At 42.5% G+C, this 130,939-nt stretch overlaps 6 protein-coding genes across 16 annotated transcripts; 4 read left to right on the forward strand and 2 right to left on the reverse strand.

The window, feature by feature from the left end:
* Positions 1-264: 264 nt before the first annotated feature.
* Rbm39 (RNA binding motif protein 39) lies at positions 265-38,053 on the forward strand. 4 transcript variants are annotated; one of them, XM_057781764.1, is made up of 17 exons: positions 265-570; positions 1,378-1,441; positions 3,211-3,260; positions 7,681-7,875; positions 11,566-11,631; positions 11,728-11,781; positions 17,926-18,043; positions 20,296-20,448; positions 21,236-21,373; positions 21,744-21,809; positions 25,318-25,522; positions 25,665-25,742; positions 30,924-30,974; positions 34,661-34,742; positions 36,220-36,325; positions 36,955-37,033; positions 37,120-38,053. In XM_057781764.1, exons 2-17 carry the CDS (start codon positions 1,391-1,393, stop codon positions 37,218-37,220), a joined length of 1,593 nt encoding a protein of 530 aa, XP_057637747.1. In that variant the 5' UTR covers positions 265-570; positions 1,378-1,390; the 3' UTR covers positions 37,221-38,053. The 4 variants fall into 4 exon arrangements, with proteins under 4 accessions (XP_057637747.1, XP_057637750.1, XP_057637749.1 ...); XM_057781767.1 differs by having other exon boundaries at positions 30,942-30,974; XM_057781766.1 differs by having other exon boundaries at positions 11,731-11,781.
* A 3,645-nt stretch (positions 38,054-41,698) lies between these two features.
* Romo1 (reactive oxygen species modulator 1) lies at positions 41,699-43,333 on the reverse strand. Its single transcript, XM_057781207.1, has 3 exons — positions 43,198-43,333; positions 42,889-43,019; positions 41,699-41,886 (listed from the first exon to the last, which is right to left on the reverse strand). The coding sequence occupies exons 2-3, from the start codon at positions 43,017-43,019 to the stop codon at positions 41,778-41,780; spliced, it is 240 nt and encodes a 79-aa protein (XP_057637190.1). The 5' UTR covers positions 43,198-43,333; the 3' UTR covers positions 41,699-41,777.
* Positions 43,320-67,777, forward strand: Nfs1 (NFS1 cysteine desulfurase). Of its 2 annotated transcripts, XM_057781205.1 has the most exons (13): positions 43,320-43,454; positions 43,999-44,078; positions 46,423-46,539; positions 48,840-48,923; positions 55,104-55,256; positions 57,926-58,019; positions 58,879-59,013; positions 61,797-61,954; positions 62,950-63,055; positions 63,888-63,969; positions 64,613-64,696; positions 65,381-65,470; positions 66,928-67,777. In XM_057781205.1, the coding sequence occupies exons 1-13, from the start codon at positions 43,337-43,339 to the stop codon at positions 66,989-66,991; spliced, it is 1,365 nt and encodes a 454-aa protein (XP_057637188.1). In that variant the 5' UTR covers positions 43,320-43,336; the 3' UTR covers positions 66,992-67,777. The 2 variants fall into 2 exon arrangements, with proteins under 2 accessions (XP_057637188.1, XP_057637189.1); XM_057781206.1 differs by lacking the exon at positions 46,423-46,539.
* A 12,873-nt stretch (positions 67,778-80,650) lies between these two features.
* Cpne1 (copine 1) lies at positions 80,651-122,166 on the forward strand. 6 transcript variants are annotated; one of them, XM_057781385.1, is made up of 17 exons: positions 80,701-80,772; positions 88,309-88,358; positions 114,647-114,775; positions 114,872-115,051; positions 115,171-115,245; positions 115,322-115,393; positions 115,498-115,578; positions 115,733-115,822; positions 115,926-116,012; positions 116,108-116,194; positions 116,297-116,356; positions 116,450-116,583; positions 116,683-116,737; positions 117,851-117,902; positions 119,474-119,607; positions 119,740-119,976; positions 120,126-122,166. In XM_057781385.1, exons 3-17 carry the CDS (start codon positions 114,647-114,649, stop codon positions 120,249-120,251), a joined length of 1,599 nt encoding a protein of 532 aa, XP_057637368.1. In that variant the 5' UTR covers positions 80,701-80,772; positions 88,309-88,358; the 3' UTR covers positions 120,252-122,166. The 6 variants fall into 6 exon arrangements, with proteins under 6 accessions (XP_057637367.1, XP_057637368.1, XP_057637365.1 ...); XM_057781384.1 differs by lacking the exon at positions 88,309-88,358 and having other exon boundaries at positions 80,651-80,772; XM_057781382.1 differs by lacking the exons at positions 80,701-80,772; positions 88,309-88,358 and adding an exon at positions 80,940-80,961.
* Rbm12 (RNA binding motif protein 12) lies at positions 80,719-101,521 on the forward strand. Of its 2 annotated transcripts, XM_057781380.1 has the most exons (3): positions 80,719-80,772; positions 88,277-88,358; positions 95,178-101,519. In XM_057781380.1, the coding sequence occupies exon 3, from the start codon at positions 95,200-95,202 to the stop codon at positions 98,191-98,193; it is 2,994 nt and encodes a 997-aa protein (XP_057637363.1). In that variant the 5' UTR covers positions 80,719-80,772; positions 88,277-88,358; positions 95,178-95,199; the 3' UTR covers positions 98,194-101,519. The 2 variants fall into 2 exon arrangements, with proteins under 2 accessions (XP_057637363.1, XP_057637364.1); XM_057781381.1 differs by lacking the exon at positions 80,719-80,772 and having other exon boundaries at positions 88,315-88,358; positions 95,178-101,521.
* Positions 122,167-124,004: 1,838 nt separating the features above from the next.
* Positions 124,005-129,610, reverse strand: Spag4 (sperm associated antigen 4). The gene is made up of 13 exons (XM_057781389.1): positions 129,179-129,610; positions 128,665-128,748; positions 128,308-128,374; positions 128,126-128,187; positions 127,874-127,917; positions 127,630-127,655; positions 127,402-127,510; positions 127,119-127,194; positions 126,900-127,015; positions 126,356-126,523; positions 125,355-125,444; positions 125,011-125,250; positions 124,005-124,131 (listed from the first exon to the last, which is right to left on the reverse strand). The coding sequence occupies exons 1-12, from the start codon at positions 129,486-129,488 to the stop codon at positions 125,095-125,097; spliced, it is 1,308 nt and encodes a 435-aa protein (XP_057637372.1). The 5' UTR covers positions 129,489-129,610; the 3' UTR covers positions 124,005-124,131; positions 125,011-125,094.
* Between the last annotated feature and the right edge of the window lie 1,329 nt (positions 129,611-130,939).

Here is a 130,939-nt window from a genome sequence, read left to right on the forward strand (position 1 = left end):
AGCAAAGCATTCTTCTAAAGATTGACAGACAGTGCACCAACTGTCTTTGCCTTAGAGACGGCGTAGCATCGCGAGATTTCGATGCACCTCTGGTGGGGGAGGAGGGGAAAGGGGGATGGGCTCTTCTGTGGCGCAATCATTGCACGAGATTGGGCTACGGTCGCCGAAGCCGACCTGAGATCTCGCGATATTTCGTTTTTTTCAGTCTAGAACGCTGGGCAGTTTCTCGCGAGAGCCCGTGCTGAGGCTCTGGGAGACCCCGGGTGTTTGTGTGTGTGTATGTGTGTTGGTGAATGAGTACGGAGGAGCAGCGGCCGCCATTTCAGGGAGCGAGCCGACGCCGTCGCAGGGGTGGATCCTGAGCTGCCAAAGCCGCTGCCTTGCTCTCCCGCGCGGGCTCCTTTAATCCCATTGTTTCTTTTAGATTCACTTGGGCCTAGACGCCCTCGGGGCCCGATATTCGGGTTGGGCGGTACCGCGGCCTGGGCCTAGGGGCTTATCAGTAGTACCGGCGGCGGCGGCAGCGGCAGACTTCCCGAGCCGAGCACAGGCGCGCGAAAGCCCGCACAGGTACGCGGCGTCGCGGACTGCCGTGGTCCGCTTCCCGGGGTCGGGTGGGCCGAGGGACCGAGGGCAGCTTGCGGTGGCTTTGAGCCGCGCGCGGGGGTGGGGGGCTTCTCGACAAGGTCGGTCTCAGGTCTGTGGCTGTGCCTTTAATTTCTGGCAAGCGCACCGCGGCTATTTTGGTGGTGACAAGGCCCTCCTTGGGGACTTCGGGCAGATAAAGATCTGTCCTTTCGGGGCCGGGGCTGGTCGCGACCTCCCAACATGGCGCCTGTCGAATGCTACCTTGGTACACATCCCCTCCCAACAGAGGGAGTTTCCCACTGCCGCTAAAATGGCAGCGCGGGTTTTGTGCGGAAGGAAGCTCTCAGCCTCATACACTCGGGTTCGGTTTCGGGAGTTCAGAGGCGGCTTTTTGAGATCAGACATTGGGTTCTGACCGTGTGTTTGATAAAAGAAGCGTTCCACGCTTGCTTAGCCGAATCAAAACTGTATTAATGCACATCGCACAATTTTTGTCATTGTAGGGCTTTTTTTTTTTTTTTTTTTTTGGTTTTTTGAGACAAGGTTTCTCTGTGGTTTTGGAGCCTGTCCTGGAACTAGCTCTTGTAGACCAGGCTGGTCTCGAACTCACAGAGATCCGCCTGTCTCTGCCTCCCGAGTGCTGGGATTAAAGGCGTGCGCCACCACCGCCCGGCCATTGTAGGGCTTTTTAAGGACTTTGCTTAACGTTTGAATTTTGTAGGCCGAGGAAATCTTTTTTAAGAAGAACTGGAAGTTGTTTATTTACAGGATTGTCTTGTTCTTCCCTAGGCGTGTAGAGAAAATGGCAGACGATATTGATATTGAAGCAATGCTTGAGGCCCCTTACAAGAAGGTGAGAAAAACATGCCAGTGAGCTTTAATATATTTCTTAATTTAGCATTATTCACGAAACTACTGCTGAAATGTAAACTAACCTTCCCGGAGCCCTCTTGATTATCTTATCAGAGATGCATTACATGTAACTTACAAAAGTAAATATATGCTATTGATGTAATAATATTGTGCAGTAGTTTCACTTCAGCGTGATGAATAAATGCCCATCTATCTCTCTTTGTAGACTTGCCTAACGATATCTCACCTCTACTCCCATGAATTCACCTTTGATTCCAGTGTGAACTGTCAATCATAAGGTAGTAATTGAGTGACTTATCGCTGTACCGTGGTCCCCTAGGTAAAATGACTCAACTAAGAATTAACCAGCTCCAGTTTGGTATAGCAAAAAAGGTGAATGTAGTGGTTTGGGAAAATAGCAGGGGTCCAAGAATAAATTATAACCAGTCCATGACAAGCAAATCATCTTACAAGTCTTTAAAGAAGAAATGGGTGAGATTAAAAATTTATTTCATAACAATAGATATAAGGCTGGTGATAGTAAAACTTAAAACCAGGCAGGTGTTGATCTGCTTTTCAGTTAATAATTACTAAAATTCTTGGATCCCTGAATAGAAATTAGCACAAAAACAAACAAAAAACAGCAACAAAAGGCAAGAGGCAGTGTCACATGTTAGAGTCACTTGATGACTGTTTTACTGCTCTCCATAGTATATTGTTTTTAATTAGGCCCTACCATAGTATTTCACACTAAAAACTACCAAGGAGTTATTTTGGTTAATAGTGCAATATGACAGTCAGTATCACAGTAAAAGTAAAGGCCCTTCATTCTTTCACCAGTTGGTGGTGAAAATAGCAGTATGCATGCATTATCACTGGTATCACAAACCTTAAGCTTTGTAACTCAGTAGATATACTACTATAGCTGATGTGTTCAAACTTTGAAATAAACATTGCGCATAAACCATTTAAAAATAATACATTTGTTTTCGAGTGTAGCACGACCATGTGGTTCCTTTTGGATGAATTCTGATAGTTTTAATTTAAATAGTGTAATTTTGTAATGCTAGACTCTTGAAGATGTATTTTCTGATTTTAATGTTTCTTGTCTTAGTTTAACATGGATGTAATTCCATGTAAACAGGTATGGAAGTAGGAAATGTTTAGGCTGGACTGGTGAATTATTAATTAACTTTTCTTTGGTTCTTGGGAGTCAACATTACTAAAGCAGTGTGAATCCCTGTTTGCTTCAGGGCGAGATGTGTGACAGAGGTGGCATCAAGCTCTTACAGTCCCAACCCTCCAACGGAAATGGGCGAAGATCTCAGGAATGGCATCGGTCACAGGAAATCGATAGTGGCTGGCTGCTAGCATGGCCACTTGGGGCTTAGGCAGAAATAGAGCCATGGTACCGACAAGAGGGACAATAGCACATGGAATAAAAGTCAATGACTTCATGTTTCATAGAAATCATATTTAACCACTTCAACATTGTAACTCTGGATAACATTTAATATCTAAACAATGTAAGAAAGTAACTATGTTAATGTGTAAAGATTTTAATTTTTGTTTCTTGATGACTTAATTATTAGCAACAAAGTGGTTAAACGTATACCATCTAAATCTTTTTTATAGCCTTCCATGTTAAACTAAATAAGTAATTAGTTTTAAAATTGTCTTGTATTTTCTTATTCCTATTCCCTTTACCCTTTGACAACTTGAAATGTTACCACTTCGTCCTCATGATGTTCTTCTATCAACCTTGCTTAGGATGAGAACAAGTTGAGCAGTGCTAACGGCCACGAAGAACGTAGCAAAAAGTAAGTTTGAACAAGGAACCTGGGAGGGTGGGTTTCTAAACTTCATGTGGTGGATATCTTGTGTTCTTTTGCCTAAAGCATCAAACTATGGTTTTCTTCGCTTCTTAGAATACTGGTCATACCTTTTGGGATGAGAAAGTCCTTCAGGACATAAAACTATGGACTTTGCGATGTAGACTTCAGGATATGGTTTCAGAGACCTTCTGGACACTTTGCCCTCCAAGGATCCCATGATTCTCTTGAATTCTATAATGTTTTAAATTTGGTAACTTTGGCTTAATTTTTTGGAGATGTGATAATCATTGAATAAAAGTTACATTGGAACAAAGATAATATCAAGACCATGGAAAATACTGTTTACATTCATTCACTAAAGGAATTGGCTATGAATTATTTCTGCTCCTTGCTGCTTAAAGGCCCTTTTGGTACTAATAAAGGGGCATGCTTTGTAACTCTTCGTTTAAAATATTTTTTTATTCATTGTTTTGGGCCTTTTTATCTCTAGTGTATCTAAGGAGATTGTTAAGAATATGTAGTTTATTTGGGGTAGGTGAGTAACCTGAAATAAGAACTTCATAATACAGACAACACAGAATATAGTACATAAAATGGTATATTAACAGTTTAAACAGGATCCAATTTATAAAGTTGGAGCCTGTCAGCTGTTGTAAAATTACCATTTAGCTCCAAGATTAGTGATTCTTAATATCATAAGGTCATGTTACATGCATTAAGTTGTTCTAGCCCATGTTTATGATGCCATACTAAAACATTTTGTTATGACCCATAATACATAATGAAAATGATGGTAAAATAGCCACTTACTTAACTCTGGTTGTTTTCCTCCTGTGAGCTCTGAGCACTTCATAATATCTACCTCAGTCATCCTTACAACTTCGTTAGGGTAGGTTGATACAATTTCATAAAATAGATGAGAAAATGGTTCAGTGTGGATCACTTAGGTTTTGCTAAGCCAAAGTTTTATAATCTTGGTATGGTAGTAAGGGATTAATTTTAATGTTGATTGGATGTGATGATGCCTGCTTACAAGTCCTTCCTTAAGGTGAGGCAGGCTGATCATAAATTCAATGCCAGCGTGGATTTCATAGTGAAACCCTGTAGAAAATGCAAAAATAAATGCTAAGGGGAAACAGGTCTAATTTGTGGAAATTTTTTTCTTGAAGAAGATTAGGTGGGCTCAGTAATGTTTTCCTCCTAGTCAAAAGTGAATACAGAGAGCAAGTTGACAGGGCTCATTCCATGCATTTTTAACCTTTGTGAAAGAAACAATTCTCTAAAGTCTTGGGTTTTGTAATTTTATGTTAAGAAAATACTGGAGCCGGGCGGTGGTGGCGCACGCCTTTAATCCCAGCACTTGGGAGGCAGAGGCAGTTGGATCTCTGTGAGTTCGAGACCAGCCTGGTCTACAAGAGCTAGTTCCAGGACAGGCTCCAAAACCACAGAGAAACCCTGTCTCGAAAAACCAAAAAAAAAAGAAAAAGAAAATACTGGAACAGGACTCTACCAATTTATAAAAATCACTCACTTTAGGTGTGATTTAGTAACTAAGATTTTTATTGTAAATGTGCAAAGGATGAGGATAAGCTTGAATGCAGTTCTTTTCACTTTTTTAATGTCACTTCTTCCCACTAGTGTCTTCAGATTGTATTCTTTTAATCTTGTAACTAAACTCGTTAAGATCACCAAGCTTTTATGAGGAGTTTAAGCACTGAGCACTCTATAAGAGATAGTGGGTTTTTGTTGTTTCTTGTTTTTCATCTGTTGTATGTACAGTCAGTTGGACAATTTAACATAACTGTTTTAAAGACTTTCCTAAACACTTCAATTAGTAATATCTTCAGGTTTTTTTAAGGCTTCTTTAGTTACAGTTGACTTCAATTAGGCAGTTGCCTAATGTAGTCACAAAGCTTTTATATGGTGATTTGAAGGAATGTGCCATTTAAACTAATTGAACATAATGTAGAAGAAAACTTGAAACGCTCGGTGAAATGCAAAACAAGTATTCACTCATTTTAAGATAATTTGTGTTAACCTAAAGTAGATGTCATTTTTGTATGTTTCATGCTAAAACCTTATTGAAATTGGAGATAACTTGCTGATAAGGTAGAATAAAAACTGTACATTCTGACAAAGTTAGCTAAGTATATAAACTTCTGTTTAAACAATTTTAGCTGACTTGTAACACTCATTGTATCATATCCCAGTAGTAAAGGGATAAAAGTTGGAAATAACAACGGTTTGCCTATTTTCAAAAGAATTATAACACTGAGTTTGTCAAGGCCTCCAGTAAACTCTTTAGGTACTTGAGGTTGCTCCTCATAGAAGTATTTTTTGCTGTAACCAGTTTTGCAGTCTCAAATCAAACTTCATTTTGTTAACGTCTTTAAAGAATCATTTAGAAAAGGATAACAGTAAAATGGCACAGTTAAAATATATTGGCTACTGTGGTGTGGATTATCAAATTTTGGAATAAATGACTTTTCTATTTTTTTCTTATTTTCCAGAATACTTTGCATTTAAAATTTAGATCTTCTTACATGGAAGAGGTCAAATCCAGTTATAGCAAAACACCTTTACAGCAGAGGCCATATAACCAAAAAGTCCAAAGGCCCAGTGGACCATTTACTTCAATGATGTTCAGTACAATTTCCACTGCCACTAAAGACTTGGGAAAGTCTCATTTAAGTTGTAACAGGATTTGACTATTAGGATGGATTTTTATAACCATTTCTTTAGTTGATAAATGTTCTGTAGAAGTATCTTGGTTTCTTGTAACGGTAGTGTTTTGTCTGGGCTTTTATATGGAAGATGGTATTTTCTGCTTAGTATGTAGTCTATTTACCTATCTGGGGTTGCCTTCAGATGTGGTTGGCGATTAGCAAGACACTGAGTTAAAATTAGCTCTCTGATTTATGTATTTATATTTTAAGCTCCTTTGGCAGAATAAGATTGGGGGCATATGAGAGGTAAATAGGCAGATTGACTCTGCTGTGGGCTGTCTTTGAGCAGAGCAAAAACTTACTGTCCTTTTTTTTTCAGGGGAATTGAATTTTTACCTTGTCCCCTAATTTATAGGTAGGACTTAGGTTTTAGCCATTCCAGAATTCTCTACTCTTAAGAAATAGTGTCAGAATTGAAACATCAAAGTTGGAATGTTAATTGTTGCCCTTCTGAGCATTGGAGTTGGTTTGACTTCTATATAAATAATGAGTGTAGCCTAATTTTCTGTCATGTGCTACCTAGCATATTTCTGACAGTCAGGTGGATTATCTTGAAATTTTAGACAAAGTTTCTGCCTCCTTGGAAAGCTCTACATCTCCTTGTGATTGGAGTGTGGGTTTCAAGATTCCAGAAGGTGGGTGTCTTCATTTTCTATTTTCAATGCACTCTAAGATGACCTGCTTACAGGTTCTCTGAGGCACACTTCAGTTGTTCTTCTGCTAACTTTTCTTTGATACAGATTCAATAGCTAATTAATTTTCTTAATGATGTAGAGTTGTCAAAATGAAATGGATATTTTGGTGGAATAAATTTATTTCAAAATGTCTTTCATTTACATTGAAATATCTGAAGGCACCTCTAATTTGGGTGATGACAGAGATACAGATTTCAAGGTTTAATTATTAAACCAGTGGGTGAAGTACTATGAGGAACACAGAAATGAGTGGAAAGATAACTAATGGACTTTTTTAGTTTCCAAAGAAGGTCAAGTTATTTTAATTTTGTCCCACAGGCTTGTATAAACTAGCTTAAAAGGGCATTTTCCATTTTCATTATAGCTTTAAGTAGAAAACTTCTATTGTCACAATACTCTGGGGTTCTAAAAGTGAATTTTATTGCATTCTTAGTATCCTATATGATTATAGTTTTGCCCATGAAAAGTAAAATGCTATGTATATGTTTTGGAAGTTCAAAATATGCTTACATGTACATTGTGTCAGTTGATTTGAACTAAATTGTTGTATGGAAAATTTTTACGTGGCAATTACTATTTCTTTAATGTGAACATAATGTAATTTATTACTATAATTTATAGATTACAATTATGCTTGGTGGGCTGTTATGGGAATGACAGATAAATCGTTTCTGATGTTCAGCCTCGGTTGTCTACTTACCAGCAAGTCCTGTCTCTTGTTTCAAGCTGTAGCTACCTCAGGAGATGATTGCAAATTCTTCCTCTTAAACCTGTTTCTCAGTTCTTTGGCTGTCTTCATTTAACATGAAGCAAAGATTGGGGTCTTATGTCCCTACCTAGGAATTGTTTTTCCTAAAGTATGATTTTTGTGCCATTGTACTGTGGTAAAAATACATTTACAAAAGGATAGACATTTTGACCATAAAAGGAATTATATTAGTTAGTATTTAAATCAGCATGATAATGATACTTTTCCTCCCTCAGGAGAAAAAAAAGCAAGAGCCGAAGTCGTAGTCATGAGCGAAAGAGAAGCAAAAGTAAGGAACGGAAGCGAAGTAGAGATAGAGAAAGGAAAAAGAGCAAAAGCCGGGAACGAAAGCGAAGTAGAAGCAAAGAAAGGAGACGAAGCCGCTCACGAAGTCGAGATAGAAGATTCCGAGGCCGCTACAGAAGTCCTTAGTATGTAACTGTAATTAGGACTTTTGTTACCTCTGGTTAGATAGCAAGTTAACTGGGGGATTATGAATTGTAAGATTCTGTTTTTCAATAACATTTAAAATGAAGGATATTGACATTGAAGCTTAGTAAGGAGAAAATACAATATGGGAACTGATTTATAAACTTCAAAACTTACCAACTCTTTCTGACCAACTAGCAATAATTTGCTTGCCAGTCCAAATTAAAAGAAAGCATTTGAGTGCTTGGTAGAGAAAAACCTAAAGTGTGTAAGCTATTAGAACACAAAATACGTATCTTAAGTATGGTTTATGAAGAATATTGTTTGTGACTGGGAAACTGAAATCCATCAATATGTATTCTCAATTTTTAGGCTTAGTATTCTTTATTATTTGTACTTAAGCTTTGTAGATTGTTACAGAAATTTGTATGCCTTGTTTAAGGAAATTTAAGATAATTTCATTATGACTGTTAAAAATTCACCTGGGGCAAAAAGAGATGACTCAGTATTTTAAGAGCACTGATTGCTCTTCCAGAGGACCCAGTTTCAATTCTCAGCACGCAGGCATATGGCAGCTTACAACTCCAGTTCTAGGGCTTGTGACACCCTCACATAGACATACACGCAGGGTTGAGGATTTAGCTCAGTGGTAGAGCATTAAGCACAAGGCCCTGGGTTTGGCCCTTGTCTTCACAGGGTTGTGGAAGAAAAAATAACAAAAAAGACCAAAAATAACAAAGTAACTGGCAGGCAAAGCAACAATGCACATAAGAAATTCACATATATTTTGGGGGAAAATTGTGTTTATAAACAAGTCTTTGAAACAATTACAGTCCTTCCTTAATGGTTACCTAAGTCCTAAATTCTTCTCTAAGCACACCTTTGTAAACTACTTTTACAGTATTTATGCTTGTATGAGTTGCCAAATCCAATTGACTGTAAGTGTCACTGTAGGCCACAAGAACTGAACTACCCAACCTCTGGAGCTGGAGTTAGAGGTATTTGTGAGCTTCCTGATGGCTGGAAAATGAACTCAGGACCTCTGTGAAAGCAGTGTTGCCCTTAACCAATACATTTAATTTTAAAAATTTAAGTAGTTAAGCCGGGCGGTGGTGGCGCACGCCTTTAATCCCAGCACTTGGGAGGCAGAGGCAGGCGGATCTCTGTGAGTTCGAGACCAGCCTGGTCTACAAGAGCTAGTTCCAGGATAGGCTCCAAAACCACAGAGAAACCCTGTCTCGAAAAACCAAAAAAAAAAAAAAAAAAAAAAAAAAAAAAAAAAAAAATTTAAGTAGTTATGTATTTAACTCAAAGACAGTCGACTGAATCAGTCACTCCCTAAGCTTTTGTTAAGGAATAAACTTGGACATAAGCTAATCATGATAATTGTCAACAACATATTCAGAATACTGGATTTTGTGAGATACTAATATTAACTTTTAAGATCTTTGAGTAGTTTAGGTTCTGACTCTTTCATTTACAAATATAGTATGTGTTTCTGTGGATGCTTCCCATGTTTCTAGGTTCCTCCTAGTTATTTTATAGACATTACATGATGGTAATGGAGCCACAGTGTTAGACTTTACATGATGATAAAGGAGTCACAGTATTTTAATTCTGGATAATATATCAAAAATATTACTGTTATTTTCTCATGATTTACTCCACATCCTTTAAGTAAGATTGTTAATTGTCTTACTAGGATGAACTAAATGGGTCCAGCTACCTTTAAAAATTAGAATACTGTTGTAGAGGATGGATGGGTGGGTGTGGTCTGTGCCTGTGCATGTCTGTGCCTGACACCCTGCTCTATTTAAACTTGTGTTGGATTCCAGTTGAATCTGTAACTGGACTATTTTATTTATAACTAAGGCAGAAACCTAGTAGTCCGGATGGGCAGAAGCAGATTTTGTGAATTCAAGGACAACCTGGTTTACATAGTGAGTTTCTAGGCCAGCCAAGGGTTCATAGTGATACCCCCAAATCTACAATACTTTTTATGGCGCTGGAGAGATGATTGACTGGTTAAGAGCACTGACTATTTTTTCAGGAAACTGGGGTTCAATTCCCAGTATCATATGGCAGCTGATAGCTCTGTAACTCCAAGATCACACACTCACAAGGACATACTACCAGACAGAACACCAATGAACATGAAATAATTATAAAAAATTATAGGGGGCTGGAGAGATGGCTCAGTGGATAAGAGCATTGCTGGCTCTTCCAAAGGTCCTAAGTTCAATTCCCAGCAACCACATGGTGGCTCACAACCACCTGTAATGAGGTCTGGTGCCCTCTTTTGGCCTGCAGACATGCAGACAGAATATTGTATACATAATAAATAAATATTTTTAAAAATTATAAAAATTAAATTTATATATGTAATTGATCATTAGTCATTCCAGTAAGTATCTTACTATTAGGGCTTAGTGAGGCAGAGGAGGCGGCTCACAGCCAAGTCCCAGTACATATGTGAATTCTAAGCCAAGTATGTACCTTATTTTTAAAAAATTATTTTTTTAAGTTTAGAAGGGTCAGATCAATTTTATATGAAACTGCTTAGTTACAGGTTCAATAAGTTTTTATTAAAACTATCCAAGTATTGAGGACAGGCCCTCTGATTTCTTTATTTTACCCAACCTCTGTGATGGTCCTTTGAGGAGTATTATTGCATACTAATTAACATGTACCTACCTTATAAAACCTTGAGTAATCTTTACCTTTATAAAGGTACAAAAAACATTTGTAATTTGAATGAGTTAATATGAAATCCTCTTATTACAATGTTTTACAATATTAGTATCAGCTTAAGGGGACGAGTATGTTTTAGTACTGTTTGAATAAATAAAATTCTCAATTTTCTAATGAGTCAATTAGCTTTAAATTTCTATTAAAAGTTTGAGGTCAGGCTAGTATATAGAATGAGCTGCAGGAAAACAAAAATTAAACAAAAATAAGTATATCATAAGTATTTTCTACAATAAAACATATAGTACATTAAATGTGCTGATATTCTCTTTAAGAATTATTACATGAGCTGGGTCTGGTGGCGCACATGCCTTTAATCCCGGCATTTGGGAAGAAGAGACAGGCGGACATCAGTGAGTTTAGGCCAGCCAGGTCTTCAGATCAAGGTCCAGGCAAGCCAGGACTGTTAACACAGAAACCCGATCTCAAAAAACAAAAACAAATCCTTTATATGGCTACAATAGCTCAGTAATTCAACACTAATCTGATCACTACCAGAACTTGAGTCAGGAGGAGCAAGAGTTCTAAGTCATTCTTCCCTATATAATGTGTATTTTTTTCATAAAGAACCGTATAGTAAACTGATGCTGCAATGAGATTTCAGAGGCATTTTTTACTCTTTCTATATTTTAAAAGACTCAATCTTGTATTCATGATTATATGGTTGAAAAACTAAAAGTAGATGTGATGAATTTTTTTTAGAATGAAAAATTTTTGAGGCTGTAACTTATGTTCTTGGCACCTCTAACTGGTCCAGGATAGGTAAATATATAAAAGGGCTACAGGTCTGAGATAAAGTTACAGATTTTTCTAATTGTTTCCTCTTTATAATTGAGGTAGAAAAGAAGCTGCCTAATATTGTTAGACTTGCTGCAGAGCCCATAAACTTGATCATAGCAAGACCCTAAACCTGTAACTAGTGTAATTTTGTGTTTTCTTTTTAGCTCCGGACCAAAATTTAACAGTGCCATCCGAGGAAAGATTGGGTTGCCTCATAGCATCAAATTAAGGTTTTTAAATATACTTCTGAATTGCTTAAATTGTTTTTTAAGGAACTAATGAGATATTACTGTTAGGGTAACTTGTGAAACTTTTTAACCTTGCAGCAGAAGGCGTTCCCGAAGTAAAAGTCCATTCAGAAAAGACAAGAGCCCTGTGAGGTAACTATTCGCTTTTTTTTTTCGTTTTAAATTTGTTATAATGTTTTGTAAACAACCAGAAGCCCTACTTTTTAAACTTACTTGATGAGTTTGATCTTGTTAGGTATTACTTCCTTTTGCAGTATTGTTACCTTAAAAACAATGATTATGAACTGTTGCACTGGTTTCATTATCGTGTATTTATGCATGCATATATGTATGTGTGTTTAAGACAATTTCTCTGGCTGGGCATTGGTGGCGCCCGCCTTTAATGCCAGCACTGGAGAGGCAGAGGCAGGCAGATCTCTGTGAGTTTGAAACCAACCTGGTCTACAAGAGCTAGTTCCTGGACAGGCTCCAAATCTAGAGAGAGACCCTGTCTCGAAAAAGCAAAAAAAAAAACAAAAAGAAACAAACAAAAAAAAAAAACCAGAGACAGAGACATACACTTTATCTTTGTAACAGCCCTGGGTGTCCTGGAACTCAATTTGTAGACCAGGCTGACCTACACAAAATTCATCGGCCTCTGTCTCCAAGTGCTGGGGTTCATTCATACCTAGCTTCCATTTCACATAATCTTAAAAACAAAATATCATTTAAAACAGGTTTTAATAGAATTTATACTGATCATTTTAAGTCAGCTTCATTTCATATGGAATTAATAACTTTTGAAATAATCACATGTAGTAAAATAACACAACAGTCTCAAGTTTACTTAATAAAACCAAGTATTTCATGAGAAAGTACGTTTTGGCCATGGGTGGTAGCACATGCTTTAATCCCAGCACTTGGGAGGCAGGTGGATCTCTGTAAGATAGAGGATAGCCTGGTTTATAGAGAGTTCCATGCCAGCCAGAGCTGTTACACCAAGAAACCCTGTCTCATAAAACAGAGAGGGGGAGAGAGAGATATTTCATCCTACCTGCCTTACACAATTGAATGGACATATCATTAACCTCTGGAGGATCATTTTAGTTTCACTTATTTATTTATTTTTGGTTTTTTTGAGACAGGGTTTCTATGTAGCTTTTGGTGCCTGTCCCTGAACTAGCTTTTTTTTTTTTTTTTTTTTTTTTGGTTTTTGGTTTTTCAAGACAGGGTTTCGCTGTGGTTTGGGAGCCTGTCCTAGACCTAGCTCTTGTAGACCAGGCCGGTCTCGAACTCACAGAGATCCACCTGCCTCTGCCTCCCAAGTGCTGGGATTAAAGGCGTGCGCCACCATTGCCCAGCTGATTTTTTTTTTTTTTTTGGTTTTTCGAGACAGGGTTTCTCTGTGGCTTTGGAGCCTGTCCTGGAACTAGCTCTGTAGACCAGGCTGGTCTCGAACTCACAGAGATACGCCTGCCTCTGCCTCCCGAGTGGATTTATTTTTTTTTTTAAGGGAAGATACTCCTTTGTAGCCCTTGCACACTTGGAACTTCCTATGTATATTAGGCCTCTAACTCACAAGAGATCTACTTGCCACTGCCACTCTTGTTGCTGGAATGAAGGTGTGTGACACCATGCCCAACTTACTTTGTTATTCAAGAAAGCTTTTATTTCATGTATTTGAGTGTTTACAGGCGTGTATGTACAGTATATCATGCCTGATACCTTTGAAGGGGTTAGATTTCCTGCAAGAAAAACCGTAGTTTTTAGCAAGAGTAGTCAGTCCTTTTAACCTTTGAGCAATTTCCATTGTTTGAAACATTTCCTAAAGTTCATTCTTGTTACATTATGTATTCTAAATATAAAACCCTTGGGTTTGAGAAATACTTAAATATTAGTGAAATTTCCGTTTTTTTTTTTTTTTTTTTGGTTTTTCGAGACAGGGTTTCTCTGTGGTTTTGGAGCCTGTCCTGGAACTAGCTCTTGTAGACCAGGCTGGTCTCGAACTCACAGAGATCCACCTGCCTCTGCCTCCCGAGTGCTGGGATTAAAGGCATGCGCCACCATAGCCCTGCCTGAAATTTCCTTTTTTAATAAATATTGTGGTATTCTTGTTTGTTTCTTTATTTTTCTCAGACAGACTTTATGTAGGTTTGACTGTCTTGGAACTTGGTCTATAGATCAGATTGGCCTGGAACTCAACAGATACCCGTCTGTCTCTGCCTTCTAAGTGCATGAGTAACCATTGCCCAGTTGATAATGTGGTGATCTTAATAATGTGTTTACTTGTAAGAAAAATTTTATTCTTTGAATCTTAGAAATTTTTGACCATAACATGTTTGAAATTACCTGTTGGACTGGAAGTGTAGCACAATTGTAGAGTACTTGAATAGCAGGATTCCAGCTACAATGTTACAAACAAAACTCTTCACTGATACCTCAGGTGAAATTCAAGTCTTTTTGGTAATTATTGCTTCCTAGTAGTGTACTGAGTGAACAAGAACATGTTTATGTTATATATATATATTTATTTTAAAATATATTTTTAAATTGTTTATTTGTGTGTGAATATGGCTGTCTCAAGAGGTAAGGTTTCAGAATCAAGGTCTTAAAACTGAAGTTATAGGTGATATGAGCCATCCAACATGATGCTGGGAAACAAAATTAGGCCTTTTAAGAGCAAGCCTTTAAGAATTCTGATTTTGGTTTGTTTTCCTGTGTGTGCCAGTCTGTCTTCAAATTCACAGAGATCCTGCCTCTTGAGGCAAGCTTTGTTAGAGCACAAACAAAATACCACATTTCCACTTTCTTATCTAAAATAAAAAATAGTTAATAACTAATAAAAGAGAAACTATATACAACATGTATAACAACTGTACAATAAATAAATCAGCAATGTCTAGTCCATTAGCAAATGACTAATTCAGAAAAAATACTCTAAAAGGTTATACCTAATTCACTTACATTCATTCATTTGTTTATTTATCTATTTATTTATTTTTTGCTAAGGGTATCGGGTCCCATGGAACTGGTGTTACAGACAGTTGTGAACTCCCATGTGGCTCTAACCACTACCTCTCTCTTTCTATTCTAACTTCAATTACCAAAACTGTCTTTTAGATTGGGCGATGGTGGCGAACGCCCTTAATCCCAGCACTCGGGAGGCAGAGGCAAGCGGATCTCTGTGAGTTCGAGACCAGCCTGGTCTACAGAGCTAGTTCCAGGACAGGCTCCAAAACCACAGAGAAACCCTGTCTCGAAACAACCAAAAAAAAAAAAAAAAAAAAAAAAAACCAAAACCTGTCAGCCTTATATACTTTACATCTCTTCATTGAATTTCTTTTTTTTTAAAATATTTATTTATTGTGCATACAATATTCTATGTGTATGTCTGTAGGCCAGAAGAGGGCACCAGACCCCATTACAGATGGTTGTGAGCCACCATGTTGTTGCTGGGAATTGAACTCAGGACCTTTGGAAGAGCTGGCAATGCTCTTAACCACTGACCCATCTCTCCAGCCCCCTTCATTGACTTTCTTGAATCTATAAGGAAAGCTATAAAGTCTTCAACTCCATCAGAGACCTGAGAAGGAAATAATATTAACTGAGTAAGCAGGAAGTGTTAGTGCATGACTCCCAAAAAGTGTGAGATATGGCGAAAGCAATGTTGGGACATTCATCTTTGGCCTACAGGCCTAGCATATCTGACAGACTTTTCTGTGAAGCAGTATATTTTAAATGTCTACAGAATGAGTTCTAGGTAAAAGTTCTTTAGCACCTTTAATCATAGCACTTCCATGGTTGAGGAATAAATAAATATACCTATAAGATCAATCCCATGCTGTTTGACAAAAGTACTAAGTCAGGAAGGTTTGTATGGTGAAACCCTGTCATAAAAAGAAAACCAGTAAAGAAAAACAAAACAAAACCTGCTCCGTGTTGTGGTGATACATACATGGTTTAATTACAGCACTCGGGAGTCAGAGTTTAAGTCTAGCCTGGTATATAGAGCAAATTCCAGGACAGGCATCAAAGCTTACAAAGAGAAACCCTGTCTTGAAAATCAAGAGAAAAAAACAAAACAAAACAAACGAGTTGTTTTATTTTACTATTCCCTTATTTGAGTATTTTTATTCATATCTGTTAAATGCAAAAGTGCTTTATTTTGAATTTTTTGTCAAATGAATACGTTAAGTCTCATTTCTTTTTGTTTAGGTAATTTCCTTCTTTGTTTTTTTTTTTTTTAATGTTTATTTATTTATTTATTATGTATGCAATGTTCTGTCTGTGTGTATGTCTGCAGGCCAGAAGAGGGCACCAGACCTTATTACAGATGGCTGTGAGCCACCATGTGGTTGCTGGGAATTGAACTCAGGACCTTTGGAAGAGCAGGCAATGCTCTTAACCACTGAGCCATCTCTCCAGCCCCCTTTGTTTTGTTTTTTGACAAAGAGTTTCTGTATGTATCACTGGCTCTTCTGAAACTTGTTTTGTAGACCAGGCTGGCCTGGAACTCAGATATAGCTGCCTCTACATATTGGACTGCTGGTGTTAAAGGATTTCTGGCATAGGTCTGTCATTTGTTCAGATGTTTGATCAGATGTTTAATGTGGAGAGATAACCACTTTAGTAATTTAAGAACAATTCATTGATGTTCTAGTATTATGCATACAGTGACAAGAGGGATTATTTGGTCAATTGGAAAAAGACATTTTGAAATTTTGTGGACATTTGTCTACATACATAGTGTATTAAAACTAGTTGGAAGCCGGGCGATGGTGGCGCAAGCCTTTAATCCCAGCACTCGGGAGGCAGAGGCAGGCGGATCTCTGTGAGTTCGAGACCAGCCTGGTCTACAAGAGCTAGTTCCAGGACAGGCTCCAAAACCACAGAGAAACCCTGTCTCAAAAAAAAAAAAAAAAAAAAAAAAAGTTGGAAACTGACAATTAATGAAAAGTTTATTCTTTAATATTTAGAAGTTAATTTGTTTTCCTGTTTTATGTGTACTATGTGATTGAAAGTTACGAGGTTATAATGTGGAACTGGAGTTGTGAACTACCGAAGCAAGGTCAGCAAATATCCTTAAATGCTGAGCCATCTCACCAGCCCCTTTCTTCCCTTTCATTGTTTTTTGAGACAGGTCTTCTGTGTAGCTCAGGCTGCCCTGCAACTCGCTATGTAGAACAAATTGTCCTTGAACTCAGATTTTTGCCTGCCTTTCGCTCTCAAGTGCTGAAATTAAAGGCTTAGCAGTACAGGACAACCTCCTTTTTTTACAATTTTACTGAAAGTTTACATTAAAAATGAGTTCAGAACCCATGACATATTTTCGTTTCATGTGAAGTGTGTGGCACTATCTCCTGGAGAGCATAAATTTTAAAAAAGGTGTAAGATTGCTTGCCTAACAGGTATTAAAGTTTTAATGCACTGCATTAACGTGTTTGATGCAAGTCTATAATGCTAACCTGAGAGGTTGAAACAGGAAGGTGAGATTTTCAAAATAAGGGCATAGAAAGATGACTTAGCTGTTAAAAGAAAGAACTTAATTGTTCTTTTTTTAAAAAAAAAATATTTATTTATTTATTTATTTATTATGTATGCAATGTTCTGTCTATGTGTATGTCTCAGGCCAGAAGAGGGCACCAGACCTCATTACAGATGGTTGTGAGCCACCATGTGGTTGCTGGGAATTGAACTCAGGACCTCTGGAAGAGCAGGCAATGCTCTTAACCGCTGAGCCATTTCTCCAGCCCCCTAATCGTTCTTAAAGAAGATAGGAATTCAGTTTCTGGCACTGATTTCCTATCTTACAATTATTTTCAATTAAGGCTTGAGGAATCTGTTCTCTATTGGCATGAATTTAGTCTAATTGAATACATTAGAGCACACCATTGAAAGGTATAGACAGGTAAAATTCAATATTTAAAAAAACTTGAACTTTCAGTGGTTGTGGCGTGTTCCTTTTAATCACAACACTTGGGAAACAGGCAGGTAGATCTCTGAGTTGGAGTCTAACCTGCTCTGCAGAGTAAGTTCCAGAATAGGTAGGGCTGTGCAAAGAAACCCTATCTCAGGAAAAAAAAAGTTGAAAGAAATCTTTGGTTAAAATAGGAGTTTGAACCTGGCAGTGGTGGCTCAGACCTTTAATCCCAGCATGTGGGATCTCTTTTCCAGGATATCTAGGGTTACACAGAAACCCTTTCCTGAAAAATAACAAAAATGGTAGTTTGAGGGTAACTGATAAATGTGATCCTTTCTTCAAATAACTTCAGCATTAATTCTGTATTCTTTTCTTAGGGAGCCTATTGATAATCTAACTCCTGAGGAGAGGGATGCAAGGACAGTTTTCTGCATGCAGCTGGCAGCAAGAATTCGACCAAGGGATTTGGAAGAGTTTTTCTCTACAGTAGGAAAGGTAACTCACCATTTACAGACTGCAAGTTGGTAGAAGTCAGGGGTTTTAACCATTTCCAGCATTATGTTTAAACATCGTGACACACACCTTAAATACCAATGTGTACGGAGAATTCAAGGAAAACTGGGTTTCATACTGTTGGCTCATTCTTTAATCTTTGCACTCAGGAGCCAAAGGCAGGTGAGTGAGTCCCAGAGCCAGCTTGATATATAGAGTGAGTTTTAGGATAGGTAGGGCTACAGAGGGAAATCCTATCTCAAAAAAAAAAAAGTGAGCATGTGTGTATGTGTTTGGCAGAATGTCACAAATTATTTAATTTTCTGTTTTGTTAATGTTTTATTAAGTACATAAATATAATCAATCTCCTGAGGTCCTTTAGTGGTCTTTGCATATGTATAATTTTAGGGCTGACCACTTAGTACTGGGTAACCAATTAGGTCTTCATTTGAAGAAGACTGATTGATTGTCCTCCTTTTCCACCTTGTGCTGTGTTTAGGCTGCTGTATTGACATTTCCTGAATGCAGCCTCCCTGTCAACGTATAGAAAAAAATACCTCAGAGATTGTTCTGGTCGTCTAGCTCCTAAAAATCTTTATTAGACCTCTCTTTGATAATGGTCCCTGAACCTTGTGTGTGTTGTAGATGTATCATTTGGGCCTTAGCTCCTTCATGATTTAGTGGTGCTTTTTGAAATGGTCTTCATTTGATGCCAAAAACTTTGATGAAAGGTGAAGTATAGCAACCTTTACTGTTAAAATTAAGGATAAATATGTATGGTTTGGTTTGACATCCTGCCAATATTAGGTTATTTTCTTACATCTTTGACCTCAAAGGACTTAGACAGTTGAGTAACTTTACAGTACACCAATGAATTCTTTCCTATTGAGTCAGCTGTGAGGTCAATTAGACTGTTGTTAGCTGGTAATCATCAATATAAAGTTCCACATTGCACCTTTTGGGAAATCTTCTGATCATCATTGTGTTTTGTAGGTATCACAGCAGGTTAGGACTATTGATTGCTTTTCTCCCTTGGCAGTTTGTATAAACATCTTCCAGTACTATGAGAGCTAGTCCTCAGGGACGAGGCTTCCAGGTCAGTTCCAGCTGAATTCCTCCAAGTCCTATTTCCATACATTGTGCTGTGTCATTAGCAGTAGGAGCTTACCTTCACATTTTGGAATGTAGCCAACGCAATAGGTAATTTTGTACTTAAAATAAATGTGAAAGGGATTGCTATAATAATAGTATGAAGCCACTTAAGTTTGGAAGACTTAGGAAAGTGCCTGGGTATCTGGACATGTGGTTTTGTAAGCCAATTTTAGTTACCTACTGTGCTGCTTCAGGCCATTCTCAGAACACATCAGGTTCCTTATATATTATTGTACTTTGGGATTTAAGCTAGGAGTATATTGAATGGATTAGGATGAAAATTTCATGAAAATACTAGGGATCTTCTTGGTGTGATTGAATTATGTAATTCAATACCTTATATAATTACTATAACTCTGGCTACTATTGAGTTAAAGGTAGGGGTGTGTTTGTGCTTTAGAGTTTCAGGAAAATCTATCAAAACACCAGGTTCGGCCGGGCGGTGGTGGCGCACGCCTTTAATCCCAGCACTTGGGAGGCAGAGGCAAGTGGATCTCTGTGAGTTCGAGGCCAGCCTGGTCTACAAGAGCTAGTTCCAGGACAGGCTCCAAAAACCACAGAGAAACCCTGTCTCGAAAAAAAAAAAAAAACACCAGGTTCGTCCTTAATCCTTTTGAGTTAAAGCACTTAACAGCAGCCTGATGACACTGAGTCCATCCCTGTAGCTGTAGTTCATGGTGAAAAGAGAGAATGGGGTGGCTAAAGTTGACCTGTAACTTACACACTTTTACCCCGTGCCCCAAAGATAACGTAATAAATTATTCATTAATTATTTTAGGAGAAAGTCTTTGATAATGTAACCCTATTATTGAGGTAAAAACATGAGATGGGAGTAAATATTGAAATCCTATTGGTTTCCTTAGTGTTCCATTTAAAGATACGTGTCAATCCTGTCTTTGGTACTGAAATTTAATCTTTGCACTCTGAACACAGGTATGCAGAGTTTTCCAAATTTAAAGCCAGCTAGGTCTGCAAAACAAGTTTAAGCCCAAGGGACAGAAATTGAGACAGTGTTTCTGACGAAACAGTCTTTTATGTGTTGAAATAATTACGTGGGTTTTTTTTTTAATACAAAATAATTATTGTACTTCTTTTCTCTTTAGGTTCGAGATGTGAGGATGATTTCTGATAGAAATTCAAGACGTTCCAAAGGAATTGCCTATGTGGAATTTGTTGATGTTAGCTCAGTGCCTCTAGCAATTGGATTAACTGGTCAACGTGTTTTAGGAGTGCCAATTATAGTGCAGGCATCACAGGTAACTTCTTAATTTATAAGTTGGTCATTGAGCCTGGGTGTTGTAGCATAGCACATACGAGGGTTAGGCAGGAGAATTGTCATTAATTTTAAAGAGACTGATAATCAATACATGATGATTCTTTATTCACCAAACCTATTCAATGGAATCATCACATTAGATATGAATATTGTACAGATGCACATGCAGACAAAACATCCACAAAACATAAATAATGAAGTTTTGAAAGGTCCTAATATAGATCAAATAGCAATTATTAGACGAATTAATGTATATGGTTCTTCAAACATCTTATTTCTAAATTAGCCATGGTTTAAGATTGGTGACATTCATTCAACTCTCAGATAAATTGATCTTGGGGTTTGTCTAACAGTGAGTAATGAATGTCTTCAAATATTCACTAAACAATACAAAATTGTGAATTGCAACATTTAACACAGCTATTTTGCAAAATTGAGTGTCATGTAATATGCCTCAGTGTTGCAGTGTTTGCCTAACAGACACACATTTGACTTTAATACGTGGTATCAGCCAGGCAGTGGTGGCGCACGCCTTTGATCCCAGCACTTGGGAGGCAGAGGCAGGTTTGTCCCAGACAAACCTTTTTACCAATATTTCAGTTTCCCTTTTTTCTCGTGCTTGGCAAATTCTTTCTGCAGATTTTCTCTATTTTGAATTTGGAGTTCAGTTTTTCTTCATAGATTTTAACTTTTTAATCTTTTCCTCTGTCATTGACAGTGCCTATTTTATATTAGTGTTTGACATGGGTTTCTTCATTAATTTACAGGCAGAAAAAAATCGAGCTGCTGCAATGGCTAACAATTTACAAAAGGGAAGTGCTGGACCTATGAGGCTTTATGTGGGATCATTACACTTTAACATAACTGAAGATATGCTTCGGGGGATCTTTGAGCCTTTTGGAAGGGTAAATTTTAGTACTTTTTTCTTTCCCTCACTCTCCAGATAGTATTTCCCTACCAGGGTGTTCTAATTCTGAAAAATTCTAGTTCTTGACAAAATTTTATTTTACATAGATCTAATCTACATGAGAAGTAGAAAGTAGGAAAAGACGATATCTCTTGAGTAAATTGGGAGCATGGGGGGAGGGGAGAGGCATTGAGGGAAGCAGAAATATGTAGAGCTCAATAAATATCAATTAAAAAATTTTATTTTTAAAGAACACTTGTAATATCTTCATTACTTTGGGATCTGGGGATAAGCATAGAGTACATTCTAGATTTTCAAAACTATATCTCAAGGAACATTTTTGCCTAATTTATGCCTTTAAATTTTAGATTGAAAGTATTCAACTCATGATGGATAGTGAAACAGGTCGATCTAAGGGATATGGATTCATTACAGTAAGTAGTTTTACAATATTTGCTGTGTATATGAGGTAGGGATTGTTGTAAATATAAAAGAATAATTTGTATTTTCAAGTGATTTTATTTGTAGAAACATCTGCGTTTCTTTATTTGTATATTGATTCTGATTGTGTTATGTCTGTTTTGATCTATGCATGTAAGTGCTGGTGAACATAAATTCTAGTGGTGTCAGATACACAATATAACTTTTTATTTTTGAGATCTGGTCCCTCATTGTAACCCTGGCTTCTAGATGTAGTCCAGGCTGGCCTCAAAATAACTGAGCTCTGCCTCCTAAATTAAAGCCACTCACTAACGTGTCAGGTTCCTTATGCACATTCTTATTGGTTAAAATGAAGATCCATGAAAATTTTAACTTGACCAAGTTAATGGTTTTTCTTACTACTTTAGATTTAAGCCCTAGAACTTAGATATAAGGTACTACATCTTCCCTTGGAAAAGGATTCTGGCCTTTTCCAAGATGACCTTGTAAGCTGAGTCAGTTTTATTCCTCGCGACTCCGTTTCAGCAGGGTTAGGGAATCTATGTTGGACCCACGTGGGCACCGACACCCCTGTCTCCCTTGATTTTTGGAGGCACAGGTACTCAGGAGGCATAGTAAGTTCCTGGCTGTCCTGATTTAAAGAGTGACTACCAGGAGAGCAGACTATACAGAAAAACCCTTTCTTGTAATAACCATATGTATTAAATATAGTTATATATTTTGTATAGTTTATATTGCATATAGCTTTTTAATTCGTTGTTACAAGGTTAAATGATATGACTATTCATGGTATATTTTATAAATATTTTGTTTTTATATGTATTGTGTATAACTATATATATTAAAGTTATATGCATTAATGTGAATCAGTTCAATGGTAATGCTGATGAAGGGGAAAGTCGTTCAAGAAAGAAGGAGGTGGCTTTTGTGGGCGTGACACTGCATACAAGTCTCAGGCAATTAAATGTGGTGGCAAAGCAGTAAAGCTAAAACACATTGTGTGTAGAAAAACATGGCAAAATCATGGAAGCCATGGAGAAATTAATGACTGGATTTGTGATTCAGTGAAGTAGCACACAATATAATGAAGATAAAGCCAGGCAAAATGTGACTGTGGTGACTTCATAAGCCTGGTTCTGTCTGTTTAAAGACTCACCAGTTAAAACAATATGGTTGAAGGGAGAAATAAAATCATGTGAAAGACTGAAAAATATATGCAATTTGAGAATATTTTTTCCTTTGTTTCCCATAACAGTAATGTGGTAAAATAATTTGATCTATAGACTTCATTATATTGTTTTTTTTTTTTTTTGTTTGGTTTTGGTTTTTCGTGACGGTGTTTTTCATTAGCTATGTAGCCAGCCTTGGAATTCTCTTTATAGACCAGACTGGCTCTGACTCAGAGAGATCCACCTCCCACTGCCTCCAGTATGATGGGATTAAAGGTTGCCTGGCCTGTTTGTTGTATTAAAACTGATTTTTCTTGTCTTTATAAACAAGTTCTTTTTTTTTTTTTTTGTTTTTGTTTTTTGATTTTTCGAGACAGGGTTTCTCTGTGGTTTTGGAGCCTTTCCTGGAACTAGCTCTTGTAGACCAGGCTGGTCTCGAACTCACAGAGATCCGCCTGCCTCTGTCTCCCAAGTGCTGGGATTAAAGGCGTGCGCCACCACCGCCCGGCTAGAAACAAGTTCTTAACCTAGTCTAGTAACTCACTTTTTATTATTTTCTTTTTATTTATTTCAATGTGTAACCTTAGAACTCCCTTTATATCAGTCTGGTTTTAAAGTCACACATGATTCAGCCTAGTAAGAATTAGCATTTTAAAGGCATGTGCCACCACATTGGTTTTTTTTTTCCCCTCAGGCAATATTCCATTCCACTGTTGTGTACCTCATAGTGGAAATAGACTCTATTTCCCAGGTGTTAAAAACATGTGCCGTAAGGTGGGTGGTGGTGGCGCACGCGTTTAATCCCAGAACTCCATATATTTTGGTTCCTGTCCTGGAACTAGCTCTTGTAGACCAGGCTGGTCTCCAACTCACAGAGATCCGCCTGACTCTGCCTCCTGAGTGCTGGGATTAAAGGCGTGCGCCACCACCGCCCGGCTGGAGGTAGGGATTTGATAACAGGGTTTTTCTATAGCTTTTAAGCCTATCATGGAACTTGCTCTGCAGACCAGGCCTCCATCAAGCTCACTAAGATCTCCTGCCTCTGCCTCCGCCTCCCATGTGCTGGGATTAAAGGCGTGCTCCACAGCTGGCAGCCTAGAGTTGGAATTTATGGTGGTTTAAAGCAACTCAGTGGGAATGCAAGGAACTGAACTCGGGTCTTTTTGGAAGAGTAGCCAGCATTCCTAACTCTTAACCCCTGAGCCACATCTCCAGCCCCTTACCGCATTTCTTAGTAGGAAAAGGCTCTTGGAATACTCCTTGAGGCTTTTAAAATTATGAGATGGAAAGAAAAAAACCTGTTTTAAATCCGTTTAGAAGAGGCAGGACATTTAAAATTAATCTAGAGACAAAAGTACAGGTATGAAGGAAGAAGCATCTTTGGTCCATTTACTAGGTGGACCAATATTAAGTTTCTAGGTGCCTTTACTTGTTCTTCAGTCTGGCAGATTCATATAGATTTCTTGATATGCTCGAACACACCTTCATTCCCATCCATTGGGAGGCTGCGGGAGATGTCTCAAGGATTTGAAGGCCAGCTTGATAAACATAGTGAGTTCTAGGCCTATGATATATATTTAGCGACACATTGCCTAAAAGTTAAAACAGCCTTAAAAAAACGCTTTATTTATTTCTAGTTATCTTTCATTTTAATTTGCAAATACTTTTACACTATTTTTAAATACTTGTGTATTTTTTCATTGTTTTATATTAAATTCATGAAGTTAGCCAGGTGATGGTAGCACACGCCTTTACTCCCCGGACTTGGGAGGCAGAGGATAGCAATCTTAGTGAGTTTGAGGTCCGCCTCATCTACAAAGTGAGTTCTAGAATAACGTTACACAGAAACCCTGTCTCAAAAAACATGCAAAATATATTTATGAAGTTACTACTTAAGACTGGAGAGGTGGCTCAGCGGTTAAGAGCTCTGACTGTTCTTCCAGAGAACACGTGTTAATTCCCAGCACTCACACTGCAGCTTGCAATTGTCTATAACTATTAACTATGTATGCAGAATAGAATCGCTATGTATCTAAGAACCGTAGTTTGACTAAAAGTAAAACAAACATGAATGACTATTGACCTATAATCCTTAATACCTATATAACTTATAGATTAAGACTTCATATCAGAATATTAAGCAATCATTACATAACTGCAGTAAGAAAGACAATGACCTTAAAATGTAAACAGTATATAAACATCTTTATCAGAGGTCACCCTCACATGGACATACATTCACCTTGTGTGCCAGTGCACTTGAAGGTAATATTTTGTCTGTAGTAATATATTGCAAATTAATCAGTTGTAAATTTCCTGTCGTTTATTCTAGTTTTCTGATTCAGAATGTGCCAAAAAAGCGTTGGAACAGCTTAATGGATTTGAGCTAGCTGGGAGACCAATGAAAGTTGGTCATGTTACTGAACGAACTGATGCTTCTAGTGCTAGTTCATTTTTGGACAGTGATGAACTTGAAAGGACTGGAATTGATTTGGGTACAACTGGTCGTCTCCAATTAATGGCTAGACTTGCAGAGGGTAAGTTTTCAATAGTGTTACTGGTTTTACAGAGTAGAACCATTTTGCTTATGCCTCTGAGTTGAGCATGTAGTTTAAATTCCTCAAATTGGGTTTCTCTGCTGTAACCTTGGTAAGAACTTGAAGATTCATTCTTTTACAGGTACAGGTTTGCAGATTCCACCAGCAGCACAGCAAGCATTACAAATGAGTGGCTCTTTGGCATTTGGTGCTGTGGCAGGTAGGAATTGAATCTTTTCTAATTTGAAATCATTTGTTTTTCACCTAATTCGAAATTATACCAAATTTTTTGCATTTCAAAGGACTAACTGAGAATTCAATTCATTAAGTACTTCTACCATATTAATGGTTACAAAAGAAGTGTAGCTGTAGTATAATTGTATACTAACCAGAATGCCCTATGTGATTATGGAAGCATCTCAAGTGTAGTTCAAATTGTTACTGTTAATTTTTAGAAAATATTCATTGTTAAAAGGAAGCTTAGATTTTTTTGTTGCTTGTTTGCTCTTTTGTTTCTATGATTAAGTACCCTGACAAAAGCAACTTAGGGGAAAGATTTTTTTGTGTGTTTGTGCTCACAATCATCTAATAACCTCAGTACATCCAAGAGAGCTATGTCTTCTAAAGTTTCCATGCCACAGTTACACATGACATACACATGGAGGCAAAAGTCTTATAAACACAGAACTCCCTTTGTAGATCAGGCTAGCCTCGAACTCCCAGAGGTCCGCCTGCCTCTGCCTCCCGAGTGTTGGGATTAAAGGCGTGTGCCTCCACCGCCCGGCCATCAGACCCTGTTTTAAACACAAATGTTTTACTGATTTTAGTTAATTAAAAGTATGATGATCTGGGGCTGGAGAGATGGCTCAGAGGTTAGGGACACTGGCACTGATTGCTTTTCCATTTGTGTGAGATCTGGTGCTCTCTTCTGTGCTGCAGGCAGAACACTGCATACATAATCAATCTTTTAATAAAAGAAGTATGCTAATTTGTGTTCTAAGTTTTATAGAAAGGAAGGCTGTGTAAGATTTTAATCTAGTAATATTCTGAATGTACAAGGAGACCTTCGTGCTAGCTTAGTGAATCTGCTTAGATACATAGCTTTATAAAACATTTTATATTGCTATTATAAGGAAAAGGATAAGCGTTGGTGTTGATACGTGCCGATGAGTCCAGCACTCAGCAGGTAGAGCCAGGGAGATCTCTGTAAATTAGAGGACATCCTAAGCTGTTAACAGGGGCACTGTGTCTCAAAAATAAAAAATCAGACTAAACAAAGCAAAAAATAATAGTGCTGGGACTTGAAATTACTCCTCAGTTTAAGAACTCTTACTGATCTTTGAATGGATCTTAGTTTAATTCCCAAAGAGTACTTTTAAGTCCCTTCACAAGGGAATCGTCCCTCTCCAGGAGGATCAGAAACATTTCCTTTGTAGGTAGTAGCTACAGATATTCACCCATAGATTCATACATACAGACATATTTAAAAGTAATATAAGAAATGAAGTTAGTAATCTTTGTCTTTATATTTTTATACACTATGTTTATACAGTACCAATATAATTAATTATTAGAAGGGAAAAGTAGCCGGGCTATGGTTGCGCACGCCTTTAATCCCAGCACTCGGGAGGCAGAGGCAGGTGGATCTCTGAGTTCGAGACCAGCCTGGTCTACGAAGCTAGTTACAGGACAGGCTCCAAAGCCAAAGAGAAACCCTGTCTCGAAAAACCAAAAAGAAAAAAGAAAAAGAGAAGGGAAAAGTAATCATTGAGACATTTTGTAAGTGCTGTCATACACTGTCAACAAGCTGCTTCCTTTTTTGGATTTTTGAGACAGGGTTTCTCCATAGCTTTTGGTTCCTGTCATGGGACCAGCTCTTATAGACCAGGCTGGCCTCAAACTCACAAAGATCCGCCTGCCTCTGCCTCCCAAGAGTTGGAATTAAAGGCGTGCGCCACCACTGCCTGGCTCCAACAGGTTTCTTTTACCTGTGTTTCTGCTCTTGAATTTTAAAACATCTGCAGGTGTGGTTTTTTTTTTTTTTTTTTTTCTTAAGCATTGAATTAATAGTCACAACGCTGTTTCCTACTTTTTTTTTTTTTTGGTTTTTCGAGACAGGGTTTCTCTGTAGTTTTTGGAGCCTGTCCTGGAACTAGCTCTGTAGACCAGGCTGGTCTCGAACTTGTTTCCTACTTTTCTTTTTTTTTTTTATTATGTATTCTGTGCTTTGGCTGCACGTATGCCTGTAAGCCATAGACAGTATCAGATCTCAGATGTTTGTGAGACAGCCATCATATGGTTGTTGGGAATTGACTCAAGACTTATGAACAGCCATAGCTCTTATCCTCTGAGCCATCTCTTCGTTCCACCAAACTGCTTTTTGCAATTGAAGTGAAATTTCTGAAATACCCTGAAGTATGACTGTTAGGATGATTATAACTCTTCCAGTATGGTTGTATCCTGAGGATTTCTGTTCATTTCCCTTAAGCGTAGGGTGCAACTCGATTTTCTGCTACTCTAGCTTCCACCACCTCTACTGGTCTGTGGTGGCAACCACATCCACGTGCCTTACACTCATATTGACTTATCCACATGAGTAAAGATAATTCTTTTGAAAGATAGTAGCTGAGCAGTTGTGGCAGTGCTTGCTCTCCCAGTATTTGAGAGGTGAAGCCATCCTGGTTTACATAGTGAGCTCTTAGATAGCAGCAACTGTGTAGAGAAATCCTGTCAGTAAAAATAAAAGATCATTTAATTTGAAAATGATTACTTCGTTGCTTCCACTCTTTTAAGGTCAAATTTTCATGTGAAAAATAATGCTAAATCATGATTTGGGTATTCCACTAGAGCAGGGGTTCTAAACCTTCTCTTTATCCCTTTAATAGTTTGTCATGTTTTGTTGAACTATAAAACTACCTTTTTGCTACTTAATAACTAATTTTTCTGATATGAATTGTACATAACTACTTTTTGTGATAGTCTTAGGTGACCCATGTGAAATGATTGTTCTACTACTGAAGGGTTCTTTCTCAATCTGCAGGCTGAGGACAATTGCCTTAGAGAGACTAGTAAATAGTGAAACACATTTATATTCCTTACCTTTAGGATCAATAGTAGCGTTAGGTTTTGCAAGTTCTTCTTACTCTTATAATCTTCATACCTTTAAGTGAAGTTAGGGTTGCTGTGAGTAGGCTCTCTTTAGATAATGAGTTCCATGCCACCTTGAGGTATTGCTTATTATATACAGAAGTCTATCATCAACCCCCTCAGGATAATATGTCTTGGTGATTATTAGTAAAAATCTTAAATATTTGGGCTGTAATGGTGGCCTCATGAGGATTGGCTACTCTTACAGGCCAACCAGGGTTCTATTTCATATATCCACCTAACAACTCACAGCTAATTATAAGTCCTCTTTCTGGGTAAATAATGCATTTTTTGACCCTGGCGGCAATCGAAACACCATTGTTGCACAGACATAAAGTCAGGGAAAATTACTCATACACATTTAAAGAGAATTCACTTTGTGGGGTGCGGAGGAAGGGAAGATTCGCTTTGTTTTAGTTGTGTTTACTTATTTTGAGATGAGATACTTAATCCTCTGCCCATGTGTGGAGGCTCGAGGCCCATTTATCTGTTCTTGCTCTATCCTTCCACCATATATGTGTTTCAGAGACCCAAGCGAGGTAGTCAGGATAGTGGCCTTCCTATTTATCAATTTAGTTTTTTCTGAGACTTGATTTCTCTGTCTAACATTCCTAGCTGTCCTGGAATTAGCGCTGTTGATCAGGCTGGACTCGAACTCAGACATATGCCTTAGTCACCCAAGTGCTAGGGTTAAAGGCATGTGTTAGCACTGCCTGGCTCTCATTTATATTTAGGTTATCATTATTGAGACAGGATTTTACTGGATATCTCTGATTAGCTTAATTAAGTCTTAACCTGTATCCACCAACTCATAGCTGTCCTACTTGGTACTTAATAACATCAATCTCTTATTTATACATTTTACCCATTGTGTTTGAAAAGGGCAATTGTATTTAAAGTAACTGATACTGGTTCACATTAATATTTTTGAGTTCACTTGATATAAATACATTTCATCCCTTGAGTTCATTGATATGCTAATTTTCAGCTCAAATTGCCCAGCTGTTTTAACTCACTAAGCGTGTAGTTTAGATTTCCTTACATGTTTTATGTATTCTGGTCGTTTACCTTCCAAATAGAATGCAGGGTTTATTGGCTATGGTAGCTTTGTAGAGATAAATTCTCTATCTCTTGTTTTTCTTATTTGCTTGAGACAGGGTCTCGCCCTGTGTTCAAACAGACCACAACCTGTCTCTCCTCTACTATTGCTGGTTTTAATGGCTTGGACAACACCAGCTAACTTTTTGAATCTCTTTGCCAATTCATATAGACTTTCCGTACATGCCATAATTTTTTATTTTATTTATTTATTTATTTTTTGGTTTTTCGAGACAAGGTTTCTCTGTGGTTTTGGAGCCTGGAACTAGCTCTTGTAGACCAGGCTGGTCTCGAACTCACAGAGATCCGCCTGCCTCTGCCTCCCGAGTGCTGGGATTAAAGGCGTGCGCCACCACCACCCGGCCATGTCATAATTTTTTTTTTTTTTTTGGTTTTTCGAGACAGGGTTTCTCTTTGGTTTTGGAGCCTGTCCTGGAACTAGCTCTTGTAGACCAGGCTGGTCTCGAACTCACAGAGATCCGCCTGCCTCTGCCTCCCAAGTGCTGGGATTAAAGGCGTGCGCCACCAACGCCCGGCCATGTCATAATTTTTTAATGTGCTTTCCTGTGTTGAAACAATTTTCACTGTAGCTGATCAAATTGTTAGCCTGAGTTAAAAATCAATGACAGATTGAATCCGAGAAGCTCTTAGAAAGATAAGTTCCACATTGTTACAATGATGTCTTTTTCAGTTAATGCCAAATTGGAAAATTAGTGAACTGGATCATAGGTCTTAATGTGTGTTTGTTGTTACACTTCTTAAAACTTTCTGAAATACTTAATGCTGATTACTATCAGTAAAATAAGTTTTATTTTCCAAGTACTTGGAATTGAATTCTCATTCAGGGTTTTTAACATATTTTCTTACTGGTATGCTTCCCTTTCCCCATTTCCCATTATTCCTAGCCGTGGTATCATAAATGGAACACATATGATAGGGAAGACTGTACATAGGAGGAGAGGTGAATCATTTTCTAGGATAAGAAGTAAAAGGCCCCAAAGCCTATTCAATGAGGAATGGGGAAGGAGGTTTTGCTGCCAGGTTTTGCTAAGTTTACTCTTAATAAACCCTGCTGTTGAAGTCCTCTTTTATTAATACTTTCCTGACATTTACCCTGTTAGTTGAGGCTCTTCATTGTTCCTGCACTGAGCTGTAGAATTCTCTTTTGTTATAGATTTGCAAACACGACTTTCCCAACAGACTGAAGGTGAGTTAATTATTTTTAATCTTTTTTTCTTTGAAATACAATTAAGTCTACAAAGATAAAATTTGTTAATGATTGTTTGGATATCATTTGGCCATTTAATATAAGATAGAATAATCTAACACTGAATTTATAGTTAAAAAAGATGTCTGGATATTTTTACATTTGAATTGCTTGAATGTTTAAGCGGCGAGCTTTAGGGTTTTTTTGACCTCTGATGGAAGACTGGTCGCACTCAGTCTTGGATTCTTAAAAAATCAAGACCCATAACTCAGTCTTGTATTTCTTTCATGGTTTATCTAAATTACCTAAAAGAAAGTGACATATTGTCGATATTTTAGTAGACCAGCCTCAACACGGAATATGGATCTGCTCTTAAATTCAGAATTGTATGGGGTTAGATATTGTTGTTATAATGATGGTTTGTCCTACTCTGTAGTAACAAGCCATGACTGGGACTCTAAATTGTTCTAAGTTATGTGCCTATTGAAGTGATGACAAGTAGACAGTGGTTTCATGTCTTATTTATGAAACTACTTCATGACAAAAGAGCATCTTAGTGTGCCACCATTAGAGTAACGTGGTTATTGTTTTACACTAATGATCCCATTTGAAAAAAACATCTTATTTTTAGATAAGTATTAAGTGTATTTTAAGTTTTTTTAGGCAAATGCCACATTTTGTAGTTAACTGTTTTTTTAATGATTAACAGTTTCATCAAATTAAAATTTTATTTCTTTGTGCTTCTGCATGCTGCTTTTAGTTTAAGCAAGAATGATCCTTTTGTAATTTCCTTGATCTGTATTACTCATAATTAATCAGTAGTTCCCTTTAGGTGTTTTCTTCACGCTTTTTAGTTGTGCATACATTTATTTTTTATTTTAGTAGATAGGGCTTCTCTCTGTAGCTCTGCCTCTTCTAGAACTATGTATGTAGAACAGGCTGGTCTAAAACTTGATCTGCTTGACTTTGCCTGCGAGAGCCTGGCATTTTTAATCATGTACAATTGGTTTTGTATGTTTTGTTTTTCAAAACATTGTTTCATTTTAGCAACCCTTGCTGTTCAGGAGCTCAACTCTGTCGACCATCCTGTCCTTAAAACTCAATGATCTGCATTTCTCTGTCTCTTGAGTGCTGGGATTAAAGGCGTGCACCACCAGCATGTTGGGATTCTTAAGTAGTTGTACATTTAATTCCTAAACTGCACCAGGTAATATGGTGCATAGTGGGAAATACTAGGAAAAGGTTTCTCAATTCTCTAAAGAAAAATCATTTTTTTCTTTAAAGGACATATTAAAGAAGGAAAAACACCCTTATCCTCCACCCAAGACAAGGTTTATCTGTGTCCTGGAAGTCCCTCTATTGAACTGGCTGGCCTCACTGCGTCTGTCTCTGCTTTCTGAATTCTGGGATCAAAGGCTTTCATTTCCACCGCCATGCTCATTTAAAACTAGGCCTTTCCTTTTTCAGCCATTTCCATCCTCTCCCATTGGCCATAATGCTTTCTCTAGTGCTAGGATGAAAAGAGTGGAGTAACATGCCTATCATTATGCAGGCATTCTTTAAATACATACCCTGCAGCTGGGTAATGGTGGTTTAGACCTTTAGTCCCAGAACTCAGGTGACAGAGAGCCAGGTGGTTCACAGTGAGTGACTTCTAGGACAGTCAGGGCTACTCAGAGAAACCCTGTCTCAAAAACATAACCATAAAGCACAACTTTTTTTTTTTTTTTTTTTCGAGACAGGGTTTCTCTGTAGCTTTTGGTCCTGTCCTGGAACTAGCTCTTGTAGACCAGACTGTCCTCGAACTCAGAGATCCACCTGCCTCTGTCTCCCGAGTGCTGAGATTAAAGGCGTGCACCACCACTGCCCGGCTCATAAAGCACTAAATTAACAGATTAATTTTTTAATGTGCTATTTCGTGATTAGCTGTAAATTGTTCAGTGCAATTTGTCTGATACGTCCTTAGAGATTATTTGTTTCAGTTATCTCGATTTCTTAATACATTATTTTATCCTTAGCTGTTTATTGTTAATGCATTGGAATGGGATTTGGTCAGATAATGTGATTACGGTGAGTTCTGTAACAGCTGCTATAATCTTTGATAATTCTATGCAAACTGGAGGGACACATGACATTGTCTCAACAGAAAACCATAACCTAAGGAACTCCATATAGAAACCATTGCAACAGTTAACAATTAGCTACAGCTATGTAATGTTCAGTGTATTTAAACATATGTGAGTCATACCATAAATGAGTTGTTCTTTTTTATTATTTTTCTATGAGAAAGCATTTAAAATGTTAGTTTATTATGACATTTTTCCTTGGATACTTTTTTCTTACCTTTTAAGAGTTAATCATATTAAGGTTCATGCATTGAAAAGAAAGATGTATCAGAAAGATTGTTTCTTGATTTAGAGCACTTTAGTTCCTTATTTTAAGACCCATGTTTGGATTCCAGAATCCACATGGTAGTCACAACAGTATGAAGCAAGCATCAAGTTGCTTCTGAGATAAACAGGTACCTAAAACCCTTGCATGTAGGCAATGACTCTCATATACATACATATATTGCGCCTTTGGAACTCTTGAGATGATTGAGTTCAGAGAATTTGTTTTTATACATAAATCTAAAATACATACATTGCTCTTTGTTTTTGTTTTTTATTATGTGTACAACATTCTGCTTCCCACACACCAGAAGAGGGCGCCAGATCTCATTACAGATGGTTGTGAGCCATCATGTGGTTGCTGGGAATTGAACTCAGGACCTCTGGAAGAGCAGTCAGTGCTCTTAACCTCCAGCCCCTACATTGCTCTTTTTAAAAAATAATTATATCTGGCAAACCAAGAGAGTATTATTTAGTGATTTCCAATAACTCCATTTTATATCATTAAAGAATTAAATGAATCTTCTATTTAACTTTTTTCTTTCAAAAGTGTTTTCTATTAAGTTTTTTTGTTTTACTTTAATTAATTTAGAGTTCATATCTGTTCTCAATCCCTCATAGGATTTGTTTGGCTGGTTTGGTTTGAGAAAGGGTCTCTCTCTGGTATTGTAGTCCAGGCTATCCTAGAATTTGCTTTGTAACCCAAGAGACCCAGAACTCTCTAAGAGACCCTCCTGACTGTTTCATAGGTGATAAGATAATGTGAACTCAACCAATGCCCTGTTTAAATATGGGTTTTGTTTGTTTTCTTAGAAACAGAATTTCATATTTTCTCATCCAGCCTAGAACTTGCTATGTTGGCTTGGGTCGCTTGAACTTCTGATTATCCTTCCTCAGGCTAAGATTATAGATGACCCATTTGTGCTTATGTTAAGGATTAAACCCAGAGCTTCATGTCTCTTAGGCTAGCACTAAGCTCCAAAAGCAGCTGCTTAAATTTGTAGGAAATTTTTTTGCATCTGTACCAATCTTGTGTCTTGACTGTTTTCTACATCTCATTCTCTAAATAATAAATGTTTATAGACCATGTTGCCTATGATAAGTTAAGCTAATGATGATTTAGTGTAGTCATGCTTACCTTAACCGTTAAGGTTGAATGATAAAATTAGCAAATGTCTTATGTTGAAGGTGATTATAAAATATCTCCTCCACATTTAGATAAGGTTCATTTTTGTTTTAGTTGTCACGGGATAGTACATGTTTTTCAGGAAGCTGATTTTTCTTCTTCTTTTTTAGCCTCAGCATTAGCTGCAGCTGCATCTGTTCAACCACTTGCAACACAATGTTTCCAACTTTCTAACATGTTTAACCCTCAAACGTAAGTATGCTTACAATAGGATAAATTGCCATTCATAATATTTAATTATTGAAAAGGTATTACGTTGAATAGTTGACATTGTTTTGCGCATGGACACGTGGTTTGAAATTTAAAGCTGTGACTGTAGTAAAATATCTACAGCCTTTCCCTGTTACTTAGTTGTATGTGCATTGTCTTACCCTATGTGTTGTACTAGATTCCCTGGTAAGCTGCTACACGTGTGCCAGGAATTGAATCCCGGTTCTCTGGGAGGACACATAACTGTTCCTGACTACTCAACTCTCTCTCTAATCCCTCTTTGGAGCTCTCTTAAAAGGAGGTTCTCTCAGCCGGGCGGTGGTGGCGCACGCCTTTAATCCCAGCACTTGGGAGGCAGAGGCAGGCGGATCTCTGTGAGTTCAAGACCAGCCTGGTCTACAGAGCTAGTTCCAGGACAGGCTCCAAAGCCACAGAGAAACCCTGTCTCAAAAAACCAAAAAAAAAAAAAAAAAAAAAAAAAAAAAAAAAAAAAAGGAGGTTCTCTGTAGCAAGTATTCTTAATCCCTGAGCTATCTACTCCATCTTTTTTTACTATTAGGATTTTATTTTCTTTTTCATGTACTGGTCATGAATATAAGTGAGGGCTTTTGCTGATGATGGAGATTAACATTCCTCTTTTTTACTCCCAACAGACACTTGGTTTGTTGGGGGTTTTTTTGGTAGGAATGACCTTTCTATAGCACTAATAATCTGTGCAGGCTTTGAGCTTGTGATCCCTCTCTGCTTTGAGTTTATCTTTGTGCAATACATTTTATTTTGAAATTTCTTTTTTTTATTCACATGTTAGAAAATAATTTTATCCGGGCGGGCGTGGCGCACGTCTTTAATCCCAGCACTGGGGGGCAGAGGCAGGCGAATCTCTGAGTTCGAGACCAGCCTGGTCTACAAGAGCTAGTTCAGGACAAGCTCCAAACCACAGAGAAACCCTGTCTCGAAAAACCAAAAAAAAAAAAAAAGGAAATAAATTTAATTTCTTTTAATTTTATTAATATATAGTGTTAATGATCAAATATTTAAGTGTTTGGGTGCTAAAATTCAACTTTTGGCTTTATTTTTTTGTTTAGTTATTTATTTTGTTTTCCAGACAGGGTTTCTCTGTGGGATAGGCTTGGCTGTCCTGGAAATTACTCTGTAGACCACGCTGGCCTTGAACTGATTCGCCTGCCTGGTATTCATATTGTGGAAGAGCTAATGAATTCCTTTCCAGATTATTGACCATACACAAAGTATTTACTTAACCACTTTATTTTTGGTTTTTTGAGGCAGGGTTTCTCTGTGGTTTTGGAGCCTGTTCGAGACCAGGCCGGTCTCGAACTCACAGAGATCCGCCTGCCTCTGCCTCCCAAGTGCTGGGATTAAAGGCATGCGCCACCACCCCCTGGCTTAACCACTTTTAGTACTTAAATATAACTTCATTATGTTTTGTCCTTTCTTACAGAGAAGAAGAAGTTGGATGGGATACAGAAATTAAAGATGATGTGATTGAAGAATGTAATAAACATGGAGGAGTTATTCATATTTATGTTGACAAAAATTCAGCTCAGGTACATTAATATTTCTTTCTTTGTGGGTTTTTGTTTTCTAGACAGGGTTTTCCTTTGAAGTTCTGGCTGCCTAGTATTCACTATGTATAGTTAGTCCCAGGCCAATTTTGAACTCAGTGTTAATGCATGAATTTTTTATTTGGTTCACCCACCCAAGTGATTGTGCTTACTGTAGGCTCACAGTGTGATTCCCTAGTGATTATTCTTGAAAAGAACTTGAATTTGCTATCTAAATATACCCCCTAAAAGAAAGGCAAGATAAATACAAATTTTAATAAGAGTTGTGTTATATATCAGTTTGTTTACAGCGGTTATCTTGGTTGGAACTGCCACAGCTTTCACAGAGATCCACCTGCCTCTGCCTCCTGAGTGCTGGGATTAAAAGTGTGTGCCACCATTGCCCGGCTTTCATTCTTTATTTAAAAATAAATGAGGGATTGGGGGAGGGGATAGAAAGATATTTGAATATTTATATATTTAAATCAAGTTTTCTGAATCGTCTCAAGTATTTGGTCATAAGCTATTTGAATGAATATGAAAAATTAAGTACTAAGTTGCAAATGTCTTGGATAAACATGAGACTTGTGTTTTATACAGTTTTTATTAATCTTTTGTTTTTCTACATTCAGGGCAATGTATATGTGAAGTGCCCATCTATTGCTGCAGCTATTGCTGCTGTCAATGCATTGCATGGCAGGTGGTTTGCTGGTGAGTTACTGCTACACAGACTTTATGTTGGACATCAAGTTTTTTAAGTATAGTTGTCTTACTCAACTTTCTTTTTTTTTGTACAGGTAAAATGATAACAGCAGCGTATGTACCTCTTCCAACTTACCACAACCTCTTTCCTGATTCTATGACAGCAACACAACTACTGGTTCCAAGTAGACGATGAAGGAAGATATAGTCCCTTATGTATATAGCTTTTTTTTCCTTGAATTCATCTTGAGTTATCTTTTATTTAGATAAAAATAAAGAGGCAAGGGTCTACTGTCATTTGTATTCAACTCCTGTTATCTTGAAAAATAAAAATGTTAACAGGAATGCAGTGTGCTCATTCTCCCTAACTAGCAAATCTTACTTTATGCAAAGCTCTTTGCTTGTTCTGCCGTTTTAAAATGTCCGTGTAGAAAATTACATTAAGGCTCTATAGAATAGCTCTAGGGGAACAAATGTGCTTTCTGTATAAAGGCAGACAGGTAATGTTTTAATGTTTCAGAAGCCTAACTTTTTACACAGCAGTTACATTTCACATTCTTTCATGTATTTTGCTCCTTGGTTCTGGAAAGGTTTCTGGAATACACATTTAGTGTGTGAAAAATCTAGGCAGCTAACGGCTGTTTAGCATCTCACCTAGATCATTTGACAAGAAGGGGATTTCAAAATTATTATTTGTTGATGGTAACTTTTCAATTAATGTACCTGTAAAAGTTTCTTTGTAAATACTGTGTGTTAGTGTGTCTTGAGATTCCAAACAAAATGATCCCTGCATTTCCTGAAGATGGTTGATGTAACAGTTTGAGCAAAGCTGTCTGAGCAAGTGATAGGAAATGCAGAAATAGGTTTTGTCTGGTTGCATATAATCTTTGCTCTTTTTAAGCTCTGTGAGCTCTGAAATATATTTTTGGGTTACTTCAGTGTGTTTGACAAGACAGCTTGATATTTCTATCAAATGACTTTCATATTGCAACAATCTTTGTAAGAACCACTCAAATAAAATTCTCTGAAAAAGGACACAAGAAAATTTTCGTTCTTCAAATGCTTATGTTACAAACTTGAGCATAGGCTGTCGTGGTTTTATTTTGTTTTCAAATTAGTGTCTCCGCATTATAGTTTACGTTTACCACTATTTGAAGATGGTACTGTCTCAGCCTGTGGATTGCTAAGATTTGGTAGATATGTGTATCAACACACGTAGCCTGGTATTAATTTGCTTCATTCTTAGTATTTACTAGTGGGGGAAACATTTTTCAACATCTTGGGCTTCTTATCAGTCACCAAGGTATGTCCCTTCTGTTGAAGAGTAGCTGACCCTTGGCTAATGCTCTGGAACAGCATTCATCAATATGTCTTTAGGTAGTCTGTTAAAAGGTCGGAAAGTTTTTACAGTGATCTCCGAACACAGTAGCTTCTAAACTCATAACTAAGGAGGAAGTCTATTCTACTTGTACTTGGTAGATTTGATTGAGTTGTGTCTTGCTAAGTCCTATGCAAATATTTCTGGTTTAAGGGGTAGCCTTGAACTGCAGTGCCACATTTGCTTTGAGCTTTTATTTTTTTTTATTTTTTTATTTTTTTTGGTTTTTCGAGACAAGGTTTCTCTGTGGTTTTGGAGCCTGTCCTGGAACTAGCTCTTGTAGACCAGGCTGGTCTCGAACTCACAGAGATCCGCCTGCCTCTGCCTCCCAAGTGCTGGGATTAAAGGCGTGCGCCACCACCGCCCGGCTTTTTTTTTTTTTTTTTTTTTTTTTTGAATTTTTTTCGAGACGGGGTTTCTCCGCAGCTTTTGGTTCCTGTCCTGGAACTAGCTCTTGTAGACCAGGCTGGCCTCGAACTCTCAGAGATCCTCCTGTCTCTGCCTCCCAAGTGCTGGGACTAAAGGCGTGCGCCACCGCCCGGCTACTTTGAGCTCTTCAATGTGTATCTTATGTGTGTGAACCCAAACATTCTTGAAGGGCTGACAATACAGCCTCAACTAGGCTTCAATCACTGCACTTCTCCAAATGCTGAAACAGTCATTATTTTGGGCTTAGTTTTGATCCAGGGATCCTGAACATGCTTTGTAGACCAGGTAGTCCTCTAATTTAGAGATCTGTGTGCTTTACCTCATGAGTGCTGGGATTAAAGGCTTGTGTTACCACAGCCAACCTTTGTTTTTAATTTATTTTGAGGCAGGGCCTCCTGTAGTCTTGAGAGTCTGTCTTGGAGCATCTGACCTATTTTTGTTTTTAAAAATAATTTTAGCCGGGCGGTGGTGGCGCACGCCTTTAATCCCAGCACTCGGGAGGCAGAGGCAGGCGGATCTCTCTGAGTTCGAGACCAGCCTGGTCTACAAGAGCTAGTTCCAGGACAGGCTCCAAAACCACAGAGAAACTCTGTCTCGAAAAACCAAAAAAAAAAATAATGATTTTAATGCTACATGAACATTTGCCAGCATATCTCACATGTACCACGTACATGCTTGTTGCCTGTGGAGGTCCTCTGAAATTGGGGTTATGGGTGCCTGTGAGTCACAAATTATGATTTGGGGCGACCGAAGTCAGAGCTTGTTAGAAATTTTTTTTCCTATTTTATGTAAATTGGTGTTTTGCCTACGTGAATGTGACTGTTTCAAATTCTCTAAGTGGAATTAGTTATAAACTGTCATTTGGGTGCTGGGAAATGTGCCTAGGTCCACGGAACAGTCCATGCTCTTTAGCTCTGCAGTAAGCATTGCGCACTGAGCTCTCCTACCCATCTTTACATTTTCACAATAGGCAATATGAATTCCAATGGATTTTCTTTTTTTAAAAATACGATTTATTTGCTTATTTTATGTATACGAGTGCTCAATCTGCATGCACACCAGGAGAGGGTATCTGATCTCTCTACAGATGGTTGGGAGCCACCATGTGGTTGCTGGGAGTTGAACTCAGGACCTCTGTAAGAACTGCCAGTGCCCTTAACCTCTGAACCATCTCTCCAGCCCCTCCAATGGATTTTCATAGCATGCCAATTTCTTTGAAGGTTGAGTCAACTATAGGATAATATTGGATCTGCTCTTTTACAAGTAACCAGTGTAACAAGTACATCCAAGCTTGCCAATCAACACATCTTTAATTGTAACTAAGGGGATGGAAGTAAAAATTGCTTGAATAAAAATATTGAGAAAGTTTTGAAGTGTCCATTCTGAGTAGACACTGCGGTTTCCCTTTTGGATAAGAAATCTATAGTTGGGCCGGGCAGTGGTGACGCACGCCTTTAATCCCAGCACTTGGGAGGCAGAGGCAGGCGGATCTCTGTGAGTTCGAGACCAGCCTGGTCTACAAGAGCTAGTTCCAGGACAGGCTCCAAAACCACAGAGAAACCCTGTCTCGAAAAACCAAAAAAAAAAAAAAAAAAAAAAAAAGACTAGTTGGGCTGGAGAGATGGCTCAGGGTAAGAACTGGCTGCTCTTCCAGAGGTCCTGAGTTCAATTCCCAGCAACCACATGGTGGCTCACAACCATCTGTACTGAGATCTGGCCTCCTCCTCTGGTGTGTGGGCATACATTGAGGCAGAATGTTGTATACATAGTAAATCTTTTAAAAAAAGGAAATCTATAGATCTATAGTTGGTAAGTCTTAATTTACTTTTCCATGTGCCCTCAAAACACATTGTTTATTGACTAATCAAGTTCTGTTTGAAATAGTTGAAGAGTAATCAAAATCCGTAAGAACCAGTCAAGTCTGTACTTCATGACAGTGGGGTTGTGCTAATAAGCAGGATTTTATGAGGAGGCTACATAATTAAAATGTCCAATATTGAAGTGAGGCTGGTGAGTAGAAGTGAGATGATACAGGCAGTCAAGAAAACCGGCTCGCCGGGCGGTGGTGGCGCACGCCTTTAATCCCAGCACTCGGGAGGCAGAGGCAGGCGGATCTCTGTGAGTTCGAGACCAGCCTGGTCTACAGAGCTAGTTCCAGGACAGGCTCCAAAACCACAGAGAAACCCTGTCTCGAAAAACCAAAAAAAAAAAAAAGAAAAAAAAAGAAAAGAAAACCGGCTGTTCAGTGTTTTTCATATCAGACATGAAGCTGCAAAGACATCTCAGGATATATATTTTTTTTTTGGTTAATAGGTCATTTTGCTGTGTGTGTCCTTGTTCAAATTATATACTGTGTACCATCAAGGGATTAATGTTTACAATATTTAATACACTGAGTACACTGAGCCAGGACCTGTGATAATATTTGTATCTCAGGACAGTTTTCATGTAGCTTTGTAGGCTATCCTGGAATTAGGGTATGTGGACTAGGCTGGCCTCTTAACTCACAAAGATCACCTCCCTCTGCCTACCAAGTGTTGTCATTAAAAACATGCACCATCACTATCCAGTTGGGAAACATCTCGTTAGCTCAAATTTAAACACTTTTTTAACCAGTCTATCTAGCAATGGCTGCCCTCATCTACAGAGTACTGAGATTATATTTGTATGCCAACGATTCTGGCAAGACATTTAAGTATTAGTGATGCGCTTGCATGTATTCAAGGTACACCATGTGTGCCTGAAGAGTCAAGATGATCCCAGGGAACTCGAGTTAAGTAACTATGTGGACACTGACCTCAGTAATCTCTTAAATCCTTGGTATATGCTTTCACATGCTATGTCTGAAGTAAAAAATAGGCTGAGAGTGAGAAGAAAAAAACTTTTATTGTACAAGGGTCGAAATGGATGGCAAAGTATAGATGTAGCAGGCAATCACTGTCCTGATTAGCATCGTATGCCCATTCCGATGGCCATGAATGTCCCAAAGGTGCCGCCACTCTGCATCATGGTTTTCCCAATGCCGCCCATCAGTTCCCGACCCCGCATTCCGATCCTGAAGAGGCAAACAAGAAGGGGTCATGTAGGAATAAAAATACAGGAAAGATCTGAATTAACTTCCTCTATAATCAGTGTTGAAGTAGGTCAAGCATTAAAAGAGACAATCCCTTTACCTTATTTGTCTTTGTTTGTTTGTTTTTTTCCCGAGACTAGCAGGGTTTCTCTGTAGCTTTGGAGCCTGTCCTGGAGCTAGCTCTTGTAGACCATGCTGGTCTCGAACTCCCAGAGATCCGCCTGCCTCTGCCTCCAGAGTGCTGGGATTAAAGGCGTGTGCCACCACGGCCCGGCATGTTTTATTTTTTGAGACAGGGCTCTGTAACCTCGGAGCCTGTCCTGGCACAACTGTACACCAGGCTGGCCTTGAACTCCTAGATCCTTCTGCCTCTGCCTCCAGACTGTTTGGATTAAATGTGTGCGCCTGGTTTGTCATTCTTAAAATGTTACTTTCACCCTCCCCCCTTGGAGGAACAGTAATAGCTGTGTAAATTGTAAAGCACACATCATTACATTTATAAACTTTGTAACTACACTATTTAGCAAGACATTTAGCTCGTACCGAATAAATAGCAACATATATATGTACATTATCCCAATGTCGAGATGGCCTTTAGAACAACAGTATTGTTTTAGAGGTAGAACACTGGACTACAGAAGTTAGTTTATCGGCTTTGTCTCTGCAACTTATTCTGAGGATAGTAAAGCGGCTCAACACACAGTTGGAAGTTAAAATGCCATGCAACAATAACGACTGACGATATGCCAGATTTTATGTAAAGCATACTAATATGATTGGTTTTTCAAAAGTACAGCTAATGTACTGTCCTCGACTACAGTTGAGGAAATTCTGCCTCTAACTTGCTTAAGGTCACTGAACTACAAAAGAGTCAGAAAGCCATTCTGACTCTAGAGTTCAGATCCCCAAGCACTAGGCTTCCAACCACAAGCAAGTGTGCTCTCGCGTCCGAGGGATCCAGGAAGTCCCGCCCGCGACGCTCACCTGAGACAGGAGAAGGTGCCGAACAGCGCCCCGGCCGCCATGCCCACGGCGCAACCCATGACAAAGCCCATCTTCACTCGGTCGAAGCAGCTGGGCTGGGACTGCCCGTAGGGACCCACGGCCACCGGCATCTGGGAGAGACGGCTAGGACAGTGAGGGCCCGGCCGCCAGTCGCGGCGTCACCCAGCGGTTCACGGAAGGGCTCCGCAGGACCCAGGCCCGAAGCCAGCCCGTAGCACGCCCCCAACCCCGTCCTCGCGGTCCCGGATCCCGTACGCGCGACTCCGGGTCTCTCCTGCCCCACCTCACCTCGTTCGCCGCCGCGTTCGCTCGGCTCTACGTCTCACACCGAAAGCTAGGCGGAGGGCGCTCTCCGCCCGTCCGATCGCTTCCGGAGCGCGGGCCAGTTACTTCCGGGAGCCTGGGCTGAGGACTTGAAGCACTGTGGATGGTGGGCTCTACTGCTGCCAGCATGCTGCGAGCCACTTGGAGGCGGGCGGCACGGGCTGCTGTCGCTGCGGCCCGGCCGAGGTTCACGGCGCCCACCCGGGGGTTGCGCCTGCGCGGTACGCTCCCCTTCCGTTTAGGGCCCTTTCTCCCTGGTTGTCCGAATCGGTTGCGTTGTTGCTGCTACGCACTGCATCGGTGCGGAGCTTGCCCGCCGGGTTCCATATCCCAGACACTAAACCTTCCCGTTGCTTACTCTCACATTTTCTCGGTACGGCACTTACATCCTGCCACGTCTGAGCCGGGGTCTCATCTTTCAGATCTCTCACGGCCAACTGTTAAAGATTTAGTCGAGGCTCCTCCAGCCTTGACCCTATTAAAGGAACCTGCGCTTTTCATTTATAAGTGTTTTTGCTATTTAGAGCGCATCCCACTCCGCTGGATAGTTTGAAGATTGCTCCCTATTGCCGCCGGCGTCCCTTCAGGAATCCTGAGTCTATAACTTTCCTCGACGTCTTACCGCGCGTTGTTTTCTTTTTGACAGTCGTCCTCAACCTTCCGTAATTCACCTCGAAGCAACTTTGACTGTCTTTTGTCTTGTGTACCTTGTGTCCACGGTTGCATCGTTTCTCATTTTCCCCTCCACTCTGTTGTCCGTTGTAGATAATGCTCTCCTTTCGGCTGTACCCTCAGAGGCAGTGCTGCGACCTCTCTATATGGATGTGCAGGCTACAACGCCTCTGGTAAGGACTAAGGGCAGCTTTCCTCGAGGCTTTTTGAAGGGAGAAAAGGTTACAGAAAGGCTAGATTTCTGTAGGATTGAGAACCATTAAATGTGCTAGACAAGGGAACCAGGATCAGGAGTTTAGATTTTAGATCACCAGAAAAGGCTTTATTGCTTTTTTGGTTGTTTTTTTTTTTTTGTTTTTTTGTTTTTTGTTTTTTTTAGCTATTGACCTTGGTGTTGTAGTTAACAGTGAATGCTCAGGCCTTGGAGCTGGACCTTGTGGCACCCGGAGTTTAAGAGGGCTCAAGGCCAGTCTGGACCACATAGAGAGCTCAAACCTATGTAAAAGTAAAAAGGAAAGCCGGGCGGTGGTGGCGCACGCCTTTAATCCCAGCACTCGGGAGGCAGAGGCAGGCGGATCTCTGTGAGTTCGAGACCAGCCTGGTCTACAAGAGCTAGTTCCAGGACAGGCTCCAAAACCACAGAGAAACCCTGTCTCGAAAAACCAAAAAAAAAAAAAAAAAAGTAAAAAGGAAAGGCGCTGGAGAGATGGCTCAGAGGTTAAGAGCACTGCCTGCTCTTCTAGAGGTCCTGAGTTCAATTCCCAGCAACCACATGGTGGCTCACAGCCACCTGTAATGAGATCTGGTGCCCTCTCCTGGCCAGCAAGCATACAGATAGACAGAACACTATATACATAATAAATAAATAAACAAATCTTTAAAAAAAAAAAAAAAGGAAAGGAGGAAGCAGGAAAGAAAAAGGAACGCAGACAAACACACACACATCGGCTCTGGAATTAGCAGGACTAACATGTAATAACTGTGTGAATTTGGTCAAGTGTTAAGTGAACTGAAAACATATACTAGTCTAATATATGGTAAGCATGAAATAAAAGTTACTGAGCTGGATCTGTCACTCAGGTGATAGAGTACTTGGCTGGAATGCAGGAAGCCCTGCGTTCAATCCCCAGCACCACATAAAACTGAATTATTATAATCCCAGCACTGGGGAGGCAAAGGCACGAAGATTAGAATCTTATGTCATTTTTGGCTACCTCTTCAGTCCGAGACTAGTCAGGAATCCACGAGATCCCATTTATTTATTTCTTTTATCTTACAAGTAAGTGCCTATGTTTGTGTGCTGCATGTATGCAGTGCCTGTGGAGGCCAGAAGAGGGCGTTGGATCCCCTAGAACTATAGTTATATAGGCCCTTGTGAGCTGCCATGTTAATGCTAGAAATTGAACCTGGGTCCTCTGGAAGAGCAGCCATAGTTAAGTGGTTTCTCAGCTATCTCTCTTGATTCTGAGACTCTTGTTTAAAAAAAAAAAAAAAAAAAGTAGATATCCTGCTAGCTATGGCCCAGTTCCTTTTTTGGTTTGGTTTGGTTGGGTTTTTTGTTTTGCTTTATTTTTGTTGTTGTTGTTTTGGGGTTTTTTGGTTTTGGTTTTGGTTTTTTATTTTTTTGGGGGGGGGGCGTTGATTTTGGGAGACAGAGTTTCTATAACAGCTCTGACTGTCCTGGAACTCACTTTATAGACCAGCTAGTCTTGAACTCACAGTTCTGCCTCTGTCTTCTGAGTGCCAGAATTAAAGGCATGTGCCACTACATCCAGCCCAATTCCATTATGAATACAAATTTTCATCCATGTGTGCAGAAGGATGTTTGCCTGATTCCATCAAATGCCAACTGGCTTTATTTGTGTATTTATTATTTTCTGACATAGGATTTCTCTGTGTAGCCTTGTCTGTCCTAGAGCTTGATCTATGCACCAGGCTGGACTCAGAGATCTGCCTTGAACTCCCTTTGTAGATCAGGCTGACTTCCAACTCACAGAGATCCTGTTGCCTCTGCCTCTTGAGTTCTGGATTAAAGGTTTATGCTACCACACTGGCAAGTCACAGCCCTTTGTAACTCATTTCATGGCAGGAATGGCGTCATCTGTAGCAACAGATGTAAGAACAGGACTGGGTGGGACGGGAATGTAAATGGTAGAGCACTTGCTCAGCAGGCGTCCAGCCTTCAGGATTAAAGGCCTGCTCCACCATACCTGGCAGCAAGATTACAAATTCAAAGCCAGATTGAACTACATAAGACCCTGTCTTTCAATCAATAAATAGAAGAAAAATAGTGTTTGTAAACTGCTTGAGGGATTGGTAGAGCAGTGGGATTTCAGGTGGTTTTGAAGTGGGGGGTATTTCAGGTCAACACTTGATTCGTATGTGGGAGGGTGGAAGAAGGCAGGCAGCATCCATGGACTGGAAACACACCGAGCGAGGTGGGCAGTGATCAGTGGATGGAGTAGGTTCTCAGTTCACTATGGGCTCAAGAAGACTGACCGGTTCTCTTGTATTCAGGACCCCCGGGTACTTGATGCCATGCTCCCATACCTTGTGAACTACTACGGGAACCCACATTCTCGGACTCATGCATATGGCTGGGAGAGCGAGGCAGCCATGGAACATGCTCGCCAGGTTAGCACAACGGACTCTGAGGCGTTTGGGAGTCAGGTTCAGTGGCCTGTGGGAGGCATTCTTTCTTAGAAATGGTTTTATTTCTGAGAAATTCAGAGAATAGCTTTGGAGTTTGATTGCAGGTGTTTAATTACTTCTCATTCACTAGGTAAAGTACCTCAGGCAAATCACCTCATTTCTCTAAGCCTTAAGATTCTCACCTATCGGCCGGGCGGTGGTGGCGCACGCCTTTAATCCCAGCACTCGGGAGGCAGAGGCAGGCGGATCTCTGTGAGTTCGAGGCCAGCCTGGTCTACAAGAGCTAGTTCCAGGACAGGCCCCAAAGCTACAGAGAAACTCTGTCTCGAAAAACCAAAAAAAAAAAATAAAAAAAAAAAAAAAAAAAAAAAAAAAAAAAAAAAAGATTCTCACCTATCAAGTGGAAAGTGAAATGATTCATACTTGTAAGGTTATTGGGTAAATTGCATGAGACAGTGGTGGTAAAGGTTAACAGTTATCACGTAGCTCAAAAAGTACTTAATTCAGTAAATACATTTTTAAAATGCATTTCATAGCCGGGCGGTGGTGGCGCATGCCTTTAATCCCAGCATTTGGAAAGCGGAGAGAGGCGGATCTCTGTGAGTTCGAGGCTAGCCTGGTCTACAGAGTGAATTCCAGGACTGACCCCATAGCTTCTGGGAAATCTGTCTCAAAAAGAAAACAAAACAAAAAACAAAAAGAATACATTTCTTGGGACAGTGTGATGCCTGCATAGGTACCTTAACCTGGCAACTTAAGTTTGATTCCCCAAAACCCACATACTGTGGCATGAGTGTCCCAAACCAAAAATAAATATAAAAAAATTATTTAAAAACAAAATTTACTACTAAAAATATTTATTTTTTCATTCATGCATATGGATGTCTTGCGTGTGTGTGTGTGTGTGTGTGTGTTTGGACTGTGTATGAACCTGGTACCTGAAAAGGCCATTGGAGGCTGTCAGATCCCTGGGAACTGTAAGTTAACGATGATTGTGAGCCACCATATGATTGCTGGGAACTGAAACTGGGCCCTCTGTGAGAGCGGCAAGTGACTTGATGCCTGGGCCATTTTTTCCAGTTCCTTACTTGACATTTTGTTATAATTTTTTTGTTTGTTTTGTTTTGTTGTTGTTTTTTTGTTTTGTAATAGGATTTGTGTAATAGCTCTGGCTGTCCTGGAACTCACTCTGTGGTCCAGGCTGGCCTTAAATATCAAACTTACAGGGATCCACATACCTCTGCCTCCAGAGTGCTGGGATTAAAGGATGTGTGCCATCACACCAAGCAGAAATATTTTTTATTTTTGGGGTTTTTTTTCTCTGTGTAGCTTTGGAGCCTGTCCTAGAACTTGCTCTGTAGACCAGGCTGGCCTTGAGCTCAGAGATTCTCCTGCTCCTGCCTCACAAGTGCTGGGATTAAAAGCATGTACCACCACTACCCAGGCAGAGTTTCTTTGCATAGTCCTGACTATCCTGGAACTTAGTCTGTAGATCAGACTGGCCTCAAACTCATAGAGATCAGCCTGCCTCTGCCTCCTGAGTGCTGGGATTGGATTAAGGACATGTGCCACTACCACCTGGCAAAAAAATAATTTTTTAAAGTTACGAATGTGTGTGTATGCATTTGTGTGCTTGCTTGGGTTCATGTATGTGAACACATATGTATCAAAATATGTAGTGTGGAGGCCAGAGCACAACGTGGAGCAGACTTTCTTCTTCCTCTGTGGATCTCAGGGCAGGAAACCTGGTCGCCAGGTTCTACAGAAGAATCTTTACCCACTGACCCACCTCACTGGCTCTCTACTTTGGTTGTTTAAGGCCAGTTTCACACTCTAGTCTAAGACGGCTTGGAACTCACTGTGTGTTCCAGGCTGGCCTCAAACTCATGGCCGCTGTCTTACCTCAGCTTCCTGAGTGCTGGGATTTCAGATGTGCACCATCATACCTGGTATATGCAGCACTGGGAATGAGCCCAGGGCTTCATAAATATCAGGCAAGCACTCTACCACCTGAGCTACATTTGGCATTCGCACTAGCCTGTCCTAGAATGGAGAAAGGCTAGCATACCGGAGCTGTAACAGTCAGTTCCTTGTTCAGCCCACATCCGACCTGGTCGGCAGGTGGGATGCAGTAGAACGCTGTTGCAGAACCCAGTTCTAGCTGAGTCTGCTGCAGAGCCCAGTTCTAGCTGAGTCTGCTGCAGAGCCCAGTTCTAGCTGAGTCTGCAGCCCCATTCCTGCCCCGCGACTTACGCTGTGTATCTTTGGCTCTTGGTTTACAGCAAGTAGCATCTCTGATCGGAGCAGATCCTCGAGAGATCATTTTTACTAGTGGAGCGACTGAGTCCAACAACATAGCGATTAAGGTAAGAGAAGGGGGGGAGAGCGTTGTATCGTGGAGTGTACTTCCAGCATGCGAGGCACATTTGGGAAGATGAGGGACAGGAGGAAACAGAAGAGACAGAAACTATCTATCTATGAGCTTTCTTTTTTTTTTTTTTTTTTTTTTTTTGGTTTTTCGAGACAGGGTTTCTCTGTGGTTTTGGAGCCTGTCCTGGAACTAGCTCTTGTAGACCAGGCTGGTCTCGAACTCACAGAGATCCGCCTGCCTCTGCCTCCCGAGTGCTGGGATTAAAGGCGTGCGCCACCACCGCCTGGCTTTCATTTAAAGTTTTTTTAGTTTTTGAAAAATAATTTGTGCACCTGACAATATTAATGTCTCCTTTTTTAAGGATTTATTATTATTAAGTAAAATTTTCTGTGGAGGGAGGGTTGGAGAGATGGCTCAGTGGTTAAGAGCACTGACTGTTCTTCCAGAGGACTCATGTTCAATTCCCAGCACCCATATGACAGCTCACAACTGTTTGTAACTCTAGTTCCAGGGGAGCTAACACCCAATTAGAGCTTGGTGGTAGTGGTGCATGCCTTTAATCCCAACACTTGGAAGGCAGAGGCAGGTGGTTTGAGTCCAACCTTGTCTACAGAGTGAGTTCCAGGACTGCCAAGACTACACAGAGAAGCCCTGTTTCAAAAACAAATTGAGGGGGCTGGAGAGATGGCTCAGCGGTTAAGAGCATTGCCTGCTTTTCCAAAGGTCCTGAGTTCAATTCCCAGCAACCACATGGTGGCTCCTCACAACCATCTGTAATGACGTCTGGTGCCCTCTTCTGGCCTGCAGACATACAGACAGAATATTGTATACATAATAAATAAATATTAAAAAAAATTGAAAAGAAAAATTTTTATGTGTGTGAACATTTTCCTTCCATGTATGTCTGTGCACCCGGCGCATGCTTGCTGTCTAAAGTTGGGCAGAAGAGTGTTGGATCCCCTGGGACTGGAATTACAGATGGTTGAGAGCAGTCGTGTGATTCTAGGAATTGAATCAGGTCCTCTGCAAGAGCAAGTGCTCTTAGCTGCCAGCCAACTTTCTAGCCCCTTATTTATCTTTCTAAAGTATGTTTTAATTTTATGTGTATGGGTGTTTTTGCTTGCATGTATGTCTGTGTACCACATGTGTGGCATGCTTCTGGAGGGCACAGGAGGGTATTAGACCCCTTGGGACAAGAATTACAAATAGTTGTGAGCTACCATGCAGGTATTTGGAACTGAACCTAGGTTCTCTGGAAGAGCAACCAGTTGAGACAGGGTTTCTCTGGGTATCCTCTGTAGTATCCTAGAACTTGCTCTATAAACCAGGCTGGATTTGAACTCAGAAACCCATCTGCCTCTGCTTCGTGAGTGGTGAGATTAAAGACTTCTTGCCCCTATTTTTATTTTTTGTTTATATGAGTGTTTTGTCTGCATGCATGACATGTGCGCCTGATACCTGTGGAAGCCAAAGAAAATGTTGGATCTCCTGGAACTGGAGTTAAAGATGGTTGTGAACTGCCAGGAAGGTGTTGAGAACTGAACAAGGGTCCTTTGCAAGAACATCAATTTTTCCATCCCCAATTGATTTAAAAATCAATTTTTAAATCAGCATACCAAGTAATGGGTTTTATTACAGCATTTTCATACACATATGCCAGTTTATTGTACTCCTGTTTCTTCGCCTCCCGCATTACCCTGCTCCATCCTTGCTGGTCCCTTTGGCCATCCCTCACAAACTCTCCTTTCTCTTTCATGTCATCTATATTCACTATCTTCCCTTGCTCCCTTCCTCCCCTCGCCACCTAGATTGTCTCTCCAGCCAGGGAGATGCTCAGTGGTTAGTATACTTGTGCGAGTTTAGAGCACAGGTAAAGCGGGGTGTAATAGTGTATGTGTGCCTCACTGGAGGTGAAGACAGGAGATGCTCCAGGGGCTTGCAGGTCAAAACAAGCAGCAAAGAGGCCGTGCCTCCAGTAGAGTGGAAAGTGAGGAGTGACGCCAGAGGCCGTCCCAGGACTTCCAGACACACGTTCTTGTCCTCATGCCATGAGCATGCTCACGTCGTGCATACAGATAGACACATATATACAAAGATTGCTTTCCCTTTTCATGGCACCTTTTCTACCTTTGTGACTTAGAAACACATACACAAATCCCAGCACTCGGGAGGCAGAGGCAGGTGGATCTCTGTGAGTTCGAGACCAGCCTGGTCTACAGAGCTAGTTCCAGGATAGGCTCCAAAGCCACAGAGAAACCCTGTCTCGAAAAACCAAAAAAAAAAAAAAAAAAAAGAAACACATACACATGTCTATATTCACACACACGCACATGTAAATCCATATTCCACTTAAGAGAGAACATGTTATTTGTATTTTTTAATTAATTGATTAATTTGTGTGTGTGCATGCGTGTGCCACAGTACACATGTTGAAGTCAGAGAATAACTGTGGTAGATGGTCCCATCATGGGCTCCAGGGATGGACTCAGTCTGCCTTTTGGCGACTGCTCTTACCTGCTGGACCGACTTACTGACCCAGAGTTTGTTTCTGTATTTGACTTATGTTTCTTAACATAATGATTTCTGATTTCATTCATTTTTCTGAAAATGTCATTATTTTACTTTTCATTATGTCTGAATTAAATGCCATTGTATATGTACCACATTTTCTTTATCTATTCATCTGTTGATGGACATTTAGGCTGGTTCCATTTCTTAACTTTTACAAATAGTTCAGCAAAACTGGGTGTGATGGTACGCAGCCTTAATCGTAGCACTCAGGAGGCAGAGGCAGGTGGATCTTTGTGAGTTCAAAGCAAGCCTGGTCTACAGAGCGAGTTCCAGGACAGGCTCCAAAGCTACACAGAGAAACTCTGTCTCGAAAAACAAAAACAAACAAAAATTCCTGAATGGTATTAGGGATTGAACCTTCAAATATACACTATTCAATAAGACCATCTCTCAAATAAAAACAGAAGAGACATCCAAACTTATCAGTGTTCATGTTGCAAAACAGATGCAGAAGGAACCTGGAAAAGACTCCTTAACTACTGAATCAAATGGCACCAAAATAGCTTCAACACCAGATGTAAAGATTTCAAGAACAATTTACTAGTGTAAGTCATCACCCTATATGGGCAGGCCATGGGGAGCCTCAGGTGTCACCCTCATGAACACCAGCCGGATTGAGACAGGGTTTCTCATTGCATAGGCGCTCACTAACTGAGCTGTCCCACCTGGCTGGTGGTCACTGGGCTCTCCTGTCTTTGCTTCCCCAGAAATGGGATGACAAGAACACCGGGCTCTAGGATAGAACCCAGGTCATTTATTTAAACTTAAAAAAAAAAAACTTATTCATTTTTTAGTTTATGTGTATTTTGCCTGCATGCTTATGTGCCCTCTGAGCCCCAGGAGGGTGTTGGATGCCCTGTCAAGGACAGTAGTGAGTCACCACTGGATCCTGAGTTCTCCAAACTCAACCTCATAGGTCCTTATGTGTGTACAGCAAATACTTTTTATTTTTATTTATTTATTTATTTTTGAGATGATATCTCACTATGTTGCTCAGGCTGGTTTCATTCATTCATTCATTCATTCATTTATTTATTTATTTATTTGGTTTTTTGAGACAGGGTTTCTCTGTCAGGCTGGTCTAAACTTAGGAGTTTGAGTGGTCCTCCTTCCTCAGCCTCCACAGTACAAGGACTGCAGGCTATTGCACTCCCTTATGTTTATTTTCCCTCTTACTTCCTCCCTCGCTCTCTTCTTCACCCCCTCCCCTTTGTTAGTTCCTTGGTTTGTTCAGAGACAAGGTCTCACTAAGTTGCCCTAAGTGGCCTGGAACTTATTCTGTAGACCGAGGTGGTTCCTTTTGCAAATGCCCCCTAAGTGCTGAGACTATAGGTATGTGGCCTATGATTTTTTTAATTAATTAATTTATTTATTTATTAAAGATTTCTGCCTCCTCCCCACCACCTCCTCCCATTTCCCTCCCCCTCCCCCAATCAAGTCCCCCTCCCTCGTCAGCCTGAAAAGCAATCAGGGTTCCCTACCCTGTGGGAAGTCCAAGGACCACCCACCTCCATCCCCATCTAGTAAGGTGAGCATACAAACTGCCTAGGCTCCCACAAAGCCAGTACGTGCAGTAGGATCAAAAACCCATTGCCATTGTTCTTGAGTTCTCAGTAGTTCTCATTGTCCACTATGTTCAGCGAGACCGGTTTAATCCCATGCTTTTTCAGACCCAGGCCAGCTGGCCTTGGTGAGTTCCCAATAGAACATCCCCATTGTCTCAGTGTGTGGGTGCACCCCTTGCGGTCCTGAGTTTCTTGCTCGTGCTCTCTCTCCTTCTGCTCCTGATTTGGACCTTGAGATTTCAGTCCGGTGCTCCAGTGTGGGACACTGTCTCTGTCTCCTTTCATCGCCTGATGAAGTTTAATATTCAGGAGGGCCTATGATTTTTGTTTGTTTGCTTGTCTTTTATTTATTTATTTATTTATTTATTTTTTTTTTTTTTTTTTTTTTTTGGTTTTTCGAGACAGGGTTTCTCTGTGGTTTTGGAGCCTGTCCTGGAACTAGCCCTTGTAGACCAGGCTGGTCTCGAACTCACAGAGATCCGCCTGCCTCTGCCTCCCAAGTGCTGGGATTAAAGGCGTGCGCCACCACCGCCCGGCTGCTTGTCTTTTAAGTAAAATAAATGTTCTCATTCTTTATTTTATTACACTTGAAATTCTGGGTATTTCAATTTTTCTTAGCCTATCTTTATAATTTCTTAAAATGTTAAAAATATTACATACATGAGTAGGAACTTGGTCTGTGACATAGAATATCTTTAGCATGCTTGAGGCTTTTTAGCAGACACTCAACTCACAGAAAGACTTTTATAAATAGGATTCATGGTAGGCAGTGGTAGTGCATGTCTTTAATACCAACACTCAGGAGTCAGAGACGGGTGGATCTCTGAGTTTGAGGCCAGTATGATCTATGGAGCGAGTTTTCTTTCTTTCTTTCTTTCTTTCTTTCTTTCTTTCTTTCTTTCTTTCTTTCTTTCTTTCTTTCTTTCTTTCTTTCTTTCTTTCTTTCTTTCTTTCTTTTGGATTTTTCGAGACAGGGTTTCTCCGTAGCTTTTTGGTTCCTGTCCTAGAACTAGCTCTTGTAGACCAGGCTGGCCTCGAACTCACCGAGATCCACCTGCCTCTGCCTCCCGAGTGCTAGGATTAAAGGCGTGCGCCACCACCACCCGGCTTTCTTTTCTTTTCTTTTTTAAATTTGTTTATTTATTATGTATATAATATTCTGTCTGTGTGTATGCCTGAAGGCCAGAAGAGGGCACCAGACCTCATTACAGATGGTTGTAAGCCACCATGTGGTTGCTGGGAATTGAACTCAGGACCTTGGGAAGAGCAGGCAATGCTCTTAACTTCTGAGCCATCTCTCCAGCCCTATTTTTTTCTTTTTCTTAAAAATTATTATTATTATTATTATTTTTTTTTTTTTTTTTTTTTTTTTTTTGGTTTTTCGAGACAGGGTTTCTCTGTGGTTTTGGAGCCTGTCCTGGAACTAGCTCTTGTAGACCAGGCTGGTCTCGAACTCACAGAGATCCACCTGCCTCTGCCTCCCAAGTGCTGGGATTAAAGGCGTGCGCCACCACCGCCCGGCTATTATTATCTTTTTAAAAAAGAAAACAAATTATCTTTTTTCATTTTACATACCAATTCCAGTTCCCACTCCCTCCCCTCCTCTCATTCCCTTTACCTACCCCCTAACCCCGCACCCCATCCACTCCTCAGAGAGGGTAAGGTACGTGCTTTGTGGAAGGTCCAAGGCTATATCTAGACACGGAGCTAGTTTTCTAGGACAGGCTCCAAAGCTACAGAGAAACCCTGTCTCAAAAAAACCAATAACAGCCGGGCGGTGGTGGCGCACGCCTTTAATCCCAGCACTCGGGAGGCAGAGGCAGGCGGATCTCTGTGAGTTCGAGACCAGCCTGGTCTACAGAGCTAGTTCCAGGACAGGCTCCAAAGCCACAGAGAAACCCTGTCTCGAAAAAAACCAAAAAAAAAAAAAAAAACCAATAACAACAATAACAGAAAAAAAACCCTAAACAAAAAAAATAGGATTCATATCCTTGCTACCTCTGTATATTGTCCTTTTTTTAATTATCATCTTTTTTTAGGGAGTGGCCAGGTTCTACAGGTCACGGAAAAAGCACGTGGTCACCACCCAGACTGAACACAAATGTGTGCTAGATTCCTGCCGCTCACTGGAAGCTGAGGGCTTTCGGGTCACATACCTCCCAGTGCAGAAGAGTGGGATCATTGACCTAAAGGTAGGAGTCCTACGCTAGCATGAGGACAAAACTGGAGTAATCCTGTAAGTCTGTCTCCGGCGTTGGGTGGAGCCTCAAAGTTGAGCTAACGGTGAGAATGGAGCATGGAACAGACCCGCAGAGGAGATTATATTCTCTGAGTGTGTACTGCTCTTCTCTGGAAAACGTGCCTCTCAGCTCTTTTGGTGATCCTGTTGTCTGAGAGCTACTGGACATGAGTGTATGATGTCATGGAGTCACACCACAGGAGAGCTCTGGTTGTGAGTGTAGGATGTCAGGGAGTCACACCACAGCACCACAGAAGAGCTACTGGACATGAGTGCAGGATGTCAGGGAGTCACACCACGGGAGACCTACTGGACATGAGTGCAGGATGTCAGGGAGTCACACCACAGATGAGCTCTGGCCTCATTGTTCCCTACACTGGTGATTCGTGTTGACCTATAAAGGAAGCATGGTGATTGGTGATGTGGCTCAGTGGTAGAATTTTTTTTTTTTTTTTTTTTGGTTTTTTGAGACAGGGTTTCTCTGTGGTTTTGGAGCCTGTCCTGGAACTAGCTCTTGTAGACCAGGCTGGTCTCGAACTCACAGAGATCCGCCTGCCTCTGCCTCCCAAGTGCTGGGATTAAAGGCGTGCGCCACCACCGCCAGGCCTTAACTTTTTTTAAAGCAGGGTTTCTCTGTGTGGTCCTGGCTGTTCTGGAACTAGTGCTGTAGGCCTCGAAATCACAAAGATCCACCTGCCTCTGCCTCCAGAGTGCTGGGTTTAAAGACATGGGCCACCACTACCTGGCTAGGATTTTTGCATAGCGTGCACAGGCTATAGGCTTGATCCCCACAACTGCAAACACAAACACATTAGTGTAGATCCGATACAGGGGAATTCACCCTTAAACTCAGCACTCTGGGGGCTCAGACAAGAGGATCACCAGATTTGAGGTGTGCTGGGCTCCAGAGTGAGTCCGTCTACAAATAACAGGCTTGAATATGTGCTTCTGTCCTGTTTCCATGTTGTACACACGCCGTGATCACACTGCTTTTACTTCTGTAGCTCAGTAGCAACTTGAAATCAGGATTTGTTTATTTGGTCTAGTTAAGATCTCATGTAAGCTTTAAGCTTTTTCTTTTTTTCTTTTTTGTATTTGAGACAGTGTCTTGTGAATCTCAGGCTGGCGTCAGGTGACTATGTAGCCGTGGATGATTTTGAACTCCTGATCCTCTTGCCTCAACCTATTAAGAGTTGGCATTATAGTCATGGGCTACAATACCTACTCAACTAACCTTTCTTTCTTAAGATTTATTTTATGCGCCGGGCAGTGGTGGCGCACATCTTTAATCCCAGCACTCGGGAGGCAGAGGCAGGTGGATCTCTGTGAGTTCGAGGCCATCCTGGTCTACAAAGGGAGTTCCAGGACAGGCTCCAAAGCTACAGAGAAACCCTGTCTAGAAAAACAAAACAAAACAAAACAAAAGATTTATTTTATGAGTGTCTGTGTGTTACAGATGGTTGTGAGCCCTTGTGTGGATGCTGAGCCTTGGACTCGTGTCCTCTACAACTGCATCAGTTGCTACTGACCACTGGGCCATCTCTTCACTCCATCATTTCTTAATTAATTTAGTTTTAGATTTTATATGTTTATTATGTATACAGTGTTCTGCCTGTATGCCAGAAGAGGGTATCAGATCTCCTTACAGATGATTGTGAGCCACCATGTGATTTCTGGGAATTGAACTCAGGTCCTCTGGAAGAGCTTGAGATAGGGTTTCAATGTTGCCAAGGCTGGCATTGATCTCCTGTTCTTCCTGTCCGTACCTCCTAAGATCTGGGATTATAGACATGAGCTACCATGCCCAGCCATTTTCTTTTTTTTTCTTTTTTTTTTTTTTTTTTTTTTTTTGGTTTTTCGAGACAGGGTTTCTCTGCGGTTTTGGAGCCTGTCCTGGAACTAGCTCTTGTAGACCAGGCTGGTCTCGAACTCACAGAGATCCGCCTGCCTCTGCCTCCCAAGTGCTGGGATTAAAGATGTGTGCCACCACCGCCTGGCACCCAGCCATTTTCTAACTTCTATTTTTTGTCATTGTTGTTTTTGTTTTTTGAGATATGGTTTCTCTAGCTTTGGAGCCTGTCCTGAAACTCCGTCTGTAGGTCAAGCTGGCCTCATAACTCACAGAGATCTGCCTGCCTCCCGAGTTCTGGGATTAAAGGCATGCACCACTGCTACCCAGCTAACTTCCACTTTTTGTGTATGGGTGTTTTGCCTGCATGCATATCTGTGTACCATCTATGTGCCTGATGCCTGTGGAGGCCGGAAGAAAGTATCCAATCCCCTGGAACAGGAGTTACAGAGAGCTGTGATCCTCCATGGTCTGCTCGGAACTGGACGAGTCCTCTAGAGCAGAAGTGCTCTTCACTGCCGAGCCGTCTCCAGTCCCTTGTGCTGTCATTTGTTGTTGTTCTTGGTTGTTTTTTTTAAACTGGTATTACTAGGGATTAAACTCAGTGCCTCCCACATGCTAGGCAAGCACTGAGCTACATTCCAAACCCCTATTATTTAAGTGTTCAGATAGGGTTATAGTGAAAGGGCCCTTTTCTAGACTTAAGGTTGTCTGCTTTCTTATTCATGTAGTTCTCTTGGCGTCATATACACTCCTTACTCCCACATTCTTAGGAACTAGAGGCTGCCATTCAGCCAGATACCAGCCTGGTATCAGTTATGACTGTGAACAATGAGATTGGTGTAAAGCAGCCGATTGCAGAAATAGGTGAGTATAATGAATAGGTTATCCCTTACCATCCCTGGGGTCCATGTAAGGGGCAGAGACAGACAGAAGATGACAGCCAAGCGGACAAGGGAAGAGCTTCTGTGCCTTGCTGACTGAATTCTAGGTAGCGTGGCCACTAGTTAAGTTTTTAGGATGAAGAGTCGAGTGCCCTTCATGTTTGTTTTGTTTTGTTTTTTCAAGACAGGGTTTTTTGGTTTTTTTTTTTTTTTTGGTTTTTTTTTTTTTTTTTTTTTTGGTTTTTCGAGACAGGGTTTCTCTGTAGCTTTGGAGCCTATCCTAGAACTTGCTTTGGAGATCAGGCTGGCCTTGAACTCACAGAGATCCACCTGCCTCCCAAATGCTGGGATTAAAGGTGTGCACCACCACCATCCAGCCTGTTTTTTAATTTTATTTCATATTTTTGCTCCAAATAACAAAACAATAAGAAAAGACCATCTGTCCTTTTTCCCTTTAGAATGTTCTTTATCCCTATTTAGAGTTTACCTTGTAATCTCTATGCAAATTAGCAAAAATATCCACTAATCTTTCCTTCTTTTAAGTAAGAAAGGATTTAAAGGTGATATTGTATCCCCATAGTAAATGAGGTGGTATGAAGGATCTTGGGCATCAGCATAGCATGTGTGTGTGTGGTTTGTTGTTTTCCCTTGATTTTTAGAGTAATAGCAGAGAGACCGGGAGTTGGCAGGCATCAGGTGAAGCACAGAGAGGGGAAAGGGGGAGGTGGGAATGCAGAGAGGGCTTCCATATGCCAACAGTCGCTTAGTCATTCATGGTGCCTTGCAGGGCTGTTGCTGGCTTACGTTCACTGTGCTATGGGTCTTTCTCTCTCATTCCTCAGGGAAGATTTGCAGTTCCAAAAAGGTGTATTTCCATACTGATGCAGCCCAGGCTGTTGGAAAGATCCCACTTGATGTCAACGATATGAAGATTGATCTCATGAGCATCAGCGGTCACAAACTCTATGGTCCTAAAGGTACCAGCCCCCTGCCTCTTCCTTGAACTTCTCAGCAACCCCTTTGACTGACGCTCATCGCAATCATTAGAGACTGCGGCTGCTTTCCAAACAGGTTGCATATTCAGAATGACCTGGAAGGTGCTGGTGTCATTCAGCAATAGCCCAAACGCTCGCCTCTCTGTAGGTGCTGTGTGCACAGTTGGCATTCTTCCTTGATCCCTCCACACTGTCCTTAAAAGGAATATAGATGATAATTTGCCTGAGGAAAATAGAATTCTGTTCATTCAGTTTTCCCTAGACATCTGTAAGTAAAATAAGTAAAAACAACAGAACAGCTTCCATTAAATAGGCTGATATTACTAGCTGCCCTACTATGCTGGCTACTAAGGGTTTCCACAGGGTTATAACTCACAGTCTTCTGAGCTGCTTTTGCAGACACCAACTTCTACACTACTCCAGAATGAGTAGGATCTCTTCTGTATCTACTCAGCCTCATCAGGGTCTTGTGATTTGATCCCACCTGCCTCTGAGTTTGCCGTCTTCCTTGCTCAGTGTCCTGAGTGAGGGACTATAGACACGCCTGCCGTGCCATCTTTTACACAGTTGTTCTGTTGATTCTTAAGAACAGCCATACTCTCCCTCCCTCCACTCCTTTCTCCTTTTCTTTCTTTTTTGGGATTAAAGGCATGTACTACCACCACCTGGCCCCCCCACTTCGTTTTACCCAAATTATGTATATTCTGATCTTGCTTTCTCACCTAACAAAACATCTTAAAATGAAATAAAATGTCAGATATGGTAGTATAGTCCTCTAATTCCAATGTCCTGGATACAAGCCTTGAACTCACAGAGATCAGCCTACCTCTGTCTCCCGAGTGCTGGGATTAAAGGCGTGTGCCACCACTGCCCGGTGAGAAAGTTTATTCTTGATTACCTATTGAGTTCTAGGTCACCTTAGAGTTCTTGAGACTCTGAAAATCAAACTGAAAGAGAAGGAAAAGTGTAGTGCAGAGTTGCTAAGATCTTCCTTTCTTTCCTTCTCTTTCATCAGGATTTTGTACCTTACCTAAGGCTGGCTCTGCCTTCCCAGTGTTGGTAATGTGGGCACGTGCCACTAATCCTGATCTCACCAGATTCCTAACAATGTATTTTAGAATTTTTACAATGTCAGCATAAAAGAATGTCAGTTTTTCCTATATGTTTGGTGTTTCATTGTATTGACAGGATAAGTTACATTCTCCCAACAATTATTATTTAAGTTATTTGGTTTTTTTTTTTTTTTTTAAGATTTATTTATTAGGGGCTGGAGAGATGGCTCAGCGGTTAAGAGCACTGACTGCTCTTCTCAAGGACCCGGGTTCAATTCCCAGCACCCACATGGCAGCTCACAACTGTCTGAAAATCCAGTTCCAGGGGATCTGACACCTTCACACCAATGCACATAAAATAAAGTTAAATAAACCATAAAAAAAAAAAAAAGATTTATTTATTAGCTGGGCGGTGGTGGCGCACACCTTTAATCCCAGCACTTGGGAGTCAGAGGCAGGTGGATCTCTGTGAGTTCGAGGCCAGCCTGATCTAAAAGAGCTAGTTCCAGGACAGGCTCCCAAAGCTATAGAGAAACCCTGTCTTGAAAAACCAAAAAAAGAAAAAAAAAAAGATTTATTTATTTTCTTTTTATGTGTATGAGTGTTTTGCTTGAATGCATCTAAGTGTATTGTGTGAATGCAATGCCATTGAATCCCCTGGAACTGGAGTTATAGCTGTGTGCGCTGCCATGGGGGGGTGTTGGGAACTGAACCTGGATCCTCTGCAAGAGCAACAAACCTTTGAGCCATCTCTCTAGCCGCGAGTGGGTGGTCATTGTTTCACCTCCTCCTTCTTCTTCTTGAACTTTATTTTTTATATTTGGGTTTTGTACGTGTGTGATTATTTTTATTTTTAATTATATGTGTAGTCTATTTTTTACTCTTAAGAATAATCCTGGGGCTGGAGAGACGGCTCAGCAGTTAAGAGCACTGGTTGCGGGTCTGGAAAGATGGGTCAGCCGTTAAGAGCACTGACTGGTCTTCCAGAGCATCTGGGTTCAATTCCCAGCACCCACACGACAACTCCTAACTGTCTGTAACTCCAGTTCCAGGGGATCTAACACTTTCACAGACATACATGCAGGGAAAACATGAAGACTCATGAAATAAAATTAAATAAATTATTTAAAGGGGAAAAAAAAGAATAATCCTGGGGCTGGAGAGATGGTTTACTGGCTGCTCGTCCAAAGGACCCTGGTTCAAGTCCCAGCACCCACATGGCAGTTCACACCTGTCTATAACTCTAGTTCCATGGCTTCTGACCCCCTCACCCAGACATACCTGCAGGCAAAACACCAATTAACATAAATTTTTTTAATTAATTAGAATAAAAAGAATCCTCTGTTGTGTAGTAGGGAGTTGATCAAAATAATCTTGGTCATTATTCCTGTGGTAACATAATTTATGTTAAATATTTTTGCTAAATAGTAGCTTTTCCCATTTTTTTCTTACTTTTTTGTTTGTTTCTTTGATTTTTGAGACAAGGCTTCTTTGTTTAGTCCTGGCTGTCCTGGAACTTGCTCTGTAGATCAGGCTGGCCTCTGCCTCCTGAGTACTCAGATAAAAGGCGTGCACCACCACTGCCTAGCTCTTTTAATTTGTTTATTTAGGTAAAGTTAGCTGTAAAATTTGAAATAATATTTTAATTTCTTTAGAAAGTAATATTTTGTTTAATCTGTGTCTCTCTTTTTTTCTAACAACTTTTTATTCAAGGGGTTGGTGCTATCTATATCCGGCGTAGGCCCCGGGTGCGTGTGGAGGCCTTACAGAGTGGCGGCGGGCAGGAGCGGGGTATGCGGTCTGGGACAGTGCCCACACCCTTGGTGGTGGGGCTGGGAGCTGCCTGTGAGTTGGCACAACAGGAGATGGAGGTAGGCACTGGAGAGAGCTGTAGTTCCTCCTCAGAATATCCCCCTGGGCAGGATCTTCCATTCAGAAACATCTCAGCGTTGCTGAGGCCAATCTCTGCTGGAAGAGGGGGTCTGAGGAAATCCTGTCTTTGAACCAGGTGTGGCCTCTTTTCCTTGTAATCCTAGCTGCTTAGGAGCCTGAGGCAGGAGAATTTTCAGTTCAAGATTAGCCTGGACTACATAGCAAGACTCTGGATCAGAGCTGAAAGTGCTGGGTCAGCAGTAGAGTGCTTCCCTGGGGTGTGCAAGGCCTTGGGCTCAGTCCCTGTTAGTAAATCTGTGTGCACGGACACAGTTAAATAAAAACCTGCCAGCCGGGCGGTGGTGGCGCACGCCTTTAATCCCAGCACTTGGGAGGCAGAGGCAGGCGGATCTCTGTGAGTTCGAGACCAGCCTGGTCTACAAGAGCTAGTTCCAGGACAGGCTCCAAAACCACAGAGAAACCCTGTCTCGAAAAACCAAAAAAAAAAAATTAAAAAAATAAAAATAAAAATAAAAACCTGCCTTGCCAAGGTCCCACAGCCCCTGGTTCTCAAGGAGGTGATTGAAAACCCATACATGCCCAGCTTGTACTTACCAGTCCATCTATCTTTCTTTTTTTTTTTTTTGAGACAGGGTTTCTCTGTAGCTTTGGAGCCTGTCCTGGAACTAGCGCTTGTAGACCAGGTTGGCCTCGAACTCAGATCTGCCTGACTCCCAAGTACTAGGATTTAAAGTGTGCGCCACTACCGCCTGGCCAGTCCATCTTTATCTGGGTTGTTGGAACCTTGTGTTCAGCTCTCGCTCACCTTTTGTGCACCAGACAGTGCTGGAGATGCAGCCGTCTCCACATATACCAAGCATTAGAAGGGCCTGTGAGGCGCACAGCTGTTCTGGGTAGAGAAGAGCTTCTGAATTCCTTGTCGCTGAGCTGGCTGGTGGGCACTGTACTTACTTCTCTCCTACCTGCTCCTTAGTACGACCACAAGAGAATCTCTAAGTTAGCAGAGCGACTGGTACAGAAGATAATGAGCAGCCTTCCAGATGTGGTCATGAACGGGGATCCCAAACAGCACTACCCTGGTATGGATATGCCCTTTCAATCTGTATTCTGTTTTCCTTCCTAAATGTTATTTATTATGTGTGCATGGGGGATGCCTGCCACAGTGCCCTTGGGGAGGCCAGAGAGCAACTCTGTGGGGTCAGTTCTCTCTTTCCACTCTTATATGGCTTAGATAGATAGAACTCAGGTCATCAAGCTTGTGTAGCAAGGTGTCACCTGCTGAGCCATCCTGGTGGCCCCTCCTCAGCCCCACAATTCTGGTTTGTTTGTTTGTTTGTTTTAAAGATTTATTTATTTATTTATTTATTTATTGTGTACACAGTGTTCAGCCTCCATGTATGCCTGCTGGCCAGAAGAGGGCGCCAGAGCTTGTTACAGATGGTTGTGAGCCACCATGTGGGTTGCTGGGATTTGAACTCAGGATCTCCAGAAGAGCAGTCAGTGCTCTTAGCCTCTGAGCCATCTCTCCAGCCCCTGGTTTTGTTTTTAAAAGAATTTCTTTTTTTCTTTTTTTTTTTTGGCTAAAAAAGTTTGTTTTGGCCCGGCGATGGTGGCGCATGCCTTTAATCCCAGCACTCGGGAGGCAGAGGCAGGCGGATTTCTGTGAGTTCGAGACCAGCCTGGTCTACATGAGCTAGGACAAGCTCCAAAGCCACAGAGAAACCCTGTCTCGAAAAACCAAAAAAAAAAAAAAAAAAAAAAGTTTGTTTTGTTCGTTTGTTCTGTTCTGTTTTGTCTGCACTCTCCTCTTTCACGCCAGGCATGTCTACCCCCAGCTCTGTCTCCAGCTCTCAGACTCCATTCTGGCAGAGGCTGAGACCCAGAGCCATCATCGTGTTCTCTCTTCTTCAGGCTGTATCAACCTCTCCTTTGCGTACGTGGAAGGGGAGAGTCTGCTGATGGCACTCAAGGATGTTGCTTTGTCCTCAGGGAGGTGAGTCGTGCCAGGTAGTTAGCTTGTCGGTTGAGTACCCTACATGTCACTGAGCTTCCTGACGGTGGTAAAGGTCACTTTTTAGCTACCAGCCATAGGCTGACGTTCACCGTTCTATCTGGTCTCTCTTGGAGGACTTTAAGACCTAGAATATGTATGTATCTTCTTTGTCTCGAGACAGGATCTCTCTATGTATCCCTGGCTGCCCTGAAACTCTCTGTATAGACCAAGCTGTCCTCAACCTCACATAGATACTCCTGCCTCTGCTTCCTGAGTGGTGGGATTAAAGGTGTGTGCCATTATGTCTGCCTGAAGATGTATGTGTCTTTACAGTGTTAAACAAGCTGTTTGTAAGCCACCAGGGTCACACATTGTGTCTTCTGCTCCAGATGCAGAAGTTTCTCTGGCTCTTTTGTCAGATCAAGTGCATGCATCTGACATGCTCTTTCACCTCTTGACAGTGTCCTTACTCAAGAAAGTTATCTGCTATAGGTACCAGAGGGGCTGGGTTTACATCCCAAGATGTACAGGGCATCATCAGGCCCCATGACATTCCTCTGTCCCTGTGGTGTGATTTTAGGGCCCTGGGAGGGGTGACTCTGGCAACGTCCTATGGGCTAAAGGTTCATGTCTCCATCCTTAGTGCCTGCACTTCTGCATCACTGGAACCCTCTTACGTGCTCAGAGCAATCGGCACTGATGAGGATTTAGCTCACTCTTCTATCAGGTCAGTGCCTTCAGCTGCTGCAGCGCCTGTGTTCGTTCCTTGTTTAGTGAGATAAGATGTTGTCAGTTACAAAGGCTAGCCTTGAACTCTGTCCTCCTGTCTCCAGCTCCAGAGAGCTGAGATTCCCAGTGTGTGCCCCCATGCCTGGTTTATGCATTTTGGAGAATCATACATGATAGGCAAGCATTCTTCCTTCGAGCTATCTCCCTACCCCTTTCTTGAATGTTGGTGAAGATGATGCCCGAGTCCCATGCTCAGATCCTCTGCCCACCAGGTCTGGAGTAAGGTGCAGGAAACTTGTCAGTTGGTTCTGATCCCAGCTGTGCTCTAGGAAGCTTTACCCAGAAGGTAGGTCTGTGCTCTTTTTCCTCTTCCTTTGAGCCAGTAGCTTTCCCAGAGCCCAGCTGGTTTCCCACCCACTCTGCAGCCTGAGGATGACCTTGATTGTTCTGCCTCTGCCTCCCAAGTGCTGGAGTCACAGAAGTCACCTCCATGCCTGTTTAAGCAGTCAGGAATTGAACCCCGGACTTCATGTGTGTTAGGCAAGCACTCTACCCACTGAACCAATGGCATCCCTAGCTCTCTCTCTATCTGTTGTTTAGTAGGTCCTCAGTGAGTATTGGCCAAAAAAGAAAACCAAACCAACCCTGGGGTCAGGTAGAGAGCTCTTCTGTGTTCTCTTAGGTTTGGCATTGGCCGCTTCACTACCGAAGAGGAAGTGGACTACACTGTGGAGAAATGCATCCATCATGTGAAACGCCTCCGGGAAATGAGGTATGGGCTGCTGCAGACAGATTCTGCAGAGGAATTGTACTGTCTCGTCTCTCTACGCAAGCTGCTGAAACCCAGGTTCAGGGAGGTTATAGATTTTACAAAGAAAGGAAGGAGAACTCCCTGGCTTTTTGTTTTTCAGGTTTTTTTGTTTGTTTGTATTTTGAGACAGTGTTCCTTTGTATAGCCTTGGCTGTCCTGGAACTCACTCTGTAGACCAGGCTGGCCTCAAACACAGGCATAGGACTCCCTCTGCCTCCTAAATGCTGGGATTAAGGATGTGCGACACTACCACCCGGACTGGAGTGTTTTCAAAATGCAATCCTAGCAGGGCAAGCCTTTGGTCGCAGAGGCAGGTGGATCTCTGTGAGTTCAAGGTCAGCCTGGTCTACCTGAGCTAGTTCAGGACAGCCAGGGCTGTTACCCAGAGAAACCCTGTCTCAAAAAACAAAAACAAAAAAACAAAACAAAACAAAATCCTAGGTTTTTATATATAGCACACAGATTGCTTGTCTAACATCCATAAAGGCCCTGGATTTGATCCCAGTCATACAAATAACAAGGGAAGGGCTGGGGTTCAAAGCTGGGTGGCAGAGTGGTTGTCAAGAAGGCACAAAACCAGGAATCATGCACAGGTCTGAAATCACAGCCCTCAGGCTGCGGCAGGAAGATTGTGAATGAAACCTTTTCTCAGAAAGAGAAACAAAGGATGGGCTTCAGTAACACTGAAGAAAATTAACTGGAGAAACGGAAGCTGCGGGGTCCGGGGTCCAATCGTTGGGTGTAGGGCTGTAACTCAGGAAAGGAGATGACTGAGTGTGGGTTTAATCTTTAGTGGCAAAAGCAAACAAAATTGTCGCTCTCACCGCCACCACCCTCAAAGTCAATCTGGTTTTAAGAACATTATCTATTAGAGCACATCTGTCTTCCAAAATTTTGTAAATATTTTTTTCATAAAATGTAAATTTTACATAAAAGTGGTATCCCTAGTAAACATACATATAAGCAACATTATCCACAGTCTTCTCGGTATCATTTCCTGTATAAGAGTGCTGCTCAGGGCTGGAGAGATGGCTCAGCGGTTAAGAGCATTGCCTGTTCTTCCAAAGGTCCTGAGTTCAATTCCCAGCAACCACATGGTGGCTCACAACCATCTGTAATGAGGTCTGGTGCCCTCTTCTGGCCTTCAGGCATACACACAGAAAGAATATTGTATACATAATAAAAATAAATAAATAAATATTTTTAAAAAAGAGTGGTGCTCAGGCCTAATACCCAGATGTTCTTCCGGGTTAAAGCCATCGATGGTATCTTAAGTTAGGGAGAAGCTGGAAAAGGCTTGTTCGTCTCCTGTGTTGGGGTTCAAAGGAGGCAAATTCTTGCTTAGGTCTTGAGCGCCTGTGTTGGCTGCTGCTTCTTGTCTGAGTCCTCACTTACTCAATGCCTCTTCTCTTTGGCAGTCCCCTCTGGGAGATGGTGCAGGATGGCATCGATCTCAAGAGCATCAAGTGGACCCAGCATTAGAAGAGTGGACCGGTGACTTTGTGCTGACCTGGCCCTTCCTGACTCACTGACCCGTGTACAACCCGGAACCTTGTTACATGCTGAGTGGTCCATGGTCAAACCAGAGATGGAGTAGCCCTGTTGACTTTACCACAGAACGTTTTCAACTGAGAAATTCCCGGAAGTATCTTTTCTAGCCTCAACCTCTTCCTCCAGAGGAGCTCTTCTCTACTGTTGTGATTGGACGTTCTTAGCTGGAAGCCTGGAAGCGCTCCCTCTAGGCGTACCTGCTGTTAGGGAGGTGGAAGAACTGCAGAAGGCTCTGTGTTCTGTGTCAGCGTCTGGATCTTCACTGCTCAGCTGGACTGGCACCTGTAGCAACTAGCATAAGCAAACTTTATTTTAACCTTTTTTTGTGGCTTCAAAAGACATCTCTTTACATTGACTGCAGCCAAAACAAGTTTTATTAAAGGCTTGTTTGCTTTGTGTTCTCATCTTCCTTCCTTTCTTTTCTTTTTTTGTTTGTTTGTTTTTTGAGACAGGGTTTTTCTGTGTAACAGCCCTGGTTGTCCTGGAATTTTGTAGACAGGCTGGCCTCAAACTCATAGAGATCCACCTGCCTCTGCCTCCCTAGTGCTGGGACTAAAGGTGTGTGCCACCGCCCCACCACTGCCTAGCTCATCTTCCATTCTTTTGATTTAATGAAAATAGAAATATCCATTTGATTCTAATCATTTGTTTATTTCCTTAAACTTTGTTAATTTTAAGATTGGAGAAATAAATTTCCATCCCCCCCTTTATTCTGTGAGTTTTTGAGACTCTTGAGGGAGAACTGCTCTTGACAGCTGTGGAGGACACAGTGTCCTCCACCTGTGGCCCGTGGATGGTTCAACCACTTGCCTTGCATACCTTTTCTTCCAACAACTAAAAGGATTTGCAGGACACACACTTTATTCTTGGTGTCGGGAATACATTGGTCAATAGGACCAGAAAGAACACTGCCCCATGAGCTTTCACAGTAGAGGAGGGATGGGAAATCGGAAGTGAACAAAGGCTGTAATCGGTGTGACTGGGCTGTTCTGAGGAACAGTAGGAGGACTGTGGGAGTGCGTGTTCTGGGGAAGCTGTTTGGGGCTGGCCTAGGGGTTCTGTTGCTGTGAAGAACCACCATGACCACGGCAACTCTTACAAAGAAAATACTTCATTGAAGTGGCTGGCTTACAGTTTCATTGGTCCAGTCCATTCTTGGCATGACGATGGGCAGGCGGGCATGGTGCTGGAGAGTTTTGGAGCTGAATGTCCTGCATCAACCAAAAGCAGGAAGTGAATGCTATATTGGGGGTGGCTTGAGCTTCTGAGACCTCAAAACCCACCTTCTAGTGACACGCCTACTCCAACAAGGCCACGCCTCCTAATAGTGCCACTCCTGGTCAAGCGTTCAAACTTGAGAGTATGGGGGTCACATGTAAGCAAAATACTGTGAAGAGGGAGTGATAACTCCTCAGAAAGGAGCAGGAATAGCCTGAAATAGGAAACCCAAAGAATGCCGTGCAACTAGGGTAGATCGTCTGTGTCTGAACTCAGAAGTAGATGTTCGTTAACCCTCAAAAAAAGGAATATATGTTAGAATAGGGGCCAGGTGGTGGTGGCAGTGGCGCGCACCTTTAATCCCAGTGCTCAGGAGGCAGAGAGGCAGGCATTGTGAGTTTGAAACCAGCCTGACCTACAGAGCTAGTTCCAGGACAACCAGGGCTACATAGAAAAACCCTGTCTCGAAAAACTAATATATAGTTTTATATAGAGGCTGGTGAGGTGACTCAGCAGTTAAGAGCACTTGCTGTTCTTGCAGAGGACCCAGGTTCAGGTCCCAGTGCCTACAGTTCACAACCTTCTGTAACTCTAGCTCCATGGAAAAAGTCTTTTAAAAACTGTTAGACTAGCCGGGCGATGGTGGCGCACGCCTTTAATCCCAGCACTCGGGAGGCAGAGGCAGGCGGATCTCTGTGAGTTCGAGACCAGCCTGGTCTACAGAGCTAGTTCCAGGACAGGCTCCAAAGCCACAGAGAAACCCTGTCTCGAAAAACCAAAAAAAAAAAAAAAAAAAAAAAAAAAACAAAAACTGTTAGACTAGATTGCATGATTTTTCCCCATAAATTTAATGTTGATTTCCCCTTTCTGTCACATCTCTGACTCTCTCACCAGCGTTGTAAGAGGAAAAAGCAAGACCGAAATAATGAGAAACTGAAATCAGTGTCACTAATGTTATCAAGAGGGAAGCAAATCATCTAACAGCCATTAGCAAAGAGCACCCCAAGAAAAGAGGCTGTGATATAAACAAGATTGTTAGAAAACTGCACCCATCCCTCCTGTGCCTGTATAATGCGCTCCTGCATGGTGGAGAAATGCATAGAATACTGTGGGAAGGAAAAATGTGTGTGATGGTAATTCTAATCGACTCTTGCAGAGTGGGGAGGAACACATCTCTGGATCCTGGGGATGAGTATATTGTAATTTCTTTTATTGGGATAGTGGACACTAGCAAAAATTTTGAAAATGTCTCTTAACAGGATTTCAAGCATGCCTTTAATCCCAGCACAAGGGAGGCAGAGGCAGGCGGATCTCTGTGAGTTCAAGGCAATCCTCATCTACATAGTGAGTTTCAGGACAGTCAGAGTTACACAGTGACTCTGTCTGTCTCATAAATAAATGAATGAATGAATGATAAACAAATTAAAAACATACCTTGGTAACAGTTGGATAGAAGCAAACTTCACTGCAGTGAGTCCACTCCCCTGGCAAGTCTCGCGTGAGAATATTCAGAAGATCTCTTAAACAACAAACCTATTTGTAGTGGTGGAGATGCTCTCCTGTCTGTGTGTGCTTGGGACTGATAACCAGCCATTATCTTTGGAGGAAGTCCCAACGTTTTCTTATATGCCCTTCCTAAGTGTATGACTGCTTCTCTTTTTTACATTTCGACTCCATATTCCTCTTACCACCTTAAGCGCAACCCCACATACATCATCGCTGTGGTCATCTGAAGCTCTCCACAGATGCCTCACGGTGTCTCTGGCCAAAAGTGAATGATGGAGGCACTGGTCTGTTTGTTCAGTAGAGTTAGCCATCATCCTCCTGCTTATTTTTCCCTTCTTCCCAAATCTGCTCATCTTTGATAAGTGACTAATCAATCTGGGTGTGGTGGGGCACTTTAGGTGAGGGCACACCCCAGAGACCAGGACTGACCAACTGAGCTGCCACCCAGGCCCACCCTAACATCTACCCCACGTATAGCCCTCTGGACTCGTGAAGGGACTGGTCCTGGGGAATGATACTGGAAGGGTCTTCATGACTTTGGCAGCAGCAGGATAGTCAAGAGCCTTGGGAAAGGTCCGTGGTGATGGTGTGCCAGGAACCAGAGGCTTCCCATCACACCAATGACTCACTGCAGTGAACGTTTGCCAAATCAAACCGATTGGACGAGAGTGAACTGAGTGAGACACTAAGGCTCCCAGTATCACTAAGATGAATGGAAAGCTGTGGGAGAGTTGGGGAAAGGAGGAGGAGCCAAGAGGTTTTTGTTTGCTTGTTTGTTTTGTTTTGTTTATTCGAGACAGGGTTTCTCTCTGTAACAGTCCTAGCTGACCTGGAACTAGCTCTTGTAGACCAGGCTGGCCTCAAGCTCACAGAGATCCACCTGCCTCTCCCTCCCAAGTGCTGGGATTAAAGTCGTGCGCCACATGACCTGGGGAAGAGGATTTTTTTGTTTGTTTGGTTGGTTGGTTGGTTTGATTTGATTTTTTTTTTTTTAATTTTCTTTTGGGTGGATGCGGCAAGGGGTGAAGGGCAGATATAGGGCAACTGAGAAATGAGTGAAATTGGGGTAAATGATGTGAAATTCCCAAAGAATCAATAAAGAAATTATGTTAAAACAAAAACCTCTTAGGAATTCCAGTGTGCACTGAAGACCAGCAAGCTCTCTAGGACCTCCCTGAGACTCTAGCCCCCGACTGAGCCTGCTAATGTTAATCCCACCAATCGAGAATAAGCCTACCACTACAGTTTAAAGCCAAATTGGATGCAAGTTTTAATTAAATACTGGCCAGATGGATGGACTCTGGCCAGGTCCACACCCAGGTTCTTGGGAAATGGCCTGGAATCACAGTTTGTAGCGGCTTAAGGAGGAAAACCCATAATTCATTGCATTTCCCATCAGGTCCATTGCTGGGGCAAGTGGACATCCTGATGCACCTTCATCCTGTGAACCTCCTGCCCACAGCAGACATCCTGATACACCTCCATCCTGTGAACCTCCTGCCCACATGTGATCGAGCACATTGGTGCAGATGGGTCAAGCAAACTTGTTTAGAGAAATGAAAAACACATGGCGTGTTATCTCCCATAAACAACAGCCTCCAGCATTTCAGGCGTTATCTGTTCTTGGGCCAGGGCCTTACAGATCAGAAGCATTTTATTTCATAAATCTCTTAGGCAGAGTAATTAAAACTTAAGGGGCTGGAGAGATGGCTCAGTGGTTAAGAGCATTACTTGCTCTTCCAAAGGTCCTGAGTTCAATTCCCAGCAACCACATGGTGACTCACAACCATCTGTAATGAGGTCTGGTGCCCTCTTCTGTCCTGCAGACATACACACAGACAGAATATTGTATACATAATAAATAAATAAATAAATAAATAAATAAATAAATAAATAAATAAATATTTTTTAAAAAAGTAATTAAAACTTAAAATGTAACTTTAGCTCTCACACTAAGACATTCGGTTTCATGGATTCTTGGTCTTTCAGGGAGGTAGCATGAATTCTAGTTGGTCTTAATAAAAACCCAGAGTCAGAATAGGGGTTAATTAATGCTAAAGATGAGAGAAGCAGAGAGGCCAGCCACTAGAGAGTTCTTTTACCTCTACCAGTGTTCAGACCGAAGGGTCTCCAGCAAACCTCAGACTGCATCTGTCTCCACCAAGCCTCAGACTTGCCTGAGCTCCTGTCTCCTTCCACCTTATGTTCCTCTCCACCCAACCATGTCACTCCTGTCTCCACTCCCCTAGTGCTGGAATTAAAGGCCTGTGATCCCAACTGCTGGGATCACCTTTGTGTGAGCTCTGTTTCTGTTTTCGGACAGATTCAATCTTGTGTAGCCCAGGGTGACCTTGAAATAACAGAGATCTCTCAGGCTCTGGCTCTTGAGTGCTGGGATTAGAGGTGTGTGCCACCACCTTATGTAGGCCTCTAGTGGCTCAGCTCTGCACTCTGATTTTCAGGCAAGCTTTATTTTTTTAAAACAGAAACAAAATATCACTGCACAGAGAAAGAGCCATTACTGTACCAACAGGACCACAATCTGTAGGCCACTCTAATAAATCCCTTTTAATATATACATGTTCATTCTATTAGTTCTGTTCCTTTATGAGAATGTTGCCTATTATAGAAGACCTGTCTCAAAGCAAACAAGCAAATTAAACCTTTATAATAAACCTTTGTAGAGCATTTGGGCTCTGAGTTCAGTCAGAACTCAGTCCTGTAAACAAAGAGAAAAAAATCTCAAAAAGCCAAAGGGGGAAAAAGTCTTTTTATTTTGATTTTAACTGGGACATGAAGGTATATATGTTTTCACAGTACTCAGAGGCAGAGGCTGACAATCTGATTTCAATGCCAACCTGGTCTACAGAGCAAGTTCCAAGCCAGCCAGAACTATGTGATGATACCTGTTATGCCCAGATCCACGAAGTCCTCCCAAAACCAACAAGGAGACCAAGTCCCGTATGCAAAAGCAAAGAGCCTTCATTTTATATAACTTTGCAAACTTGGTCTCTCTGCATGTCCAACGTATTGGAATAACCGGAGAGCCCAGAGCTCAGTTAGAGTTGGGTTTTTATAGTAGTAAAGGTGAAGGTAAGGGATTTCTTTCTTTTTTTTTTTTTTTAAATATTTATTTATTATGTATACAGTGTTCTGCCTGTATGTCTGCCTGCAGGCCAGAAGAGGGCACCAGATCTCATCATGGGTGATAGTGAGCCACCATATGGTTACTGGGAACTGAACTCAGGACCTCTGGAAGAACAGCCACTGCTCTTAACCGCTGAGCCATCTCTCCAGTCCCCCGAGGTGAAGGATTTCTAAGGTTCAGGACCCCTGATTGGCTGACATTTGTCTAGGGTGTCCTAATGAGTGTGTGCTGGGGGGTGATCCTATCTACAGCGGTTGGAATGCTAGGCATTTCCTTTGGATGGTCTGTTCTTGGGTGGTGCTCAGGTAATCTTTATGATCCTTCCTGCAACCAGGTTAAACCACTGTCTTACTCTGGTAGGTGATAATGTTTGGAAGTAAAGAACTTCCTTTGGGTGGTCTATTTCTATTTAGCTTACCATGGCTGGCTCCTACCATACCTTGTCTCAAAACAACAGCAACAGAAACAGCTGGGCTGTGGTTGGGCAAGCCTTTGATAAATACCAGCTATCGGGAAGCAAAGACATGAAGATGTCAGTTCAAACCCAGCTTCGTTTACAAATTGCATTCCAGGCCAGCCAGGGCTACACAGTGAGTCTCTGTTTCAAACACCAAAATAAACTTTTTTGAAATTTTATATAAACCTATATGTGTGCATACAAGTGTGTGTGTGTGTGTTTAGCTAAGGTTCGCTTGTGGAGGTTTGAGGACAGTTTCGTATAGTCAGTTCCTCTGGGTTTTTGTGATTGAAGTCAGATCAAGGCTTTACAGCTCGTGTTTTTTACCTGCTAAATCATCTCACTGGCCCTGGTTCACTATGTATGTAGGTAGGTAGGTAGGTATCTAGCTAGATTAAAGGTGGAAAAGTATCAGGGGGCTCAGGTTCCCCAAGACCAGGTTCTCAGACCAAAGGAGAATTATTTACCCCAGCAGGACAGAAGGCAGGGATAAGGAGATGAAGGAAGACAGAGAAGAGGAAGGGAACCAGGGAAAGGGGCCAGAGGTATTTGTCCCAGTGGACAAAGGATTATTGCCTCTGGAAGGAAAGGGGACAGATGAGTCCCATAGGAAAATGGCAGTTTATAAAGGTACAAGAGGAAATCCCATGTTAGGATGAGGTGTTTAATTTTAATTGGGCATGTTAATGAGGTGCGCCAAAGGGGGCTTTTGATTGCTGGAATTCAATACTTTGTTAGCTGGACCTTGGTAGTCAGGGGTTGGCCAAATAAGGGAATGGACCTTGGGGGCTAGTTACTGGAAAGCAATCTAACAGTTTGTAGTGAGACAGAGGGAACTGGGAAGAAGGGCAAAGCCAGCCAGAGCCACATGCTTGAGTGAGCCAGTGTCCCTTTAACCACTATGTCTGGCCCTGCTTTACGTCCTTTGGAGAGTGGTTGCTTCAGAATTTACTTGCGTAGGATTCAACTCCATCTTCATGCTTGCAGACAAGCCCTTGACCAGCAGAACCATTTGTGTGTGTGTGTGTGTGTGTGTGTGTGTTTGGTTGGTTTTTTTTTTTTTTTGGTTTTTTTGAGACAGGGTTTCTCTGTGGCTTTGGAGCCTGTCCTGGAACTAGCTCTTGTAGACCAGGCTGGTCTCGAACTCACAGAGATCCACCTGCCTCTGCCTCCCAAGTTGTTTGTTTGTTTTTCGAGACAGGGTTTCTCTGTAGCTTTGGAGAGCCTGTTCTGGAACTAGCTCTTGTAGACCAGGCTGGCTTCAAACTCACAGAGATCCATCTGCCTCTGTCTCCTTAGTGCTGGGATTAAAGGCGTGCGCCACCACTGCCTGGCTAGGTTCTTATTTTTTATGACAATAAGACGTGTCTGCTCCTGGCAGCACCAATCTACTTCAGAGAAGATAATAGGCATTGAAGAAAATCTGCATGAAGTTTACTTTCTTTGTAGCAATAGTAAGTCATTGGGCAAGAAAATGACCCAGCCTCAACTGCTAATAGTATGTTGTCCTGCCAGGTGGTGGAGCACGCTTTTAATCCCAGCACTCTGGAGGCAGAGGCAGGTGGATCTCTGTGAGTTTGAGGCCAGCCTGGTCTACAAGAGCTAGTTCCAGGACAGGACAAGCTCTAAAGCTACAGAGAAAGCCTGTCTCGAAAAACAAACAAACAAACAAAAAAACCCCAAAACCAGTATGCTGTCCTAGTTAGACAAGCAGGACACAAAATATCCTGCTTAGCCAGGCGGTGGTGGCGCACGCCTTTAATCCCAGATATTCTGGGCCTGTAGGCCAAAGATGGATGCCCCAATGTTGCAGAGGAACTTTTGGGTGACTGTCCTCGCAGTCAGCTGTTTCCGTCATTACTCACAATTTTGGAAGTTGCTTGTTTGCACTTCCTGCTCACTCAGTTAATATTATTTCCTTCCTGGGTCTCCAAGGGAGTTGAAGATTAAATAGTTATAATTTACCAGATGAAGAAATCAAGTTATGACAGAAAGTAAATTAGGTACATCACTTTGGACTCACCAAGATAGGATAGATATAAAATATTTTCTCTGAAAATGTCAAATGCAAATGGACTAGACATTGTTGATGTTTTTATTGCCTATATAATTTTAGACAAAAAAGGGAAATGTAGTGGCATTTCAATAAATAAAGCCTGCTTTAGGATCTGAGAGTAAAATAATCACACTGGTCAGCCTTATAGACCAGGTAATGGTAGAACACATCTTTAATCTCAGTAGTCACACTTGTTGCCATGGAAACTGGACGTTGCATGCCTTTAATCATGGTGGTGCACGCCTTTTATCGCAACTCTAGAGAGGATTATAAAACAGGAGGAAACAGCTCTCAACACACAATCTCATTCTGAGATTCCCGGAGGCAGGATGGCCACTTTGGACTGAGGTGGAGGTAAGAGCCAGTGGCTGGCTACTTTGCTTTTCAGGTTGAACCCCGATTTCTTTCTCTGAGTTTTTATTACTTGTGCTTCATTGCACACACATAAATATACAGATATATATATTTAAAGGCTGGGTTTTGTTTCGTTTTCTTTATTTTTGATGCAGGTCTGGCTTACCTGGAAGTTGCTATGTAGATCAAGCCTCTGCCCCCCTGAGTGGTGTGTTTGGTATAAACATGCACACATACATATGCATATGGAATGTGCAGGTTTATAGGTTTTATTTTTTTTTATTTATTTTTTTAAATTTATTTATTTATACAGTATCCTGCCTGTAGGCCAGAAGAGGGCACCAGATCTCACTACAGATGGTTATGAGTCATTATGTGGTTGCTGGGAATTGAACTCAGGATCTTTGGAAGAGCAGTCAGTGCTCTTAACCGCTGAGCCATCTCTCCAGCCCGGTTTATAGGTTTTATAATGCAGCTGTTATTTCAGTTTGCCAGTATAGGCACATTTTGCCTAACAGTTGATAGGGTTGTGAGAATTTGGACTTGGATTTTTGTTTGTTTATTTGTTTGTTTTGTGTTTTGAGTTTCTCTAAGTAGCTCTGGCTATTCTGAAACTCACTATGTAGACTGGGCAGGCCTCTGCCTCCTAAGTACTGGGATTAAAGGGTGGTGTGCCTACACCACCCAATTTAGGCTCTGATTTTGTTAGTAAATTGATGTTTTGAAAGACCCCGGTGGGACCTTCCCTCAGGTGGAGACCCCCAGACACAGAGACCAGGCCGAGACCACGGGTTGGATGCAAACTGCAAGAGGTTTATTAGGTAGACACAGGTACCTGCGGGCGGCAAAGTCTTTCTGAGGACTTGCGCGCCTGCAGACTGGGAGGAGGACTTTTTATAGGAAAGAGGGCAGCAAAAAGCAATTTACAGAAGCAGAAGCTTGGTTATCGGAATGAGGCGGGGGGCATGAATGGTTTTCTTCTCCCAGCATGGATGTCTAGCAGCAGACATCCTGCTCTTATCTTATAGATATCCTACTTTGCAGTCATCCTGCTTTGTAGATGTCCTATCTTATAGATATCCTGTTTTCCTCTCATGAGAGCAGGCTAGCTGCTGATCCTGAGAATCTTTCAAGCAAACAGGACATTCTCCCGGGGAGCCTGCTAGCTGTGGGTTCTGAGGAGGGGGTCTGTAGGGTCTTTCAGTTTCTCTTTCTGAGTGAAGACCAGATCCAAGACAGAGAGATTTTCTTTTTTTTTTTTCTTTTGGTTTTTTTTTCGAGACAGGGTTTCTCTGTGGTTTTGGAGCCTGTCCTGGAACTAGCTCTTGTAGACCAGGCTGGTCTCGAACTCACAGAGATCCGCCTGCCTCTGCCTCCCGAGTGCTGGGATTAAAGGCGTGCGCCACCACCGCCCGGCCAGAGAGATTTTCATTAGTGTGCAGGATACAGGGCTGAGAATATAGCTCCGCAGAATTTAGCACATGAAACCCAGTTAATTTCATTTTTTAAAAGATTTATTTATTATGTATACAATGTATATATAATACTCTTCGTTTTTTTAAAGATGTATTTATTTATTGTTATGTACACAGTGTTCTGCCTACATACATGCCTCCAGGCCAGAAGAGGGCACCAAATCTCATTACAGATGGTTGTGAGCTGGCATGAGGTTTCTGGGAATGGAACTCAGAACCTCTGGAAGATCAGGAAGTGCCATCTGAGCCATCTTTCCAGCCTTCAGTCCCCAGTTTTTAAAGAAAAGATACAAAGTACAAAGTTGGGTGTGTCAATACAGGCCTTAACCCTAACACTTGGGAGTTTGAGGAAAAGGGATCCGAAATCCAAGGACATCTTGGACTGCATAGTTCCAGGCCAGCCTGAACTCCAGGAGATCCTGTGTCAAAGGAATTCAACATCCCACCCCCAAAAAGAAGAAAAAAAAATACCAGGTACAGTTAGGGAGAAGGGAGGTGAGTATGAGGGTTGATGAGGACTAGGTCCATAGTAATCCGAGAAGAGTTTTTTTTTTCTGTAACCAGATAATATTAAGATTAAGATATATTTTATGAAGCCAGGTGGTGGTGGTGCACGCCTTTAATCCCAGCACTCGGGAGGCAGAGGCAGGCGGATCTCTGTGAGTTCGAGGCCAGCTTGGTCTACAAAGGGAGTTCCAGGACAGGCTCCAAAGCTACAGAGAAACCCTGTCTTGAAAAACCAAAAAAAAAAACAAAAAAACAAAAAAACAAAAAAAACCCAAAAAAACCAAACCAAAAAAAAAAGATATATTTTATGAAGGGTTGGAGAAATGGCTCAGTGGTTAAGAACATTGGCTGCGGAGCTGGAGAGATGGCTCAGTGGTTAAGAGCATTGCCTGCCCTTCCAAAGGTCCTGAGTTCAATTCCCAGCAACCACATGGTGGCTCACAACCATCTGTAATGAGGTCTGGTGCTCTCTTCTGGACTGCAGACAGACAGAATAAATAAATAAATATTAAAAAAAAAAAAAAAGAACATTGGCTGCTCTTTCAGAGTACCCAGGTTTTGTTCCCAGCGCCCACATGGCAGCTCACAACAGTTTGTAACACCAGTTCCAGGGATCTTCACACAGGCATACATTCAGGCAAAAACACCAATCAATGCATATAAAAATAAAAAAAATATTTTTAAAAAAGATGTATTTTATGGATAAATTAAACAAAGATTCCTGAATTGAAATTTCATTCAGTTTTGTTTGTTTTGAAGCAAGGTCTCATGTAGCCCAGGATGGCCTCAGACTTCCTGTGCAACGGATGACAGGCATGAGAAAGAAGTGTTAAGTTTTCACTTGTTTTGTGTGTGCATCTTCCCGCCACAGTACATGTGTGTCAGTCAGATGCCAGCTAAAAGGAATCGGTTCTCCCTCCACACGGTTCCTAGAGATTAAACTCCGGTCGTCAGCCTTCGCAGCAGGGGTCTCGCACCAGTTCTCCTGCCTCCCCTACTAGGTGATGGAGTTACAGGGCAGCGCCACTCCATCTAGTTATGGGTGCCTGTGGCAAACCTAGAGCTTTGTGCATGCTAGTCATGCAGGCTACTGTCTGCTAGATCCCCAGTCCTAGAAAAGAAAATCTTTGTTTGTTTGTTTGTTTGTTTTTTTGAGACAGGGTTTCTCTGTGGCTTTGGAGCCTATCTTGGAACTAGATCTTGTAGACCAGGCTGGCCTTGAACTCAGAGATCCGCCTGCCTCTGCCTCCCGAGTGCTGGGATTAAAGGCGTGTGTCACCACCGTCCGGCCAGAAAAATCTGAATACACAGCCCTGGCACTCCCTTTGTAGATTAGGATGGCACTGAATTTACAGACACCTGCCTGCCTCTGCCTCCGACATGCTGTGATTAAGGGCACGAGCCACCACACCTAGCCATATATATATTCTTGAGACAGGATCTGGGGCAGCCCAGGACTACCTGTATAATCAAATCACTGGGGATTATCTGGGCCACCATAGAAAAAAAAAATTGAGGGGCTGGAGAGATGGCTCAGAGGTTAAGAGCATTGCCTGCTCTTCCAAAGGTCCTGAGTTCAATTCCCAGCAACCACATGGTGGCTCACAACCATCTGTAACGGGATCTGGTGCCCTCTTCTGGCTATCAGGCATACACACAGACAGAATATTGTATACATAATAAATAAATATTTAAAAAAAAATGAAATATTTTTTTTTGTTGTTTTCGTTTTTTGAGAAAGGGTTTTTCTGTGTAATACCCCTGACTGTCCTGGTACTCTTTGTAAATCAGGCTGGCCTTGAATTCATAGTGATCCTGCTTCTGTCTCCTAAGTGCTGTGATTCAGAGTGTGTGTCACCACACTTGGTGGTTGAAATAATTTTTTTTAAAAAGTTTGTTATATTTATTTATTTAATTATATATACAGTGTTGTGTCTGCATGTATTCCTGCAGGCTAAAAGAGGACACCAGATTTCATTGAGGAGGGTTGTGAGCCACCATGTGGTTGCTGGGAATTGAACTCAAGACCTCCGGAAGCGCCAGTGCTCTTAACCACTGAGCCATCTCCAGTCCTTGAAATAATTTTTTTTTTTTGGTTTTTTCGAGACAGGGTTTCTCTGTGGTTTTGGAGCCTGTCCTGGAACTAGCTCTTGTAGACCAGGCTGGTCTCGAACTCACAGAGATCCGCCTGCCTCTGCCTCCCGAGTGCTGGGATTAAAGGCGTGCGCCACCACCGCCCGGCTCCTTGAAATAATTTTTAACTTCTTTTTAGATTTTATTTTTGTTAATGTCTGTGTGAGGAGGCATGTGCACACGAGTGCAGGAGCCCTGGGAGTCAGAGGAAGGCCTCAGATCTTCAGTGCCTGGAGTTATAGGTGGTTGTGAGCTTCCCAATGGGGCTCATCAAACTCAAGTCCTCTGGAAGAGCAATAAGAGCGCTCTTAACAACTGGGCCTTCTCTCCTGCCCGAAGACCTAATATTTTCAATAGTTAAAAAAAAAAAAAATCAAGCTTTTGTCGCAGAGTTCCTAATCAAAGTTACAATATTGGTCCGTTTAATCCAAGACAGTCTGCAATGTAGGCACTGTTCCGCTCCTTTCACAATGCTCAAAGAACTAAGGCAGTCTGCACAAAGCCCTGCAAAGAACCTTAAACACTAGCTTCAGGCCTGGCTAGGGAGCAAACGCCACCACCACCAGATATTAAAAGACCTCCTTTCACCACAACAACCTGCAGCGTCCGAGGTTTCCCCTACCCCCCCCCACCTCAACGCGCCTGCGTCTCCCACCGTGACGTCGCGGCGCCCCGCCCCCTCCTGGAACGCGGAGCCGCCGAGCGGGCGGGCGGCCATTTTGTGAGGAGGCATCGGAGGTGCTTGGCTGCAGTGGGCTCCGGGAAGCCGTTCGGGCTGGGGCTATCGGCCGCAGGGCTGAGGCATTCGCACGGGGGGTAACTCGGGTCTGGGTACTGGTGCCGCGCAAGCTCTCCCCGGTAAGACTCCCGCAGCCCCGGAACGGGCGGGGCTGTGCGGGGCTCGAGCCGCCTCCTTGGTGCCCCGGGGCGGGGCCTTCCCAGGCCTCGGAGCCCGCGGCCGCGAGCGCCCAACACAAAGGGGTCTCTCCGAGGCTGCGGGGGTCCTGGGGTGCCGCTCACACTCTGTGGCTTCCGAGGATGCGAGAGGTGGAGCCGGCGTGCCGAAGTGGGGACGAGGCGGTAGCGGGGACGCCCCGGTGGTCTTGAGAGGGCAATCGGCCCCGCGGCCTGCGACCCGGGCGGGGGGGTGGGGGTTTGCGATGATAACGCCTGCACGCAGGATGGGGAAGGTTTCCTGGGCTTCAAACGGGGCCGAGGTTTTAACTTCCACCTCTGCCCCGAAGAGGCTTCAGTGGCCTACGGCCAGCAAAAGGGAACTACGTTAGGGTCACCTGGGGGGAAGCTCTCCTGGAAGGCCGGGAACCGGTCACCTTCAGGACTTGAAGGTGCAGGGGCTTGCAGCGAAGTGCTTCCTACGTCCAGCGCTGAGGAGGGGCCTCCTAGGGAGTGTAGGGGATTCTGGTGCCGCCCCGTATCTAAGGAGGAGGTGGGGAAGTCATGAGAATTGTAGCAAGCATGGCAGGTCCTTGGTCCCCAAATAGGGAAGGGGCTGTTACCTGCTGCACCTTCCCTGCACCTTTGGGGAGGAGCCACAGGGAGGAGGGAGGGTGGCTGCCTTAGCTGTCTTAAGGTTGGTGGCGCTAGTTTGCAGCCGCGTGAAATAGGTGGGGAAAGGCCTTTTAGGAGCTGCAGGTTAGTGATGGGGGGAGGGATAGAGTAAGGTAGCGGGTTTGGGTGCCCGTTGGTAAGCGAGTGGGCTCGTGTGTTCATTTTATAGTGAAAAGTTTGAAGGACTCCCTTGTGGTCTACTCAGGGTTAATTCAGTGCAAAAGACTCATTCATTCTGGTAGAAAGTGTATGTAGAGAATTCCAGGCCGTGTTGCAGCATTCTGGGTCCTAAAGCCTTCTTGAAGCCTAGAGTCGCAGATGACTGTGTGTGTGTGTGTGCAGTTGGCAGGAATCGTCTTATGGTCTTTAAGATTAAGTTGATGCCAGTCTTCATAACCTGGCGGGAAAAACTAGGATGGCAACTGAAGGGAGAGATTGAGTGGATTTTCTTCAGACTTCTTGGATAAGTGTGAAATGTAATTTTTGGTGAACCTCAGTCTTAAAAAACAAAAATTGTTCGAGACCTTGGTAACCAGCGTATACAGCAAGTGTTAAAGAGCATTTGCAGTTGGAAAAATTCTACGAAGATATTTATTAAAATTAATAGAAATATAAAACTGATGTACTTGTTTTTGAAATTTGTAACTTTTGTCGAGATGGAGACTTTTGGATTTGGTGGAAAGTGGTTGTGTCTGGACATCTAAGGATATTAAAAGTTTGAAGAACTGTTCACATAACTATCTTAATGCAATTTTTGAAGGAAATGTTTGTGTTTAGGTGAGTTCACAAGGCTTAGTGTGTATTGGGTAGTTTATCAAAATGTGTTGCATTTTTATATCACTTTATACTTGATTAAATGTTGGTCACTCTGGGTTGTTATGCATAATTTCAATTTTATGTTCAAATTCGTCAGGTGAATATGTGATGCTTTAGAAACCACTGGTTATTGTTCTAGGCTATTAGCAATACACTCCAGGCTTCTTTTACTCTTTTGTGACATGTTGAATGTTTTGATCGACTGCATATTGAAAATTTTGGACTTCTTGGTACTATTTTTAGGTATAAAACTTCATTTTTATACTTGTGCTTTATACCGTGGGTCAGATACTAGAATCCAGTGCCAGCATTGATATAGTCTTACTCCAGTTTGCAGAAAGCCACGTCACTGTTTGATTTGTGGAAATTTGATTGTTTTTTGTTTGTTCCTCATTGGAGATAGAATCTTGTTAGGTAGCTTAGGCTAACATTGAACTATTAAGCGTCTGGATTCACCGGGATAGTAGTTGGCTGGCAATATTTAGTTTGAGTAAATGATTTCTTCTGAAAATGTTGTTAGTAATTGATTGCACAATATATACTTTTTGATATCTCTCCCTAAAAATGCAGTGTCCAGTTTAAAATCTAACTCATAGCATACTTTTAGTTTTTAATTGTATGGGTGTTTTGCCTACATGTGTGTCTTACGTTTCATGTTCATGCCTGCTGAACTCAGGCTATAAGAGCTTGTCAGATCCCATGGAACTGGAGTTATAGATGGTTGCTGGGAATTGAATGTAGGTCCTCTGGAAAAGCAGCCTGTTTGGTCTCACCAGGCCTAGTCTGCTTATTTATTCTTAATGAATAAAACTCATAAAAATGAATGCTTGCTTAAAGTCTTAGGTTAGAGACTACACAGAAAAAAGAATTTCACTTGTAGTTCTAGCGGTTTCACTACCAACCACCTATGTACCCTTTGGTTTGCTGAATTTTAAGTTTAAAGTCACAGTGAAAGTAGATATAGTTAGTTAGGCTAGAAGCAATATTTTTGTTTTGAAATATAAATGAATTAAAAAGGACACTTTGTTGGTATCAATAACTATTAAAATCTTTTTGGCAGGAGGGGCATCCTATTTCAAATGTCTTGATTTACTGCCTCTGAGTACTATATAGAAAGTTCATGTGAAAATTTAGTATTATACATTTTTATCAGTGTCAGAAAATTATATTAATAAGAATGGTCCCAGGATCTACAGTGTATTTTATTTGGTGATGGGGACAAACTCCAGGGGGGGCTGGAGAGATGGCTCAGAGGTTAAGAGCACTGCCTGCTCTTCCAAAGGTCCTGAGTTCAATTCCCAGCAACCACATGGTGGCTCACAACCATCTGGAATGAGATCTGGTGCCCTCTTCTGGCCTGCAGACATACACACAGACAGAATATTGTATACATAATAAATAAATATTTAAAAAAAAAAAAAAAAAACTCCAGGGGATGAAGTGTGGTTTCATGGCGTCTATGATAACATTGTGCCAGTTATAATAGAAACTTTGTTGTTGGTCTCTGAGGTGAATAATTCAGGGGTTATTGGGATTTTTCTTTCTTTTGGATCTTAAGTATGTAGCTCTGCTTTACCCTGATTCCTGTGAAGAGTGATGCCTGATGCAGAGTGGAAAAGCTGTAGTTTTAGTTTATTATACCTTTATAAACTTTTAGTTTATATCTTAGTAATGGAAAGGTTTGTTGATGGACATTTTACCTTGAAGTTTCAAATAATTGGCGTAGTTGGTAAATAAAGTTTATTTCGTCAAGCCGGGCAGTGATGGCACGTCTTTAGTCCCAGCCCTTGGGAGGCTGAAGCAGGTGGATATCTGTGAGTTCGAGGCCAGCCCGATCTACAAGAGCTAGTTCCAGGACAGGTACTAAAGCTACAGAGAAACCTTTCTCGGAAAAAAAAAAAAAAGGTTTATCTTGTCATAATATGCAAATGCTTATATTTATGTTTGTATATGCTGTATTGAAGCAACATCTGTTAGGAAATGAAGTGAAAAATACACTAAACAAGCTTGTTTTAGGTCTTTTAAACTATGCCAACGAATCATTGGCAAACTGGGGTCAGTTTTCTTTTGGCCCTGTCCCTATACTTTATATGCATATAAAAATGTGTATATTTATAAGAGTCCCTCTTTTAGTCCAGACCAACCTCAAACTCTCAGTCTTTTCCACCTCCTAAGTGCTAACATTGCATATGCACATTGTCTAGCTATGATACCTATTTTTTTAAAAGATTTATTTATTTATTTATTTATTTATTTATTTATTTATTTATTTATTATGTATACAGGGTTCTGCCTGTGTGCATACCTGCACCCCAGAAGAGGGCACCAGATCTCATTATAGATGGTTGTGAGCCACCATGTGGTTGCTGGGAATTGAACTCAGGACCTCTGGAAGAATAGTCAGTGTTCTTAACCGCTGAGCCATCTCTCCAGCCCCCCTTTTTTATCTTTTTTGAGACAGGGTCACACTGTGTGGAACAACTTCTATAGACAAGGCTGGCTTCAAATTCTAGACATCCACCTGGCTCTGTCTTCGAGCTTTGGGATCAAAGGCACATACCACCACATATGGTCTAATACTTTTTTTTGCATAAAATTTTTTTATTCCATGTGCTTCCAAAGTTTACCAGAGCTTCGGGTGAGTAGGAAAAGTTTTTTTTTAGTTTCGGATCTTGTGTTCAATTAGGCACTAGCTGACATTTTAGCACATAGGAATAAGCAGACTCTTAGAAAACAGTGCTACCTCTGTTGTTTGTGGTCTTCAGGCTGGAGAGATAGTTCAGCAGTATATATATATATATATATATTTCCAGAAGACCAGGGTCCAATTCCCAGAACTTAAATGGTAGCCCAGAGCCATATGTACCACCAGTTCCAGAGGATATGGCACCCTCTTCTGACCTCTGCCAGTATTTTGTGCATATGATGTAGGTATGTCTATACACATAAAATAATAGAAATAGTTTTTTGAACTGATAAAAATAACTGGTCTTTACAAAGTGAGTTGAAACAAAAGTGCCGCAGTTTTCAGTTTCCATTTGCCTTACTTGTGAAGGACAAGCTGTGATAAAAAAGGTTCTGTAATTTGTTACTTAGTCCTGATGTGTGGGCGGTATGGCACACACCTTTCATCCCAGCACTCAGGAGGCAGAGGCAGGCGGAGCTCTGTGCTTTTGAAGGCAGCCTGGTCTATAAAGTGAGTTCCAGGACTAAAAAAAAAAAAAAAAACCAAAAACCCCGATGTGTATAATTCTCCTTGGTATAGGGATGTTTCCGATAGTGTGGAACTTGGATACCACAAATTAAACTACACATTTGTTGAGATCATTTCTTGATGTAATAAGAATTTTCCTTATTCTTGGAACCTTGTAGATATAGGGCGTTCCCTTTGGGCGTAACTGGCTGACCTAAGTTTGTCCTTCTCATGGGATGTCTTGTGTCTGAAAGGGAAAAAAAAAACCCAGAAACCTCAGTTCCCTACTATGTGGAAGATATGCCCCAGGCCCATACCTTGTACTTTGTTCCTATCCCCCCCCCTTTTTTTTTGAGACGGGATTTTCATTATATCGTACTGGACTTGAATTTCCTATGCAGTCTATGCTGGCTTTGAACTCAGGATCCTAGCACTCTGTGAGCAGAGACAGGTGGATCTCTGAGGCCATCCTGGTCTACAGAGCGAGTTCCAGGACATGCTCCACAGCTACACAGAGAAACCCTGTTTCCAAATCTACCCCCCCAAAAAAATTTTTTTTAATTTGTTTTATTTTTGGTGATAAAAATTACTACTATGGCTTACTTGTTCTCAAATAATTTAGCAGTATCATTCAGATATGAGAGAGTGGGTAGGGTTTTCTTATTCTCTGAAGTTAAAGATGACTCTTTGAAACTGTGGTTCAGTGTATAAATCTGGAAGCATGAGGATCCTAGAGTTCATGTAAAGAGAAAAGAGGTAGTGACATCTGTCACTGCAGTGCTCCTATGGGGAGATGGGTGGTAGAGACAGTCCTGGGAAGTTCATGGACCAGCTAGCCTGAAGTATTGCAGCTGAAAAAAAAAAGCCATTTTTCAAGGTGGAAGGCAAGTACTGAAACCCAAGATCTTCTGACACCCCCCAAACAGGATTTCTCTGTGTAGCCCTGGCTGTCCTGGAACTAACTCACTCTGTAGACCAGGCTGGCCTCGAACCGGGAGATCCACTTGCCTCTGCCTCCCAAGTGCTGGGATTAAAGGCGTGCACTGCCACCACCCAGCAGATTTTTTTTTAAGTACTATTTTAAAAAATGGTGCACATGCTTTATAATTCCAGCATGGGCTACAGGGTGAGACCTTTCCCCAAAACAAACTTTCAGTGGGTCTTGGTGGCACATACCTGTAATCTAGCACTTGAGTGGAGACAGGAGGATCAGCTACTTACTGAGTTTGAGACTAGGTTGAAGTAACTGAGACTTGTTCCCAAAACAAAAAGAACAGTTAGTGTATTTGAGCCAGAAGGATCACCAGCCTGATTTTAAAAAGTAAAATAAAATAATAGGGCTGATAAGATGACTCAACTTATATCCAAGCCTGATAATCTGAGTTCCAGCCCTGGGACCCACATGGTAGAAGGTGAGAACCAATTTTCAGAGTTGTGTAATTTTCACATGCAATTTGTGGCATGCACACATGTGCGCACACACATTACATGCATACTTACATACAGTAAATTGAGAAATTTGAAATAAAACTTTGAACTGAGGATAGAGCTCAGGGTAGAGGGCTTGCCTAAAATATATTAGGTTTTATTCAGTCAAGGACTGCTTTCACCCTCTCCCCTCCAAAAAAGATTAATTAAAATATATTTTTAAATGTTCTTTTAAATATAATTAGGGGGCTGAAGAGAGGGCTCAGCACTGGCTCCTCTTCTAGAGGATCTGGGTTTGATTTCCAGCACCCGAATAGTGGCTTACAGCTGTGTGTAGCACCAGTCTCGGAACCTGAAGCCCTCTTCTGGCCTCTAGGTGCCAGGCGTGCACATGGTGCACATACATAAATACATACGTACAGCCATAAACATAAAAACATTGAATTAAAAAAATACAGTCAATTGGTTGTATGTATTGCTTGTGAATTGTTAGTAGCTTCACTAGTTTGGAAGAAATTATTCTGAAAGATAAGTACCCTTCTACTCTGTCTGTGCTTTGGAAAATATTATTGTATTACTATGTACTATGACATTTACTGGAGAAATATTTTTGAGATGGAGTTGCTGTTGGCTTAAGTTGCACTTAGAACTCAGTATGTAGTCTCAGACTTAGTAGTGTTTTAGTCCTGCCTCCTGATGCTGAGGTTACAGATATGCTTTAGACAATTTTTTAAACAAGGTTTTTTGGAATTACGTTGAAAGAAATCTCATGTGTTGAATATAGTGGAATCAGTGCTCAGAGACAGAACTTGTATTTCAGTTGTATTGTGATCTGTGATATTTTGATGCAAAGGTAATACATTTGAAAGAGTAATTGCAATGGTTTCTGTGAGTATCCCCGACCTGATGACAGTTTGTCCAGGAATTGTTCTATGTAAATTTGTGCTCTTTCATTAGACGTTTGATGAAAACTTAGGAAAATAAGTTGAGGTTGAATATATTAATAGACTTATGGAATTTTCTGAATTATAATCATTAAGTGATTAAAAAGCAGTTACCATTCGAAGCGCTGAGCTTTAGTACTATTTTTATATTTATTTTTTTGGCTATATGGCATATTCTTTATATAAATACCTGATGGCATAGTCTTGATAGAATGGTTCTCAGACTTGAAAGCAGTATCACGTTAAAAATGTGTGGGTCTTTGGTATCTCTTTTCTTAAAAAAAACTATACATTCTTATGCAGTACTCCGCTGGTTTCATACTTACTCTCTTTCATAGTGTACAGTTCAGTGTGGCCTGTGCGTGTTTTGTTTCCTGCATTGATTTTTGCCTTCATTTATTCTCTATTGCAGTCTAAAAGTTGGTTTTAATTGGTTGCCCACAGGATTGACTTGGCCTCTACTTCTTAAGAAAATACATCTCTTGTTTTACAAGGTAAGAGATTTTGAATAGGCTTATTTTTATACAAAATAAAATGGGATATCTTATCAAGAAATGAGAAAGAAGATGTAGTAACCTGTGTGCTTGTATGTATATGTGTATGTGTGTTTACTTAGAAGCATATCTGGGAGAGAGGGTGGAATGAGTATTTGTTTCCTCTGAGAGTCTGTTTTATTTACATGGATGCATTTCTTATTACTAGACAGTAAGCTTCGTGCCCTCTTCCGTAGCATTATAGATGGATGGTAAATACAGTGCTTCTTGGTATGGTTATTAATATTCCCTAGAAATACAGGTATAGATGTTAGGTGATAGTTTACAGAGTGACTTTTAAACCTTAGCAATTGAATTTATCTTTTTGTTGAAGGGAACAAGCTAGACTCAAGTTCAGGTTAAGGTTTCCTATCATGCAGATACTTAGTAGCAGAGTAGCAGGTGCCCCTTCATGCTTTTCAAAATCTAACAATGTTTCTAGTCAGATAGCTTTAGGAGCAAGTCTTGTACTCTGCTTGGTTTGATTCTCCAGCCCTTTTCCAGCTGGCAATTTTAGGCAGGTTATTAATAATTGAAATTTTTTTGTGGATGCATTGTACCGAAGACTTAATTAATCTCTTAATATGGCTTAAAAATGTACTGTGTTGGCCGGGCGGTGGTGGCGCACGCCTTTAATCCCAGCACTTGGGAGGCAGAGGCAGGCGGATCTCTGTGAGTTCGAGACCAGCCTGGTCTACAAGAGCTAGTTCCAGGACAGGCTCCAAAACCACAGATAAACCCTGACTCGAAAAACCAAAAAAAGCCGGGCGGTGGTGGCGCATGCCTTTAATCCCAGCACTCGGGAGGCAGAGGCAGGCGGATCTCTGTGAGTTCGAGACCAGCCTGGTCTATAAGAGTTAGTTCCAGGACAGGCTCCAAAACCACAGAGAAACCCTGTCTCGAAAAACCAAAAAAAAAAAAAAAAAAAAAATTTACTGTGAATGTCATTTAGGCTTGTGTTTAATCTGTGTTCTTGGGACCATTTAAAGTTCTCATCTTATTCTTTAATTGCAAACTAAAGTATCTGTTTCTCAGGTTTTGAATACCTGACTTCTGTATGATGTTTTTCTCATAGAAAGTGGTAGAACATTTTATTTTGAAATAAATTTTATTTTGAGTTCCATCACAATTTGCACTTAAATGTTTCATACTCAGTAAGAAATATAAACTTGACTCAGTTATTTGGAAATGGTCTGATAAACTTTCATATTACCTACTAAATAGATAATCGAGAAAGTCTATTGGTGATACTTATTTCTTTTTTAGTTGTGTGTGTGTGTGCTTGCGTGTGCTGGTGCTTGCAGTGACACATATGGGGAAGTCATAGGACAACTTGCCGGAGTCAGAAGTCTCTTTCTACCATGTAGATCCCAGGGATCAAACTCAGGTTTTTCCTACCTGAGCCATCTTACCAGCCCTCTTGCTAACTCTTGAAGTCCATACCTGAAAAGCTTTACTCATCGCACCCGTTTTCAGTGCTTTATGATGGACTCACAGAATATTTTCTCTCTGCTAGTCCATCATTCTTGATTAAATTTGAAGATTGCTTTTTATCTTTGTATAATTTTGTGAGAACTAGGGGAATAAGTCAGTTTGGTGAAGTATTTGCTTAGCAAGCACAACTTGGCTAAATTCCCAGTATCACTTAAACTGGGTATTAGGTAGCACATCCCAGCACTGAGGAGATGAAGGTAGGAGGATCCAGAAGTTCAGGGTCATCTGTTTATACAGCCAGTGTAAGAGACCCTATCTCAAAAAAGGAAGTCATACTTGCGTAGTCAAAGAGGTGAGAGGCTAGACAAACCAGTAAGAATGTTAACAGGCAGAATTTGTCATCATTTCATTGTGTTGGTTCTGCTTGTGTCCTAAGATGCAAAGGTCAGTGACTCTTAACTGTCTACAAATAGATTGTGATTCTAAATATCCTGTTTGATTATGTTTGTTTGAGTTTTGAAATTTCTTCAGATAATAGTAAACAGTGAGGTGGATTTTTGTGGTTTTGGTTGTTCAAAAAATTTTAAAATAGAACATATAACCAGGAATGATGGTATACCTTTTGATCCCAGCGCCTAGGAGGTAGAGGCAGAGGCAGGTGGATCTCTGAGATGGAGGACAGCCTGGTCTCCTTATGGAGTTCCAGGTTTTCTAAGGCTACTTAGTAAGACCATGTCTCAAAGTAAACAGAGAAGAAGTGAGTGAGTGTGTGTGTGTGTGTGTGTGTGTGTGTGTGTGTAGAAACAAATAGGAAAAAATAACCTATCAAAACCAAAGAATATATTTCTATTTTGTATAGTAATTATAATATTGTGATTCAATTAGATTTTATTACATTAAATTAGGGTTTGTACATTGAAGAATTCCTTCCATAGGTTTACATAAGCCTTAGAACTTACAGCAGGCAACCTTGTCCTTTCTAATGTTCTTACATGATAAGTAATTAAACCAGGTCTCATACAATTAAAATTTGCCTGAGGTCTCAGAACCAGTTTAATAGGATTATATTTAAAACATGATTGATCACATTAGTTTCAAATTATCATTTTTCTAATCCCCAAATTTTGATTCCCATTCTTTTACTGAAGTAGAAAACATTAAAACTTAGATGCAGCCAGGCGGTAGTGGCGCATGCCTTTAATCCCAACATTCTAGAGGCAGAGACAGGCGACTCTGTGAGTTTGAAGCCAGCCTGGTCTACAGAGTGAGTTCCAGGAGAGCTCCCAAAGCTACACAGAGAAACCCTGTCTTGAAAAAACAAAACAACTAAAAAAACAAAAATATTGAAATGCTAATGCTACCAGGTACCACAATGGCAACAGGAACAATCAGTCAATAAATGTTGAATGGAAAGAGGGCCTGCTTTTGGTCCTAGGCCCCACCGCTAGCTTACATCCGAAATAATCACACAGAAACTGTATTCATTTAAACACTGCCTGGCCCATTAGTTTTAGCCTCTTATTGGCTAACTCACATCTTGATTCAACCCATTTCTAATAATCTGTATAACACCATGAGGTTGTTGCTTACCGGGAAAAATTCTAACCAGCGTCAGTCTCAGGCAAGAGCTTCATGGCGTCTCATTGTCTGTTCTTCCCAGCATTCACTTCTGTCTACTTGCCTATCTAAGGGCTGCCCTATCAAAAGGTCAAGGCAGTTTCTTTATTCAACCAATGAAAGCAACACATAGACAGAAGAACCTCCTACACCAAATACATATTTGAAAGTCTTTTTTTTTTTTTAGTTTTTCGAAACAGGGTTTCTCTGTGGTTTTGGAGCCTATCCTGGAACTAGCTCTTGTAGACCAGGCTGGTCTCGAACTCACAGAGATCCGCCTGCCTCTGCCTCCCGAGTGCTGGGATTAAAGGCATGCGCCACCGTCGCCCGGCTGAAAGTCTTGATACCAGATTAAGACTTGGGTGAATTGGGAGGCAGAGGCAGGCGGATCTCCGTGAGTTCGAGATCAGCCTGGTCTACAAGAGCTAGTTCCAGGACAGGCTCCAAAACCACAGAGAAACCCTGTCTCGAAAAACCAAAAAAAAAAAAAAAAAAAAAAAAAAACTTGGGTGAAACTTTCAAAAATTATTTAAAGGGTTGGAGAGATGGCTCAGTGGTTAAGAGCATTGCCTGCTCTTCTAAAGGTTCTGAGTTCAATTCCCAGCAGCCACATGGTGACTCACAACCATCTGTAATGAGGTCTGGGGCCCTCTTCTGGCCTGCAGACATACACACAGACAGAATATTGTATACATAATAAATATATAAATAAATATTAAAAAAAAGAATTTAACATTTAAAAAAAATAAAAAATTATTTAAATAAAAATCTTTTAAAAAGATTTAAATTATGTATGTCTTTGGCTTTGTACACATGAGTGCAGGTACTTGTGCAAGCCAGATGAATGAGAGCCCCTGTGGCTGACGTTAAAAAGCAGCTGTATTCCTCCTTGGAACTGAACTCTGGTTCCTTAGAAGAGCAGTTTGAGCTGCTCAGCTATCTTTCTACCCCTATTTTAAAATTTTATTTTTATTTCATGTGTATGAATGGTTGCCTACATGTATGTGTATGCACCTGGCAAGGACAGAAGGAGTTGAAACCCCTGAACTATGTGTTTGTGAGCTACTATACTACATAGATGCTGGGAATTAAACATGGGTTCTTTATAGGAACACATGATCTTAATCACTGAACCATCTCTCCAGTCCCCTTATTATTATTTTGAAGCAGTTTCATGTAGCTCAGGCTGACCTTAAATTGGCTGTGTATCCAAGTAGTCAGGTATGACTTTAGACTGATCCTCTTGTGACTAACTCTCCCATGCTAGGATTGCAGGTATATGCCTCCATACTCAGTACGCAGTTAATGAGGTGATGGGACTGAACCAAAATCCTCATGGATGCCAAGCAAGCACTCTACCAACTAAGCTACATTTCCAGCCCATATTGTTGCTACACTTTTTTTTTTTTTTGGCTATGATATCTCACTATTTAGCTCTGACTGTCCTGGAACTCACTGTAGACCAAGCTGATATAGATATCTGCTTGCCTCTGACTTCTGGATGCTGGGATTAAAAGTGTAGGCCACCATAGCCAAATTTGTCTGCCTCAGCCTCCCAAGTGCTGCCCTCTTACTATTATTAAAGAATTACTTTATGTATGTGAATATTTTGTTATGTATATATGTGTACCGCATGTTCCTGGTGCTCATGGAGGACAGAGACAAGCATCAGATGTCCTGGAACCAAGTTAGAGGTGGTTGTGAGCTACTGTGAGGGTCCTGGGCTTCAGTTTCTCAACAAGAGCAGTGAACACTCTTAACTGCTGATCCATTTCTCCAGCTGAACCTCATTATTATTTTTTTTATTAATTTATTTATTTATTAAAGATTTCTGTCTCTTCCCCGCCACAGCCTCCCATATCCCTCCCCCCCATCATTATTATTATTATTATTTTACAATTATTTACTTGTGTGTGTGTCTAAAAGTTGATTCTCTCCCTTAATTCATCTATTCATCTCCTGGGGGATGATGATGAAGAACTCAAGTCTTCAATATTGGTAGCAAGCTGAACCATCTCACCGAGACCCTTCCCTATCCTCCTCTTATTTATTTTTTTGAGTCAAGTTTTGCTAGGAGATCAGTGAGCAACAAGAGATTCAACAGGAGTTGTTAAGTTGGGTCAGAGGCCCTAGTTGTGAATTGTATATTAATATGTAATCTATGATACTGCTCTGGGATTCAAGATCCTCCTGCCTCAACCTCTCAAGTACTGGGATAATTTGCATTCACCACCATTCTGAGCTTTTGGGGAATTGGGGATGGATCCCAGAACTTTATGAGTGCTAGGCAAACATTCTACTAACTGATCTATTTTGTTTGTTTCTTTGAAACTGATTCTCACTATGAAGCCCTCACTGGCCTGAAACTCTTATGTAGAGCAGAATTGCTTCAATCCCACAGAAAACTACCTCTCAAGTGCTGGAATTAAAAGCAGATCCATCTGTCTGGCCCTAGGTGTTTGTTTGTTTTTAAAGATTTAAAGTTTTTTTTGTTTTTCGAGACAGGGTTTCTTAGTAGCTATGGAGCCAGTCCTGGAACTCACTCTGTAGACTCAAATTAGCTTCAAACTCACAGAGGTCCTCCTGCTTCTGCCTTCCGAGTGCTAGGATTAAAGGTGTGTGCCACCACTGCCTGGTTAAAGTTGTTGTTCAATGCAAAATTTGGTAGAATCACTCACTGGACCTGAGATTTGGTTAAATAGCCATGGTGAATAATGGTGTGATAGGTTCCACTTTAGGGTAATAAGTACAGGTTAACTCAGATTTTGGCTATTATATTTAGTATTTCTTTGGATTCTTAATATGTATTAACTCTGCTTATAGTAAATTCAAATAGTGTTTGTGCACGCATGCACACATGTGCGTGTACACATGTGCACATAAATAAGCCTGTGTGTACAGGTAATTGCTGAAAGATGATGTCAGGTATTCCATTGTTCTTTGCCTTATTCTTTTGATAGATAGATATCTCTTACTATACCTGGAACTAGACTGACAGTTGGGGATTCTAGGCAGTTTCAAATGTATACAGCCACACTTTGTGGATTCCGGGCTAGAACTCATGTTCTTAGAATTGTACATACAGAAAGTGCTCTCTTACCTACTGAATAATCTCTGCAACCCCAGATAGTTCTTTGTTTTAATAAAACTATAAAACAAATTCAGTGTTTTACTACGAAATATGGAATCTGTTATCATTTGTGATTTCTGGTGCTAAGGATTGAACTCAAGTCCTTGTGAATGCTTTTCACATTTGAGATATGTCTTTCATTTGCGATATGAACCTACTTTATTGTTAGGTATTTGTAATCCAGGAACATTCCAGTTTTCTGTTTCTTTTGGGTTTTGAGATTGAGTCTTATAAAGAATCACTCTTATAACTATGAAATTGTAATGTTTTAAAGGAAGAGGCTAAATCAGTTTTAAGTATTAATTTTTGATGCATCCTTTGTATGATTTCCCCCCTGTAGATTTTTATGCATTTCTTCTAAATCTCACTGAAAGTTTAGTGCTCTGAATAATGTTTATGGTGACTTTATTCTATAGTTTTTCTTGAATCTTTTGAGTCTTGAACTGAACCTCTTTATTGCATCTTTCAATGATTTAAAGACATTGTGATAGCTTGAGGGAATGTTTGTGGGATAATATGGTAGCTGGTCATTCTTGCAACTAAAAACTTGGTATAATAAAAAGGAGTCTGACATGGCCGTTGCCTTTTCTCATCTGCAGGTGTGTGTGGTTTCAGCGCAGCATGGCTGTGGTCATCCGCTTGCAAGGTCTCCCAATTGTGGCGGGGACCATGGACATTCGCCACTTCTTCTCTGGATTGACCATCCCTGATGGGGGCGTGCATATTGTAGGGGGTGAACTGGGTGAGGCTTTCATCGTTTTTGCCACTGATGAAGATGCAAGGCTTGGTATGATGCGCACAGGTGGTACAATTAAAGGGTCAAAAGTAACACTGTTATTGAGTAGTAAAACAGAAATGCAGAATATGATTGAACTGAGTCGTAGGCGTTTTGAAACTGCCAACTTAGATATACCACCAGCAAATGCTAGTAGATCAGGACCACCACCTAGCTCAGGGATGAGCAGCAGGGTAAACTTGCCAGCAACAGCACCCAACTTTAATAATCCTTCGCCAAGTGTAGTTACTGCTACCACTTCTGTTCATGAGAGCAGCAAAAACATACAGACATTTTCCACAGCCAGCGTAGGAACTGCTCCTCCAAGTATGGGGACTTCGTTTGGGAGTCCAACATTCAGCTCAACCATTCCGAGTACAGCTTCTCCAATGAACACGGTCCCACCACCACCAATTCCTCCAATCCCAGCGATGCCATCTTTGCCACCGCTGCCATCCATTCCCCCAATACCAGTTCCTCCTCCAGTACCAACATTGCCTCCTGTGCCTCCTGTGCCTCCCATTCCCCCAGTCCCTTCGGTGCCACCTATTAACCCATTGCCACCCATGTCAGGCATGCCACCCTTGAATCCACCACCTGTGGCACCTCTACCTGCTGGAATGAATGGCTCTGGAGCACCTATGAGTCTGAACAATAATCTGAACCCTGTGTTTCTGGGTCCATTAAATCCTGTTAACCCTATCCAGATGAACTCTCAAAGCAACGTGAAGTCACTTCCCATCAACCCTGATGATTTGTATGTGAGTGTGCATGGAATGCCCTTTTCTGCAATGGAAAATGATGTCAGAGAGTTTTTCCACGGGCTTCGAGTTGATGCAGTACATTTGTTAAAAGATCACGTAGGTCGAAATAATGGGAATGGATTGGTTAAGTTTCTCTCACCTCAAGATACATTTGAAGCTTTGAAACGGAACAGAATGCTGATGATTCAACGCTATGTGGAAGTCAGTCCTGCCACAGAGAGACAGTGGGTAGCTGCTGGAGGTCATATCACTTTTAAACAAAGTATGGGGTCTTCTGGACAAGCCCATCCCCCTCCACAGACACTTCCAAGGTCAAAATCGCCCAGTGGGCAGAAAAGGTCACGGTCAAGATCACCACATGAGGCTGGTTTTTGTGTTTACTTAAAAGGGCTACCATTTGAAGCTGAAAACAAACATGTCATTGATTTTTTTAAGAAGTTGGATATTGTGGAAGATAGTATTTATATAGCTTATGGACCCAATGGGAAAGCAACTGGTGAAGGCTTTGTAGAATTCAGGAATGATGCTGACTATAAGGCTGCACTGTGCCGTCATAAACAATACATGGGCAATCGCTTTATCCAAGTTCATCCAATTACTAAGAAAGGTATGCTAGAAAAGATAGATATGATTCGAAAACGACTTCAGAACTTCAGCTATGACCAGAGGGAAATAGTGTTAAATCCAGAGGGGGATGTCAGTTCTGCCAAAGTCTGTGCCCATATAACAAACATTCCATTCAGCATTACCAAGATGGACGTTCTTCAGTTCCTAGAAGGAATCCCAGTGGATGAGAATGCTGTACATGTTCTTGTTGATAATAATGGGCAAGGTCTAGGGCAAGCACTGGTTCAATTTAAAACTGAAGATGATGCTCGTAAATCTGAACACTTACACCGTAAAAAGCTGAATGGGAGAGAAGCTTTTGTTCATATAGTTACCCTAGAAGATATGCGAGAGATTGAGAAAAATCCCCCAGCCCAAGGAAAAAAGGGCTTAAAGATTCCTGTTCCAGGTAATCCTGCAGTACCAGTGATGCCTAGTACAGGGATGCCTGCTGCTGGAATTCCCACTGCTGGAATACCCGGTGCTGGGATACCTGGTGCCGGAATGCCAGGTGCTGGAATGCCTAATACGGGTATGCCCACTGCTGGAATGCCTGGTGCTGGGATGCCCAGCGCTGGAATACCCGGTGCCGGAATACCTGGTGCTGGGATACCTGGTGCCGGAATACCTGGTCCCGCAATGCCCGGTCCAGCAATACCCGGACCAGCAATACCCGGTCCCGCAATGCCTGGTCCTGCAATGCCTGGTCCCGCAATACCCGGTCCCGCAATGCCTGGTGCCGCAATACCTGGTCCTGCTATGCCCGGTGCTGGCATTCCCACTGCAGGAGGAGAAGAGCATGTCTTCTTGACTGTAGGATCGAAGGAGGCCAATAATGGGCCGCCATTTAACTTCCCTGGTAATTTTGGTGGGCCGAATGCCTTTGGACCACCACTTCCCCCTCCAGGATTAGGAGGTGCCTTTGGTGATGTTAGGCCTGTTATGCCTTCAGTTGGAAACAGTGGTTTGCCTGGCCTAGGACTGGAAGTTCCAGGTTTTGGAGGTGCACCAAATAATTTAAGTGGCCCGTCAGGATTTGGGGGGATCCCTCAGAATTTTGGAAATGGCCCTGGTAGTTTAAGTGCTCCTCCTGGTTTTGGAAATGGACCCCCTGGTCTTGGAAACGTTCCTGGGCATTTGAGCGGGCCTCCAGCATTTGGGCCTGGGCCTGGGCCTGGCCCAATACATATTGGGGGTCCCCCTGGCTTTGCAGCTAGCTCTGGAAAACCAGGACCTACAATAATTAAGGTGCAGAACATGCCCTTTACTGTATCTATTGATGAAATTTTAGATTTCTTTTATGGTTATCAGGTAATCCCAGGTTCAGTATGTTTAAAATACAATGAAAAAGGTATGCCTACAGGTGAAGCCATGGTGGCCTTTGAATCGCGGGATGAAGCCACTGCTGCCGTCATTGACTTAAATGATAGGCCTATAGGTTCGAGAAAGGTAAAGCTTGTTTTAGGGTAGCCGTTCACATCAGTTCTTTAGGGTATATCTTCATGTTGCTGTGATTAATGCATCCAGATTGTTTTCCTAGTATTTCCAGGTTAGAACCTGTGGATTGTTTCTATTGCAGATAGATTGGTTTCTATAACACAGAGCATTGGTTGGCTGTTTACAACCCACAGAATAAACATTGCAGTTTGTTACAGTAAAGCTATCTGGAGGGAACACCAAAAATAATTTGGGCATACCAGTAGAAACCATTTCTAAAACTTGTTGATCATATAAAGCTTATCAAGGAATCTAGATTGGCTTCTTTTATACCACATGGGATGAAGAAGATAGAAACAAGAGTAGAGCTCATGGAGGGTGCTCTTGCCAGTTGCTAACAACTAGAAGTTGGCTACTTTTGCAATTTGATTTCAAGTTGGACATATTTGCTTTGTTATAGGGTCAAAGCTTTGTCTACAACCTACATTTTCTTTTAAAATTGAATAAAGTCTCTGTGTCTGGATTCGTTGTATGTACTTTATTGCTTCTTGAGGGTTCTTGCTGTATGATAGTCCTGCTTCAGATGTTGCCGCTGTTTGCCTAATTGACTCACTTGTAACGAGTACAACTACTTCGTTGGTTTTTAATTAATTTCTAATATAAAAACTCCACACTTGGTTTGTGCTATATAACCCTGAACTTTGATTTCTAATGTCACACTTATGATTGTGTGGAATGACTTTTACCATAAAAATAAACTATGGAGTCCTCTACTGGCCTTTTTTGGTTTGACCGCTAAGTTTTATTAGTTTAGTAAGTTTAAAATTGTTTATATTGTTTGGATGGTAAGGGAAACCAGAAACCACTTTAGTAATCAGTGTTTAGGTGTTTGATTTGAAGTCCTTATTGTGATGGACTAATTTAGCAAATTGCTTTTGTCCCAATTTTAGGTGACATTTGGAACAAAGGGGTCCATAGGAAAGAGCAGTCTATCTTGGAATTTAAAACTGAAGTTGAAGTTGGTAGTTTGTTAGCATTATTAGTGTTGTAGAATGTAAGATCCCTAAGGTGGACTGTAGGTTGGTGTGTGCTTAATTCTGTCAACTTGGAGGCTTTTGGTGTAGTTGTTCGATCACGAGCCTGTTCACAAATATTCTTATGCAGAATACATCTATCAGAGGAGAGAACTGAGATGACTCCTTGCGTTTTCATTCTCTTTCCTTTTGGCAGTCAGGGCACCAAAGTAGGGGATCATATAGACTTTGGTTGGCTAAATGTCCTTTTCATAAAAGTATTTGGTTCATCACATCTTGTTTATTGACACTTAAGGCTCTTTAAGGGTTTTTCTTTATTTAAAATGCTTGAAAACTTTTATACTAACATAATATACAGAATTGAAGATGAATGAATAATCATGGAAAATAAATCTTTCACAGACCTTGCTTTGGTTTGAAATACATCAACATTATTTACAAGTCTGCATTTGCTTTTAAAAAGAGACATTTCTTGTATATACATATATGTATATGTACACACACATATACATATACCACACACAAACATGTATGTATGTTTATATGTAGTGCCTTTGTGGTGTTCTAGGGTAGCGGAACACTGAAATACAGTTTCGTCGTTAACTCTCGAGTTATGAGTGGCAACAGTCCCTTGTGTGATAAAGTGTGGAAAACCTATTCACTGCTGTAGTCTTGGAGGGCAATAGTATGGAGTTTTTGTTTAGGGAACGGATTATGCAGACTTTGAAAAGAAGTGGCTGCATTGTGAATCACTTAGTAACTCACAGATATAATTTATTCGACAGATAGATAACTGTCTCAAAAAGCAATATGTTTATATGTGATGTTTTTTGTTAAGTAATCATTTCTCGTTCCAAAGACAGAATGTGAACACTTCAGAACCACTTGGGGCATCTTATTTCAACTCCTGGTTATTTTCCATTGGAAAGCTGACTTTCTTTTAGAAAAATTGGTTGTTGGAAGGTGACAATCTTTTACTCTTTCTCACAATTTATTTTGGTTGTATATTCCTACACATTTATTAAATATTTCATACACTCAATTGCACCTATTGTTATTTCTACATCTTAGATAAATGCTAAAAAGAAAAACTTGGATCTCACTGTTCATTAAATAAATTAAAATAGTGTTGGTGTAGAAATCAGAGAGAACTGTGTTCTGCATTCGCTTGGGTCACAACAGTGCTTGTTGTGAAATGTAATTAAATGCTCTGCCCTCTGGAACTTCAGTTTTTGTATCTATCTGTGAGATTATTAACAGACCTAATTGCTAAGTATATTGTTTTATCTTGTTCTGGGCATTGAAGTTTCAGTTTTTTGTTTTAATAACCATGAAAATGTGTTTTATGAAACTATTTATACCTCTCGACAGACGAATTTTCTCCAGAACTAGGTTTGGTATAGACTTGAATTTACATAATCTTTTCGTTTGTATGGCATGAAGGCTTTGTAAAGCTCTGCTCAAAGAGTGTTTGTAAACACTACCCAGGTATTCTCAATTTCACGTGTAAATTCTATTGTCTGTTTCGGTGTCTTTGATATTAATGGACGAGAATATTTTTCATTAGGTATGTTTTTTTCCTGAGTTCTATTGGTGTTTGTTTTTTTTTTCCTTTTGCTTTTAAAGGATTAGCAAAACCTACAAATGTATTTTATAAATAAGCAAATTTGTAAATTTTCTTGAACTTCAGTGACAGATTTAGATCATAAACATAATTTGGAGGTTTTTTTTTGTGATTATACTAGTTTGGATGTACAGTTATTAGTGGCTGTTTAGGGTTTTGTTATAATCTAACAGTGTTAAGTGAAATATAGTTCCTGCATTAGGAAATGTCAAACTTACTGATAGTAATACTCAGTGTAGCTAAGATCAGTCTTGACCTGTTTGATGATAGGAGTTTGTGTATATATATATATATAGAAGTAAGCAAGCTTACCCAATTTGGGTGAAAATGGTCACCTTGCACAAAAAAAAGGAAACACAAAAGCTTACTCAATCTCCATTTTGATGGATCTGTGATTGTACAAGTGTGTGAAAATAAAATGCACTCAGTTTGAAAGCACTGGAAAAATGAGTTAAGAATGTGTAAAAAGTCCATTTTGGGAAGAGATTCTGGTGGTGATCACTTTGAGTACTTTTCCCACTCACAATTGCCATGTGTAAATTTTTTCCTTCAGCTGTTTTATTGGCAGTTCTATAGTCCAATTTAGAAACCAGTGCAGCCGAGAGGCTGTCAGTGTGACACACCATGCCAGCACCTACTACTGTGGCATCGTTTAGCAGTTTTTCACTTATAAAGAAGAAGTCTTGGATACTGTTCAATAAACTTGTCACAAAATAAAGGCTGATGCTTTTAATGCTTTAACTGCACAAAGTATGTCTTTGAGCTGTAATACCGCTTTTTGGACTTTTGTGTTTAACAAATGACATATTTGTGCCTTTGGAAATGTGGATTTGGTTATTTTAGAGGTAAAAATTGTTGTGTGTTCTTGTCTAATGCTGAAGTGTGGGAAGAAGAGGATGCCTTGGGATGGCAGGGAGGAAACTTGATTCTAGGTCAAATCTGTGGTATCAGAATTTCATTTTATTGTGTGTGCTTTGCTAGCTAATGGCTTTGTTATGTGGATTTGGAAAACTTGAGGACCAGATACTCCTCACCAGGAGTCTCCAAGGGGTCTGTGAACTCTCATTTTTAAATAATGGTTGCAATGGAAAAGTAAAAGAAATTCTCGGAGTAGATTCTTTATTTCACCTGCTTAAAGCTTTGCTTTTGTATTTCTTTGTGATGGGTTTAAGGCGGGGAAGAAAAGAGAGCCAAGTCACTTGCTGCTTCGTGACATCGCTGTTTTGGGTTTTCATCCCTTTCATATTTGTTCAACTTATGAGAATTAGGAAAGGAAGTTGTCATAGATGGCTGGTTTATTTTTTAAAATGATGGGTTAGAGTTGCAAAAGTTAGTGGGCTGTTCCCTGCAACCAAAGTTCTTGGGAAATGCTTGTAATTTTTATCTTTATTACATAAGATTTTAGCTTGTATTTGAATTTTCTGTTGTTTAAGAAAGTCTGAGCAGACAACCTACCACTGAGCTACAATGTCCCGCTTTTTAGATGAGTTTAGACTAATACATAACCCCAGGTAGCAACTGACTATTTATTACAGAGCTAGGGTATTATTATACTGCCTAGGCTAACTTAGGTGGGTTAAAGCACTCTTCGACATCAGCTTTTGGAGTAACTGAGCCACAGACATAGGCCACCTTGTCTGAATCTTAAAAACTGATCAATGTTGAGTAAGCATTTGAAAGATGATTAAGTGGGATTAACCCCCACATATACAGTGTAGCTTTACCATCCGAAAGGGGTGGGCTCAAGAGAGGTCACTTCTGTAATTCATTGTTTTCTGCTATCTAACATTTTACACAAGAAAGCAAATAAGTTATGTATATGTATGCCCAGCATTACTCTACCCAAAATAGATTTTAGAAAATATAGGATCTAAATTTAGATACTTTTTGGGGTGGGGGGCAAAGTTTCTCTGACTGTCCTGAAACTGTTTTGTAGACCAGACTGGCCTCAAACTCAGAGATTACTCCCTGCCTCTGCCTCCCGAGTACTGGCATGGCATTAAAGGGTGTGCTACCACTCCTGGCTAAAGATTTTATTTTTTTTAGTATAAACTCTGAAAGCTCATGAAGGCTTACTGTAAGATAGTTTGAAGAGTACTGTGGTAGTACCTTTGCAGTAGGCACAGTTCAGTGAAGATCCTTATGTTCAGCAACATAAGCAAGTTAATCTATTAAATGGTAATTATTAATGTGTTCTTCTGGACTTACTTGTGGTGTTTTGAGCTACGTTGTATGTCTGAAAGTCTCAAAAGCATCATTAAGTATGGCTTTTCTGGATCAGCATAAGTCACAAACAATCAAGACAACATACTACTAAATATCAGGTCTGCTACTGAAGAGTCCAGGAGAAATGATCCTGATGTAAACAGTCCAGCCCCAGGTACAGGACAACACTTCACAAGCACTGAGGCAGTGTATTAGGGGAGAGAATCTCACTAATAGGTCTTTGATTTCTCTTGAGCTCCGGGACCTCCCTCCAAAGAAAGTCAGGACATAAAATTTAGCAGATGAGTTGTAGAGAAGTGGTGAATGACAAGGCTGATACTGCTCCCCATCAGACACCTACACTCTGACCGAGGGAACAATTTTTGAGTCTCCTTTCCTAATTTGAAAGGAGGAAAAACTAGTACAGAGGCATAGCAACAACTTAACTCACCCCACGAGTTGCCTTGATGTTTCAATCCCGCCACCACCAGTTTTTCTTTTCCTACTCACATAGTAAATCATCTGGAAGCCAGGTGATGGGTCTCAGTAGAATGTAGTTTCCTGACAAGTAGGGAGTGTTTACTTTGAACTTTTGATTGCTAAGGATGGTTATATGTGACCATACCAACAGTAACCACATTGTGCTGCTACATACTAGCTGTTAAATGGTTCACACTTAAGAAAGGCTAGTCATTACATATGCTTCTAATCCCAGCACTCTGGATCAGCCTGGTTTACATAGTGACTTCAAGCCAGGTAGGGCTACACAGTGAGACCTCATCTCAAGGGAGAAAAGAAAAAAATACAGTCTTGCTGCTTGAACAGTCTTCTACATAACAAATCATTTGGCTACTGATTGCCTAATGTCTTGCTCCTTTCTGAATTAGACCTCTCCCTTTTTCCACAATGTTAGGTTGCAAATGGGGCCAGGTGGCTGACACATCATGTTATTCCCTTCAGCCTTATGATCTGTGGGACCATCAATGCCTCTTGGCTATAAACTTGCTCAGGTGGCTATTTACTACAGTAGATTCCTCTTTGTTCCTTTGATGGGGGAACTCAACTTCATACACTTAGATTTCCATGTAGCTATAGCTTGACCATATGTCGTCCTAACACATTTTTGGGCAGTTGTGTGCTGAACACAACAGGTCTTAATGGTGAGAAGGCAAACGGAAAAATGCCTGTTTCTTAAGAGATTAGATTCTTAAATTCATACATAAAAGTGCTTAGTTGTATTTGGAACTGAATGTACCACAGGAACTGTGTAAAGGCTTTCCTGGCCAGTCCATAAAGATGGTCAGACAGTTAACACAAGTGAAACTAATTCATGGTTATACTATAGCTTCCCCATTGGAAATTCTAGTTTTCCAGACAGGCGTTTTATAGAAGAATCCTTAAGAACCTCCATATATTCCACCCAAGTGAATTGCTCCAGTGAGGAGTATGGAAACATGCTCTACCTTGGTTTGCTGTGCTGCTCAACTTGTATGCACACTGGTGAGGCAGTGGTTTTTGGCAGTACCCTTGTGATTCTCAGAGATGGTCAGGGATTACCTCACAACACCCCATGTATAACAGGCATTGAATATGTTGTAGCATGGTAGGATGGAGACAGAAATGACTACCGTTGAAGGTAGCTGCTGCAAGTCTCCTTTCTGAGGTGAATTTTACCACACATGTTTGTTTGTCTTAGTATTTGCATTTGCTGTTTCAAATTCACCCTTTGAGATCCTGTGAATGTGGGGTCCAGCAATTCCCCTGTTCCTGTTCCAGTAATAAGGAGATTGTGGTGGATGTCCTTTGCCCCTATGTATAAGGCTAGTTAATAAAGGCCATGGAGAAGAGGCCTTGGAGACACAATAGGAAGATTTTAGTGGTTATCTTGATCTAAGATTGGACTGAATTACAGGATGTGAATAGTGTTATAGAATGGGACAGAGGAATCCCCTTTGGTACCATCAGTTCTTGTGACCCATGGCAAATGTGTCCTTTGGCCTCTGTTTATAAAAGGGGATTTAGATTACCCTGTCCAGTTATAAGCGTCTATGGTTCTGTGAACCCAGCTACTCCATTTCTTTTGAAATCTAAGAGAAGATAAAAGCATGGAACTAAAGTGAGTTTGATTTAGCCTCTGTGTGACCCTTCCCTTTTCTGTGTGGTGGAAGCACCATGTTGTCATTTAAGTTGTGAGTGCCCCATGAACAAACAAGGAGCAGAAGTGGTGCTACACCAAGACCCAAAGTCACACTTACTCATTTGTGAGCACTAAAGGAGAAAATACATTGTAGGCATCCCACCAAATAAAGGACCCTTATTATTGGTCACTATGTCCCTAGAGGTGCCGTCACCACTCCCGTTTTATTTAATTAATTAATTTTTTTTTTTTTTTTTTTTTTTTTTTGAGACAGGGTTTCTCTGTAGCTTTGGAGCCTATCTGGAACTAGCTCTTGCAGACCAGGCTGGCCATGAACTCAGAGACCCGCCTGCCTCTGTCTCCCAAGTGCGTGGGCCACCACTCCCATTTTATAGATAGGGAAATCTACGCAAAGAAAAGGAGACTTAACTTGTCTGAGGCCCTACTGCTAGTTCTGTTTGGATAGAGGTTTTCAATTTACTTTGTAGCCCAAGCTGGCTATAAAATAATCTTCCTTAGTGTTGGGATTACAGGTATGAGCTTTGAACCTGTCTAACTATGGAATTTTCACGGATGCTCGATTACTTCATAGATAGCAAGTGTTGCCTGTTTCTCTTGGATCCGGGGGAGGGGGACTGAAGACGCTAAGCAGTATGATGTGCCCCACATCAGAAATGCTCTATAATTTTAATTCCCTAACTCCAAGTAAGCATGGAGAAACAAAAGCGCTACCTGCTAACTTGTCCTCAGGTACTGACCAGGCAGGTTTTTTGAAGTGGGCAGATGAAGTTTGGTATAGGATGTGTTCAGAGTCTCTGGGTGAAGAGGAACTCAATGCTAAGGTAGTTGAGTTTCTCCATATCCAGTTCTCTCAGCTAGGCCTTATATTTTTTTTTTCTGTGAATGGTCTGACACAGGTGAGATGTTTGGCTTTGGGGTAGTCTTCACCGGTTTTGCAGTTGGATGAGTGGCTTTCAGACTTTCTTGGTCATCCCAGTACAAGGTGGGAAACTGCTGGATTTTCCCACTTTGGTTTTCTGTGTGGCACATAGGTTTCTTAGAAATACATGCTTCAGAAGGGATCTCACTTTAAAATTTTAATTTATGAACACAGTTTTATTAGTCCTAAGTCACATATGACTCAAGAATGGCACTTTATAGTAAGGACTTGGACATGATGAGGCACACCATTAATAACAGCACACAGGAGACTGAGGCAAGAGGGATCTAGAATAATAGGCCAGCCTCCTCTACAGACTGTCTTAAAAAGAAATTATTTGGTTCAGTTTGTGACCTATGAGAAATGTCTTTGGAGCTGCTGATTTAAATTTGGAGAATCTGGAAATTAGAGTTGCAGGGGTAAGAAAACAGCTGCCTTCTCCATATCCCTTGAGGACATGAGAAGGGAAGAAAAGTGGTGGGTATAGTCTTGTTTGGTTGGTTCACGGGGAAGGGCTATTCAGCGGGTGGTGGTGCTTCGTTCGGGAGCCTCTGGAGGATTTCCTGATTGGCCTCCAAGACTCGATCCAGCGTCTGTGAGCTGCTCCATCTTGCCAAGGTAGGCAACAGGAGGTGTGAGCTGGACTGGGTAGTCTGAAGGAATGCTGCTGCCGCTCACACTGACCTGCTTGTAGCCGCTGCCACCTGTACCATGACCGTGGGTAGAAAAAGGAAGATAGGGATTGCAAGGTTGCCTGGTTAAGCTCTTGGGTTTGAAGAGGCTCATGTAACTCCTGAGCTTAAAGGACTGAGAAGTGAGTTTTAGCCATCTGGTGCTGAGTTAGTTACAGTAGAACCCAGGAAGAAAAAGTTTGTTCTTGGGTTTATGAAAAGCAGCTGGAGCCTGTTAATGCATGGAAAAGAACATCATTAAAAAAATAAGGGCACATGATTTTTGTATTTGTGAAGAGAATCCCTATCTCCAGTGGTATTCAGATAACTTGTCTCCCAAGGAAAAAACAGGAGAGTCTTAGGCATTTAGTCTTTTCTTAAACCTACCAGGGCCACCTGCTCACATAATTCTGGTCCACTACAGTGATGCCAGCTTCTCTTAAGTGTTTTGAGTTTCTGTTGTCTATAGGTTCGTGATGCCTAGCCAAGGTATACTAGCAGAATTTGTGACCTATAATTAAGCATTTGGGAGGTAGAGGCAGAAAGATATGGGCCAACTTTGGCTTTCTTGTAAGTTAGAGGCATTGTGGGGTATATCAGACCCTGCTGCAAAAAGTTTCACAGTAGGCAAGGAGGTGGAGAGCCATCGGAAGAATGCAGTTGCCCATAATTTTAGGTTAGATACAGCACCTCCAGAGAAGTTGAGTGCCGCTGTTGGGGAGCTTGGGAAAGGCAGCATGCATGAGTTAGGCTTGGAAGATGGTGGTGGCTAGCATGCTGATAATTCCAGCACAGGTTGTAAGTACTGTATATTAGGAAACTTGCACATATTTAATCTTTAGAGCTAGTTCCTAACTCCCTTACAGCTGAGGAAGCTAAGGTTTGATCATTTTGCCCAAACTATATGGGTAGGACACCATCTGGTGCAATATTGTCTGATGGGTAGGAAGAGGTGAGAACAGTTTTTAGAGCCTACTCACTGTTGGGAGGTCCATACTTTTGTCTCCATCAGATTGGTAGTGAATATGAAAACGTTCTTTTCTCCCCCAGGAGAGAAGGGAGTTTTACTCTAATCCAGAAAGTTCTAGGCTAGGCACGAAAGCTCACACCTTTAATCCCAATCCTTGGGAGGAAAAGGCGGGAGGCTCTGCAAGTGTGAGGCCAGTCTGACCAATATAGCAGGTTACAGGCTAGTCAGGGCCACATGATGAGATCCTGTTTCAAAAAACAAAGTTCTGAGGAGGATTTAGGAGTCCAAATATTTGTGTTCTAATCCTCCCTAAACCACATGGCCACAGCCAAATCCTGCCTCTCCTCTGCCTGGGGTCACAGAATGTGTGTTAGATGGTCATGATGTTGCAAATATAGAAGTGAGAGAGTTTCATTTGTTTTGAGACACATTCTCTTTATGTGAGCTCAGGGTGGACTCAGACCTTCAGTCCTGGGCTGCAGACATGCACTGCTCGGAAAATGCATGTTTTAAGTGAGGACATAGAACTGTACAGGGCTTAGAAAGCTCTGAGGCCAACAGTGGGAGTAGAAAATAATAAAAAATAAAAAGGAATGAGACCCCCTAGTGACCATGAACAAGAGAAGGTGGGAGCTCTACCTTCTAGGTGTTCCCATCTGTAGCTCTGTACTAGTCCACTGGAAAGAGGAGAGCTGTCAGAGGGATCAGAAAACTCACCTCTCCTTTGATGGCTTTAACATTAGACAGGTGAATTTAAATAATTTCTGAAGGTCCTTGGCTTATCCTATATTGAGCAGGAATTCTTCTGTACCCAAAGATCTAGGAAGCATAAGCCAAACCTCTTAAATGATAAAATCTCTTATTTTCCTGTACCGAGTCACCTCACTGCAGTGTTTGAGGGGGTTGAAGCGAAAGCCTACTGTGTGAAGCATGAGTCTGGATAAAGTATGTCGCTGTTGACAGGGCACGGTGGCAAGGCTGTAATCCCAGCACGCTGAAGCCAGAGGCAGGAAGGTAGTGAATTTAAGGCCAACCTAACCCATCTGAAAAGATGCTGTCTCAAAACAAGTTCTGTGTAGCTGTTTAGGAATAATAAACTATGGTCAAATGCACCGGGAATTTTGACCACAGATTCCCAAACAGACTTAGAAGACTTGAGAAATTGACAACCCCATCAATTACAGATAATTTAAAGGAAATTTGGCTTTTCCTGTAATCCCAGTACTTGAGATGAAGAATTGACAGTTGAGGCCAGTAAGGGCCACATAAGTCATGTTGGGTGGAGGCTGGCGAAGCAGCTCAGAGGAAGAGTGCTACAAGTGTCGGGTGTACAAGGCTATGAATTTTTGTTTCTATATTCCTGAGATAGCCTCATGACCCAAAGTGACTGTAAGCTCCTAGTTTTCTGTCCTCTGCTCCCAGATGATGGGATGGTAGACATGATTCTCAGTGAAAACAGCAAATTCGTAAGTTTTTTTTTTTGTTGTTGTTTTCTACACAGCAATATTCCAATAAGAAAGAAAAGGGCATGTCTGTGAGAAGAAAAGAATAAAAATAGAAAATCTTGGTTGCACAGGAAGCCCTGACATTGAGATTGGAAGCAATGCCAACTTAGTAACATCACAGAGTTAAGCCCCATATGCTCCTTTGCACATGGTGGGTCCTCGGTAACAAGGCTGGAATTAAGTGCAGACCCTTTGTAGCCCAAGTGACCCTCTTTTCCTGGAGTTGCATGGTTTTTCAATGCCCACTTCTCCCCAGGGAGGAAGAAGGACAGCAAAGATTAGGTTTTGGTTTTGCCTCTTCTCTTTTCTTTTTCATTTGTTCGCCAAGGCAGGGTTTCTCTGTGTAGCTCTCACTGTCCTGGAATTCACTCTGTAGACCAGGCTGGCCTCGAACTCACATAATCCACCTGCCTCTGCCAACACTCAGCAGTGCTGGCATTAAAGACGTGTGCCATGACCTTCGGCAGTTTTTGCCTATTTTAAAACTAATGAATAAAATCAATATATTTTATCCTTCAGATTTATCCAGATTTCAGTTATTAATAATCTGTTTTGTGCTGATTGGTTTTCTATAAACATAACTATCCATCCTCATATTGATGCTAGGAATGTTTCAGGTTTTAGGTTATAATAAGCAGAGCTGCTCTGAGCATTTTTAATCAAGCTTTGGAACAATGCTTTATTTCTTCTGGGTTAGAACCTGCCAGTGGACTGGCACTTGGACAGGTGTATATCTGACTTTCTGACAAACTTGCCAGGCTGTTTCCCAGCGTGGCACATTCAATACTTTCACCATCTCCAAGAATCTTACATCCTTTGCCAACGTTTAGCCTTGTTGGTCTTATATTTAGCCACTGATGGGTTTGTAACTATCCCATTGTAGGTTTTTTGGTTTTTGTTTGGGTTTGGTTTTTTTGAGACATGGTTTCTCTGTGTAGCTCTGGCTGTCTTAGAACTAGCTCTGTAGACCAGGCTGGCCTCGAACTCACAGAGATCCTGCCTGCCTCTGCTTCTGCCTCCCAAGTGCTGGGATAAAGGCTTGTGCCATCACTGTCTGGCCCCATTGTTTTATTTTGCATTTCTCTAGTCATTTACAGTGTGTATCATTTCATAAGCTTATTTATGTTTTATAAAACATCTTCAGATCTTTTGCCTATTTATTTAAATTGGTTTTCATTAAAGTAGAATTGTAGGAGCCGTGTATTGAAATTTTGTCTTATGGTTTGGTTTTTGTTTTAGTTTATTTTTAGTGTTGGAGGTTGAAACCAGAGAGGTGTGTACACTAGGCAAAACTCTGAGCTCATCACTAGGCAACATCTTAGCCCTCCATGCTAAAATTTTACAATTCAGTTATTAAAAGCAGGAAAGGGAAGGTTTATTGCTGTACATTAATTCAAATGAAAGGGACCTGAAGTTATGAGTTCCCATTAGTTCATCAGATAGCCAAGCAGCAGCTTGATGCATTGAGCACTAGTTCGGGGCATATAGAGATAATGCTTTGTGATAGTTTGGAGGCGCCCACAATTAAATGGAAAGGGGAGCAAAAGACAGTTTTCCTGCTGTTGTTTGAGCAATAGTGCAGTTAGTGAATATTCGCTGAGTGTCTAGTACCAGTAGGTACCAGAGATACAGACAAAGTAGGCAGGGTTCCTGCTCCTACACAGCTTGCTGTCCAGGGTAGAAACATGGCACAAAGGCCCTGAACTGGAGAATAGAAAGGGCAGCCCTGTAGGAACACCCTTGGGTGGCTAGATGCCTATTTACACATGGATTAAATCCCTGTGGGTCAGGGACCAAGCTCAGGTATGATGGCAAGCACCGTCACCCACTAAGCCATCTTGCCAGCCATGAATGTTGGTGGTTTGTACATGTGTTTGCAGTGCCTGTGGAGGCCAGAAGAGAGCGTTGGAGTCCTTGAAGCAGGTGTCACAGGTGTCTGTGAACTGCCTGTGTGAACAGTGTAGGTCCTGGGACCTGAACTCTGGCCCTCTGTAAACACAAAGGTCTCTTAACCAGTGAGCCATCTCTCTTGTTCTCAAACTTAGGGTTTTTATATTAAATGATTTTATGTTGAATGTATTGGGAAGCTATCTCAGAGAAATGGCACTGTCTTGTTTTTATTTAGCTAATAAACACAAGTGGCTGTGTGGTTGCAGAAAGGCTGATAAGGAAACCACTACACTTAGCCAAAGATGATGACATTCTATAGGGCTAGAGTTCCTAAGGGCAATCACGTCAGACCAGAGCTGTGGATGAGATGTTCATTAGGATATTAGGTTCTGTCTGTCCTAAAGGTGGGCCTGAGGGAAGTGGCTAAGAAAGCTAGAGAGTGCAGGGTTGACTCTACCGCACCACTTCTCAATCCTATAACAGCTCTCCCTCAGGAGTAGGACAAAATAGTTGCTAGAGAGTTTGGTGTTGAATCTAACGGTCATTGGCAGTTACACAGGGTTTGTTGTTGACTGCAGAAATTGGCTAAGTGAGGCAGAACCAAGGAGGAGACACCTGTGAGGGTAAGAAATATGATGGCTTGAAGTTCTTGAGCTGGAATAAAAGTATTGGGCTTAGAATTAGTGATACTCAAGGTGTGTTGGGGTTGGGTGTGAAGCTAATAAGCACCTTCAAATGTTTAACATCAAGAACTATACAGAAGTGTATAGGTTATAATAACCCAGGCATAGAGACACATGCCTATAATCCAAGCACTTACAAGGGAAAATAGGAGGATCTAGAATTTAAGGTCATTCTCATCTGCAAAGTCCATTGGAGGCCAGCCTGGGTTACATGAGACCCTGTCTCAACATATAAAGGGGGAGGGGAGAGTGTACATACTTCTGTTTGCCTGTGTATATTACTGTGTGCAAGTATTCTGATCTATTGAATATACACTTCCTTGAGGAACATATGTTTCAAAGTGGGCTATACTCTTGCTGACTTGATAATCTAGTGCTTTCTGTTGATGCAGACAGACAGTTCTATTTGGTTGAGCCGCCGTTGAGCATTCCTGTGTGTTTGGTAGTGTGCCTGGCACCACCTGGCTGATGCGCCTTTGCATTACCTTGAGTTTTGGGGGTCTCTGTGGTGTTAACACAACAGTGAAATGAATAACGAACACTGCTTCTGAGAACCTGAGGTGGCAGACAAGGAATTCAGATTACTGTGTGGCACAAAGCTGTGGTCTGTTGAACCCCAAAGGGAACTATCAGGAAAACTGGAAGTCTGCAGCCTCTTGTAGTAGCAACCTTAAAACGCCGGACCTGCCATTGCGGCTACCAGCTGCTTTCAGACCTTAATCTCTCACAGCCAGCTGGAATGTGGAACCTGGGGAAGTGGGAGGCCTACTGGGTGGGAGTGAGAGCACACACACTTGGCTTAGTTCGCTACAGACTTTTGGATGAAGAGTAGTGGGATTTTCATCATTCATTTGAGCTCAAGTGCTGTGTGTGACTAAAAATAACCACTGTGGATATTCTGGTGGGAGACTAGAGCTGGAGATGTAGCTCAGCAGCGGCTGACTGCCTGGCCTGCACAAGGGCCTAGGCAGTTCCCATACCATAAAACAACCAACTGAAGACTTAGGGACCAGCGTGAGATGATGCAGGTTGGGAAGAGGGGTGTCTGAGGCTGGAGACAGCGAGGAAGTACTGCTAGGTAGGAAGCTGTGCTGCTGAGGCATATCCAGTGGGGAATCGTGTACAGCTGATCTAGACAGTGCGTGTTACCTGTGGATCATCATGGGCTGTAGGAGGGACCACACTGTAGTCGCTCTGGCGATCCATGCAAGGTGGTGATGGTTGTCATGGAGGAATAGGTGGACTGGAGAGGTTTGGGGCTGCTTGAATTTGGAGACAAGAGGCCAGTCTGAGACTTGGTTCTGGAAATGGCCTTTTGGATTTCATGCAACAAGCATATCTAGGTGCTTAGGATAGAGCAGTACACAAACAGATAAGTTTTCCTTCAAACAGTTTACGTTTTAGTGCTAGAGACTGCTCATATAACTAAAATATGTCTAGTAAGGTGGGTACTAGTGTGACATTAGTGATGGAGCCTGTGATGTGTCAGTGGTGGGAGGGCTGGAATTTAGAGTGGCAAGACTCCCTACGTCACAATTGTGATGGCAAGTAGGAACCCCACAGGAGAGGGAACAGTCATGTGGCTGATAAAATCGGAATCCGGTGGGCCTGAGGAAGGCAAAGGCCGGAACGAGCAGCACTGACAGCTCAGGTTAGATCGTCCATCAGACCAGTGTGCAGCTTGTGTGTGTTCTACGAATGGTGCTTCAGAGTGTGGCATCAGGGAGGATTTTGTTGTTGACATTTTTATTTTAAATTATTGTGTATGTGTCTATGGACTAAATGTATGGGCCAGAGGCTGGAGTTGTGGGCAGGTGTGAGCCACCCAACATGGGTGCTGGGAATTGAACTCAGGTCCTCTACAAGAGCAAAGTATTCTCTTAACTGCTGAGGCACTTCTCAAGCCCTTTTGTTTGCTTTTGAATCAGGATCTCATTTAACCCAGGATGGCTTCCTACTCACTGTGTAGCTCAGCGTGACCTGGAACTCTTGTTTCTTTTGTTTGGTCTCCCGGAGATAGAATCACAGTGTGAGCCATAACTTCGCATTTTTTGTCTGTTTGAGTTTTGAGACAGGGTTTCACTTTGTAGCCATGGGTAGCCTGGAACTCTATGCTTTCTGAGGTGGCCCTTGGACTTAGAGCAGTCCTTCTTCTACTTCCTGGGTGCTGTGATGACAGGCTGTGCTGCCATTCCTTACGTGGCTGTTTTGCCCAGATAAATTTGGTTGCTATATTAATAGCCTTCTGGGGTGGAGATGGGAAGCGGAAGTAGGGGATGGCACAGGTTAAGAGACCAGCTGAAGAGACCATTGCTATTTCTGGGCAACATAAATAGTGGTTTAGACTGGACCGTGACATGGAAATGGTGAGGAGTAGACGTGAGCAGCTGCTTTGAGATTAGAAGTCAGTGGAGGGGATGGGTCCCAACTCACAAGGTGCAGGCCCCAGAGTTGGAGCGGATCATTATCTGCAGAGGGATTTGGGGAGCAGTGTCTAGGTAATGACCCCACTGGAGGCTGTTGGGATTGAAATGTGGCCTAATTCTGACCTCAGGTCAGGCGCTAAGACCACAGTGGGATTGATTATGCTCTGCATATCATAGGCTCCGAGTTCCAGGTCTGCACAGCTTTGTTGACTTTTATTCTAAAGCCACTTAGAATAAGGGTTAATTTGGAGCCAGAGTTTATGTTCCGTGCTGTTGAACTCACTTAGGGTTCAGGGGTGTTGAGGCTGCCTGTGTGAAACCTGAGGTTTTCTCAGGTTGGGAATTAGAGTCAGTGAAAGATGGAAGAGGCCCTGATGTTTGACCCAGCTCTTTTCCCCCAGATGGCCCACTGTGTGACCGTGGTTCAGCTGTCCATTTCCTGTGACCATCTCATTGACAAGGACATCGGCTCCAAATCTGACCCACTCTGTGTCCTTTCACAGGATGTGGGAGGGGGCACCTGGGCTGAGGTGAGATGGACTTAAAGGTTAAGGTCATTGAGGGAGGGCAGGAGTATGTTTGGGGTAACAGGTTTGTAACTGATGCTTAGTGGCCTCTTCTTACAGCTTTGCCGGACTGAGCGGGTCCGGAACTGCTCAAGCCCTGTGTTCTCCAAGACTCTGCAGATTGAGTACCACTTTGAGACTGTCCAAAAGCTACGCTTTGGAATCTATGACATTGACAACAAGACACCAGAGCTGGGGGACGATGACTTCCTAGGGGGAGCTGAGTGTTCCCTAGGTCAGGTACGTAGGCAGGGCCAGGGACTGAGTGTGCTATGAGACCTCGGAGCCTGGGTGTGCCAGCCATGCAGGACCAAACCCTGTCTAAGGTGCTGAAGCCTCTCTCACTTCATTTTTCCCAGATTGTGTCCAGTCAGACTCTGACTCTCCCCTTGATGTTGAAGCCGGGGAAGCCTGCCGGGCGGGGAACCATTACAGTAAGGAATGAACCCTGGATGGGGAGCAGCTTATGGAATGAATAATTCATGAGGTGATAAAGTCCTCCCTACCTAGGTTTCAGCCCAGGAGTTAAAGGACAGCCGTGTAGTAACCATGGAGGTGGAAGCTAGGAACCTGGATAAGAAGGTGTGTCTGGAAAGAGGACCCGGGGATCCAAGAATTAAGGGGCTGAGGGCTGACACTGGCTGTCTTCCTGAGTCCTATAACTGGGGTCTCTTTGGCATCGGCAGGACTTCCTAGGAAAATCTGATCCATTCTTGGAGTTCTTCCGCCAAGGTGATGGAAAGTGGCACCTGGCATACAGATCTGAGGTGTGACTCCTGGTATCGGTTGGGCTGGCATAGGAGAGGATCTCCAGGGGTTGTGATTAGCAGGTTTGGGAGCCGAGGGAGAAAGACTTTTGATGGGTAGGAGAGGTGGGAGATCTTCATGGGCCAGGCCAGAGCTCATTACCCTCTACCCCAGGTAATCAAGAACAACCTGAACCCGACATGGAAGCGCTTCTCAGTTCCTCTTCAGCATTTCTGTGGTGGGGACCCCGACACACCCATCCAGGTGAGGAGTTTACCTTAATAGACGGATCAGAGGAACAGATCCTGGGAAGGGACTTCTTGCTTGCCCTGTGTCTCTTTTATATACAGATCCCCTTCTTCCCCAGGTACGCTGCTCAGACTATGACAGTGACGGGTCACATGATCTCATTGGTACCTTCCACACCACCTTGGCCCAACTTCAAGCAGTCCCGGTAAGTGTGCCTAGAAGGCCACTGCCCAGAGGAAAGTCTGGAGAGTTCAGCTGATGATGCTGTGGCGATTTCCTGCTCTCCCCTCCCCCCCCCAGGCTGAATTTGAATGTATCCACCCTGAGAAGCAGCAGAAAAAGAAAAGCTACAAGAACTCTGGAATTGTCTATGTCAAGACTTGTCGGGTAAGATGATAGACTATGTGACCCAGGCTCTTGAGTTCTGAGCCTTGGACTCCATGAGGCTAGCCCCTATTAGCCACAGCTTAACCCTAGTTTCATCTGCAGGTAGAAACAGAGTATTCCTTCCTGGATTATGTGATGGGAGGCTGCCAAATCAACTTTACTGTAAGTAAAGTTTGCATCCTAGGGGCAGGTGAATAGGCCTTAGGCTAAAGTAGGCTAAAGTAACCTTTGCCTCCATTCTTGCTTTCTTTCCAGGTGGGCGTGGACTTCACTGGCTCCAACGGAGACCCTTCCTCACCTGACTCCCTGCACTATCTGAGCCCGTCAGGAGTCAATGAGTACCTGACAGCACTGTGGAGTGTGGGCAGTGTGGTTCAAGACTACGACTCGTGAGTTTCGGTTCTGGCCCCTCCCATGCGCTTTACACATTTCAGCCTCTAGACTCAAGACCCCTCGCTGCTGCTTTTCTAATTCCCTGTCCTCCACAGAGACAAGCTGTTTCCAGCATTTGGATTTGGGGCCCAGGTACCCCCTAACTGGCAGGTAAGCCCTCTTCTTCCTTTTCTCTATTGTTTTTTATATCAAGATCCTAACTCCAGAGTCTGTGGTAAATTTATTTATTGCTTGGTATCTAGCTTAAGGAGAGATCCAGGGGTTTATTCTTGCAGGCAGGTTATACAGCAAGCGCAGGGCCAGATTGCTTCTGTGGGATTCCTGCCATAGATATGAATGCCCTTGTTTGGATTTTATAGTTTTGGGGCTTGAACCATGGGCCTTAAACATGCTAAACATGCACTCTATTGCACTTGGATCGCTCAAGAGTGTGCTATTTCTTGGTATAGAAGGGGCTGGGGGTACCCGGAGAGATGGCTCAGCTGTTGAATACTTGTTCTTCCAGAGGACCAAAGTTCAGTTCCTAACACCCGCATAAGATGGTTAGCTACCTGTAACTCAGCTTCAAAGGACACCCAGTTGCATTCTTCTGATGGCTTTGGGCATACACACACACAAACATAAATATAAACAAAAAATAAAATATTAGCTGGACATGGTAGTGTAGACCTTTAGTCCCAGGGCTCAGGAGGCAGAGGCAGGCCAATCTCTGTGAGTTCAAGGCCAGCCTGGTCTTCATAGTGAGTTCCAGAATACCCAGAGATACACAGTGAAACCCTGTCTCCAGACAAAAACAAATAACATCTTTGCTGGGTGTTGTGACTCATCTTTTATCTCAGCATTTGGGAGGCAGGTGGCTCGGGGTTCAAGACCAGCCTGGTCTACATAGGCCCTGTCAGGGGCTAAAACATGTTGTGCGTCAGGGGGTGGGGTGATGACACTCAGGTTGCTAAAATGTAGGGGAAGGTAGAAAAAGTCTCATTTTTTTCTTTTCATTTATCTTATTTTATTTTTTTTTGGTGTGTGTTTTTTCAAGTTGATCTAAGTATATAGAGATCCTGGCACTCCTCTGTGCTGGGATTAAAAGTGTACACTCTTATACTCAGCCTTTTTTGTTTTTCTCTTTTTCTGAAATAGGTCTCACTGTATACTTCAGGCTGGTTTAAAATTGCAACCTTCTAGTCTTAGTCTTAATCTCCTGTGGGCTAATAGTGGAGGTTTGGAAGCCACACCTGGCTGAGTCATTTTCATTCTTGTCCTCAGGTCTCACATGAATTTGCCTTGAACTTCAATCCCAGTAATCCCTACTGTGCAGGTAATCCCCCATTCTCCAGTGTGAAGCAATCCCACACCTGAGGAGTGAGCTTCTGTGGGTAGAGAAGACTGGGAGACAGGAGTGGAGGTTAGAGCTGGCCCGGTGGAGTCAATTCACCGTATTACTGAGATGATTTGGGGCAAGTTCTTACCATTGTGTGTGCTTTGGTTTTAAAGTATAAGTAAAATTTTATGGGCCTACTGGCAAAGCTACTCGGGAGGCTGCGGCAAGAGAATCAAAAGTTCAAAGTCTGCCTGGGTAACTTGGTCTCAAATGAAAGCATGGAAAAGCCTGGGTGGGCTACCGTTGACCTGACTGTGCTCAGGATGCAGTCCAGAGCCTATGTGTACGAGTAAGCACTCTACCACTAGCCACATTCCTAGTTTAGGGAGATGTTTATGTGAACGTCCCAAGTTTTTTCATAAAGACCCAAAATCTGGGGCTGGAGAGATGGCTCAGCAGTTAAGAGCACTGACTGCTCTTCCAGAGGACCTGGGTTCAATTTCCAGCACCCCATGTCAGCTCACAGTTGTCTGTAACTCCAGTTCCAGGGGATCTGACATCCTCACATCAAAACACCAGTGCACATAAATAAATCTTTAAAAATGTATCTTAAAAAAAAGACCCAAGATTTGGGCCTTCCCGGCACTTCCACGAGAACACCTAGTTAATTTGAAAAATTTGACTTGACCTCATCTGATCATCTTATTTTTATTATTCTATTTTGTTTTTTTGAGACAGCGTTTCTCTGTAGCTTTGGAGCCTGTCCTGGAACTAGATCTTAGTAAGGACCAGGCTGGTCTCAAAGTCACAGAGATCCACCTGCCTCTGCCTCCCAAACTACTTCCCTCCCCCCCCCTTCTTGCGACAGTATCTCTCTGTACCCTGGCTGGGATGGCCTATAGCTGTGTAAGCTAGCCTCAAATTTTTGACCCAGGCCAGGCATTCTGGTTTACTCCTTTAACCCCAGCGTTTGGGAGGACAAGACAGGTGGATCTTGCCTTGTGGGGTCAGTTGTCCAACTCTATCTCTATGTAGTTCTGCAGATGAAGCTCAGGTCACTGGGCTTGCACACCAAGCTCCTTTACCTGCCGAGTGAGCTCTCTTGCTGGCTCTCTTGACACTCATAGCAATCCTCAGTTCCAAAGTACTAACACAACCAGGCTAAACTACTTCCCCAGTTCAGAAAATAACTTTGTTTTTTTTAAGTCAGTTTCTCTGTGTAGTCCTGACTGTCCTGGAACTCACCCTGTAGACCAGGCTGGACTCCAATTCAAGATTCACCTGCTTCTGCCTCCCTGGGGCTGGGTTCAAAGGTGTGCACCACCACCGCCCAGCTCAGAAAATAACTCTTATTTGGGGTGTTAATTAATTCAAAATATTCTATCAAGTCCTGTCTTCTTTGCCCTTTAGTTTCATTTGTTGGGTAGAGCTGTGTTATGGGTGGCAAGGATGAAATACTTCTAGGTTTCTACATCTTCTGGGCCTAGATGGGAAGATTTCAGGTCTAACTTAATCCTATGAGGTCGAAGGTCTACAACTTTATAGAATTTTCTGCTGTTCCTTTGTAGGCATCCAGGGTATTGTAGATGCCTACCGTCAAGCATTACCCCAAGTTCGTCTCTATGGCCCTACCAACTTTGCACCCATCATCAACCATGTGGCTGGGTTTGCAGCCCAGGCTGCGCAGCAGAGAACTGCCTCGGTAAGAGCGAGCTGTGGGTAGCTGTGGCACCAGGGCGGCCATGTGTGTAATGTGGGCATCTAGTCAGTGGGAATGTGTGCCTGGGAGGGCTTGGGAAAGAGAATTTGTCTCAGTCTATGAACTTGTCTCCAGCAATACTTCGTACTGTTGCTTTTGACTGATGGCGCTGTGACAGACGTGGAGGCCACATGTGAGGCTGTGGTGCAAGCCTCAAAGCTGCCCATGTCCGTGATCATTGTGGGCGTGGGCGGTGCTGACTTTGAGCTCATGGAACAACTGGATGCTGATGGTGGCCCTCTTCGTTCACGCCGTGGAGAAGTAGCTGCCCGTGACATAGTGCAGTTTGTGCCTTATCGACGGTTTCAGAATGTGAGTAGGGGAGGAGTTTGCAGGATGGTGGACGTGGGGTTGAGGCCCGGTACATAAAGCCTTTCCATCACAGTCTGGCAAGGTTGAATTCTGGGTAAGATGTGGACACTTACAGACTCTTGTTGACTTTGCCTTTCTTATCCTGACAGGCTTCACGGGAGACATTAGCACAGACTGTACTTGCAGAAGTGCCTACTCAGCTGGTTTCCTACTTCAGAGCCCAAGGTTGGGCCCCATTGAAGGCACCTCCAGCTCCAGCCAAGGGCCCTGCCTAGCCCCCCCAGGCATAGGTTGTTCCCTTGGAGAGTAGGCTATGGTCAGTCTATTTCAGCCTTTAGCTCACTCAGTCCTTTAGGCCGTGGACCAACCCTGCACATTTTTCCCGTATAGTTGATATGTTTATACTTGCTTCTGCTATTGCTGCTCTTGACCAACCTACCTGCCCTGGACCCATCTTATTCAGGAAAGACTTGTATAAAGATCACCCCTTTCTTGGGTTTACACACTGGTATAGACAGCCTTGTTTACTTTGACCCGAGTCTTTGTTGGCCTTGGCCTTGTTGAGTGAAAGTCTGATAACCCTATCCAAGCAAATTGGGTCTAATCACCCCAGAGACTAACTTTGAAAACAAAGTTGGTATATAAAGTAAGCATGTGGTTGTACCTTCCTCTGGGTGTAGCTGAGCTGGGAACATGGACAAGATGGAAGGTGTTAGAGGTGGCGAAGCTGAGAGAGTGAGGGCTACTAGACCTCCTGTGCTAGGTTTGTTCCCCTGTTCTTTGAGAACACTTGTGTAGCCCAGGCTGGCCTGCAGTTCACCATCTGCCTTAACCTCACGGACGCTGGAATGTGCTACTGTGTCTGGTTCATAGTCCTAATTTTTTTTGTTTTGCTTTTTTTTATTTTTTTTTGACTTAAGGTCTCATGTAGTTCAGACTGGCCTGGCTCTATATGTGTAGTCAGGGATGTCTTGAATTTCTGGTCCTCTTACCTCCATCTCCTGAGTGCTAGGATTATAAACATGCCCCACTATGTACAGCTTAGTAGCTTTTTTATACTAGAGATTTAACATATATATATTCATTTTGTAAAAACTTTATAGGAGGGACAAGTCTTAACCACATTGCCCAGGCTGACTTCAGACTCTTTGGACTCAAGAGATCCTCCTTCCCTAGCTAATGGAGTCAATGAAATTATGGTACACTTGGTGCCTGGTTTGGAAAAACAGATTTTCTTTTGTAGGGAGGAAGGGAACTTTTAAGTGCAGAATTAAAATTTCACCCAATCTGCCAGTCAGTCATGGTTGTGTACAACTTGAATCCCAGCACCCAGGAAACAGAAGTATTTTAAAATTTGTTTTCTAATCTGATAAAACATTGTTTAAAAACTGGGTGTGGTGGCACATACATTTAATCCCTGCACTCAGGAGGCAGAGGCAGGTGGATCTTTTGAGTTTGAGGTCAGCTTGTTCTACAGCAAGAGAGCAAGAGAAACCCTGTGTCCAAAAAAAAAAGGAAAAAAGGAAAAAAGGGTTTCAAATATCAATATCACATAAAAATAGTTGCCTGGGCAAGTGGTGCACACCTTTAACCTCAGCACTCACGAGGCAGTGGTACTCGATACTTTTTGAGTTGAGGCCAACCAACCTGGTCTACAAAGCTAGGAGGACTGTTACACAGAGAAACCCAGTCTCTGGGCAAGGGAGGAGGGGAGATAATGGGAACAATGATTGGTGTCATGGCTGTGATGCCAGCATTGGAGTCAAGGCAGGTGGACGGCTGCAGGTTTGATGTGGACTCACACTATACTAGGAGTTTCAGATCAGACAAAAGAACTTTAAAATATCACATATACTATTTGTATCTGGTTTGCATTTATTTTGGATGCCTTATCACAACTGCCTTGTCTCCTTTTCCAAGTCACCTTCTTCCCCAGATCTCACATTTTTAGTTTGAATTTATTTCCATATCTACATATGGCTAGGTGTCATTCCTACCTTGACTTTATTCTCAGTAGCCTCTTCTTGGGCTGTATGTGTCAGAGTCTTCATTCTGTTGTTCAAAGTATTTTCCCCTCAGTTGTTACTGTTTCATATTTTTATATTCAATATGAAAATTTTATTTTTATATATGCTAATCTGCTTTTAAAAATGTATCCGTTTATCAATAAATACTCCCTCAGTGGCTACATTTGTTTTGTTTTGTTTTTGGTGCTGGGAATTGTGCCTAGGGTCTAAGTCATGCTAGCGTTGGGCTCTACCACTTAGCTTATCTTTGAATATATTTTGGGAGCTGTAGAGTTAAGGACATCTTCCGCTACATAAGACCCTGTTTAAGCTGGGCAGCGGTGGGGCATACCTTTAATCCCGGCACTTGGGAAGCAGAGGCAGGTGGATCTCTGTAAGTTCTAGACCAGCCTGTCTACAAGAGCTAGTTCCAGGACAGGCTCCAAAGCTACAGAGAAACCCTGTCTCAAAAAAACAAAACAAAAACAAAAGACCCTGTTTAAAAAAACTAGAGAACCTTGTAAGATTGCTGATTGGATTAAGTGCTTGCTGCACAAGCCTAACAACCTGAATTCTATTTATAGGATCCATGTAAAGTGGAAGGAGAAAATTTACAAAGTTTTCCTCTGACCTCCATACTAGAGTGGTATGCACACTCAGCATACGTGTATGGAAAGTATGAACAGAAGCTTAATGACGTGGCTCATGTCTACAGTCCTAGCACTGGAGTGCCTGAGGCAGGAGTATTGCCTTGAACTTCATGAATTTTATGCCAACCTGGGCTACATAGTGAATTCTAGACCAGCCTTAGATTGAGAGGAAAATGTATGAAAAGTCTTAAGGATTTTGCTTCCTGTGGTTAAACTGTCCTCTGTGTATGTGTACTGAGAACTGAAACCAGGACCATGGGTCTTGCAGACTAGGCAAACTGATGCTCTGCTAGCTCTGTCAGTCCACCTGTCCCTGCCTCCCAGGAGCTGAGTTAAAGGTGTGCACTACTATGCCCAGTCTGGGTTTTTTGTTTTGTTTTTTCAACAGTCTATGTAGCACTGAATCAACTGGGCTCAAACTCATAGAAATCCCACTACTTTTGCCTCCTGAGTATCAAAATTAAAGGCCATGGCCAGCCCTTAGTTCTATCTGTAACCTTCATTTTAATTTGTTTCTAGTACATTTATTTTGTATGTTCCATGGTACACATGGATGTCAAAAGCCAACTGTGGGACTTGGCTAGCTATTATGGGTCTCAGAGACCAAATTCAGGTCCTAAGACTCGGTGGCAAGCCCCTTTCACCCACTTGAGTCATCTTAATGACCCTTAGTTTTTTTTTTTTTTTTTTTATTTCATTTAAAATTTTTGTGTGAAAGTGCTACAGCATGTGGAGGTCATAGGGTAACTTCGTGGGGTTTTCTTCCACCATGTGGGCCCCAGGGATTAAGTTCTGATTGCCAGGCATGGTGGGCTTCCCCTACTGAGACACCTCACCAGCCCTAACCTTAGCTTTTGTTGTTGAACTTTTGAGTGTTTTGCCTGCTTGAGTGTACATGTACCTAGTGCCTGAGAATGCTCTAAGAGGCACCACCTTCCCTAGAACTGGAGTTACATTAGGTTGCAAGCCACCGTGTGGTTGCTGGGAATCAAACTCAGGTTCTCTGGAAGGGGCAGCCAGTGCTCTTATCCACTGAGCCATCTGTCCAGCCCCCAAACCTTAGGTTTTCAGAAAACTTGGTGTGGGCACTTATGTCTTCCAATGACAAAATAATATCACCCTAATTTAAACAGGTGGGGAAGTGTTCTGTCTCACATGTCAGTAGGAAGGATCCCAACAGCCAAGATAAATAATGCTTCTCTTTGCTCATGCTAGTCTCTTTTCTCCACCCGTAGGAACTCTAATTATTTGACTGCCTGTTTGCACTTGCCACCACCCTGGCCAGTTCTTTTAGCCATTACAGTGAAGACTATTATGATGGAGGAGTTACTTTCATTTAATAAAGAAACTGCCTTGGCCCATTTATAGGCCAGCCCTTAGGTGGGTGGAGTAAACAGACAGAATGCTGGGAGAAAGAAGCCGAGTAAGGGAGTCGCCATGATTCTCCCTCTCCAGACAGACGCAGGTTAAGATCTTCCCTGGTAAGCCAGCTCATGGTGCTACATAGAATATTAGAAATGGGTTAGATCAATATGTAAGAGCTAGCCAATAAGAGGCTGGAACTAATGGGCCAGGCAGTGATTAAAAGAATACAGTTTCCGTGTAATTATTTCGGGGCATAAGGTAGCCATGCGGGCGGCTGGGTGCCGGGGACACAGCCCCGCCGTCTGTATTACAACACTATTAGATCTGATGAACATCACATGTCCTACACCTAAGGCCCTAGAAATGACCAGCTGCATGAAGGCTACCAAGTGTAGGTCAGCTTTGCTCAAAAGGTGTCCTAGAAATTTCCAGGTCTTAGCTTTCCACTGTTTGCCAGAGGCTGGAGAGATGGCTCAGAGGTTAAGAGCATCGCCTGCTCTTCCAAAGGTCCTGAGTTCAATTCCCAGCAACCACATGGTGGCTCAACCATCTGTAATGGGGTCTGGTGCCCTCTTCTGGCCTGCAGGCATACAGACAGAATATTGTATGCAAATAAATAAATATTAAAAAAAGAACCATCCATCCACTGTTTGCCAGAGGAGAGTTTCCCTCTAAATCTGTATGTAGCAAGAACTGAGGACATTTCCAGGAATAGGGGGTAGGGACTGAGCATAAGCATGGCTTCAGCTGCTAAGAGCTCTCCAGTTGAAGACGGATGCCTCATGAGGGAGGCCCCATTCTTGGGCTCCTTTTCCCCAGTATGAGTGGAGCGAGTTGCTGCCCGAGTTTCCGTCCCTGTATCGAGGATCAAGCTGCATTGTGTACAGTGTGGAATGTCCACAACCCTTTCTCTTGCACATGGTAGACACGGTAGGCATCACTACTATGCTGCTACTATGTGACTCTGGACTTGAGAAAAGGATGTGCTGAGGGCCGTGTTGTGCCATACTGACCTGCCACAGGCAACCAGAGCTTGCCTCCAAAGGTGACCTCCCAGCACTGATGCACAAATCTCAGTTCTCCAACCATCAGCATTTTTAATTGGGTCCCCCAGTGACCCCTGTGGCATTGTCTGCCCACTCTGAGATCCGCACACCGTGGGCACGGACTCGATATAAGCATGTGAAACGGGGATGGCCCCAGTTGCTTCGAATCTGAATCTTCACCTTGGGGAAGGCTGATGGAGGGTCATTCTGGGGAGACAAACGGATCATGCCAACAACTGCTCTCAAGACTGTCCTTCCCACCAATGTCCATTGCCCCATCTTAGCGCTCTCACCCCCAGAGAAAAACACACCTGTAGGTGGAAAGTTTGAATTTCAGATTTCTGCACATCAAAGGTGAATTTTCCCAAGAACACTTCCGTCTCATCATCAGCTTGGAGCCCCTGAAGGGGAAGAGTGTATGGGGGAACAGTGAGGTACAGAGGAAGCAGTGGACAGCTTTGTTCAGGGCCATCTACACATCCACAGCTACCTGTGCTCTGGTTCATGCTCTAACATAGCATGTGTAGTGTGGAATGTAACAGCCAGGATAGCCTAGCACCAGGGATGCTAAGGCAGGAGTGAGTTTAAGGTCAACCTAGGCTGCACAGAAGGCCTTGTCTTAAGCAAACCAACCAGGCTACTAGAAAGTTGTTAGCAGGGCAGGAAAGATGGCTCTTGCCAAGGACCCAGGTTGAGTTCCCAGCACCCACATGGCAGCTCACAGTTCTTAACTCCAGTTCAGAGAACCTACCAGTATCTTTTGACTTTCTGGGGCACTAGGCATGCATGTGATGCACATACTTACATACAGGCAAAACTACTCATACTTAAATCTTTTTTAAAAAGTAATGTGACTGAGCTTGTAATCGCTCCTTTTAGAGCACGACCATTCCACTTCAGATGGGAGGAAACAACAGTACTTCATAGGTTTTGCAGAAGCAATGAAATAATATATAGAGAGCTTAGCCGGGCGGTGGTGGCGCACGCCTTTAATCCCAGCACTTGGGAGGCAGAGACAGGCGGATCTCTGTGAGTTCGAGGCCAGCCTGGTCTACAAGAGCTAGTTCCAGGACAGGCTCCAAAACCACAGAGAAACCCTGTCTTGAAAAAGAAAAAAAAATAGAGAGCTTAGAAAGCCAAGCCTACTTACTTTCTGGATAGGGTGATGCTCATTACAGCCTGTAGCGGCCCGCATGCGTATGTCCAGTTTACACATGAGCAAACAATGACACGCACGCACTGGCAATAGTTCTCGCCACTGTCTAGGGTTTCCTAAGCAGACGCTCCACCTCCTGGTCCCCGCCCCACTCACAAAGACTGCAAAGTCCCGGGGTGCACTGCTGGCTCCTCCAGTGTGTGCCACGGTGGGTGGAGGATGCTGTAGGGTGATGTCGCTTAGCTGCACATGACCTGGCAGTCGGATCACCACCTGACCTTGGTCACCTTCAAAGGCCCAGCAGTTTCCAGGGAACACATCTGGCTGCAGGGGTTTAGACCATCAGAACTCATGACAAATTCAAGACCAGACAGCACTGGGAACTGGAGGGCAGCCCGAGCTGCAGAGCAAGGCCCGAGCCGCAGAGCAAGACCTCTCCTAGGGCTGCCGCCCAGCCCACAGCTCTGCCTTCTGCCCTGGTTCTTGCCTATCCACTTGAGGCAATGCTGAGTCCCCAGCACCTAGAGTTCTCTTTGGTTTAACGGCATCCTTGGCTTTGGCTTGGCAGGAACCTTCCCACACCATGCCAGCCCCTGCCTCCAGTGGGGCACCTTCTGAAGCCAAACTGACCTCAGTTCCAGTCCTCTCTCCCGGCTCTTGCCCATTGGCACCATCCCCAGCACCCTGGTTCCAGGCCCACCTCCAGTATGACTGAGGGTGGACGAGCATAGTTCCAGAAGCTCAAGCGATTCCAGAAGTAGGCAGTGTTGGTGTCTTCATAGTCACTGGATGTCTTCTCCAGGTCGATAGAGGCTCCTGGGTGGGCAGAAGTCACTTTTAGGGACTCCAAGGCTTTCTCATCAATGCGATTATCTAGGTTCCAGAGTCTGCTTCTTTCCACGTGTCTACTACGTCTTACCCACAGAGCTCAGTGCATAGTCGGGTTTCCGCACGAAGTCCTCATTCAGCCTCTGGAACACAAGCTTGGCCACTCTCTAAAGGCAGAGGGTGGAACAGGAGGGTTGCAGGCTAGTTTACAGTGGCCCTGCTTCTCGGTAACCCAATATTCAGAGATAGGACCTTAAGGGCCTTGGAAAAGAGTCCCCACAGTGGGTATCGGGGGTGAAGATTTGTCTCAGGACCCAGGATGTGCCAGTTCCAAAGTGCAGCCCTGTCCCCGAGTCCCCGTGGAGGGGACTCACCTCACTGTGGGCTGCGCGCACGCTGGACACCTCCTTGTGAAGATTATTCAGTTCCTTCTGCAGCTGCTGCAGCTGCTGGCTCTGGGAGTGCACGCGCTGGTGGTATTGGCTGGATTGGGGAGGCAGGTGCCATGTGTTAGCTACCCATCCCTGTGCACGCCTTTCTGAAGGCCCCCAAAGAGAGATTTGCAGAGCTGCCCAGCCCCCACCCCATCTGCCCTCTTTCACCTTAGAGTCAGCATCTCCTTAGGCTCCTGTTGAGGGAGAGATGAATAAGCAACCTTCTCCCAAGTCAGCAAGGTGTGGCTAGACTCCCAGAACCTCCCTTTTTGAGATTTACTACCTTTTCCCTCCCCTTCTGGGTTGGCCTCTGGGGATTGCACTCAGTGCTTCCTACACTGCCCCTCCCAGCAACCCAGTGATGCCCTCCCCACAACCTCCACTCCGCCTGGAGACAGTCTCTCCAACTCACATTCTCCAAAGTGGGGACCAGGTACAGGAGACCCCACCAGAATACTAGAAAAAGAGAACGGGGCATCCGCTGATATAAGGGAACCGGGAGGAAAGCAAGGGAGTTTGGGGCTGGGGCTGCAGAAGGACTGACAGTGAGAGACGAGACCAAGCGGGGGGGTCACTAGAGTGGGCCGAGGGGCACAGGGACATGTGTGCTGAATTTGGCTGCAAACCTGCAGAGCTGGGGTCCCAGGGAGTCGAAGCTCCTCACCTGCCAGAAAGATGCTCAGGAGCGACAAAGAACTGAACAGGAAGCGGATGGAGCAGACTTCCCTGAAGAACCAGGATGGAAGTATGAGGCCCTAACCCATCCTAGCCTCGACCCCAGGGTTCTAGCCTTGGTGGGACCCAGCCCTGCTGCCCTTCCCTGAGCCATCCCATTCTTCCTCTGACCTGTACACACTGACCAGCGCGTCTCCTGCCACTGATAACAATACGCTCAGCACCTGAAAGAGGAGGCCTGGGGACGGGGACAGGAGAAACCTCTCAGAGAGGGCAAGCCATGTGGGTGAGGTGGTGCAGGTTCAGAAAGGCTCGGGAAGGGCCAGGGGCAAGGTCCTGGGACTCAGGAGGTGAGGGTGGGCTGGGAAAACGAGCCGAGGCTGGACTCTTGGGCTCAGGCTTGGACAGAACTGGGGTTCCGAGTGCCAGGTCAGAGGGGATCGGGCTGGATTCTCGGACCCGGGCTCGGGAGGAGAACTGGGGTTCCGAGTGCCAGGTTCGAGAGAATGGGACTGTCCTGGCTCGTACTCAGGAAGCTCTTGGACATCCGCGTGGGAGGCATCTCCTGCCTCAGATCCAGGGCCGGGAGAAGGTTGAGCTGCTCCTCCAAGACTGCAGGAGATTCACCCGGTTCTGCGGGAGCCCAGGGCTTGGGCACCGCAGTCCCGCACTTCCCCTGGGGCCCGGGCGCAGGCTCCTGAACCTAGTGCTAAACAGCAGGGCAGCCTCTCTAACAGGCCTCGCTCCCGCCGCACCCCCATGCCTGAGTCTCGGTGCGGCGGGGCTCGGGTCCAAGCTGCCACTCGCGCCGGCGCTGCGGCGCCTCCTCAGCCAGGCCCAAACACGGGATCGCCTCCGCCCCCTCCCGGGACCGGCCGTGGCACCGTGCCCCGCCCCTCAGGGACTCGCATGGAGCGCGCCCCCTTTAGGGGCGAGATGGGAGCTGCACCCTAGTCCGCGCCGGGCCCCGCCCCGCTCCGCCCCGCCCCGCGAGCCCGCCCCGCCCTCTCGCCCCCCCCCCCCGGCTCGACCCCGCCCGCACCCGAGGCCCCGCCCCTCACGGTTGCCGCGCCACGGGCGGTCTGGCCATTGTGGCTCCGAGGCGCAGGCTTCGGCCGAGAGCTTCCTGCCCAGGTGTCTCCTCCGGGCACTCCTGGGCTTATGGCGGGCTCACCACAGCTCGAGCCCCGGGCTCTTCTGCCCTCGGGCTGCTCGAGCTCCGGCCCAGCGGACCGGCGCCCATTGCTGTCCCCCGAAGTCACGCTGTGGGAACTATTGCTGTTCTCGCTGAAGAAGTCGGATGCGGGATTGTGAGAGGATGCGGCCGAGCCTGAGCGGGGGCTCCGCCGCATCCTGCCCTGGGGCTTCCCAGGGGAAGCCGAAGTCTCCGCAGCCAGAGCCCTCGGTCCTCCCTCCGCTGCCGCGCCCCACGGGGTCAGATCCGGCCTGAGCCCCGAGTGGCGAGGCCGACTCTGCCCGCGGCTGCCGTCACAGAGGAGCCACGTCACAGAGCCGCGTGACGTCACTGGCAGCCAAGCGGACACCCGTTTTTTTTTTTTGTTTTTTTTGTTTTTTTTTTTTTATGGCTTCGTGTGTGGGACCGGAGGTTGATGTCTGCTATGTTACAGAGATCCTTCTGCCTCTGCCTCCTTAGTGCTGGGATTAAAGACGTGCTCCACTACCACCCGGCTGTACACTTTATTTTTGGGACAGGGTCTCTGTAGCTCTGGCTGGCCTGGAACCTGTTACATATACCAGAATGTCCGCAAACTCACAGAGATCCCACCCTCTTCTACCTTCTGAGTACTGGGATTAAAGGTGTGCACCATCACCAACCAGCTGGGCTGAAAACTCTTAGCTTGAACTGCAAACACAAAGTAGAGAACAAACTGGAAATGGTGCAAGTCTCTAAATTCCCAAAGCTCGACTTCAAGTGACATACTTCTTCTAACAAGACCACACCTCCTAAGCCTCCCCAAACAGTGCCATCAGCTCTGCACCCAATGTGTAAAGCTGAGGAATGGGGAGTATTTCTCATTCAAGCAACAATAAGCTATTGCTGGGGCCTGGTATAGGAGGTCCTTCTGTCTGTGTGTTGCTTTCATTAATGAATAAAGAAACTGCCTTGGCCTATTGATAGGGCAGAACTTAGGTAGGTGGGGAAGAGGGAACTGAATGCTGGGAGAAAGGAGGCAGAGTCAGACGCCATGGAGCTTCCAGAGATAGGACGCTGTGAACCTTGCTGCTAAGCCTCTGCCACATGGTGATACACAGATGAATATAAATGGGTTAAATTAATATGTAAGAGTTAGCCAATAAGAAGTTAGAGCTAACGGGCCAAGCAGTGATTTAATGAATACAGTTTCTGTGTGATGATTTCGGGAGTAAGTTAGCCGGGCGGCCGGGACCAACAAGGGGCTCTCTCCTCCCTGCAACAGTGGCCCTCGGTTGCCTCCCAGAACTTGAAGGTAAGAATCTATTGCTGCAAACACCATATGCTTTGGATGCAGAACTTGGAAGAATAGAGCTGTAACTTTTCCAGAAGGCTCCTCCTTAAGGCCTAGCTCTCATAGTATCACAGCTATTATATGGGGAGTATGCGATGTAACAATCAATCTATCTACTTTTACAGTGTATCCACTGTAAAGCCAATGAACCCGAACAATGACCAGCTGGTGAAATGTTCCCAGTAGTACAGTAGTGGCACTATTATCTCAAGGGTCACCAATAGCTATTCAATTGGACTGAAGACCCGCTCATTAGGAGGGAATTCATGCCGGGTATAAACGTGGCCAACTCTATG

Source organism: Chionomys nivalis, chromosome 9 (genome assembly GCF_950005125.1).
Source record: "Chionomys nivalis chromosome 9, mChiNiv1.1, whole genome shotgun sequence".
Classification (NCBI taxonomy): Eukaryota; Metazoa; Chordata; class Mammalia; order Rodentia; family Cricetidae; genus Chionomys; species Chionomys nivalis.

Excerpts from the sequence above, each read along its gene's own strand:
- Rbm39 (XM_057781764.1), top strand. The coding sequence starts at position 1,391 with ATGGCAGACGATATTGATATTGAAGCAATGCTTGAGGCCCCTTACAAG. Across the intron at positions 3,261-7,680 it reads CACGAAGAACGTAGCAAAAA|GAGAAAAAAAAGCAAGAGCC; the intron begins GTAAGTTTGAAC and ends TTCCTCCCTCAG. Across the intron at positions 34,743-36,219 it reads AACATGTTTAACCCTCAAAC|AGAAGAAGAAGTTGGATGGG; the intron begins GTAAGTATGCTT and ends CCTTTCTTACAG.
- Romo1 (XM_057781207.1), bottom strand. The coding sequence starts at position 43,019 with ATGCCGGTGGCCGTGGGTCCCTACGGGCAGTCCCAGCCCAGCTGCTTC. Across the intron at positions 41,887-42,888 it reads GGCACCTTCTCCTGTCTCAG|GATCGGAATGCGGGGTCGGG; the intron begins GTGAGCGTCGCG and ends TTGCCTCTTCAG.
- Nfs1 (XM_057781205.1), top strand. The coding sequence starts at position 43,337 with ATGGTGGGCTCTACTGCTGCCAGCATGCTGCGAGCCACTTGGAGGCGG. Across the intron at positions 61,955-62,949 it reads TGGCACAACAGGAGATGGAG|TACGACCACAAGAGAATCTC; the intron begins GTAGGCACTGGA and ends CCTGCTCCTTAG. Across the intron at positions 65,471-66,927 it reads AAACGCCTCCGGGAAATGAG|TCCCCTCTGGGAGATGGTGC; the intron begins GTATGGGCTGCT and ends TCTCTTTGGCAG.
- Cpne1 (XM_057781382.1), top strand. Across the intron at positions 115,246-115,321 it reads CCGGGCGGGGAACCATTACA|GTTTCAGCCCAGGAGTTAAA; the intron begins GTAAGGAATGAA and ends CTCCCTACCTAG. Across the intron at positions 116,584-116,682 it reads GTGGTTCAAGACTACGACTC|AGACAAGCTGTTTCCAGCAT; the intron begins GTGAGTTTCGGT and ends TGTCCTCCACAG.
- Rbm12 (XM_057781380.1), top strand. The coding sequence starts at position 95,200 with ATGGCTGTGGTCATCCGCTTGCAAGGTCTCCCAATTGTGGCGGGGACC.
- Spag4 (XM_057781389.1), bottom strand. The coding sequence starts at position 129,488 with ATGCGGCGGAGCCCCCGCTCAGGCTCGGCCGCATCCTCTCACAATCCC. Across the intron at positions 127,656-127,873 it reads TGGTCCCCACTTTGGAGAAT|GAGCCTAAGGAGATGCTGAC; the intron begins GTGAGTTGGAGA and ends CTCCCTCAACAG. Across the intron at positions 127,016-127,118 it reads CTATGCACTGAGCTCTGTGG|GAGCCTCTATCGACCTGGAG; the intron begins GTAAGACGTAGT and ends CTGCCCACCCAG.